The sequence below is a fragment of the Strigops habroptila genome, chromosome 19, assembly GCF_004027225.2.
Source record: "Strigops habroptila isolate Jane chromosome 19, bStrHab1.2.pri, whole genome shotgun sequence".
NCBI classification, from domain to species: Eukaryota; Metazoa; Chordata; class Aves; order Psittaciformes; family Psittacidae; genus Strigops; species Strigops habroptila.
This window is the reverse complement of record NC_044295.2, coordinates 1,245,828-1,367,723: the sequence shown is the minus strand read 5'-3', so window position 1 is coordinate 1,367,723 and position 121,896 is coordinate 1,245,828. Positions and strand designations below refer to the sequence as shown.

At 48.0% G+C, this 121,896-nt stretch overlaps 8 protein-coding genes and 1 long non-coding RNA gene across 32 annotated transcripts in view; 1 reads left to right on the top strand and 8 right to left on the bottom strand.

Moving 5' to 3' along the window:
- Positions 1–379: 379 nt before the first annotated feature.
- Positions 380–23,930, bottom strand: HOXB3 (homeobox B3). 11 transcript variants are annotated; one of them, XM_030508910.1, is made up of 5 exons: positions 23,760–23,930; positions 20,190–21,947; positions 9,851–9,913; positions 3,807–4,360; positions 380–2,763 (listed from the first exon to the last, which is right to left on the bottom strand). In XM_030508910.1, the coding sequence occupies exons 4-5, from the start codon at positions 4,240–4,242 to the stop codon at positions 1,997–1,999; spliced, it is 1,203 nt and encodes a 400-aa protein (XP_030364770.1). In that variant the 5' UTR covers positions 4,243–4,360; positions 9,851–9,913; positions 20,190–21,947; positions 23,760–23,930; the 3' UTR covers positions 380–1,996. The 11 variants fall into 11 exon arrangements, with proteins under 11 accessions (XP_030364770.1, XP_030364779.1, XP_030364777.1 ...); XM_030508919.1 differs by having other exon boundaries at positions 380–2,760; XM_030508917.1 differs by lacking the exons at positions 20,190–21,947; positions 23,760–23,930 and adding exons at positions 7,406–7,495; positions 15,068–16,031.
- Positions 23,931–26,258: 2,328 nt separating this feature from the next.
- HOXB4 (homeobox B4) lies at positions 26,259–28,575 on the bottom strand. Its single transcript, XM_030508931.1, is given in 4 exon segments — positions 26,259–26,972; positions 27,763–28,183; positions 28,296–28,315; positions 28,318–28,575. Coding segments are annotated over 4 exon segments (762 nt in total). The 5' UTR covers positions 28,322–28,575; the 3' UTR covers positions 26,259–26,655.
- Positions 27,704–59,416, top strand: LOC115617898. 5 transcript variants are annotated; one of them, XR_003994698.1, is made up of 6 exons: positions 27,867–28,093; positions 37,710–37,803; positions 51,570–51,622; positions 53,145–53,837; positions 54,762–56,087; positions 59,223–59,416. It is a non-coding gene; the product is annotated as an uncharacterized LOC115617898 (long non-coding RNA). The 5 variants fall into 5 exon arrangements; XR_003994695.1 differs by lacking the exon at positions 59,223–59,416 and having other exon boundaries at positions 54,762–54,831; positions 55,803–55,999; XR_003994694.1 differs by lacking the exon at positions 59,223–59,416 and having other exon boundaries at positions 55,803–55,999.
- Positions 41,888–57,038, bottom strand: HOXB5 (homeobox B5). Its single transcript, XM_030508923.1, has 3 exons — positions 56,524–57,038; positions 44,030–45,243; positions 41,888–43,082 (listed from the first exon to the last, which is right to left on the bottom strand). The coding sequence occupies exons 2-3, from the start codon at positions 44,577–44,579 to the stop codon at positions 42,835–42,837; spliced, it is 798 nt and encodes a 265-aa protein (XP_030364783.1). The 5' UTR covers positions 44,580–45,243; positions 56,524–57,038; the 3' UTR covers positions 41,888–42,834.
- On the bottom strand, positions 46,809–56,961 carry HOXB6 (homeobox B6). 2 transcript variants are annotated; one of them, XM_030508928.1, is made up of 3 exons: positions 56,524–56,961; positions 49,241–49,827; positions 46,809–47,921 (listed from the first exon to the last, which is right to left on the bottom strand). In XM_030508928.1, exons 2-3 carry the CDS (start codon positions 49,647–49,649, stop codon positions 47,662–47,664), a joined length of 669 nt encoding a protein of 222 aa, XP_030364788.1. In that variant the 5' UTR covers positions 49,650–49,827; positions 56,524–56,961; the 3' UTR covers positions 46,809–47,661. The 2 variants fall into 2 exon arrangements, with proteins under 2 accessions (XP_030364788.1, XP_030364787.1); XM_030508927.1 differs by lacking the exon at positions 56,524–56,961 and having other exon boundaries at positions 46,809–47,930; positions 49,241–51,619.
- Positions 59,052–63,387, bottom strand: HOXB7 (homeobox B7). Of its 2 annotated transcripts, none has more exons than XM_030508929.1 (2): positions 62,785–63,352; positions 59,052–60,018 (listed from the first exon to the last, which is right to left on the bottom strand). In XM_030508929.1, exons 1-2 carry the CDS (start codon positions 63,182–63,184, stop codon positions 59,765–59,767), a joined length of 654 nt encoding a protein of 217 aa, XP_030364789.1. In that variant the 5' UTR covers positions 63,185–63,352; the 3' UTR covers positions 59,052–59,764. The 2 variants fall into 2 exon arrangements, with proteins under 2 accessions (XP_030364789.1, XP_030364790.1); XM_030508930.1 differs by lacking the exon at positions 59,052–60,018 and adding an exon at positions 60,645–60,922 and having other exon boundaries at positions 62,785–63,387.
- Positions 63,388–63,767: 380 nt separating this feature from the next.
- HOXB8 (homeobox B8) lies at positions 63,768–71,654 on the bottom strand. 3 transcript variants are annotated; one of them, XM_030508924.1, is made up of 3 exons: positions 66,658–71,654; positions 64,404–65,890; positions 63,768–64,000 (listed from the first exon to the last, which is right to left on the bottom strand). In XM_030508924.1, exons 1-2 carry the CDS (start codon positions 67,076–67,078, stop codon positions 65,583–65,585), a joined length of 729 nt encoding a protein of 242 aa, XP_030364784.1. In that variant the 5' UTR covers positions 67,079–71,654; the 3' UTR covers positions 63,768–64,000; positions 64,404–65,582. The 3 variants fall into 3 exon arrangements, with proteins under 3 accessions (XP_030364784.1, XP_030364785.1, XP_030364786.1); XM_030508925.1 differs by having other exon boundaries at positions 63,768–63,997; XM_030508926.1 differs by having other exon boundaries at positions 64,404–65,887.
- Positions 71,655–72,900: 1,246 nt separating this feature from the next.
- Positions 72,901–98,464, bottom strand: HOXB9 (homeobox B9). Of its 6 annotated transcripts, XM_030508903.1 has the most exons (4): positions 97,636–98,464; positions 88,647–90,434; positions 79,444–86,019; positions 72,901–76,026 (listed from the first exon to the last, which is right to left on the bottom strand). In XM_030508903.1, exons 3-4 carry the CDS (start codon positions 79,949–79,951, stop codon positions 75,791–75,793), a joined length of 744 nt encoding a protein of 247 aa, XP_030364763.1. In that variant the 5' UTR covers positions 79,952–86,019; positions 88,647–90,434; positions 97,636–98,464; the 3' UTR covers positions 72,901–75,790. The 6 variants fall into 6 exon arrangements, with proteins under 6 accessions (XP_030364763.1, XP_030364767.1, XP_030364764.1 ...); XM_030508907.1 differs by lacking the exon at positions 88,647–90,434 and having other exon boundaries at positions 79,444–81,669; XM_030508904.1 differs by lacking the exons at positions 88,647–90,434; positions 97,636–98,464 and adding an exon at positions 93,759–94,029.
- A 21,747-nt stretch (positions 98,465–120,211) lies between these two features.
- Positions 120,212–121,896, bottom strand: part of HOXB13 (homeobox B13) — a 4,786-nt gene continuing 3,101 nt past the window's right edge. Inside the window, exons 5-7 of the mRNA XM_030509045.1 lie at positions 121,675–121,814; positions 121,205–121,593; positions 120,212–120,468 (exon numbers count right to left, since the gene is read on the bottom strand). Of these exons, the coding sequence (XP_030364905.1) occupies positions 120,212–120,468; positions 121,205–121,593; positions 121,675–121,814 (786 nt within the window). The remainder of the gene's footprint in view (positions 120,469–121,204; positions 121,594–121,674; positions 121,815–121,896) is intronic.

Below are 121,896 nucleotides of genomic sequence, written 5' to 3'. Positions count from 1 at the left end.
GCGTGCATTTCAAAAGCTCTGAATTATAACCGGGAATGGGATTTCTCGTCACTGTGCGAGGGCCCCGCATGGGAACTCTGCGCCCTTTATCTTTCTTTTTCTGTCATTAATCCTTTTTCCTTTGTTTTCATTTGCGGCCCAATGGCAGCCGGGCCCCAGCGCCACGTGACCCTCTTTGTGGCCGCGGGAGCGGGCCGGGCTGCGCAGGGACCGCGCAGAGACCGCGCAAGGGCCACCCTTAGCTCAGACCCTTCGGGTCCCACTCCGGGAGGGGACGCAGACCCAGAACCGCTACCCAGGCCCCTTTTTTGCCTCCTCCTCGCTGTTTTCACATCCACGTGGTTCCTTTTCTCCTTTAAATCCCAGCGAGAGGACAAGATAAAATTGATAACAGAAAGTTTATTCAAGAATTGTTCAACAGACAACCCTTAGCAAGGAAATAAAAGAACTACTATAAGAACAAAGAAAGAGCTCGGAAGAGGCGGGGTGAGGTGGGAGGGAGGGATTAGCTATAGTTCTAATTCAGGACTATACAATTACAGGCTGGTTCTGCTCTCATGCCTCCAGTAGAACTAATTACATTATTCATAAGTACGAAGGTAACATAAAACTACTGGTCTTCCTAAAATACAATAACTAAAATAAGCTTGTTGTACAATGACAAGGAAACACAATGTCCTTTAGAACAAGTAAATACTAAAAAAGTACAATTTGATTCCTTCTTTTTTTTTTTTTTTTTTGTTGTTTTGTTTTTTCCTCATATAAATACATAATATTGGGGATAAATAATACCAAAAAAAGGAAAATATTTTAAACTGGCTATAACCAATAAATATATATGAATGTTCACCAGAACACACACCTATTGAAGGGCATCTCGACTGAGTTGGACGAAAGCCCTTCAAAGTTGTTTTTATACCCATTATATGTAAACTCTAAGTGCAACAAAGATGTCCAGACAAGAAAGCATTAGCAAATACTAGAGATCCATTCACTTCTGCTTCGATGGGAGGACATTCCATTTGTTCAAATATACCCTGTTTTCACGTAAGGTCAAGAGAAGAGGAGGAAAGAAGTGTGGGACTTCTGAGTCTTAAGATTGCTTTTCTGTTAAGGAACCCTAAGAAAAATACCCCCAAACCAAAACAAACCCAACGCTGTTGAATGGAGACTTCATTTCATCAGAGGCAAAGGTGGGAAAATATTCAGACCTGTCAACTCTTTCTTCCTCTCTTTGGACTGCTGTTATTGTTGGGGGGTTGAGGCATTTCAAAACCCTTGTTTCCCAAAACTTTCTCAATTCTTAGACCTCTCTAGTTCTAATTTGATTATTATTATTATTATTATTGAGAGGGGAGGCAGGGGCTTGAGGGGAAGACAGTGAATCCCAGGCGTTGGCAGGTTTGTATATTTGCAGTTTATGTGGGGACTTGTGGGAAGTTACTTGGTGCCCTTCCTCTGCAGGCTGGGAAGGAAAAGCACAAGGTTCCTCTTGAGATGGAGTCGAGAGGAGGGTAGTTTTCTTGCGAATCTCTCTTGATTGCATATGTATACACATGTGCATGTTGACGTAGATGCAGAGACACCAACTGTAAAGTCTTGGCTCCTGACCATTCTCCTTTCCAGTGTCCAAGAGTTATCAGTGACGATCTGTGCTTGGATTGGAAATGAAGGATGTTGCTGCTTAAAATCGGCTAGATTCCCACAAAACTACCCCAAATCCGCTTCAGAAGCATTTGTGTTGAAACACAGGAGGTATATCTCTTCAGAGAGAGAGCTGCTTTCGGCAGCAAATGCTGAAATGTGTGGAAATTGTGCCTAATAAACCCAGCAATAATAATAGCCAGCACAACAACCTTGTAGAAATTGACCTGCCAAAGAAAGAAAGAAAATAGCTCAACACAAATGTTCCTGAAGCTGATCCTGCTCTCTTCCCCTCTCCCATGCCCTGTGGTGGGGTCCCATCTGCTTTGCCTGAGCCTGCCCCTACTCCCTATCACAGGTGGGTCAACTTGGGCGCCTCTTGGATTCTGCCCTGAGAAGAAGCGTGGTGCGTGGAAAGGTCTGTGTAGGTGGGGTGGGTCTCACATGGTCCATGGTGCTGGCTTGGGGGCATCTGGGGAGGCCCATTGTAGTCCATGTTGTTGGCCTGGTGATGTGGCAGGTGATTGAGGCCATAAAGGGATGGGCCAGAGGTGGGCATAGAATCCACATAGTTACCTCCAACGTAGACGGGGCTTCCCTGCATACTGGGAGTCCCATAGGCCACCCCATTCCCTTGTAAGACATGGGGGTCATACTCGGGGGCCGTGTTGGCGTATTTCTGTTGGGAGGGGCAGCCTTTGATGGGGTTTTGGTAGTTAGTTGACATGGCATAGGCATTTTGGTGGGGTTTATTGAAGGAAGGTGGCGAGGGGGCATCATAGTTACTGCTCATGGTGTGCAAGGCATTCATAAATCCAGCGGAGGATTGCATGGGCTGAGGCGGGCTGCCGGTGGGGGAAGGCCCTCCAGAGGAAGACCCCATGCCTTTTGACTTCTGATCTTTCTTATACTTCATCCTCCTGTTCTGGAACCAGATCTTGATCTGCCTCTCGCTGAGGTTCAGCAGGTTGGCCATCTCCACGCGGCGGGGCCTGCACAGGTAGCGGTTGAAGTGGAATTCCTTCTCTAGCTCCACCAGCTGAGCACTGGTGTAGGCTGTGCGGGCTCTCTTGGAGGCCGAGGAGCCTGGAGGGCTTTTCTCGCCGCTGCAGGTTTCTGCTGGCCACAAAATGAAATCAAAGATAATTACTTACATGCAGCAATTGAATGCATCGTTTCTTAATAAATCCTGGAACAGGCACAAGAGTTCAACCCCCCCCTTCCGTCACCCCTTTGCATTAGCCTGCACTCCATAATCATGTCATTTATTAAGAGTTCTGTTCTCCAAAGCTGCCCCTGGTTTATGAAAATTTGATCATGTCATGGAGAAAAGGATTCCAGGGCCATTTATTTAGGAGTCGATTATTTCCAACAGATAATTTGGAGAAAATAATATTTGGCAGGGGGGCAGTGACTGCAAAGCCCATTAACACTAACACGGGGCAGTGTGGGGAGGAATTGTGTTTGCTGAGGTACAAATGCACACACACATATCTTACGTATGTCTTGTACTTGTGTAGCCCAAATATTTGCATGTACACGCTTAGAAGATGGCATTTGTACCTACCTTTCTGTGAGATAAACATGTATAAACCTGATAAATTATTCTCATGTAAATTGAAGTGTGTGCAGCAAAGCTGAGATGAATTTTTTGCTCAAAACAGTGATATTTCTCTACTGATTGTTTTCTCTCTCGTGTTAGAGATGCACACATATGCATGCAAAATAGACACATGTTTGTGCACATGCCCTATACATGCACACATACACTGAAAGCACCATATTTACTGCTTTGTCTGGGGGGCAGGGAAGTGGGAAGAGAGCAAGCACTCTGCTTTAGCATCACTGGGCTGAGCAGTGGGTGGACATTTTCATATATCTGTCTGTACACAGTCAGACATCGGCTGTGTACAACCGCCTGGTTGTATCTCCCTGCAGTGCTCTGGATGTGTTGTGAATAAACCAAGTGTGCACAGTCAGTGCTGCAGGATGAGCCAAGGCTTGCTCAGCCTGGCTAGGGCGTGTGGCTGGCAGTTTTGGGATCATGCCCAACACCAGGATCCTCACTGAATCCTTACTGGATCCTCTCCCCTCCCTCCAAACCAGACCACTGCAACTGGTGGCTGCATTCCCTCGTTGTTTAGGAAAGCAGAGCCATGTACCTGTGCTAGGGGAGCTGGTTTTCTGTTTGGAGTTTTGCCTGGATTCTTTCATCCAGGGGAAAATCTGCTTGGTGAGACTGGCGTTTGCACTGAGGTTGGCTTTGCTGGGGGCACTTTTACTGCTCCCAGACTGGTTATTGCTGTTGTTACTGGTGCTGTTGGTGGCAGGGTTTGGGGGCGGCGAGATGGGGGGAGGCGGGTGGTGCTCCTGGGGCAAACTTGGACGCATGCAGCTTCCGTTCAGGTCTTTACTTTTTGCATGCGGAGTTGTGTTGCCAAGAGACTGGAGGGAGCAGGCGGACCTCTGGTAGTCGTTCTCCATGTGAGAGGCTGTCTGGAAGGACTGCTGGGCACCCTCGTAGCCGAATCCATTGGCACTCCCATAGGAGTAACCCCCAAAGAGCGTGGAGCTGTCGTAGTATGTTGTCTTCTGCATCTCTGGGACTCCCCAAAATGATTTTTCCAGCTACCAGGGTCTTGACACCCCTATGGCAGAACATTGGCACCCCAAGGCCACGTGACAGGCCGTTTCCAGCTGTCTATTGGAAGCTGACCTGAAAGGTTAGGAGAAAACACACAATAATAGTACCCAGCCTATGAATCCATCTTGGAGCCTGAAAGGCCCATGACATGAATAGGGTCCCGCCGAACAGGCCGAACAGATGCTTTGAGCAGATTTTGTCCTGTGCACAGCCTAAGGAGGCTCAACAAATGTTACTGTGCAAAAGTGCTGAGCTCGTTTTAGGGGGTAGTTTTCCTGCTTGGTTGCTTGCTTGCTTCCACCTTTTTTGCCTTGGAGGATAGCCCCCAGGATGTGTAACTACACACATGCTCTACAAGTACACGTGGTTTCCTCTGTATACATCTATTTACTTCACTATTTCTCTATATACGTATATACACACACCCCCATGCTTACACATACACTCCCATCTAAATGTGTGCATGTGTATGCATGTAGTTATGTGTGTCATGTGCGCATACACACATCCGTGCCCAGAGAGCACCCACATTAATGTAAATCTGAGAGTACAGAATGGATAATTGCTGGCTCCAAGCATGAAAAGAATGAAGTCTTGATTTCTTACCCCTGACCTATTCAAATCAGCCATTCACACACAGAAAAACCAGCAAGGCCTTATAGCATCAGAAATTAAAAGTCTGCTAAGTTGATTGCAGGGCCTCTGGCTGGTATATTTGTTTTTAAACTGAAACCAGCAAATAGTCACTATGTTTTCTGCAGGTAACGGGTGTCCTGACACAGTTGGCTTCATTTGCTGTTTACACAGAGACTCACAAATGTCTTTGGAATTCAGTGCAAATATTTCAAGCAGATTTAAGCAGGGGCATGAATTCAAGAATGTGCCTCCTTTGGCCTATTTGATAGTCTCACCCTCTCTGGCAGCACAGGTTGTGTTTAGAAAACACAGCCCTTCATCGCCTACTCTGCTTTGTGCTCATAGATCCTAACCTGGAGCTGCCGTTGGCAAGATGTGATTCCAAAATGAGTTTAATTGCTGTTGGGTTTGGGGTTTTTCTTTTTTCTTTTGCCTTGGAAAGCAAACTCATCACCAGGCCATTTGCTCCTAACTTTCCACCCTTTGATTTTGTATTGTTCCTCCCTCCCTCAATCTAAGCTCAAAAGTCTAAAAACCCTAGTCCGAAGCCTCAAATTATGAAATTAAACCTTCCTTTTTCCTTCCTCTCCCTTTTAATTTTTCTTGGTCTTTTCCTCTGTTTTCTCAAAGCATAAACTTTCCTTTACCATAAAGACAGAGTAGAAATACCCTTTGAAATATGAAAACTATCTTGCCCTGGAAACAAGCCGATGTGTGAGGCTCAGTTGGCAGCTCACATATTCTACAAAGGCAGAGGCTTCTCTCCACAGCTCAGACCTGCGAGGAGCCCCCGTGCATTTTGTTTGGAAATTGATACCCACTGTATATCTAATTCTATCTCTTGTATATTTAATTTTATCGGGGTCTTTCATTCTCTAAAATAAAATAAAATAAACTCAGTGGAGATAAAGCCTAATGCGATATTTCTAAGTACCGGGGTTTAACAGAAGCCACAGCTCGACAATAAATAACATCTTTTTTTCCCCTTCCCTGACTGCTGTGTTCTTCTGTCATGTCATACGAAACCTCCGTGTACTTCCCTCACAGCCACTGATGATGTGGCCACGGAGGAGCTGCTTTGCTTTTCTACACTGATTCAATCCTTTCTGCATTCCCAGATCCGTGTTGTATCTTCCACGGAGATGCATTATTGTCTAGCGAAAGGATGGGGAGTTACTCGCGTTTGTTTTCCTCTCCATGATAAATATGTCTTATTAAAAAGTAGACTCCACTCCCCGAGCCCGAGCTGGGAATGAATTAAGCAACAGCAGCGCCTTTCTTATGAATAGCTTCTCTGAAAATATCTATGAGGCCAGAGGTGGGAATTTCTCCAAGGCCCTTCCTGTCTGGCATAGGTTTGTTAAAAAAACCCCACCAAATCCCACCCAAACCCAGAGCAGAACCGAGCCGCGAGGCTGAGCTAAAGCAGCTAAAAATAACAGCGACGATTGCGCTTTTTTTTGTGTTTTTTTTTTTTTTTTTCATGTCCATAAAATAGATTTACAACCCCCTTCGCCCAAAACCTCGCTCGTGGCTTCCACAGCTTTGCTTTTGTACCTCATCTCTCAGCGCCTCGCAAATGCCGCTCATTTATCTTCGCCGAGGACGGCACGATCCTAATTATTTACTCCAAGGAATTGCTTTAAAAAAAAAGCACATCTCAGGCAGAATAATAAATATTCGATTATCTCCTGGTGCCGTTAAAGCCGGGCGGGATCCGCGCTGCCTCTTCTCCTCACGCTCCAAGTTTCACTTTTGCTAGCGGTAGCGTTTAACACAAACTCTTTGCCGGCAACTTTGGAGCGCGAGGATTTGGAGGCATTAAAAAAACAAAATCAAAAGACCAGAAAAGAAGAGAAAAAGAAGAAAAATCGAAGGGAAGGTGCGAGAGGGCTGCGGGGAGGAGGATGCTCGGGAGAAAAAATCCGGCGGTCGAAGGCAAAAGGAAAGAGGAGTCCGAGGCAGAGGGATTCTGGTGTTAACGCCATCCCCTCCATGTTGGAACCCCCAAATTCACAACCTGCCTGTGCTGAGGAGGAAGAGCAGTGCCTTTCCCCTCCCCCGCCCCCTCCCAAGGTACATTTCCCAGCACCAGCGAAACCAGGCAGAGCCCCGCTTTTCATTTCAATTATTATTAATAATAAATATTCCAAACATGCCCTTAACAATAGGGCGGCTGCTCAGGAAGAGCTCAAACCCCAGCCCCTGCCTTGGCGGTGGATATGCCTGCAAAATAGAGACACATTCCTAAAATTTCCCTCTTCCCTCCCCCACAACCGAGCTTCACCCCAGCCAGAACTCCCCAGTTGTAAAGCGGGGGGGAAAAGGCCCTGGATGAGGGCTGCGAAAGAGCCTCTGCGTGGAAGGAAGCTTAAAGCTTGTGAACTCTTCTTGAACCGAGATTGGAGTCATATGGTCATAAATCATTGGGACATATACTCCGCCATTCACAAAGTGATAGCCTATTTGAGTCCGGCTTACCTTAGTCTCTGACGAGCAAAGCACAGGCAGACATAATATATTTTCACATCCAGCATCCACGCAATCAATAAGCAAGGAATGACCCCCTTCCTTTAAAAGCGTTAAAGGAATATACGAGCGAGAGAGGAACAAAATCCAGCATATGCATGTATATATGGATAAAAAAAAAAAAGCCCAAACAGAGGGGGAGGGGGCTCAGCCAGTGGAGCTTTCGGTTACGGCAGCTCAAATTGTCTCTCTGTCTCCGTTTGGGAAGAGAAGGGGGGGGGGGGAATAAAAAAATCAAGATGCTTTCCAGCTTCCAAGATGTGCTGAGGGCTTTGAATGGCCAGACCCTGAGATTCGAGTTGCCCTATAGCTGGTACGCGCTGCTCACTGATAACAATGGCCTCTGCTTTCCACAGCAAAGGGGAAGAAGGGAAAGGAGAAGGGAAAAAAAAAAGAAAGAAAGAAAAGCTGAACACAACCACCCCCACCCCCCCCCCTTTTAACTATGCAATGCTTGGTTGGGATTAAAATATTAACGCAAAGAATCCAGGCTACTGAAGGGGGGGGGAAAGAGGGATAAAGCCGGGGGGGGGACGACTGTATTTAAAACCCAAGATTTGGTTTGGATTGCCGGGAAGAGCCAAGGAGCCTCCCGAACAGCGTCACTAGTGAAAAATGATGCTAATGGCAGCGGCGGTGGCCGGCGGCCTGGGCGCGGGCGCGGAGCTGGCCGCGGCTTCACGTGCTCCCCAGTTAGGCGTCGATTCATGCTAATAACATAGTCATAGCGTGTCCCCCCCTACCCCCCCTTCCTGTTGCTTCCCCCCCCGGTCCCTCGGTGGCGTTTAGCCCCGACCTCCCCCGCCTCCCCGAAACCCCTATTCTGGGGCTGGAGGGGGGGACACACATGGACGGAAGCCGCCGGGCGCAGTGTTTGCAAGAGAGATGGGAGAAAAGGAGGAACCGCTCGAGTTTTTATAACTCCGCGGCCTCGCGTAACTTCGGCGTTAACTTTGCTCGTCCCAACGTCTTGGGGGCTCCTCCTGGCCTCCACCGGGGGTGGAGGTGCGGGGTTTAAGGAAGGGGGGGGGTTCGGGGCTCAAACTACCCCCGGGGGAGGCCAGGGCAGCGAGGTGTTGAGCCATAAAAATGATTATTATTGCTATTATTAATAAGGCAGTTCCTGCCAGCGAGGCGCTGCCGCCACGGGAGATTTACGCCTTCCTGGTTCCCACGCGGCTGCGAGAGCAGAAACTCGCGTTTTGAGGCAAGCCCGTGATGAGAAGGAGCTGCGAGGGGGAGAAAGGCGGGCGAGGAATGGAGGTGTCTGCACTTTCTTTTCTTTATTATTGTTCTTTTTTAAGTGCTACTTTTGTTCTCTCCCCTCCTTTAATTCTGACGCTCGCCCCTTTGGCTTAAGTGCTGACAGGGGGGAATTTGCGATTAGCAAAGCAGGAAAAAGTGGGATCACAAAAGGCTCCTCGGACCTCGCCGCGAAGGGACGGCCCGTCGTGGGGGGAGGAGGGGGGAGCATGGCCTTGGTTTGGGGTTTTTTGTGTCTGTGTGTGCACCTTTAGGCTGAGAACTCCAGGAAGAAAAAGAAGCATGTCCCAGGAAACACTTGACTTTTGAGAGGACTTACTCGAGGGTTTCTAGGTGATGGAGAAAGTCCTACCCCACGGACCGCGGTGTTTCCAGCTATTGTTCTGCTGGGAGGAAGCTTTCCACCGGCGAACACGATTATTTTTCCCCCCATTTAACTTTTCATGAGCTACTCCAACATAAATCTTCTCCTACAAGCCAATTCCTACTCTGGAGCCCCGGCATTGAAATTCCAGGGAAGGAAGGAGGAAAACCAGTAGTGGACTATTCTTTTAAAGACTTCTCAGTATGTGAAATACTCTCTAGGTGTCTGAATGTGGATCTCCGCTGACTTATTGGGAGTGCCCAAGCAACCAGAAGTCCCTCGGATACTGCAGATAACTCCTCTGAAGTGCAAAGCCGTGCTTTAACTTTAACTGGCAGCCAAAAAAACCCTTTTAGAAGGTCGTTGCACGTTTAGATGTTGAACTCCTGTAAGTAGAGTTTTTAGGCTCCCTTTGGCTTCTTTGCTTTGGTTGCAGCTTACTTTTCTTTAAGATGTAACTCCCTCGCCCTCATCCCGAAGTCAGCAGCAAATGTTGCAATCTGCCTGGATTTCCCTTCAAAGGGAGTACAGGAAATATCTTCCATTTAAAACACTCCCTCAAAGTTACGATCATAAATCACGAGTTTAAAGACAAGCCAGTAGCAAAATGAAAATAGTCCCGTGAAATCCAGGGCAGCCGTGCTTACCCTGGGGGCGGGGGGGGGGGGGAACGGAATGGGACAGGGGGAGATTCATGCTGGGTGCCCTCAGAGAAGGAATGGAGGGAAACACAGAGACACGCACAGGTAGGACATTTGAGCCAAACTCACCGGTTGTGGAAGGTCTGGTCCAGCAAAGCCAAGGCAGTGGCGGGCTTTGGGAAAGGAGGAGAGCTGGGGAGGGGGAAGGAGAAAAAACAAAGTATGAAACTTCGGTGAGAAAGGAGGGGATTCATCATCCAGAGGAACCTTTGCGTGGAAAAGGGGAGAAGACGGGCTCTGGTGAACAAAAGCCCCAGCAATTCCTCTGACATTATCTCCCATCCCAGTCACCAGCATTTCCAGGACCCGACATCCTCATCCCGGCACCGGGGTTATTTCGGTAAACCCCTGCCCTCCCTCCGGTCCTTCCTCCCCCCGTGCAAGCCCCCGAAGGAAACGCTTCTCCCGCTCTGGGGTTCGCGTGTGATGGAAGCGTTTGGTGTGGACCAGGCAGGTTTGTCCTGGTTTGTTCACCACCAGGGCTGGTGGTAAACTCCAGATGCCATTTCAAAAATATATACATTGGGAAGGGTTTGGGTTAAATTCTGGTGGTATTTTCAGAGCTAAATGCGTTTAAGAGATTAAATATCTGCAGTTAAATAGCTCTGGGTTCAACATTAATGTAACAGTAGGGATAATAGGAAAGGCAGCAAAGCCTGAAAGATCCAGAATGTGGTTTTTGGTGTTTCTCCAGCGTGGTGGGGGGATAGCCACGATGCAGGGGGGAGGATGGAGATGCTCTGCACTATACGAGGCCACCGGGCAGTGATTCGGTATCAGAATTAATGGTTTCGAGATGTAAACATTTTGAAAGCCATGGCGAGATTTATCACCGCAACTTTGGCATGAAGGACTTGGGAAGGGAGAAAGAAAAGGAGAAAGACAAAACAATGTAATTTAACAATATTTTCGTTTGGGGAAGCATTTCGCCCCTTTAATAATCCCGTTTCCGTTCTGTATGTTGATGTTACTAATCTCAAATAAAAATGTTCCCCTCACACCCTTATTCTGCTTGTGACAACCTCCCCGCTTCCATAAATCCCCCGCGGATGCTTCATGACCTCTCTGCTCGGCGGCCTAAAGCTGGAGGTTTTATTAGTGTTATTATTACACGGGCGCACAATTTAATACACAGCTCTGGCAATATTCCACTTATATCCCAGCCCCCCACCCCGGTCTTTTAAATTCCCTCTGTAGAGCACACACAGAGGTCTGGAAAGAGGGAAAAAGGAAAAGGAAGGAAAGAAAAAGCTCTTTTTGTGCTGTGAACTCAGCCCGCTCTCAGCAAGTTCCGGGCTCGGAGAAAGAGGAGAAGCAGGCAGGGAAGAGGTGGGGAAAAGAGGGAAAACCGCTTTTATTTGGTAGTGGATGCAGGAGGGAGGAGATAAAAAGAGAAACAAATAAACAAACACGAAGAAGCTGGAATAAACAACGGCTCCAGCACGGAGGGCGGGGGAGCGGGCTTGGTGTCTTTGTTTTTCATATATTCCCCAGCAGCGCAGGCACAGAGGAGGGATGGAGCGACGGTGTCCCCCCTCCTCTCCCCCCTGTTCTTTGTTTTGATATGGGGGCTTTTCTCTGTTCATTTTCTCTTGGAGGCGGCGCAAGTCCCGCCCGGCCCCTGCTCCGCACCCGCGGATGCTCCGCGCGGCCGCTCCTCCTCCCTCGGCGCTTTATTTAATCTAAAGGGAAGGAGTTTGGGTTTTCCCACTCTCCAGACATTGAGCCCGACGGCGGGCAGAGCTCTGAGCAGGAGGCGAGAGTTATGGAGGGTCCAGGACCTCCTGAAACCTCGAACAGAAGCCAGCCCGGATAAGAAATCAAACTGAAACTGAGAGAGCACTGGCTTTGCCTTGACAGATTAGACCTTTTTCTCCCCCTGACCTTTGCTTAGACGAGCAATAACTCACCAGGTTAATGATCAATCAGCGGAAGTGCTTTGGAATTGGCTCCAGAAAAGCGAAAACAAAACCCAAAATCAAATCAAACCAGCGGCCCTCGAGGCTCTCCCCCGCCCCGCAGCCCCTCGCTCCCATGGGTCCCCCTCTCCTCGCTCCCACGGGGTGCGGTGGGGCTGGGGGGTGCGGGAGGGTTCCTGGGGGCGCCAGATTGGGGGATCAGAGTGTTGCAAACAGCTATTTCAGGAGCAGCACACCGGAGATGGTCTGGGAACCGGGAATCACCGTCCCCTATTTTCTTCTCTCTCTTCTCCCTCCTCCCTTCCAAATGCCAAAATAATGGCTTGAATTATACACCCACGTGACTGGGACACGTCAACCTTTTGCCTATTTTCCCCAGAACTGGGAAATTCCCTGCTTCCCCCTCCGCTCCCTCTAATTCCCCCATCAGCAAATTCCCTGGAGCTCCCAGGCAGGCGATGCCCCCGCTCCCGGGGGCTGCCCGGCCCTTGGGGCGTTCTAGGTGGCTTTTCCTTTGATTTTTCCTTCCAGTTTTCCTTTTTATCTTTTAACCTGGAGGTGAACAAACACTATAGGCGAGAAAAGCGACTGGCAGCACCCACTGCTCCCGCAGCCTCAGCATCCAGCCCCACGGCAAAGACGGCGGAAACGGAGGGGAAAAATAACGGGCTTGGGGGAGCAGGAAAAACAGAGAGGGGTTTCTCAGCCTCCCCGAGGCCCTGAGGATGGGCTTCTCGCTCCCCAGGAGACGCGCCTGACTCCTAAGATGCGGTTGCTCCAGGGCTCCCCGTTCTTCCCATTTTAAACCCCATGCCGCCCCCCCACACACACAAAAAAATCACCAATAGATAAGAGAAAGAAGGAGAAAATGAAGATCCGGAGCTTTTCTCCCACTGCCCTTCCTTCGCCTCCCGCAGGACCAGGCACCCATGTTCCCGCCGTGGCCGTTTCTGTGAGAAAAGGAAGGAATTCGGTTATTTTTTGCAGGGATACTCGCCTGATTCCGGGCCCCGGCTGGCGCTGGAGAAGGAGCTGGGCATGGAGAAGAAGGGACCTGGGAGAAGGAATGAGCTCCATTGTACCTGCTTCCTTCTGAGAATGCAGAAGGACTAACAAATTCTGAAGAGGAATTCTCGGGAGAGGGAGAAAGAAGTGGTGACAAGGAATTCTATTTCTCTGCTTTGGAATGTTCACACGGAATATTTATGGTCTGTAGGGAAGCGTGTGTATTCCACGGAGTCCTGCATCCTCCCTGCACGGCGCATCTTCGCACCCCCCCCGAAACACCGGCGCACTCCGAGGCGCTGCCCCTCGTTAGCTGCAGGGGTGCTCCCAACGCCACATCTTCACCCCACCTAAGGGCTCCCACCCACTCCGGGTTAATTTTTAATGAGGCGGGAAAGCTTTGGGAACGGCAATGTTTAACGCAGGAGAGGGCACGGAGGTGGAAGCGGGGGTTTGAAATCCGATTTCAGTCCTAGTTTTCATCACGGCTGCGAGCGCAGCGGGGCCGAGATGGGACACGCGTATTTTGGGCAGAAATATCCCACCTCTGCACCCGCCAAAGTGCTGGGCAGAGGGAATAACCTGCCTAGGGGAGTATTCCCATTGATATCCCAAAGAAACCGAACTGTTCCGTGCTCTTTCCCCCCAAATCTCGGTGCTCCCGGAGTAACCCACAAAACAAAGCTGAGCCCTGCCCTTCCCCCGCCCCCTCCCCCCCCCCAAAAAAAAAGGATCTGGGAATAAGTCGCTTTTTAGAAAGGGTGGGAGAAAAGAACACTAGAAAGATGGAAAAATACACCCCCATCCCGCCTGAAATCCGCTGTCCCGAAAGAGCAGAAGTGGGAGCAGCACAACCCTATAGATCTATACGGTTACATTTCAGAAAGTGTCCATTAATATCAATTTACTTCAATGAAAACTTTGCTTCTTCATGAAGTTGATGATTTATGATAAAATCAATTAAATTACGGCCACTCAGGGCCTGCGGTTTCTTCTCAGATTTCATTCGCCAACAGATCAAGCGCTTGGTAAAAAACCCCAACTTTAGCTGGAGGCGAGTAAAGAGAATTCTGGAGCTGAGGAAATTTAATGCAAAGCAATTTTCAGGGGAAAAAATAGGGGTAAAAAAAAAAAAGAAAAGAATAAAATAAAGAAGCCGCCTGTGTAGCTGAGCTCCTGCTCTGCCAATATCGCAGCTCGCCTCGGGAAATATCAACCACTGAGTCAAAACTTTCCCAGTTTCCCAATCTAGGAGAGTATTTTTAGAACTGGCAACTTGTCCCGAGGACGGCGTTATGATGTTGCTCTAAAGGGAGAGGAACCAAAGGAGAACAGAGCACTATTATGTATGTATTTAGAGAGGGGAAAAAAAAAACTTCCCAGATTTAATCCGATTTCTCCTGTTTGGGTGTTTTTCTTTTCCTCCGTACAAACGGTTTTCCTGTCTCGCTCTTAAAATACCCATCGGGCTTTCACGGGGGAGGATGGAGGGGGATCAGCCAGAACCGAACAGCACAAACCCATGGTAAATAACGCATCCGATATTCCCACGCGTAATCTCACACACCCCCCTGCTCATCCCCTTGTATCCCAGACACCGCATTTGAGAGGAATGACCCATTTTCGAGGCCATTTCCCTCCCCCCAACCCAAACAAACCTCGAACCTCTTTAAACCCCTGCTATTTTCAGCCTCAGGCACCCCAAAAGCCGCCGCTTTCATACTGCAGCCTCCGTCTTACCCATTGCGGTCAAACGCACGGCCCGGCTAAAAGGAACAGCAGCTCAATGAACCAGATGTTTGTTGGTCACATCTGGCCACTCCACCCAGACCTGGGGAGGGAAAACCCGCTACGGACATACACAGAGCTTGGGAAAGATTCTTTTTTTTTTTGGGGGGTGGGGGAGGGCTTTTTTTTTAGAAGCCCTTGTAATGAGGGTCTGCTTCAAGTAAACAAAAAACTTGGTAGGGCCATAAATCACCATCACAAACATTCTTCAGTTTAACACCCCGCTTTTCCAATGGGCTTTTGTAGTTGCTTTTTCAAACAAGAGAGAGGTGCTAAACCTTTACCAAATGTGTCCCAGACAAACTTCGCAAGGAATCGCGCCCTCGGACAGGAGCGTTTTGTGGCCGGTCCCCTTTACGGACACTGCGAGGTCCTTTTTGCTCATCCCCAGCTCTGCCGCTCCCGAAGCATCAGTCTTAATTTGTGAGAGGGAGAAAGTCAGCTACAGCTCACGGAGAGCGGGGGAGAAGCCTGTCAAAGCTCTCGGAGCAATTCATTACATCTTAGAGAGCCGGAGAAGGGAGGAAAGGCAGAGCTGCATCATTCCTTTATTTATTTGTTTGGAACTCCTTACCTGTGAGACTGTCCAACCCAGGACTTCAAGAAGAAGGAGCGAAGCCGGACCGGATGGGGCGAGTTCGCAACTGGAGCAGGCAAATTAAGGAGAAGAAACTACTTTATTGCACCCCGGAGGAAGGATCTTGCTGACGGCTTTCCCGGACGATTTGGATTTTTTTTTTTCCCCCGAAAGATGCTTTGATTTTTGAATTCTTTATCTCTTTTTTTTTTTTTTTTAACTCCCTCGATTCAAACGTAACTGATTTGACCTCGAGAAAAACAGAAACTTTTCCAAACCAGCTTTGAGGACTGCAAGGATGAGGCCCCCTTTGCAGAGAGATACGGAGCGGAGCGGGGTGGGATGGGGGTGTTGGGAGAGGGGTGCGCGCACATTTCCTTTGGGAAAAAAATAGGAAAAGCGCCCCCGAAAAACCTCCCCCACTCCCGACTCCCTCGTATCTCTCTGGAAAGCTGTTTCTCTTTATAAAGACTTAAAATGTTGCAAGACGATTGTAATACTGAGTGACAAGGGGTGCTGGAGAGAAGGGAACCAAATGGATTCTGGTTTTTAGAGCCAGTAGGAATTGGCCAGCCTTCAGTGTCAGGATTCAAAATTGATTCCATATGTCTCGGCCGGGGAAAGGGGAAAAAATGAAGGAAAGAAAGAAGGAAAGAGAGCGAAAGAAAGGGGGGGGGGGAATAGAAGTTGTGCAAAGCCCATCGGGTTTAATACTTTCTCTCACTCCCACCCTTCCCAGCAACACCCTGACATTAGATCTTGCCCTTTTCCAGGGAATAGTTTGCACTCTCGCGTTTAAAGCGCAGGGAGGGTTGAGGTACCAGTAGCAACAAACCAGATCCTGGGGGTTATTTTTAGACTTGGCTTTACTGGAGCTGACCTCAGCGCGGGGAGAGGAAATCTGGATGGCGAAAGGACGAAGCGTGCCACGGCTCCCCAAAACCGGGGGGAACAGGAAGAAGCAAACCCTCCCCTCCCCAAAACCACCACCCCCACCACCATCATCATCACTCCACCCCGAGCTGGCGCCCAGCACCGGGGCAGGTGATGGGCTCGTAGAGTCCAGGTCGGGGTGGTGGGACAGGGGTTCAGGGAGGGGGGACCCAGTTCCTCTCCCCGTCCCGTCCCCCCCCAGCAGAGAGGCTGCGGATTGCGGTTCCCCATCGATTTCAGCGGGACATGCTCCGAAAGCATTTGACCCGAAGTTTTTCAGCCTTCTCTCCTGACCTCTCGATACCGCTGCCAATAAAGCACCGATATATTTCGCATGGAGTCGGACATCAAAAGGAGACGAAATAGCAACGAGTGGGGATTTCTCATTAACCCCTCCCCTCGTATCTACGCTAAAATAAGGAGTCAGTCTCCACCATCGCCTCTGATTTATAGCCTCCCTTTTCAACTGGGATGGTTACGCGCAGGGAGGTGTTGAAATGCGGTTGTCGCCTTTTATTTCTTTCGCCTCCTTCCTCTTTCCCACTAAAAAAAAAAAAAAAAAAAAAAAAAAAAAAGAGATAAAACTTCAAAGAAAACAGTCCCCGTTTCCAGACTTTTGCTTATTTAACTGAAAAGCGACTGAGCTCTTCGCTTTTGTCCTGGCTGCCCGTGACTCAGGGTCGCTCTCTCCTGAAACAAGAAAACGAAGCACAATCGGCTCCAGGTCTCCGGGCCTCGGCGGCGGTTTCGGGGTGATACCGGGGGACAGGGACGGGCTGAACCCCCTTCCCAGGGGGAAATACAGCCACAAAAAGAAAAGGGGGGGGGGGAAGCTGCTAACAGGCCCAGCCTGTGCGCCCGCCCCACGCCTCTCTGCGCCTCAGCCCCAGGTTTCCGCGTTCTCCCCCTTATTGCTCCGCTTCCCGGCCTTGCAACTCTCTCCCTCCGCTATGCTTTGATCTGAAATAACTTTCTCCTCCTGCCTGCAATAAATTATGAATTAAGGTGCTGTTGACTCATATTTACAACATTAATAGCTTCCTCTTTGGGAAAAGATAGGGGATGTCTGGTCGAGAAGGGAAGAGAGGGAGATTTCTTTGGGGATGAGATGTGATAAACACGGATTCGCAGCGCCGATAGACCAGGGGCTTCTGACAAGATGCCAGGCAAGGAGAAAAGCTTATTGCACACAAACTAATGAAATAGAACCTGCTCGAGCGACTTGGAATAGCTTATTGCCTCCTCCCACCTCCTGGACGTTGTTTCTGCCATTGGTAACTCTAAGGTACAATAGCTGGTTTCTCGAAAAGAAACCCCCAAACCTTGGTTTCAACGAGTTAATAAAGAAACACAACTTAAACATGGTAAGCAGCTATTCGCTCGTTATTTTTAGCGAGGCTGGGAGACCAGCGACGGTGGGGCTGCGTGGAAGATGTGCAGAGGATGCGCGGGAGATGCGCGGAGGATGCGAGGGGCAAGGGCTTCTGCTCCAGACTCCCCTTCGCAGCTCCGCTGAAACCAAGCCTCTTCCCTCGAGTGACCGCTAACCCCAGAGGGGAGAAACTTGTGTTTTGGGGAGGATGGAGCTGGTGCTCCCCAGCCCCAATCCTGCACGGAGGGAAGTTTTGCATCACCTAGGGGCCCCCCTCGCCCAGGTTTTCCCCCCCACAGCCGCCGGCCTGGGACAGAGCAGGATGGGGAGCACTCTGCCTTCCTCTGCCCAGGCCTGAGGGACCCGCCTGGGTCTAGGGTTCCTTCCAAGGCTGGAGGCTCTTGCCGCGAATTTTGGGGTCCTATCTCTGTCATGGGTTGCCCTCCTGGGTCTGGGTTTCCTAAGGAAGCTCTCGAGCTATTATCCAGCAGCTGAGCTTCTGTTCTGGCTCTGAGCCTCATAACTAGAGTCTGAGAGTCTTCTCAGGGGTCCTATTTCGGATGCGGAGCCCCAGCCCGGGGCCGGGCCCCCCTCCCGGGCCAGGCCGGCAGAGCTCAGGGTGGGGGCAGCGGAGGCTCTGCCAGAACGACCCGGCGGCCCTCGGCCACCCCATCTCCTCCTGACATCTGCTTATTAAAGCGCGACACTCGCACAAAGGCGTCTGGACCGGGGATAAATAGAACCCCGAGTATTGATTTAGAGGGGGCTGCCGCCCGGGGCAGGGGCTGCGGGGCGGCTTCTCCGCATCGAGCCCGCAGCCGCCCCCCGCCAAGGGCCGATTTCTCACGCTCAACATCCCAAACCGACAGGAAAAAAAAATTTAGGAATGCCATCAAAAAAACCAAACTACCACCGAATAAAATAAAGGGGATGAAGAAAAGCGGGGGAGGTGGGGGGAAAGTGTGTCTGCATCCATTTGAAGACGACAACCTAAATTAATACGGGGCTTGACAGAGAATGATGCTGTATTTCTGGCTCCTTCACCGTCCCTGGATCTCCCTTAATATTTAATGAAAGTCGCTGAGCTCCTCTAATTTTGCTACATAAAGGTTTACACTGTCAGACAGAGTAAAATATCCCCTCTCGGGCGGTGTGAGACTTGGCTGCGAGCAGAGGGGAGGAAAGGGAAAGGAAGGGGGGAAAAGCGGGGAATTCTCATCCAAGAATCCGGTGTGAACATTTAATCTTTGCTCCTGTTGTCAGTTTTATTGACTCCTCGCATGTTGGAGCTTGTAGAATATTTAAAAACGCGATCTCCCACTTCCTCCTTCCTTTTCAACACTCATGGTTAGGACCAATTTGGTCCAGTTTGGAGACGGGAGGGCAGTGCTGACTCCCGACCTCCCCTTTGCAGATGAGGATGAGCTCCCCGCGCTGACAGGAGAACAGGTACCGGTGCCCCCAGTTCGGGGCATACATCTGGACCCCAAAAAGCTTCAGCTTCGCTACCTTAGTGGCTTGAAAGTGATTCCCCTAGTAGAGCTCTACTGTGTTTTGCACAGGAATCGCTATGAAGGTAACAGCTGCCGGCCAGGTTCCGCTACTATTTAAGCTTATATCAGTGCTCTTTCTCCTCGGAGCTCTGCTTTTCTCAAGATAAATAACAGGCCCGGGCTCCTAGAGCATTCCTGAGAGCACCTTCTCCAGCTCTCATCATAAGAGCTCTATTCTCTGCCTCTCCATCCATCACCATCCTAGCCCGAGCAAGCCACGCGAAGTCACCCTCCTGCTCCAAAAGCACAACGAGATACCCGCTAGGAGCTTATCCCTTTCTGCTGTTGTCTGTGGGACAACCGGCCCGGGACGGGTCCCTCGACAGCGCCTCACTTCCCACAGCCCCCCTTTGTTCTGCCTTTGGTGGGCAAAGTCCCCTTCCCGCCCGGGACCAGATCCGCGCCTCTCCGAGGCAGCGACCTCCCAGCGGTAAGCACTGGTTTGGTCTTGGTTTAAAATGATTCTCAATTTTTTTTGTTGCATTTCAATCCGGTTTCGGTGCCTGGTTTAAAACGGATCATCTCCAGCAATTGTCTTTGCTAAAGCAACCTGTGCCTGTTCTCCAGCGAGGAGTCCTGCCGGGGGATGGGGAGAGGGAAGTGGAGAGAAAATGAGTTATCGTTGAGAAAGGGATGCTGCAGCGCAGGACTCCGAGCTGTGATTTTGATATTAAGGTCGTGCTTTTTTACTAGGTTTATATGGCAATGAGGCGTTCCCGGTTTCCCAAATTTATACAAATCTCTCCTTAATTGGTAATCACAGATGCTGTAATTTAAGACCCCCAGCTCCAGAGCTTTCATATTAGCTGCTGATCTATTACTGTAAATCGCCTGAAATCATCAACTCCAGGGAGTGGGGCAGAGAGAGATCCTCGCTCTAAAATATCATCGCTTGCACATCATTTTCACTCCAGAAATGATTTATCTTGGCCACCACTCTAAACAACACAACTCTCTCACAAACACACACACAATGGCAGCCGCGCTGCTGCTGACATGTTTATTGTAATAAATCAAGAAAGGGGGATGAGGGGAAAAAAAAAAAGAGGTTGCGGGGAGAGAGAGGGAGAGAGGGGAATATTCCTAAAAATATCAATGAAATGCCTCGATGGGTATAAACATCCATAGCACCATGTGAAGAGAAATGGGAGGAAATGAAGACGGCGATTTGTCACATTTTACGACAATAACATTAATAACAAACAATAAATTTACATGGACATATAGACACGCTCGGAATTGGGAAGCCCCTGCTACTTACAATAATCCAGCCCTCGGCGTGGCTTCGTGGGTCCTGAGAATTGTTTTATTGCAGCCTCCTCTCCCTCTCTCCTCCTCTCCCCCTCTTTCTCTCTCTCCCTCTCGCTCTTTCTCTCCCTCTTTTTTTTTTACACCCCCCCCCTTCAGCTCTAGGCTTGTTTTTTAAAGGACAGTTGAATTTCACGTCAGACACAAGGAGTCCATGGCTGCGATTTTCCTGACGAATACATATCTATTCTGCAAGCTCGGCATTAATTATTTAATGAATCACGTGATGGGAAGGGGGAAGGGGGTCTCGCAGTTTCATACTCAAAGGACCACTGTGACCTTCCACCGGAACAGTAGTTTTTTAAAGAAGTTTCCAACTGAACGAAGCTTTTCGAGGTGGACAGAACCACCAGCACCCCTCCGTTTTCCGCCTTTTTCCTCAGGGCTGCTCCCCAGATTCTGGCACGGCAGTGAGGGGCTGTGCAGGGGCAACCACCTCAACCCCCTGCCCTGGCCAAGGGCACGCGTTTAGCTTTATCCCCCCATCTTAAAAGCCCTTAAACCCTTCCCTAAACCTTGCCTGGAGCTTGGCTTTGCTGGACCTTGCTTCAGCTCAGCCACATCGTGCTTTTTTTCCTTTCTATTTTTATGGCAGGCTTGTACTGAATAGCACAACTGTTTTAGAGTCTAAACCAGCTGAGAATATTTATACTCCTGGTTTGCAAGAGCTCAGCCCTCCCTTCCAGGCCTTTTCTCCCTGCTGCTGTTATTGTTTGGCCAGCCTTTATTGCATTAAAAAAATAAAATCAAATCAAATTTGGACTCTGAGGAGAGCTGCCAAGTACAGGGATCCTGGAAAGGAAAAAAAGGGAAGAAGAATGAGCAACAAAGGGAAGCGGCTGGGAAAGGCCTCGGAGCACACGGGGGGAACCCACCACACGAGACAAGGCAGCAAAAGGAGCCTGAAAGCCTCAGGAGCGTGTCCTAGAGCAGAGCAGGCGAGGGGGAACCCCAGGGCAGAGCCCCCCCCGAGCACCCCAGCACCCCTACAGCCCACTGGGACGGCTACACAGGGAACCGACCCCGCCGCCCTCAGCGGGTAAAGCCTGGAGGGACCTCATATTAAACATCAACATTAATTTGAAAAGCTTAAAAGAGGTTTTATTCCCCCTTTAAGGCGAGCTTAGGGTGCTTGGAGGGGGAGGGAGGAATGCTCTGGGCTGCCCCCGGCCAGGAAAGAGCAAGCAGGGAAACGCTTAATTTTCAAAAGCCCTCGATTATTTCGGAATCGATTTTATCGAGTGAAAGTCGTTGTCGGAAGAGAGACGCTTGGTCAAGGAGTGGGGGGGAAAATCCGATTCAAATGGGGTTCTGTCGCTGGGGGAGGGGGTCCCCACGAGGGAGGAAACTTCGGAGGGGGGCTATTTTGGAACTTCGGGTCAATTCAGAAGCCGTAACTTTCGCTTCACACGACCACTTCTTTTTTTTTCCCCTATCATAAAATGTAGGGTCCCTGTGAATAGAGCCGAGTAGATACACTAAAGAAGAGGCGGGGGCGGGGGGGGGAAGGATCAGAGTCATCCCAGGCAGCAAACGGGACAGATATCCCCCTCTCCACCTCCGACGGCATTTTGGGGTTTGTTTCATGCAAAAGAAGCACCCGTTTCGGGGGTTTCTTTTTTTTTCCAAGCCCCCAGTTCAAAGGGTCGGAAACGTGGCCATAAACAGCGGCTTCACCCTCCGAGGTGCCGTGATCAAAGCCGTTTTCTTTCTAAAGATAAAATGAACGTTTATATAGTGAGAAAGCGAGATTGATTTACGGATTTAAACACGCTGTTCTTATTGCGGATCATAAATCTGTCACCGAGGCTGAGAAACTCCCAACCCGCTCGCCGAGCTTTTAAAGCGACCCAGAGCTATAGAGGGGGAGCATGATCCCCCCCACACCTATACCGAACAGGCCCCCCCATATTCCTGCATATATAGACAGATGTACACATATATATTTATTTCTACTTCCTCTATACCCTTTATCTCCAGTAACTACTCAGTGGGTTGGGTTATAGAATTTTGTCACCATTTTTTGTCCAATTTTGGGACTAAGGGGTAACAAAGGGGTTCAGCTCCTCCCGAGCCGGGGCTGGGGTCTGGGAGTGGCAGTCCCAGCTCGGGGGGGGGGGCCGGGGAGAGGCCCCCCGAGCGTCCCCCCCCACATCGTGTGGGATCCCCCCACGCAGCTCCGCACCGCTCCGCGCCGCTCCGCGCAGGCAGCTGGGCACAGAGAGGCTTTTGAGAGAGCCGTGGGCAGGGGCGAAGTGGGAGGAGGTGCGGGGAGAGAGCGGGGGGGGCTCTCAGACAAAGGAATTTCTGAAAATAAGAGGCGAGATGAGACGCGGGAGCAGGAGGGGGTTTCGCTCCTGCACTGCGGGGTTGGGGTTGGTTCCCCCCTAGTTTTGGGGGTAAACCAGGGCTCTGCTGGCAGAGCCAACGCGGCGCCTAAGCTCCGCGCCTTCCCTCTTCCTTCTCACACCGAAGCAACATGCCAAGACCGAGGGCTTTGAAGTGAAATCAGAGGGGAAAGCGTCTGTCGGGCCCGGGCCGGGCAGCAGAACCATTAAACAGCGAGAAAGCAGAAATAACCCCACTTCTAAGACCCTTCTCCACTCCTTTCTCTCTCCCCCCAGCCTTGCCTCCCGGAGCTGGTTCCCGGCTTCCACAGCCCGAAGCCGCGGTGAGGGACAGGCCGGCGGGACCCCTCACACGCAAAGTTTTGCTGCGCTGCGGGCTGATCACAATGTCCAGCCTCGAGGAGGTCAAGGGGTTTGTGAGGTCACTCCCTGGCTATAATACACAGCTAATCGCCTAGAAAACGTGTCCTCTGCGTGAACTCTCTTCCCCCGACCGGGGCTTGCCAGCGCTGGAGTTTATCTCCCCAATTTTCAGCCTTTTCCTTCACTACGGTATTCCCGTACTGCTCCCGGGACGGGACAGCAACCAGCACCCCCGGGACACAGGCAGTACCGAGACAAAGACACCCGCAGAGACCCCCGCACCTTGGGGCACCCGGACCCTCCGGGACACCCGCACAAGGGGATCCTCGCACCCCGAAACCCCTCAAACTCTCCCCAAACCCGCCCGTGACGGGCCGGGGAAAAATATATATTTGAAAGGGGAAAAGATGGAAAAGGGATGAAAAAGTAGGAAGGGGAAACAGCCCCCCCCCCCCCCCCAGTATTTTCCCCGAGGGCTCCACCAGCCCTCGCCCGAGGTCCCGCAGCGAAGTTCCGCGGGACCGATCCCGCACAAGCAATAGCCCCGAATCGAGGAGAAACACACACACCCCCCTCACCATGAATAACCCGCCTGGAAACTCTCTCTGCCGCTTCTCTCGCTCACACCGGCCAAAACAAAACGAGAAAGCAAAAGGAAAACCCCGCATAAGAATTCACGTGTTGTTTTTCTTTCTGCCCTTTTCTCTTTTTAGCTCCTTTTTTCCCCTTTTTTTCCTCGTGCTTCCCCAGCTTTCTGCTGGAACAGCCAACAAACCGACCCGAAATGCATGCCAAGAGAGCAGCTCTGTTACCTTGTTCGCTCCCACATCCTTTTTCCAACGCCCCAGAGACGGCCCTCATGGTTTGGGTGGTTTCTTCCAAAGTGAGAGGTCTGGGGGAAGGGGGTCCCTTTGGGAGGGGGGGTGTTTTGCTTTTGTTTTTCTCCCCCAGAAAGAAAGCTTTCACCTTTACGATCCAGATTTTATTATTAATAAGATTATTTCCCCTGAAGATTCTTGTAGAACTCCGGGTGCTTTTTTCCCAACAGACGGTCTGCGGAGATTTGCTGTTGAATAACAATGGGAAAAGGATAAGTATTTAAAGAAAAGAAGTGATTAATGATTTTCTGTATAATTCTCGCATTTTTCTTGGCTTCTGTCTGCTTCTAATGGCTGTGAACTTTTAGGTCCTATAGAAATCTTCTTTTCTCCCCCTTCTATTCTATTCATACTTTCTAGCTTTGATTTGCTTCTATAGACCCCACATTCCTGGAAGCATATGCCTTTTTCTTTTTAAAAATAGAACTATTTTTTGCCATTCTTAGAAGCACTATCTCGAAAATAACACCCTCTTTACAACCCCCGCACATCAAAGAGAGGAACAGGAAAATAAAATGCAACACCACCACCACAACACCCCAACCTCAAGCATTACAATAAAATACAGCCTTTGCCACTCTCCCTGGGAAAAAAAGGATTGAAATATAAAGAAGCTTGAAAGGTTTGTAGTTGCTGCTTCTAAACCCGCCATAGTTAACCAAAAATGCAGCCATAAATCCATTTCTTCAACATCGCAGCTGTGCCATGTGACTACATTAATATTATTTTAAAGTATTAAAATGTCAATAGAAAGAAAAATCGAGCGGCCTTTGTTCGAGCTGGGGGCAGGGACACGTGGGGGGACACTTTATTTGCGCGGTGGCCGTGCGGTGACTTACTACAACTAAAGGAATAACCCATCAACACACCGTGGCTTTGAAATATTTCAAGCCCTGCCTTTGTTTGGGAAGAAATGCGGAGGGAATATTTCGGTCCTGGGGGGGGGGGCCGGGAGAATTCCGTGAACATTGAACAAATAAGCAAAAGTCATTTTTTTCTTGAGGGAAAATTATTATTTTCTTCAGCTGGTGCCGAGGATTCCTCCCCCGACAGACCCCCCTGAGCACAGTAGTCTGGTTTTTATATATTTGAAACTTAGAACTGGAATGCTATTTCGTCCTGAACCGTATTTTCGATACTTTCTATGAGGAAGAAAATGAAAATTAATACAAGAGCTGCGGCTCACAAAAGGAGCCATTTGTCTTCTTGATTATCTATTTGCTTGTCAGGCTCTGAGCTATCGCAGGAGCCAGCTCCTTTATAATATCAAAACACACAGAAAACCTGCAAACACCGAGAAACATCTGTGCAAAAATTAGACTCATTAATGCATTAACTACCTCGGAGAAGGAGATTTGGGGTCTTTTTTTAAACCCAAGAAGTCTCTCTAGAGAAAACCAACGCTCCATCCATTCCTCACAGCAAAGCAAAGCGCTAATGACTCCCTCTGTTTTGGCTGAGCCCAGTTTGGGAAGAGCATATTAATATATGCTTAGAACAAATAAATCATAATATGTACGGCTTAGCAGTACTTAAGGCTGATATACCCTAGTCAAACATCTTTTGTTTTCATTAGGGACTTGAGGCTGTGCCACTGACACCAAAAATCCCTGTAAAAAAGAAACGTGCTCTTTAATTCATTTATTGAAAATAGGTATTTCTTTGATCCTCGCCAGAATAAAAAGTCAACACCCCCCCTCCCCACAATAAAAACAACACAGGGGCAGGTTCACAATGAACAGATTTATTTCCAATTGCGCTTTTTTTTGCTGCTGTTGTTTCTTTTCTCTGCTCATTACAGGTAATCCTGGACAGCACGAAGGACAAAGGGAGGGAATGAAGGGTATCGGGGAGGGGGGGAGTGTGCCTCGCCAAAGCTCTGGCTCACCCCGGCGGGACAAACCCTCACACCTCCACCGAGAATTCACATTTTCAGTGCAAAACTGGGCTCCACAGCAGGAGAGGGGGGTTCCACCCTCCTCACCCTCTGCTGTGGGGGTGAATCCAAGTGCCACAGTTCATCACCCAGTTCTTAAACCACCTCCCTCCCTTCCCAGAGTCACCATTAACCTGCTGGAAATAAAATAGCGGGGTAGTGATGGTGGTGGTGTCTGCAGCACTCCCCATAGTGCTTTCTTTGTCCACCACCCATTTGACCTAATTTTCCCTTTTCCCCCGCCCACTTCAGGGTGTCCCCCCACTTCCACTCAGGACCAGCGCAGTGTCTTGGAGCCCCCCCCCCCCATGCCCGTGGATTTGGGTTGGTTTTGTTGCGTTTTCCCCCGTCCATGGCAGGGCGGTGTTAGAACCGCCGCGTCTTTGGGATGGCGGGATAGAAACTTCCCGTTCGTGGCTGGGAGGAGAGAAAAAAAAAAAAGAGGAGGGAAAAAAAAGGGGGGCGGTAGGTGGAGGGGGGAGAAAATCCAGTTCGTCTTGAAGAAACTGAGCCTCATTTATTAAAGTGAGCGCTGGTTGTCGAGGTAATAGCAGACATAAGGTCCATCCTTTGTACGGGAGAGTAAACATGACAAATGGGGCAGAGCTTGGCGTGATTAAAGATGAAACAAGGATCCATCTTAGCCAAATCTGAAAACTACTATCTACAGCCTCCTCTTAATGGAAGAGGCACAGCAGCCCAGCTCTGCTTTGTTGCAGCTGGGTCTCCCTGTTTCCCCTATAAATAAAGAGCACCCCTCCTTCCCTTGCTTCTCGGAGCATTAAAAACAAAGTACCATGTGTTCCCTACACACACACAAACTCACAAACACGCACACTCCATCCATCCATCCATCCATCCATCCATCCATCCATCCATCCATCCAAGGAATAGTTATAGGCTGGTGGCTGGTCCATGGGATTGGTTTTGAGATCCTCCTTGTGGGATCTGCAGGCTGGCAGAGGAGCTGGAAGAATTAGACCTGATCTTGGTATTTGGTAACTTGTGATCTTTTTTCCATTTCATCCTCCTGTTCTGGAACCAGATTTTGATCTGGCGTTCGGAGAGGCAGAGGGAATGGGCGATCTCGACCCTGCGCCTCCGGGTGAGATAGCGGTTATAGTGAAATTCCTTCTCCAGCTCCAGGACTTGCTGCCTGGTGTAGGCTGTACGGGAGCGTTTCGGTTCCCCTCCTGAGTAATTGGGGTTTACTGAACAAACACAAAGGAGGAAAAAGAAAAAGGGGAAGAAAAAAAAACAAAGGAAGAAAAAAACAAAACAAAACAAAAAAAGAGCAGAAGAATTACCGAGCTGTTCCTTTAACGGGTCCTTTCCCCCCAAAAAAAGCATCGCACATTCTTTTGATGGGGGGATACACTCAAAAAACCACACCACAAACCTTCTAAAAGTACACCTAGAACCTATCTGCAAATCTCCACCTCCATCCTCGCTGCTTGACGTGTATTCCTGTCTAAACGTTTTTATAAGGTCCCCTAGACACATTTTCCATGCCCTCTACGTGTGTATATACACACACATATATATACACACACACCTCTACTTGAGCATCACTGTATTATCCCCAAATCTTTAAAGTTCCTCCTGCACTCATGCAAACAGGCAAACGTAGACACTCCTTTTTATTAAATATCACACTAAAGAAGAAAAAAGAAAAAAGAAAAAAAAAAGGGGAGGGATAGTAAAAGTTTACTCAACCCGCCACTTAAATACAAATTACGAAAACATAAAACTTAACTTATGAAGATTCAACAGCCATAAAAAAAAGTAGCCTGCAAGAAATTGGAGGAGGATGGTAACAGAGACTTCAAAGGCACATGGCCAAGCAGAGCAATAAAAATTTATGGAGGATGTAATTATACCGCTCTGCAAACAGGCGATCGTAAATCTCCTCGAATGGTTATTTTACAACTGGTGCAATAGGATTTCTACAAGACTTTGAGGTGCTACTCGGTATAAAGCGAAGCGCTTCGGCTCACTTACCCGTGCTTACATGGACTTTCTTCATCCAGGGGTAGACCACCGGCTCTTTGCAGGGGGGGGCGGGAGGGTTCCGGGGGTCCTGGCTGCAGGAGGGCGGCGGGCTGGGGGTGCCCGGCTGGCGGGGGGGGCCCGCCGCGGGGAGGTGGCCCCGCAACCCGGGCGGAGGACGGCCGTGACCCCGGGGGGACGGCAGCGCTGCTGGGCGGCCGGCGCTGGGACAGGAGGAGTAGAGCTGCTCCTCGCAGGCTGACCGCGGCGGGTACATCGCGTCATGGTGGAAAGTGCCCTCTCGCCTCTGGCTGCCGTAATATTCCGGCGAGTGACTGGGAAGGTAATCGCTGTGGGAATACTCTTCACAGGGTGGGAACTTGGGGTCCACATAGTTGGAGTTGATCAAAAACGAGCTCATGGCCATTAATTTCTTAGAATTGCACACACGGAAAAAAAAAAAAAATATATATCTATCTCTCCTAAAATTTATCCCCGTCCCCCCCTTTACTCGTTTTCCTGTTTCGCGGAACCCTCCTACTTACTGTCAAGTGAACAAAGTTGAGTCCATGTGACAGCGCGGGCCAATGGCGAGGGGCCCCGCGGTCCCCGGATAAGGAAACCTGCCCAGCCCGGGCTCTCCCGGGGCCCCGAGCACCCCCGGGAGGCGACCGGGGGCTCCGGCTCCCCCCCAGCTCCGACCCCGGCCCCGCCGGCCCCGAGGCCCGCAGCGCCCCGCGGGCGAGGACTGGCCCCCACCCCTCCGGGGGTGTGTCCTGGCTCGGGGCGGAGGGGGGGGTGGGAGAAGGAGGAGGGGTGGGAAAAAAAATATCCCCCCCAAAAGCGAAAAAAGATTTCATTAAAATGGAGATAAAAAATGATTTTTGCGGGGCTGGGGGGGCTCGCCGCTGGTGCCCCTGCACACGCTCTGCAGCGGTCCCCGCGGGTGGGGGCTGCAGCTCATCCCCCGACAAGGTGATGCGGGAAGGGACGAGCCTGGCAGAGATGAATAGGGCTCGTTGGAGATCGATAAGAAATTCATCAGCTAATTCGGGGTGCCCCGTATCCTAAATCACATTTCTGAGATTGACCGTTTTCCCACGCACCGGTGGTAAAGGGAGCCTGTCCTCCGAGCAGGGAATCAGGGACTTGATGAACAATTACAAAAGCGAATTAGCCCAAGTCCTAATGCATCTTCCGCTCGCCCTTCTGGTAATAAAGACGCTTTAAAAGCCCGAGCAAACCATCAGCCCTTCAAAAGCCAACCCCCCCCAACAAAGCCGGGTTTAAACCCGAAACGCTCAATAAGCTACTCGCAAGCAGCAGGAAAGCAAGCAGTAATATGTGTGTGTGTGTATATACATATATATGTTATTTTTGTTGGTGTCGGTGCTGAGATTACACAACCAAAAGCAATAGTGGGCTCCTGGCTCTTAGATCGCAGCAATAACGGCCCTTCCTCCCCCTTCTTCTCCCCCACCTCCCCTCCCCACCCTCAGAGCACAGATTTTATCTCGAAGTGATGATAAAGTTTATCGCAGGAGCGCTGGAGTTGAGCTGAGGTCAAATCCAAAGTATTTATTTTCAGCTAGAAAACGGATTTCTGGTGAAGACCTTGTTGTCACTATTTTATTTAAGGTTCTGGGGGTGTGGATGGCTTTTTTTTGGGGGGGGAGGGTTGTTTTGTTTTTAATGCCTTCTGGGTGTGTGACCTGTAGTGTTTGTGTCAACTACATATTCCCCTAGATACGAATTTGTGACCCAACTTCCTTTACACAAATTCGGATCTACAGGGTACATATAGAAGACAGATGCATCCTCCTTGGTCAGACATCTTCGCCTACCGCCATAATTATCTTCTGGGGAGGGAGGGCAGAGTTTTGGGACTCGAGAGATCAGGAATTAATCTATAGGTACAGACGGTTCAAAGATTTCACTCTTCAGAGGAAAGACGATTAATTAAAGCACCAACTCTGCATCCGAACAGCCAATACTAGGAGAGAAAAACTAGAACTTTCCTACCCTCTCCTCCATCTCTTGCACGTTAATTTACCGCTCTGTTAAAAAATACTCTCCTAAATAAATATAGAGACGCCCAAAGAGCTTCGAATCCAAATAATTGCCGTTTAAAAGCAAAACGCCACAGCCGCGTCCCCCCCCGCCCTGAAACCCGCAGGGATGAGTTTCTGATACGCAGAGCAGAAATTTAATCCATTTTTCGTTCTTGGAGGTCAACCAAGATTTGGGTTTATACGTGCGTGTGAGGATAAATTATATATATATATGCATATATATATAAAAGCAAGAAACAGATGAAAAGAAATACAGAATGTAAAGGCAGATGGGACGACAGGTTTTTTTTTTTATGACAGGCAATTCTTTTTACAACCCGAGAAAAAGATCAAAGGCGTTTCATTTCCGAAAAAGGGATATAAAGCAATAAAATATTCATCCTGTCTAGGTAATGAACCTTCATTCGGAACTAATGAGGGTAGCATCATGTTGAGATTTCGTTTAAAATTACAGTTGCCCAAGAGATTAAAAGTACAACATCCCCCCCTTTTTTTCCCCCTATTCTTCTTTTTATTTGTATTTCAAAAGACAGAACATTTTTGGTCAAGTATCTCCCGAATTAATTGCATTTAAATGCCACAGCAAAGAGGCTCTTAGAGAAAAGCCGCCTTTCCCCTCCATTAAAATTCCTGCAAAACATCTTCGATATATTTCACAAACTCCTTCATTTTTCCTAATAAAAAGAGCCGTGGCCAAGCACGAATGTCCCGGGGCTTTCCCGGACATACGATGCCCCGAAATTTTCGGGTACTTTAAGGAGAATAGTCGGTTTTCCTGATAAAACGTATAATTCGCAGAGAAACCGAAGAAAGACGGCGGTTTTTAAACAATAAGTGCAAATGCACCTGGGACAAGCCCCAGACCATTTTACACTCCTGAATACCGCCCCCCCAACCAAAGTCGCTGAGAGAAGCAAAGCTGCTTTTTGCATGGAGCAGAGTTTCCCCCCTCTGCAAATCTACACCGGGGCGCAGCAGCCACTCTAAAATTCACCTTTCCCTCGAAAACCTGCCATCAAAATAAGGAGCCAAATCAAATCCGCTTGTACACCGTGTAGCTGGGTGCCATGAAATAATTCCACAGAACCAATCCCATCAGAGTTCCTTTTTTTATTATTATTATTAACTTAAACTTTATGCCTCCTTTCCAATCCTCTCTCTGATTTATTTTATTGGATTTCCTCGCAGCCGGCTCCCAACCGATGAGAGGAGTTTCAATAGCCACAGCTAAGGCCTATTCTTTACTTTTACCCCCCTCCCACATCCTTAAAAAAAAAAGAAAGAGAAAGGTTTAATGTTCCTTCCCGGTGCCACGCAGGGGTCGGTGCCAGCAAACCAGCACCCCTAGCGTTTACCATCCACCTTCCCCCCAAACACCTCCAAGAACTCTTTCCCCTCGCTGCCTCCGATCCCAAATTATAGGCAGCCTCACGTTGCCCCCCTCTTCACCCCCCTCCGCACACCTTTCTCTATTAAACCGCCCCACGTCGCGGATTTCCCACAGCAAATTCCACCCGGGCTCTTTTCCATGTCAAAGTAACCTCAGGCAGGAAGGAAGAGGGTGTCCCCCCGGATCACCCGACCTGTGTCCCTTCGCCAAGGGGTGGCCGAGGGAGCCCTCAACCCTCTCCAAAACCCTCTCAAAGGCACCTGCCGGCGCAGGGCGGGGTGTCTGTGTGTTATCTCGTTCTGGACGCTGAGCGCATCTGTGGTCCCCCAAAAGAGGCGGCACTCGGTGGGGGGGTACCCCCTGCTTAGTACCCCCCCCTCCCCGCAGCCCGGCCCACCGCCCAGGTGTAATACCGACAGCGGTACCTACCTTAGCAAAACGTCGGTCTTTTCCTAGGAGTAATCCCCGAGGGGGCTCCCCCAAAACTTGGGAAGGTTTTGCAGGCGTAATCCTGTAGAACCCCCTAAACACCCCCATCCCCCCACCCCGATCCCCCTCCCCACCCCAGCCCGGCTATTCCGCCCTCTCTCCCCAGTGTTGCTTTTACGATGAGATTAATTCTAGATAAGAACACTAATTTCTCTCTCTCCTTCTTCTCCCCGTTTTTAGTGGGTGCCCCCTCCCCAGCTCCCCCCCAGTATAAACCGCTATTGTCCTTTAAGGCGAGCGGAGTTGCTCCCGGCAGCGCCGGGAGGCCCTCTGAGCATTTTGGGGTGGGAAACCCGCAAGTTTTGGTATTAATCTCATAGTTTGTCAGTCTTTGTTAAACAGCGAGGCGTGTCCGCAGCGCGGCGGCCGCCGAGAGCCGCGCTGACCCGCGGTTCACCCCGCGCCGCGCGCCCTCCGCGCCGCTCCGCACTTTCATTTGTAGGGCTTTTATGATTCCCCCCCTCTCCCGGTTATATGCCCCCTCCCTCTGAAATCTCGCTCTCGGCTTTAACAGCAATGAAGACGGAGATCTTTTTTTTCTCCCCTTTTCCACCCTTTTCGAAGAGCAAACTTTCAGGTTCTTGTATTAAACGGGCGTGTGTGTCCCCTCCTCAGCACACGGAGGGCTGAGCCGCTTCTTTAGGGCAAAACATTTAATAAGGAGCATCCGAGATGTATAAACACAGGGAGGGAGGCTGCAGGGTTGGGTGGAAATCGGCCCACACCTGCTTTGCAACAGGGAAAAGAAGATTTGAGCCTTGCGTGGTTTCCCAGCCTTGGGTGTCCTTTTAATTTGGAATAATAATTTTTTTTTTAATCATATTTTTCCCCCTAAAACCCGTGATGCAGCGAGGGGGGAGCGGCGCATCCCTGCGGGGATTCACCCTTTATCTCCCCGTTAACACCGCCAGCTCCAAGACAGCGATAAAGGGGTCATTGGAGAGTAAATCGGGGTTAAAAAGCGCATTCAATTGATTGTCCGGTAGGGAAAATAATAATAACAACTATAAATATATATCGAGAGAAAGAAAAGCTCCCTGAATTGTGTTTGCAGCGCCGGGCCGGTACTCGGAGACTCCCGGGTTAAGCCGAGTCCGTCCCGAGCAAGGGAGATAAATTCGAAATATCCTTGGAAATGGTACCTTTAATTTCCCCCCCTCTCCCTTCCTCTCTCTCCCTCCCTCCTCACATCTCTCCAATGAACCCACTTCAAACGAACACGCGTCCCTAAATGGAAAGTTAAACGTTGTGATGTAGGAGTGAATATTAGAAGGAAAGTTGGGAGGTGGTTTGGGTTGGGTTTTTTTCCTTTATTGCCGTGAAATTATACCTGCTTGTTTTAATATCCCGAAAACAAATGTCTTTTATTATCCATTACCTGTTCTATAAACCTGGAGTAGAAATGACTGTTCTAGAGAGATAAGTGTAGTAATTACAAGGGCGAAGAGATGGATCACCCAAGTTACAAGTAAACCGGAGCCCTCATATAGTGATATTTTATAAATACCAAGCAAATTCATGGCAATTAATTAAAGCCGAGTCTTATCACGCGAAACAAAACGCTTTACGTTCTCTTGAATTTCACCTACTCCATGAATATATCCGCATCGGGAAAGCAAATGGATTTTCCAGAATGCCTTTCCCAGGGCTCTAATATTCTCTCTTTCTCTTCCAGGAAAAATGACCCTTGTTATAAGTATTTAGGCACTGAAAATATTTAAAAACCGAGGGGGGAAAAAAAAAGCAAATTTGCAGGGCAAAAAGGGAAGAGTTTGCCTTGCTACGACTGTTTGCTTAAGCAGCTATTGAAAAGATCTTCCCCAGTCCCAGTGCAAATAATATTTAGAGTTTGGAGGGTTGAAAGTCTGGCAGTGTAGAAATAACTTTGAAATGCCAAGGGAAATATTTATTATATCAGTTCATTAAACTGTTGCAATGACCAGAGTGGAGTCACATTTCAAGCAAGAAATAGAAACCATTTCATTCAAATTCCGGCGGAAAACGTGCTGCAAAACAAAATTAGCTGCTTTAACCGGAGCGAGCGACGAAACGGGCACTTAAAAACGCCTTTAAATACATATATTGGATTTTTTTAAGCCATCAATCCATTGCTTTTGCCTCTATATCATTATTCCAGATTCCCTACCATTAAGGTAGAAATGCGAACAGTAAATCATGGCGTTATTTCGTGTCATTCTTTTCTTTTTGTGGATGATTATTTGCTTTCCTACCGATACGTATTAAAGATGCTCGGCTCTATGGGGGACAGGCACATCTCCAAGGATTCTGGACGTGTTTCCAAGTAAAGATGTTGGAACCACATTTTCACCAACCGTGTCGGGCTTTTTATTTCTTTTAATTTTTTTTTTCCCCCAAACAAAATGGACGCTGGAATTAAAATTATTTTTTAACTGCTCGCGCTAATATCCTAAAGGGACCTCCCCGTAAGTGGGTTGAATAAATGCATTTCCCCTTATATTCTGTTCATTCCCTTCCAAATAGCGTTTCAGGGCTTATCTTAGAAAAAAAAAAACCACTCAGGAGTCGCTCGACGTTTCCTCGCGGGAGACCCAAATCCACCTTCTTTTCCACCCACATCCCACCCCAAAATCCCGCAGCCCCTTTTCTCCCCTCGCTGCCTTCGCTGCTGAAGGTCGCTCCCACCTCGCTATCATCCTCCTCTCTCTGCCCAGCAGCAGAGACTCTTCCTCCCACCTCGCCCCCCCCCTTCCCTCTTTCTTTCTCTCTCCCTCTTTTTTTTCCCACTGACATCAGTCTATCAGGGTTATACACAAGACTGAGTCACGCACAGCGTAAACTTTTGACCCTCAACTTTTTGACCCCTCGAGCTATAATGCTGTACTAACAAGCCCCCCAAGACCAGAGTTACCGGCTACGCCTCTAGAAACCAACGCGCCGCTGATTTCCCTATTTTATTTATTTTACTTGCAAAAGAAAAGGGGGGAAAAGGACGTTTCTTTGTGATTTTTTTTCACTATCCAAGGAAGAACAAAAAAATCAAAGCTCTGCAAACATCAGATGTTTCTCTCCACGTCACCCACTGCTGCTTTAGACTGCTGATTTTATTTTACCCCTTTTTCTCCCCCCACGTTTTTACATTTAAAAGAACAGGAGGGGGGAATCCCTCAACAAATAATATAATGCATTATTTCTCTTCTACTTGGGATTTTCTTGGCGAGTTGTTGACTGCAGTATTTGCCCTGATCTGATTTTGGGGGTGATTTTTCCTCCTTTTTCGGGGGATAAAGAGGGTTCCAGTGTCATTTAGGGAGCCCCGGAGGGCTCGGGCTGGGGCTGGGAGGCTGCGGGCTGGGTCCCGCTCCCGCCCCAGCCCGGCCCGGCCCGGCCCGGCCCCACTGGCAGTGAACTTGGTCTGAAGCGGGCTCTGCTGGCTGCTCGGGGACGTTACAGCCGAGGCAGCCGCAGCAAATCCCCCTACCCGGGGCCGCCCGTTCCCCCCGCTCCATCCCACCACGACCACCCCCTCCTCCACCCCGTGTTACAAAGTCTCCCTACATAAACAGCCCAGATTTGCACCAAACAAACGTCCTTTCCCCCAAATCCCGGCGCTGTAATTTGTTTTGACTTGAAGGGTATATATATATGCGTGTGTATATACAGAGACATACATACACATGTTAAAAAGAGATAAATCAAAGCAGGGGAAAAACCTCGTACTAGTCTTATTCTTTCAACGCTCGCTGTCAAAATAGTTTCTTTTTAAAGCTATTTAGGGTAACAGAACAAGGAAAAACTACGCCGGGTGGACACCTCCCGAGTTAAGTTATCAACCTTCTTCCAAATATCATTTATTTAGCATTAGGAGAGGAAAGAATGGGAAAAATCAGTGCAGACACCGAAATAGCCACGCTCTGAAAGAAAATTTCATTCTCAAATCCATTCTAGGACTGGAAAGAAACCCCGGAGGAGGAGCCAAAGCCCATAAAAGTCCTTTTCGGGTTCCCTAATTGAGGAGAGACCTTTAGCTAGAGGATTTTAAATAACCCCATCAGCTCGTTCGCTTCACGTCGGACGTGTAATAAAAAAAAGGAAGGGGCTGGGGGAAAGAAAGAGCAAATCCTCAGCCTGAAATTCAGCTGTGGGGGAGGGAAAGGGGTTCGGGGAGCAGAGCTGTAGGGAGGGGGGTGTTTTCCTTCGAAAGCTTGGGGGGGAATGGACACACAGAAGGAGTGTGGGCTGGAACCATTTACAGGACTATAGCAAAGAAATAGATGAATAATCAGAGTCTTCCTCTAAATAGACTGAAGCACAAAAATTACAGCCTGAGCAGCGTGATTTCTAGTCTCTGCCCCTCTGCCAAGGCAGGAGAGACCCGCCGCCTCCCAACCTTCATTTCTGGGGCCAGAAACAAACAGAACAAGGAGATCCCTTTGGCTTAAATACCACGTTGTTGGTGTGTGCCTGTAGTGGAGCAATATGAACCACATCCAGTCCTTCTCCAGCCCTCCCGCTTGGTTACGGCCAATCCCCAACACACCCGCTCAGTGGGATGGGTATATTAAAAGAAAAAAAAAAAAAAAAAGGGAAAAAAAAAGGGAAGAAAGAACGGGTGGAAAATGGGAAAAAATGAGGAGGAAGAAGAGAAAGAAATAAAGAAGGAAAGAAAGAAAGAAAGAAGGAAACCCCTGGAGCTTATGTTATCCTTGCAAAGGTGCCCCGGCAGCCCCTGGGGCCCGAGCTATGTTGTGATACGACGCTCACCCTCTCCTCCGAGAGAGGAGCCGGGGCTGTACAAGTCTGCTGACCTCGGAATGATCCCTCTTGCCTATGAATTATTGATGAGATATGAGCTCTGATTTCTCTTTTCAGTATGCAAACCCCATTATACTGTTAAAATGGCGATTTAATCGTTTAGAATAGCTTCGCTTTTTTTTTCCAACTCATTTGTGCCCCTTCCTTTTCATTTAATTCTCTTAATTAAATCCTTTAACAGATTTTAATCACTTTTTGTTGAGTAAAATAAGACATCATACACATCTGTAACTAGGTTACCTTGGCGAAGTTTGTTTTTGGTGGGGTTTCTTTGTTTTGGGGTTGTTTTCAGTTTGCTCTGCTTGCTCCTTTGGGTGAGGTTTTTAAAACCTAAGTGGGAGGGAATTTTCTTTTCTGTTACCATGAACGCGGTGAGCAAAGAAAGTCTAAACCACACGAAAGCTTTACGAAAAAGAACCCTAAAAAATAAATACATCAATAAAGCCGTGACATTCACGGTGGCCTGACAACGGCGTTGCAACCCCGGGCTGCCTTTTGCATTGAAGCACTCCCCAAACCGCTCACAAATGCATTTCCCCACCCCCCTATTTATTGCTGAACGATCCTAGGAACCAAAATGGGTATTTTACGGGTGAAATTTCATCTATTTTTCGCCCTTCAGCAGCAGCCTGAGCATGGGGGTCCCTGGCCCGCCCTGGGAGACACTACACTCCAAAAGGCAGCTTGAAGGGAGCTGGAATTAATACAGATGCTCAGCTCGGCTCCTCCAGGCTGTAAAGCCGGGGCTGGCTCTTGGGTGAGAAATAACTGCTGTGGGGTTTGGTTGTTTTTTCCCCTTCAAAACACCAGCGAGGTTTCTATAACGTTTACTAAACGAAATAGGAAACCTTCAGAAAGGGGGAAAGCTAAAGAAACAGGAAAGGGAGCTAAAATAGGTGTAAGGCGACACGGTTGCACCCATTTTTGGATTTGAGAGGTGCTGTGATCCAGGTGAGCTCCTGGAGAGGCTTCTCCGGGTTCTGGGAGCCTTCATTCACTTGGGGCAAAGAGCCCTCATCTACCTCACCAGACTCGGTTTTGGGGAGTCACACAGAGGTTTCTCCCATGTGTACCCAGATTCCTGACATAAAGATGTGCAAAACCAAAGGTTTATAAAAAAAGATTTTCCTTGTAAGCAGTAATCATGTGCTAGAGATTCTCCATATTCTTAGAGATGATATTAAAGCACTTTGTATTTATTCTGTCTTCTACAGCTACAGAAGAACTAATTGTCCCATGTCTGATGTATGCCATTAAAGTGAGAGAAACGATGAAAAATGCAAAGGAAAATCCCCGCCTACCTGCACGGTCAGAGCTCCGTTTTCCTGTTTACTCTCCTTATACTTCCTTTTCACCAGCAACAGGGAGATCTTTTTTTCCCTTTCTTTAAAGAATGGAGAGGGAGGGGGGGGAAGCCTGTTCTAAGCCTGTGACCACTTTCCAGGCTGTAAAATGGTAGACAATGATCCCTCCTTACGCCTCACAGGAAGCTGGAGGTTAATGCCATGTAAGAGAAACAAAATCCCCAAACAAATCCTCCAAAATCCAGCTTGTAAAAAACTCCAAATAAACCCTATCTTAAAAACATGCTACATGCTGCAGGTAGAAAGCAAATCTCATGGACAGAGAGGACAGGGTTTATTGAGAGTGATGGGAAGGGAGATATTATTATGACTGCAACAAAATCCAGTCACTGCTTCTTTGCGGTGGCACAGGCTCGTTGCCATCCCTGCACCGGGGATGCTCAAATCAAAGGGGTGGCACAGGGTTGATCCCTGTTGTCACCCCCACAGGCATCTCTTCCTCACCACAAAGTCCTGGAGCTAAAATGCATTGCAAATCCCCCTTGGGCTGGCTGTCCTGGTCCCCTTGGAATAACATGTTGTGTACACCAAAGGGTTAGAAATTGTGGTATGTAAGAAAAAAACCCACTTGTGCTGACTGTGATCAGAGTGGTTTTGGGAGGAAACTTTGCCTGGGACTGTATAAAACCTTTGGAGTGGGATATGGGGATCAGTGATGCAGATGATGAATGGGGAAGAGATGGACGAATGGATAGATCTATGGCTACATGGATGGATGAATATATTTTGGCATCAGGGTGTTTATGGATACCTGCGTGCATTGAACATACAGTTACGTTTCAAACATACATTGAGGTGAAGAGAGAACACTTTTCTTGCTTAAACCACTACTTATCATTTGTATCAGGAGAAATGATTTCTATTCACCAGTACAGACCAGGAGGGTAAGGAGTTAGTAGGCCATCGCTTGGGCTAAGCCCAGCAGGACCACGCGCCTCCCCTTACATCCCCCTTCCTTCCAGCATTTCTAACCCTGTGTAGACAAACCATCTGCGGCTTGAGGGACTAAATTCACCTTTCAAGGCCATGCCATCGAAGCCCTTTAGGATCCCATGAAATATCCTTATTATCAACTCAAAAAGCAGACGTCCAGCTTGCACAGAGATTAGGGAGAGGCTGTTCAGCATAAAACCAGCCTGCTGAATAGGAAAAGCTCCCTGCACCCTGCTTCCCTTCCTGGAATTTCCAGATTTTGCATCTGTGTTTACAGGTTTTCAGAGCAGAGGGTTCCAGGATTGCACTGGCCACCCCCTGACCGCTCAGGGAGAAGCCAGAAGTTCAAATGATGATAGCAAAGATATTAGGAGACACATGGTGCAGGACAGGAAAAACAGCAGAAGGAAGGAAAAGCAATCTCCAAAGTGTGCTAAAAGGGGACATTCTGCTTTGTGTAGAAGAGACGGACATGTGTCCACCAAATGTTGTCTTACCATAAAGAGGAGGGGGGGGAAAATATCTCGTGAGTGCTCCAAATTCTAGACACCCCCCACATTCCCTCTCCCCAGCACCTCCGCTTTGAACTTTCTTGTTAAAAAAATTATTTTATCTTTGAAGAGGGGGGGGATAGATGTGAATTGGTTCAGGTGTGGACTAAGTGTCCCCAACCTCTCCTGCAAACGTGGTGACTTGGCTTGTAAAACAAGCAGCCTCTCCAGGGTTGACTTTTGGGATTCTCTCCCCTCTCTATTTGGCTCTATCTACCCGATTTTGCTCGATTTTGCTCTATCTGCGCTGCCGCGGAGACGGAGCCCCCGGCCGGGGCCACCTGCCCGGCCAGCCCCGGCGCAGCCCCTCGCCCCTCATCCTGGCAGGCTCCGCGCTCCTGCCCTTCTCTCCAACTTGTTTATTTTCCCAAAGCAAAAGGCTGCTGCCTGCCTTTTCCAGAACGATGTCAGCCCTGAGAGGGAGAGGAGGAAATCTGGGAGATATCGGTGAGCTCAGTAAGGTTTGGACGCTCTGTCTGCAAACTGCAGCCTCTCTGATTATTTTTCTGTAGCACTTCAGGACAGGCTGGAGACATAACAGAGTCAGTCAGTCAGTGGCTCCATATGGGAGAAATGAACTACGGGAATATGAGGACACTCGTTCATATTATTAAGGGGGGGGAGGAAACCCAAGCGGGGGGAGGGGGAAGGAAAGAAAAGGGGAAAAAAAGGGGGAAAAAATAGGAGGAGGAGAAAGTGGGGGGAAGCCCTTAGGCAAAAAAATACCGGTCTCTACACAGGCTGAAAGGAAACAAAAAAGTGCATTTCTTTGGCAAGCAGGTGAAAATAATGAAAATCAAAAGGTGTTAACACCCTGAAGAGCACAGTCAGAATATCGCTGATTGAAATGCAAAGGCATGGCTCAGGTTTGTGGCTATTTGCGAGCAGTTCGAAACGCACCGAAATCGCCTCCAGTAAACGCGCAAGAAAGGCGAAGGATAAACCCCAACTTTGACTGAAGTACACATGTCCCCCGGCAAAGACAGGATGGAGTTTGCCGTGCAATGATAATGAATCTCTACAGCTTTTCTATTTCTCCCGCTGCCACAAAGTTTACTTGCGGGCCTCGAAGCTGTGATGGAAATGTAATGCAATTCCAGCTCTCGGGAGGATAAGAATTAAGACCTTCTTAAAAGTAAGAAATAAAACTCTGAAAGAGAGACAGACCCTCTTTCTTCCCCGCTCAGCCTTTAGCCATATCAACCCTTTAAAATAGTTTAAGCAGATAATATTTCAGAAGAACTTACTTTCAGGACTCCAGTCTATTGGCTCCCTGGACTGAAAACTGGACCCGCAAAACATGTTCCCTGCAATTGCAACGTTTATCTCATCTGGAAAAGTGCTCACCCATTGCTGCCCCTTACAAGCCAAACCAAGCAGTTAAAGTGTCACTTAACATTCTAGAGAATGTGAAATATATTGTACATTGTCAACTCCCCAAAACCATAAAACTAACTTTATGGACCTCACGTGACTTTTGAGAGCCAGTGAGGGGTATCTGTCTGAGGTCTGGGCGATTTTTACGATCTAACTTCTAGATAAAACCCTATCCATTTGACATCTAAATGTCATACCCACTTTTGGTATAGTTTGCTATTAGTAAAAAAAAAAAAAAAAAAGAAAGAAAAAAAAATCAAGGGAAGGCGAGCAAATGGTTTGGGACCTGACAGTCCACTTCACATCCCTCTCAAAATCACTTAAGAAGTACCTAAACAGTGGGAGATTAAGTTTGGTAAGTTTTAAGCTCCAACTTTACTTGCTACGAACAAAAAGCCTAAGCTGTATTGTAGAGATGTCAGTGGCGTTTTGCCAACTCGAGCGACTTTAAACCGGAGTATCTCGTGCCTTGTGAGATTCCCTAGGTAGCGAAATGGCAACATTTGCCATCTTTGATGATGTTAAATTGTCTGCAGCCAAAATGACTCGTTGTAGTGAGTGTCAGTAGTTACAGAGATGTTATTTACATGTTAAGCCGGAGACTAGGAGGTAAAAGCAGTTAAGCACAATAAACAGAGGACGAGAGATAGCGGAGTGAGCGCAGCTTAGTACAGAAATGTATGCTGTATATATCCATGTTTATTTATATATATCTCAAATATATCTATCCAAACACATCGATCTGTGATTCTAAAGAGTGCAGGTTTACGTGTACGCGTATGTGGGTATAAATACCTCTGGCTTTTCAAATGTGCGTGTGTGTATCTAGATCTAACTCCTGAAATGCACGTAAATCTGTGTTTATACCGCGGGATTGCAAGTTAAAGTACTAGAAACCAATTTGTCTGCTGCGGTGGGGTGGGGGGGTCGGCGGTGTTTTGGGGAGACGGCATTCGGGGCAGTGTGAAGGGCTGCGGTTTGCGCCCGGCCGGTGCCAGGAGGGCGTTTGATGTGAATATTTGGTGTTTCTGAGCTCCTCAGTGCTGCCCAGGAGAGGCTGGGGCTCTGCTGAGAGCTCCTCGCACCAGCTCAGTCCCACGCCAGGCATCTCCGCGGCTCCAGCATGGGCTGCGAATATCAGAGCTTGTGTATAAAGTGCAACTGGGAGCCTTTGTGAGTAGGAGAAACGTTTATTTGACTTCAAGTAAAGCTACAAACAAATACAAAAAGCTTATTGGCAAAGTACTAACAGGCAGCTAGACATGACAGATGCCATTTTTACACATAACATTGCATTCACTCTGCCCACTACAAACCGTCTATTAGTCACATCAGAAATATTTCTAGTATTTACAGACATTAGAGCACTCTATTGTTGGTCCGATTTTATACATAATTTTTCCTTTTATAACAGTGAAGTTTACCCACGTCTAAGAGTACGTCTTGGAATTAGGCTGGGACTAGAAATCCTGGCCTGAAGTTTGGACTAAAACACAGACTGGACAATTTTAAGACAGATACAAGAGCTTTTGCCTTTTTTTTTTTTTTTTTAACCTCTTTTTCCCTTTTTTTTACATTTTTGTTTGGGTTTTTTTAGCTTTTTTTTTTTTCTGCCACTGTAGTGCAGGAACCCCCGTTTTTAGCTTAGGCAGAGAACAACTCACCCAAAAGCAGTAAACTCAGGAAAAGGGTGGGGGGGAATAAAGAAAAGAAACCCAACAAATAAACAACCGTATCTGTTCTCGATTTATAAATAAGTTATAACATTTAAAGGGCTCACATAAAACATGCTAGCTTTCCAGAAAGCATCAAGAGAGCACGGACACAGACATTTAGAAGAACAACAAGAGCATGAGGAACATCTGGAAATAAAATTTAATTATATAAAAAAGAAAAGATTTAAAAACCCAAATTTAATAACAAACAGAACACGACATGGACTCAGTCCTGGGATAACGGTACCATACGCGTTGGTTTAGAATATCAACAACATGCTGAAAAGAAGGTGCCTCACTGTACAGTACTCGGAAACTAAGATCTGCTGCGCTTTATTTATTTATTTACGGATTTCTTTCTCGCCTCCTCTTCTTCCCTCGATATTCCTCCTCTAGACTTTATGGCTGAAAGGCGCTGCCCGCCGAGGCTAAGCTCATGCTTTTCAGTTTATTATCCTTCTTCCATTTCATCCTCCTGTTCTGGAACCAGATTTTGATCTGGCGCTCGGAGAGGCAGAGAGCGTGAGCGATCTCTATTCTCCTCCTGCGGGTGAGATATCTATTGAAGTGGAATTCCTTTTCCAACTCCAGGGTCTGGTAGCGAGTGTACGCTGTCCTCGCCCTCTTCCCGTCTGGTCCAGTCATGTCTGAATAACACGGACAACAGAGGGGTTGGGGTTTTGCTTTCTGCTAAGATTTTTGTTATCCTTAAGACTATATAGATATATATAGTAACACCGAGGTAAAATATTAGCCTTCTTCGGGCAGCTTGGAAAGCTGCTTATTCCCCAAATAACAACACCCCCCCCCTTTCTCGCACACCCCCAGACACGTGTAAACACCCCCACCCGCGGCCCCTCCAGAACCGACATTCCCAACTCAATATTCATAATTTAACTGGAGAAGAGAGATTTTGAATCTCTCCTTTTTTCCCCCCTCTGCCCGAGTGTTTCTGGGTCTGTTTGCAGGCGCGTCAGGTTTAAGGCTCCTTTCTTTTCTCCAGGAGAAAACCGGGCCGGGTGTGTGTGTGTTTGTGGCGGGGGGGGTGCCTCGCTGTTCCCCTGTATCTCCTCGCAATTTTGGTTTTGTCAAGAGCAGATTGTCAAGAATACACCCAGCAAAATAAGAGCAGGAAAGGACTGAGAGACCCATCTGTGCGTATAATGCCATTTTAATGGTCAATTCTTTCCTTTCCTCTCCCCCCCACTCCCCTAAGGAACACCCTCTTCCCTCAATTTTTAAATTACCTTCTCCCACCACCCACATAGAGCTACGAACTGAAAATAAGCGCCCATTTCGCGGCGAGAATAGCGAAAGTAAAATAAAATCGCCCCCCCCCCACCCCCCCCTTCCAGGCGCCAGGGGCAGCTTTAGAGCAGCGATCAGAGCAAGAAATACAAAAGCAATAAATAGCTGCGTTTCTGATCAAAGCGCCTTCACGGAATAAAAGGAAAGAGAGAAAAAAGGGAGGGGGGGGTGGGGAGGAAAAAGGGGAAAGGGAATTAAAAAACACACTAAAACAAGAGAGAAAAGGAGAGGGGTGTGCGAAAATAAACAACAACAACGACAACGACGGAAAAAGAAGTAGCTGTACCATGGCTAATGTGAAGTTTCCTCATCCAAGGGAATATCTGAGGTGCCTGCCCTTCTGTTGCTGCGGTGGAGGTCGCGATGGGCTCTGCCTGCGCTCGGGGGATGCTGCTGCTTATTGGAGTGCCCTCGTCGGCTCCCGAGGACGCGCTGGTCTCGTCTAGTTCTGTGAAATTTGTGTTGGTGGTGCTGGCAGAAGGAGCTTGGTCGGAGGGGGACGGGGCGGGTTTGCCTCCATGGCTCTCGCTGTTGGAGCAGGGAAGGGAGTCGGGAGAAGATAAGGAGCAGCTAGACGCCTGTCTAAACCTGCTCTCCTGAGCTGGAGAAGGGAAACCGCGGGAGCTCTCCCCCACAGCCCCAAAGTGGCTGGAGGAGGCTGAGCGGTTGATGCTAAGGTCCATCCCATTGTAGTTGTAGCCATAAGAGCTGGAATGCATGGTGCTTGAATCTCTGTAAGAACCGTTCATGGAACTGCTGGTCCCATAATTTAGTAACTGATAGTCGGGGCCATTTGGGTAGCGCCCTGAGAACGAGTTTACAAAGTAAGAGCTCATTTGGGTTATTTTGGAGGGCTTGATTTGTGGCTCGTGGTCGTTATAACCCTGTGCTTGACGATTTATGATGTATTAATGAATTATAGCGATGCACTGTACTTCGTTTTTGCTATGTATGCGGCCAAATATGGGGGGGGGGGGAGGGTGGGGGGTGCGTTTGGGAATCACGTGCTTTTGTTGACCAGTCGTAAATTCTCACTGATGACCTCAAGAGGTAATTCATGCTCTATGGTTACAAATAATGACGATCGCGGAGTCGTTTAGGCCCGAGTCGGTGCGCGGCGCCCCGAATCCCCGCGCGCGCCGCCGCCGCGCTCGCCCCCCACCTTGGCGGAGCGCGCCACCTGCCGGCCGAGCGGGGCGCCGCGGCCGGGGGGCTGGAGAAAGGGGGACACTCCCGTACCCCCAAATCCACCCTTCGCTACATATCCCCATTCTTCTATATTCCTTTTCCTTCCTAAAAATCAACGCTGAGATGAAGGCGCGGGGGGGATGTGGTGGTGTCTCGCCGCGGCTGGCGTGTCCACGCTCCCCCCCGTGGGTCTTCTCGCCCACTCCTTTTCTTTATTAAACTCTTAATTCCTTCCTTTGTGACACCGTTGGGAAGTTCGGAGGCGGGGGACGAGGTGCCATGAGCACGGGGGGTGGTCTCCTCGGTTAGTATCTGCAGGGGGAAAAGGGGTACGGTGAAGCTGTGCGTGGGGTTATTTCGCATGGTTACTGTCAGAAAAGTCGAGCGTTGCTGCACGCTGAGCGTGGAGCCAGGGATGCGGTCGCACCTTAATTCTGGAGGGGGAAAAAAACAGAGGAAGGGGGGAGAAATGAAGGGGGAGAAAGGAGAAGAAGGGAACGTCCAGCCGATGGAAGTGTTGACAACTCCGCTTTTGGGATATTCTCGTTCCTGAGCGTTTCGCGTCCTCTTTGAACACAGCATCGTGCTACGTGCTTTTTCCTTTCCATTTGTTAACCTGCAGGGAATATTGGGGAGCAAAAGCACTCTGAAACTGGTAAAATTGGGAAAAACGTTGTGAAAAAGCTGTGCTTTGTTAAGCGTTACTTTCTTTTTATTTTCCCCTTCTTCTCTTTTCTCTGTCTCATTTTTTCTTTCTTTCTTTCCTTTTCTTCCCAAGGCAGTTTAGGAATTTCATATGCTTGTCTGCAACTCATTGGAAATTATGCGCCATATTGAAAGTGACATATAATTATAATAATTACGGGCAATGAAAAGCGTGGCAATAATAGTAAATGTCCTACAGCTGTGGAGCTTCTGCATGAATTGATTTTAAAAGTGAGTGACATTAAACCAGCTTGTGGCACGGGGGAATGCATTCATACATAGGTATTCCGTGTGGGGAGTGGAAAACGGGATGGGAGCCAGGAGGTATCCTCGTTCCTCGCGTTTTCATCTCGTGAAGCTGCAGAAAACGGTATCCGAAACAGCCTGGGCTGGTCGCTTGTTTCCAGTCCTAAACCCTCAGCAGAACAAGCACTTCCTTTCGTTTAATCCCCCAAACCCAGGAAAAGTTTGCTGTTTGCAGCAGGAGGTTCCTCCTTGGCCAGAGCAGGAGCAGTCCCCAGCCCACCCCCAGCACAGGAGAAGTCACTGGAAACGCTTTCCAGTTAAAGCAAAAATCTGCTCTTCTAAAAGAGCTCTTCAGACTTAGTTTAGATTATTTTTCCACCTTTTTCCCCCCCTAAATGCAGGCTGTATTCCTGGAGCTGGGAAGCTACTCGTTTCGCAGGGCAAATTCCCTTGAAATCTGCACTTTTTTGCATTACACCTCACTTTGATTTGGGGATATGAAGTAAGGACCAGCTGTTTGAAAGATGCTAGGCAAATGTTAGGTATCTTTGGTAGATAAATGAGAGCATATTTTTGCCTGTTTCCTTGATTTATTATGTATATGGAGAGCGTTTCGTCATAACTCTTTGTACTGTAACAATAAAAAAGAGCGATACTAAAGCAGAATGTCAGCGAGGAAATACTATTGGTGAAAGGACTTCCATTTACGATTAGACAAAAAGAGGGAAAACCAGATTTATCTCTCCACGGTAACTTCCGTGTGCTTGGAGTTGCTTGTCCTTGCAGATTAGAAGACATTGTCAGGCAGAGAGCAGCAAGGCTTTCGTTACAGCTCTCTGCTCCTTAAGAATGGCAAGTTCCCTATGGAAAAGGGAAAGATAAGAAGAAGAGCAATAATAATAGTAATAATGACAGGGTGGTGTGCGTGAGCTCGAAGACTTTGTTTTTATTAGAGAATTCCATGGTCATACCTAAGACAAACTTCAAACACAACACGTACAAAAATTAATAAAATAGAACTTTTTGCCGTAGCTGTTGTTGCTTTTGCATCCTTGTAGGTAGTACTCGTTCTTTCAGTAGATTTTCCTTTTAAAAAAAATAATATATATATAAAAGAAACAAAACCCAAACAAACCCCCAAAATAAAAATAATTCCGAAGACCTCAGGGCTTGATTAATTTACCAAAGGAAAAAAAAAAATGAAATAAAAACCCAACTATGTCAACCGTGCATGAAACATTTTTACAAAATTAAGACAATAAACACCCCAAATGACATATATTGCAGCACTTCCATTAAATACAAGAGTTAGCAGGTTACTAACAGTGACACCAAGGGTAGAAACACGGGTAGGAGTCCTTTTTTTTTTTTGTCTTTTCTCTTTCCTTTTCTTTCCCTCCTCCTCTCGCACTCTTCACTTTTGCAGTATTATTATTATTATTAATTGGGGGGTGTGTGTGAGTGGGAGGTTTGGGAAGGAAGAAAAATAATTAAAAATGCGACTAGAAGCCTGATTTAATTTTTTTCCCTTTTTTTTTTTTTTTTTTATGTTTTTCTTGGACGTGCCAGATCACTGGCAACACGAGTCCAAGGCATTGGTGGCCCAAACTTTCTAGCTGTGGCCGCTGCTCAGAGGGCTTGTCCCACCAATGTGCAGGTTCTCCCTGTCCTCGCAGTCAGCCCACACCCCCCTCATCCTCTCGGCTCTCACACACTCACTCACTCTCTCTCTACTTTTTTAACGTTTTCTTGTTGTGTGTGGGGTTTTAAATAATACTTTCACTCCGCCGTTTTCTCCTCCTCCTCCTCCGCACTCAGTTGTGAGGAGTTGAGCAATTTATTCTCTTTTTTCCACTTCATCCTGCGGTTCTGGAACCAGATTTTGATCTGCCGCTCCGTCAGGCAGAGGGAATGGGCGATCTCGATCCGCCGGCGCCGGGTCAGGTAGCGGTTGAAGTGAAATTCCTTCTCCAGCTCCAGTGTTTGGTAGCGGGTGTAGGTCTGGCGGCCTCGGCGGCCGCTGGGCCCGAAAGAAGAACCTGTGACACCCGCAAAACAAAAAAGGAAACAAATAGGAAACAAATAGGGAAAAAATAGGGGGAGGGGAAGAAAGGGGAAGGGGGGGGGGAAATAAGGGAAAATAAAAGAAATTAAAGAAAAAAAAAAAGAGGAGGAAAGCCCCGAGATTTAGTGGAGCCGGTGAGATACCGGATAATCCCCGGCGTTCTACGCCCCGCACCGCAGCGGTATTTAGGGGGATGTGTGCCCACTCCCATGCCCTCCAAGGGCTTTGGCCAACCCCAAAATCACCTCATCTGGCTGTGACCCGACTCGTGCGTGCAAGGGAGCTCCCCTAGCCGGGCCGCACCCACGGAGGATCCGCAGCCGCGCTGCAGGCAGGGTTCATGCTGAACTGGCCCGGCTGCAGGCAGGGAGGGGGAGACGGGGCAAGATCTATCTGATTGCGGGATGAAAAATCGCAAGGTGTTCTCCCCCCCCGCCAGCCCGCGCTGTTTTCCACCCTACCGGCAACTGTAATAGATCGGAGCATTTAAGCAATAATGAAGTGAATCGATCTGCCCAAACTCTACATTAAAGAGGACACAACACTTTATGTCCCTGCGCTAATGGACATCAATTTGGAACTTACAGGGCAACAAATGCATCTAAACATGGAAAGGAGGGTGGTGAGCCTCTATTATTCCCCCCCCGTCCTCTTTTTTTTTTTCCCCTGATTGAGGAAACAGCACTTAAAGAAGTCATATATCACCAGGGGGTGAAAAAAAAATTCTCTCCAGGCAGACTTTTCATTATGTGTGAGTTTCATTAAAAATGTAGCCCTCTCCTTTCAAATATTTAAACACTTTTATATGATTTAAGTCCAGATCGGGCAGCCAGCGAGAGAGGGAGCTGCGTGGGGGTGTGGGTCCGTGTGTGTGTGTGTGTGTAAAGTCATCCAGATCTGATTTAGAAAAGATAGCTCCCTGTGCGTGTGGAGGAAAGACAGAGACAAATCGCTGTAGCTGAGTGACACGCAAAGTGGAATGTGGGGGGAAATCAAAAAGGGGGGGGTGTTGGAGAAACACTGTATTGGGGTTTAAATGGGGGGGCAAACTTTTTAAGTGGTGGTGGGGAAGTGCTGGGGGGAAAATACTTGAGCGGTGGGAAGTTTTGGTGCGTGTCAGGAACAAGTTGGAGCGTCTCGTGCCCAACTTCCCCGCTGGAAGTTTGGGCTCCAAAGTGAAGCTTATTCCTGCTTCCCTAGCGCGCTCTCTCTCTCTCTCTCTCCCTGGCGGTAACAAATAAGAAAGGGGGGGAGGAGATTGATGTATTTATTTCTGTAAAAGAGTAAACTCACTATTGCAAGAGTTCATCCGCTGCATCCAGGGGTAAACCGGGGCGGAACATTTTGGCTCCTCGCTCTCTCCGAAGGCGGCTTTGCCGTGCGCGCAGTCCGCCGTGCGCGGCTCGGGGCCGAGGGGCGCCTCGTCCAGCGCCGGGGGGGCACAGGCGGGGTCCTTCTCCCTGAAGAACCCTCCAGCCCCGTAGTCACAGGCGGAGCCGCGGCTGTAGGCTCCGTTGCTCTGCTGGTAGTAAGGGGAGGAGGTGTAGCCCTTCTCCTGGACGCCCGCGGCTCCATAGGTGGTGGGGTAATGCCTCAGAGGGTCCGCGTAGCCCGAGGGATACAGCGGGATCTGTCCCAGGAAGGGCTCCTGCCCCGCCGCCAGACTCACCGGGAAGGTCGAGTTGACAAAATAAGAACTCATTGGAAGAAGCCTGCCGTCCTTTCCCGGCTTTATGATTTGTTGTGTTTTATAGTCCAAGTGGTTTAGCTATTAGTAGTATATCGGAGATTGGGTTTTAGCTGAAGGGAGATGGCGTGGTGCCAGCGAGGGACACAAGGAAATACAACCATCTGATCAGGGGCTGACCAATAGCAGGCGCCTGAGGTTGCAAAATAGCACCCATGAGGAGCTGAGATTGCACCAGGGACCCCAAGAACAAACCATCCACCCCTTTTTCCCTCCCTTTTAAACAACAGAAATGCACCCCCTTAACCAAATATATAATATCTGCCGAAAGAAACATTCCCTGCGCGCTCCGAGCTTCATAAATAAATAAACGTGTCCGTCCCCCCCACATCCCCCCCCACTCCCCCGGAGCTCGGCGCGGGGGTGTGTGAGAGCCCGTCGCACGGATGGCGGTCTGTGCGCCTACATGTATTTACACACATAGAACGTACACAAATACCCACTGCAAGTGGGGGGAAAAAAGTCAGTTATTCTCATTCGGAACACTTTAACCCCTAAGTGTTTGCAAATCGTCCTGACATGGCTCCCTACTTTGCTACAGTTACAGAAAACAAGGAAGAAGAAAAAAAAGGGCAGGGAAAAAAAGTTTTTTGTGCGTGTGTGTGCGAACTTTGCGAGGAGATCCCACCGGGCTGATTAACTTAGATTTGCTATAGGAGAAGAAATCGGGTTTGACAACTTATTGCGGTTCATGTACGTCTAATTACCAGAGATTAGCACTCCCCGTCCAAGGAAATCCGCACTGGCTTGAAGAAAACCTTCGCTTTTTCATATATTGCATCTTTTCCCTTTCCTTTTCTCCGAAAGCTCCGTATTCAGGAGATAAATGGAAAATCGAAGTATTTCCTTTATCTCTTGTTAAATCCCGATCCCCTCCGGAGTCCGGTACCGCATTGTGCCCTCTTGCGTTTTTTTGTTAATACCAAATCTATGCCCGACCTTTTATGGCTAAGAGGCAGCCCTGGGTTACGGTCCAAAGCTGAGTTTATTGATCGTTCCCGATCAAGATGGGGGTTTTAAGGAGAGCAAAGCTGGCGGTGCGGTGGGGCTGCTGCCTTGGAGGTGCGTACGGACCCCGCGGGTTTGCAGCCCCCCTTTGAGCTCATTCCCATCCCAAAAAGCAGCCTTTTTTTTTTTTTTTTTGCAAAGTTAAAAAGCTGGAAGGGATAATTCACAAAGTCTCAAGCAATTCCCGGTCACACCGAAAGCTGCTCTTTGCTCTGGGCTTTGCCTCCCTCGGTTTTCCTCACAAGAGATGTGCTTTGCTCTACCTGGTGCATCCCCCCTTCAGATCCCTGTTTGCTCAAGGTAGAGTTGGATCTCTGATCGCCGCCTTCCTTCTGTTCACTTCACTCTGTTCACTTCCCTCTGGGAAAATCAGAGGCATCTCTCCGGAAAAGATAAAAAATAATCAAAAATATCACCAAAAGCAACCCAAATTGAAACCAGGACTGCCCCCGATCATTCGCCTTTTATCAAGGATTCGTTTCCTGTCCGAATTTGTAGCCATCTGTCTTTCGGGTCTTACATGCCGTGAAATGACCCGCCTTATAATACACACTCCCCTGTACTTGAATGTGTGAATGTGTGCGCTCCAAATCTAGAATTACATATATTACATGGTGGCTGCAGAGCTGCCAATGCGGTTCTCACTGACAGAGCTCCAAGTACCTACCAAAGTGTTATCTTATTACTAGCTGATTTATTTTAAACATCATGTTTACAGCAGCAAAGCCAAGATTGTTTCATGCCACGGCTGCAATGAACATTTCGACTGAAACGTAATCCTTATAATTCAAGGAAATAACATGCAAAGGAAATAGTTCTCCATCCTCCACCCCCTTTGACTGATATCTCTTATATTTGTTCTTTCAGAGTTTCCCTTTGTGTATGGAATGGACCCAAATTTACGTAGATCTGCTTTATTGGTATGCAAGACAAACAAAAACTGAGATTGAAAGGGAACGACGACTAGAGAAGAGGGGGAAAAAAAAGGCTGGGATGAGAGCCCGAAGTTAACTGCTGTGCAGGAGCCGAGCAGCTCCTACATTTGATTAGAGGGTTACGCAATATTTGTAGCTCTGAAACCCAGAGATGATCTGGCATCATCAGCTCTGCATGCAAATTTGGGGCTAAGCAATGGGATGTCCTGATCATCCAGTGCGTGAGTACATCTGCTGAAAATATTTGCTCTCATATTTTCTCTACTTTCTCGAGATTGCTCTGCAAATATATCCCTGGAAATGGTATTTTGGGAGGAAAAAAGAGAAAAAAATCCCCCTCCCACACCCCCAGATCCCAATACTGCTTATCCGAGTGGCTTTGTGGCTAAAAAGGGGTTTTTATGTAGTTTGTCAGGTGACATTTTAAAATGCAGTAATTGAAACTGGCCGCTTGCTAATTGCTTCTTGCTGACACCTTCGAAGCGCTATAGATAGGAAAGAACACGTCCTGCCTCTTAGAAGAGGGATGGCCCTGAAGAGAGTTATTCGGGGAAGGAAAAGCAAAGAAGAAAACTTGGTTGGCAACGTATAAAAAAAAAAACCAAAACCACCCAAAACAAAACAGAAATCTAATCCAAAGCCTGTCATAGTTTAAACGTTTTGGAGGGTCAGGCCCGCGGTCTAATTGATTTGCCACCTCTAATATATGTTAAATACGAGCACAGGTCTTAAACCGCTCTAAATCTCAGCGAATTGAATGCTCAGCGCAGAGGTGGATTTCTATTCCCAATCCAATAGCTTATAAAAAATTAAATTTAAACATTTAAAACGTTGGGTTATTAGTGTAGCTGTTGAGCAGACGCTCTCCCGCCGTTCCCGCTCAAGTCCGAAGGTAAATCTCAACCCGATTTTGCAAATCTATTTTCTTTGGACGCCTCTAGCGCCAGCGCAGCTGAGGGGGGGGAGGCAGATGCAGAGCAGCAGCGACTGCAGAAAGGAGCTTGTACAGCAGCCCTGAAGTTAGACCTGTCTTTGGGGGCACCGGTGGGTAGGTCTTTATTCAGTCTTTGGCCTCATCGCCTCAAAAACCGGCACAGGGTTTTTGCTAAGAAGGAGCAGTAAAGCGGGGAAGTTGCGAGAGGCACCAGAAGGTGGTAAAACACACTTAACGGCGCTGGAAAGCCGGCTTTCCCCTCCTGACAGACATCACTCATCTGGCAGGGCATAAATAAAGATAAAGAGAAGTATTTACAGTATGTACAACCCCAGGTCTCTGCCCAGGAAGGTCTTGCTTTTTGTCGCTTTGCTTTTCTGGCCAGAGAACGCCAATCCCACCAGGCAGAACCAGGCAGATAGATGAGGGGATTAAAACAACACCCAAATATTTCAAAATGCAAACAGAACAGAGCGTCGCTTGTGTGAAAGCTAAACCCGCCAGGAACTTGGTAGAAAGTTCAGTGCAGTTGGTTCCAATAAAAAATGAATCTCGCTTTTTTTTCATGTGGAGCTGGAATTCCCGATCCTTCTGAAGTGAGAACACAGCGGGGGTTTCCCTGCCGAGGGACTTATTGCAGCCATAAAGTCAAGCCAACACCACGAAAACACTTGAAAAACCCCCTTGTTCCTGGAGTCAGACATAGAAAGCTATTGGCAGCAGAGAAACCTCTCTTGTAATGCTCATGTACACCCAATATCACATCGGAAAAAAGCCCCGACAGAGCCGTGCAGAGCTCCAGGGCTGGAGTAGCTAAAACAATGACCCTGAAGGTGTAAAAAAAATATGAAATACCCGCTTTCCCCGTGCATAACCGCCTGAAATTTAATTTCCAGCAATTTAAGTTTAATTTACCTGACTTCCCGTGCAGTGCATAATAACCTGGTTAATGGCATCTTTGAAAAGAAGCAATAATAATCTGCCATTGTTCCATTAAAGAGTGCAGCTAATTATTAACAACAACAAATAAAAAAGGGGGGGGGGGTCGGGAGTGCAGAGGAGGAGAGGGGCATTGGGGGAGTCAAACTGCATCCAACCCAAGTATTTCCGCGACAGCAAGTTCTGGGAAGAGGAAAGTAGAGGTAGAACATTAGGAAAGCAGGGAAAAGGAGAGGAAAAAGAGAGATGGAGCATGTAATGTGGAAAGCGAATGCCGGGTGGTGCTGGGAGCTGCAGCATGGAACAAGTTAATCGTGGCTGTTGCTGGTAAGAAGACAGAAACTTTTTCCCCCCACCCCTTTTTTCTGTTTTTTTCTTTACCATCGTCCCTGGCATCTCACTTTCTAGGAGAAAATGTCCCTCGTCTAGACATAAACAGTTGCCAGGAAACTGTGTGGCAGGAGGAGAAAACGAGAGGGAGAAAGCGAGCAGGAGGGAGGGAGAGAGCGAGAAACCTTTTAAAATAACAGGCAGGCATTGTCCCTTCAGAGCCCACGGGAGCCCAAGGGTGACTCCTCGGCCCCAGCACCCACCCCCAGCTCCTGCCAGACCCCTCGGGGTGACCACTGGGAGTGAGAAATAATAAACACTCCTTTTAGCCTTAGTTAAAACCCCGTTTTAAACCAGCCTCGCAGTCGCGTTTCACCAGCGTTCCCCTCGCGTTCAAGCTCAGCCACCCGCCTTTCCCACGCGTGTGCATGTGGACACACAGGGGGCCATATATATGTGTGCACACACTGGTCTGCATACGCATGACACGGCTTCACACGAGCATCAGCACAGGTTGGGGGGTGTATGGATCAACACGCTTGTTCGGATGCCCGTAGCTCACATGTGAGTGCACATACAAGTGCGGGGGTGACCTATGGATCATGCCCAGCGCCTATGGGCCTTACGCGGTAAAGAGAATCCGCGCTCGGTGCGCAACCGGGCACCGTGGAGGAGAAGCGCGTCCAGGAGCGGGATCGGAGGCTGCCGTCCTGGGGTGAGGGGAGAGCAGCCGGAGCAAGGCCCCCCCGCCGGGACACCGGCTGCGGGAGCCCCCCGGGAGCCGCCGGCCGCCGCCGCCGACAGTAGATGGCAGCAGACGGCGGGGAATGGGCGAGCCCCGGCGGCGGCACCGGGGGACGGCGCGGCAGGGGGGGGCCTCCTCTCTGCCACTGTGTTCTATTTTCTTTAATAAATAAACAGGAGAGGATGCCAGGAGGGGACCCGACCTGGAGCAGTGCGGACACTCCCGATCCCTCCACCCCGAGGCGGGGTACAGACATTTCTCGTTCATCCCGGGCTGAAATGGTTAAAAAAGACCTACCCGCAGTGAGATGCGGGATTTCCACAAGTGGTTGCCCACGCAGGATGGGGAAAAATAGGCATAAAAGCGTTTTGGAGCAAGCTTCCTAAATTAAATTAATTTTTAATATATGTTTTTCTTACGAATAGCAAAAGAATAAAAAACAAAACGAACGCGAGGAGACTTAGGGAAAGAGAGAACAGGCGCTTGAACTGGTATTCAGTTTTTTCTCCGTGATTTATGAAAAATGTAACAGGTTCGGGAAGAAATAGCTTTTTAAAATGACTTTCTGTTTATTATTTCCGCGGCTTGCGATCATTTACTCTTGTCCACACAATATTCAGGCACAGACAGTTTAAGGCGAGATAAATCGTCACGTCATAAAATGGTTTATGCTTAAGTAATGAATCTCTCCTTACTCAATCTTGCTTCACTTACACAGGCTCCTACATTATCTTATTTAAAAATCACCTCGTAACAGTAGCAATTAGTACAATATTTCAATCCCTCCATGAAATCTTGGAAATCAGAAAGATTAAAACCCCCATATTTAAAATCACGGGTATCTCCAGACAACCCTTTTCCTAAACCCGAAGGCAAGCGTCAGGGTATCACAGAGTGATGGGAAACTTGCACATAACCGGGTATGTAAAAGCACCGCCAAGCCGTTGGGCTCAGACCCGAGCCGGTATTCCGGCCGGGAAAGCCGTAAAACCCCATTAACACCGCGGAACGCAATTAAATACACGGAGGTTTATTGCATCGCAACGTCAGCTTCATTTGGGAGTTTCACAAGGGGGGGGTGGTGGAAATACAATGAGAGCGCTGCGCTCGGGGTTGGCTTCATTCTTATTATCTTTTTTTTCTCCCCCCCCCCCCTTTTTTTGTCCCCCGCCTTTTTCTTTTTTTCTTTCTTTTTTCTTTTTTTAACTGATTTCCAGACCCTTATTTCCGAGGACGCCGCGAACTGCCCTCTCCGAAGAAACCACCCACATAATAATGACCCTGGAGAGCAACGCAAAACCCAACTGGCTTCCACACAAACTTCGCCAAATGACTGGGCTCGCCTGAGGAACAGGCGAACTGGCAAGAGCTTCTGCGAGGGGAGAAAAAATAAACCACCACAACTGCCCACAAAGGGTTTGCTATTTTTTTAAAGGCAGTATCCAAAAGCCTCCATCACCGAGCTACTGCAAAATCCTTCATTCCAAGTCTGCTATCTTCAGGTGACCTTAAAGGCTTTATTTTTCCTTCTTATTCCGTTGGTTTATTTTTCCTTTTCTTCCTTATTTCCTTTCTTGTTTTCATCCTCTGTTTCTTTCTCAATTTCTCGCTCTTTTTTTTTTTCCTTACCTTATTTCTTTCTGTTTTCTTCCTGTATTTTTTCCCTTCAATCTCTCAATGTCTCTACCTTTTCCCCATCCTTTTTTCTCTCTCCCTTTCTCTCACCTTTACACTACACTTTTCCGGGAAAATAGTCACTTAAGCAGATTTCCACCATCCCCGATTTCTTAAAGTGCCTCCCTTCTTCATCACCCCACCCTTTTCTTTCTCCTCCACCCCTGGGTAGAGGGAAATGGGGAATGGAACAGAAAAGGCAGCTTGACAAATGCATTTTCTCAAAGAAAATATTAAACGAAGAGAAACATATTATTCCCTTACCTTTTGACGTCCATTTCTGTGGCATAAGTAAAATAGGGAGGGAGAGGGAGACAGCGTTTGCTTATCTGTTAGCTGACAAATATTGTCCCAACCTGAGAGCCGTCGATCGCCTCTCTGACTTGTGAGAGCTTCTTGCATTTCTGTCATTTGCATAGAAAATGGAGCAACTTCCCTCTTTGAAAAATGATAGCCTCCACTCGGTCCAGAACCTCCTCTGCCCCTCCATTACTACCGAGATTCCAAATCAGCAGCAAATTAAGAGAGGAATTAAAAAAAAAAGAAAAAAATAAAAAATCAAAATAAAATGAATAATCAAAAATCCTACAACTCTTTTCCTACGTGTGTGCGGAGGTGGGTGCCTGGGGGTGCGTGCGGGTGTGTGCAGGGCTGTCCCCCCCCTCCCCGCTCCCCTCTTTTAGCCCTATCGAGCTTATACACAAAAGTAAAAAAATATAAAGAGGCGAGAGCCCTATAGAGGACACTGATCCGACCCAAGGTGCAGCGGACAGAAGAATGGTGCAATATAACCACATGGGAAATAATAAAAAGTTCATGTTCACGGTTAGCAGTCCACATGACCGGCTCTGGCCAATCCCAGAACCCAGCCACTCATAAAGTTCTATCACAAAGTTGTAAATTTTCATAAAACAACAAGGAATTTATTGCATTTCTTCATGACCGGTTTAACAGCAGCCTTTTTCTTAGCCGCCATCTTTTTTCTTTTAAACAAAAATAAAAGAATATAAAAGGGGGTTCAGGGATTTCCAATCCCCCCCACCTTGGTTTGCATGGGGGGGGGGGGTGTGGAGGGCAATAGTCGAAATACGGTTCACGCGTTAGGCTGCGAACAATAAGAGCCCCCCCAGAATAAAGAGCTTGGGGCTGGCGTTGGCTTTTACATGGGGAAAGGCGCAGTAAAACAGTGGGGTTCGCTGGGATTTGCATGGCTTTTTTTTTGCTTTCTACCTTTTTTCTTGAGGCAATTGGGATCGTTTCTGCTGAAAGGGGCAATTAGCAGAATTGGGAGGGGAAGGAGGGAGGCAAATAAAGGCAACGAAAGCGTGGCCGCTGTGCCCATGCCTTGGGCTGGGGAGGTCGCGACAGACACCCCCAAAGAGCCCCCGGGACCCCGCCCGAGGACCCCCGCAGCCCCTATTATAGAAGGAGGTGTGTGTGCGCGCTCCGGTAAGGTGGGTCACCCCGCGGGAACCCACTGCCCTGGCTTTAGCACATGGAAATGTGACTAGCTTTGCCTTATTTTCATGGAATTCTCCCCAATTCCTACTCGCCCTCCCACCCTGCTCAGAGGTCGGTGTCAGGGGGGGCCACTGCGGTCCCGGAACGGGGAAGGGGCCGGAAATATCTAGAACTGCTTCTCTTCTTCCCCCCCCCTTTCTTTTCCTTTTTTTTTCCCCTTCCCTATCCCTACTCTGCGCAGAGAGCTCCTGAAGAGAGATTGCACCAAGGGATTTCACCAAGGAAAAGGGGAAATTTCCCTCTATTTTCCCTTCCCTTTCAGCGTGCAAACCCCGTAATAGCTGCTCCCCTTAATGACCGGCTTCCCATAATTAGCACATACAGCATAGACTGCGAGTCTCTGCTAGAGACGTGGGCGCGCAGATGCTTGACGTGGCACCTTATTTTGGGTAAAACCTGCTGAAGGATGCGCTGCGCGCCTTCACTGCGGGCGTGGAGCATCGGTGGTGGTGGGTGGTGGAAGACAGAAAGGGAGGAAGGCATGGAGAAAGCACAAAACGGCCCCACCAGCTCCTTCCACCATCGGCTGAGATGGGTGTTTTCCCCTTGTGCATCTTGCTCAACGCATTTATGAGTAAATTACGCGGAGCCTCCGCGGGAGGAATCCGCGGCTTTACTGCCAATGTAAATAAAGAGGAGGGAGGGGGAAAGGGCGGCGGAGGATGCGCCCCCGCGCAAGTGCTTAGGTTTACTCGCCTTTTGTTTTGCATTGTTGATTTTTCCTGCCTTTAATTGCTTTAATTTCTTTTATGCGCGCTTTAATGCTAAACACTATTTGGGGCTGATGAAAGAGTTCCAGTCCGCAGGATAGTAATTGAAGGGCGGAGGGAGAATCGAGACAAAATAAAATCCTAAAGGCACGGCGAAATAGATCGAGTTTCTGCAAATTAGTTACAAGAAGAAGAGAATTAAAACCAGGGGCGGAAAGACTATTTGGACTGATTCTGGCTTCCTTACTTTCCTCTTTAATGCTCTTACCTTCTTCAGTCATAGCGCCAGCGCAGTCACAGGGACAGAAGGGAGACCAGCCCGCCTTTAGAGCCCCGAATGTCACTTTTATATTAGTATATTCGCCAAATCTATTGGAAAGGCACTAAAATTTTCCAAGGACTGACTGTCCTAAAATCAGAGAGAAGTTTAGGATGACAGATCTGGACATGTATTAATCTAAAGGGTTCTTTTAGTACATTTATTAGAGATGGGAAAAAGCCATTCCAAAAGTCCGCGTGTTATTTTAACTAAGAAAACCAAGAACGAACCCAACCCGGTGGTAGATTATTGGAGATTTCCTTTTTATTTCGAATAATAATAATCACAGACAAAGGGGTAAAAAAAACAAAAAAAGCAACGCGTCGCCATTAAATAATTTGCTACTTTGATATACAACATTTTACGTAGCACAATATTAATTCATCTTCTTTTGTGGTTTTTTGTTTTCGTAGAGACTTGAACAACGAAGAAATCCAGGTAAAAATATACACAGAGAAAAGAGCATAGCGAGGAGAAAAGAACCGCGGAGGTTGCAGGGAGAAGGAGTAACCATCATTCCTATTATGTACAGGACTCTATATGCTAAGTAGAATTTGCATTCAGACTTTTCAGGTCACATTTTCTAAATTAAAGGTGCTAAACACGACCACGTTACTTCATACCGAAAATACACAGCGAAGTACAAACGGAGCTTTACAAATTACTTGGACTATAGGACGACTCACATAGAAAAGTGTGTCTATTCTGACTCTAAAGCCACAGGAATAGGTAGATCGTCTTTCTACTGTAAAAAAAAAAAAAAAAAAAAAAACTTTAATATAGGTAGTATTTTTTTCAGTGTCATGAAACACAACGTATCATTCCTAGGGTTTTTAATTATTTATGCACTTATCATTTATCTATTTTAATATATAGTCTTTTTTTTCTGTGTGTTTTCCCCCTCTTTCCTTCTCGCGTGGGTTTCCACATTTCCTGCCTCCATCTCTCGCCCCTTTCACTCTTCCTCGTCGTCCTCCGCATCTGGTTTCTCCTGGCTGTTGGAGCCGGAGCAGGCAGTTTTATTTTCCTTTTTCCACTTCATGCGCCTGTTCTGGAACCAGATTTTGATCTGTCTCTCGGTGAGACACAGGGCATGGGCGATCTCGATGCGTCTCCTCCTCGTCAGGTACCGGTTGTAGTGGAACTCCTTCTCCAGCTCCAGGGTCTGGTACCTGGTGTAGGTCTGGCGGCCGCGTTTTCTGTCGGTGCCTGTGAAATAAATGCAGATTCTGATCAGATAGGGCGGCTGGAGAAGATGTTTTGTGGGCTTATGATCTAGTTTGCTCTCTCATTGCTTTCTTTGAATTCCATGGAAGGACAGAGTCCTCAGAGGAACTGGACATCCCTTCTTTGAATTTAGAAGACCGGTTCCTCCTGCTCGAGGCTTTCCCCCGCCTGTTCTCAAGGCCCCAAACCACCCCAGCTTTAATTTCCCTTCATCTCGGAAAAACAAGCCGTGTTTTTTTGGCGTGCCTCCGAGCGAACAGCAAACTTCAGAAAGTTTCCTGCCCTCATAGCATGGTTCAGACACTCAGCTCCTGCTTTAATTTTCATTTAGACACCACAAATTTTGCCTGGTTGGGGAATAAATATGGAACCACAGCCGAGCAGAGCCACAGAGGCATCTGCTACCTACACAAATCCAACTATTTGTCCTCTCTTAAAGCTGTCATCGGGGTGCCCGCTTGTAAGGTGTGTGATGATCTTAATTACTTCTGGAGATGTTTTGGGTCCTGCAGTGACTTCTGGGGCTGACAGGGGAGCTGCTACCCCTCTTGCAGGGGGGGTACACGGATGAGAAGCGCCTCAACACTCCCCCCACGCTTCCCCTCACCCCCAGCTGCCTGCAGCAGGGTTTGGAAAGGGCCCAGCTCCTAATTCTCCCTTCCACCCGACATTTCCTGCAGCCTGATTGGAAATAATTCTACAATATGGTGTTTGTGATCCCGACTATACGTTCTGTGTAAATGCTACTTATCTCTCTAGTATATCATATTCCTTCCCCTAGCAGAGGGGATAGCGAGCAGCAGCCCTCGGCCTCTCCTCCACACATTCCACTGCACTCCTCTTCTTCTTTCCTTCTTTTTTTGTTCTTTTTTTCCCACCCTTCTTTCTTTTTAAAAGAAGAAAAGATCCAGTCATTAAAAGGAGAGCGGAAAAAAAGGCAAAATAGCCAGGCTAGCTGTAAAGTAAAACTGTGCAGGTCGTGGAATGTGGGTTGTAAAATCCGCTGAGGGGAGAGCCATAAACTGCTGCTGAATAGGGATGACAACTCTATCTCTGCTCGCTGATGAAATTCCACAAGCGCGATCTCACAGTGGGCATGAGGCACGGGAGCGGGGAGGGGGGGACGACCCCGGTTTTACGACCGAGGTCGAGTTTCTCTGGTTTTAGGCTCAGCAGAACCCAGAGCATCCCGGGTTTTTTGCGTGCAGGACCCCAGGTTTACCCTGTTTCCTCTCCAATGTTGACCCTCGCAGCGTCACAGACTATGCGGGGGCGAAGAAGGGGGGGCTTCTTAAATCTAAAGCCAGATAAAAGCAGACATGAAGTGTTTATGGCCAGAAGTATTTGGTCTTTGATAAAACCACTGTAAAAGTGCATGAATTACGGAGCAGGTAATGGAAAGAACTGACCACCAAGTAAGTGTGAGGGTAACTCCTGCCTTTATAAGCTTCCGTACATTGGTTGCTTCGCTGTTTTCTTTTCCCTGGGCTTCGCGGAGAGCCTGGCCAGCACCCCCCTCACCCCAGGGTCACTAAAAAGACCCCTTCTGAACGGGTCTGGCAGGGCAGAGGGGAGGCCGGGGCGGCTGGAGCATAGACTCTCGCCTTCCCATCCGCTCCCAGCTGGGACAGCAGCGCCTTCCACATCCCCCCGCTTGGGATTGCACTTCTGTAAACACCTTCACGCGTGCACACGGACAGAGGCCGGGCTGCTCCGAGAGGGGGGGTCCCCGTCAAGGGGCAACCCGGGGAGACCAAAGGGGAGACTAAGGAGGGAAGCGGGGGGAGCCGGTGCCTCTCCCGCGAGAGGGAAATGGATATTTATTAAACATTAATTGACACTCATACCCTGCGATGGATCGCGCTGGGGACCGAGGGCAGCGGCTCCGAGACACAGCGTGTGCGTTGGGCAGCGTGTCCCGGCGTGGGGCGGCCCCCGCTCCGCTCTCGCGGAGCGCTGCGCAGCCCTCCGCGGGGCTGCGCTGCCCTGCTTACCGGCAGGGCCACGCCAAGCACCCCGTGGTCCCTAAGGAACCCTTGCACCGCACCCCTCCACGGTGAGGTTTTTCGGGGGGTGACACAGCTAAACATGCTCTCTCCACTATAACCATCAGTCCGTCCGTCCGTCCATCCATTCATCCATCCATCCATCCATCCGTCCATCCGGATTCTGAACGGAGTGTCACGGTTTTGAGAGCGGGGATATTTAATCGCACCGGGAATGATGTGTTGCTGTTCCCGATGGAAATATGCTACGGTTTATTGCAGTGTCCGGGACATTGTGGCTGGGGGAGAGGGGGGGAGGGGGGCGCTGGCAAAAGAAGGTTTTGCAGCCTAACAGAAAACAAAACCAGCTTACAAGAACCTCCCATAAATAGTTTATTTCAGGATCTATATGTACATGGGGGTAGCACCATCTCTATCCTGTACATAGAGAAGAAGGGGCTGGCCATTATTTCTGCAGCTCTGCCTGTCCCCTCCAAGACAAACTGCCTTTTGCATGGCACATACACAGCCCCAGCAACACCAATAAATATTTAAAGCTAAAAGGATGGCTTTATGGCGGGGGGGGTGGTGGTCGCTCTCTCCCTCTCTCTTTTGAAGATGCATTTTCAGTGAAACGTCATGAAAGGAGTTGGGGACAATTCCCCCCTCCCCCTCCTCCGCCCCCCCCCCTCCTCACGCCAGCAAATAATTTACACTCCCCCCCTCCCCCCGGGCTCCTTTCTTTAGGGGGGCTGGGGCTTACCTGTGCTCCTCATCCAGGGGTAGATGCGGAAGTTACTGTCGCTTTGCAAATCTGAGTCCCTCTGGTCCGTTTTGCTGCAATTCTGCTTGGAGGCATCTCCCGGGCACATCATGGAGAGGTTTTGCTCGAAAGGGGAACAGTGCATGTTGAAGGAGCCGGGCTCCAGGCCGTAACCGGAGGAATACATGCTGGGGGGCTGGGGGTGCACGGCGCTGCCGCTGGAGTACAGCCCGGGCATGGAGGCGGCGAAGGGAGGCGTGGATCCGGCCCCATACCCTGTTCGCTGAGTGTTGGAGGCGAAAGCGCACGAAGTTTGCTCGGGAAAGACTCCGGATGGGAAAACCGAACTTGCGGCTTGATATTTAGAAAATAAAGCATTAGCATAATACAATGAACTCATAATTTGGCCGGGTGATTTGTAGGTCGGGACGTTTTAGTGTCGGTTTTACGAGGTACCGTGATATATTACGGAATTAGAGTCCAGATTTACACCAAAAGGAGCCTTTTTCCTCCCGGCCCGGTGACGCGCGGGCACGTGGCTCCGGCGGCGCCAATCGCCGCCCGCGCCCTCCTCGGGGGCAAAAAGCTGTAGAGCTGCTGGATTTATAAAATATGATAAATAATTGATGCGATATAAACCCCTTCAAGATCTATGCTGGAAGGGGTGAATTTGTGCTGGAGTCGATAAGCAACCTGTAATCAGTTTTCAGCTCAGACCGAGGGAGAAAGAGAAAAGAGGAGGGGGGGTGGGGAGTTAAAAGCACGTTGCTGATAAAACAGCGTCTCCCTCTCGGTCTCTCTCTGCTGGAGGAAAAGGAAGGGAGCTCTATTTATCCCTTTATTGATCCCGTCTAAAATTCCCTCCTTCTCACCATTTCCCGGGCTCCGAGGTACTTTTTCACAAGACTGTACATAATTCCCTCCCCCCATTGACCCTCTTCTCCCCTCTCGACCCCCCCCGCCCGAAAAAAAAGACAAATGTCTCATTGATACCTAATAGTTTAATAGTTTCAGGGTTCTTTTTTTCCCAAATGCCATTCAGCTCTATCTGTAATTTATTCCAGTGCCACCGGCTTTGAGCTTCTTATCGAGCTGGCATTTGCTTTTCTTGTTGCGAAAAAGGAGTGTACAGATCCCTTGTTCGGCGTGTCAGCGGTTCTGCGGGGCTTAATTGCAGTTAGAAGTCAAACCTCACCAGCTGGCTGCTTTGCTTCTGCTGGAGAAGCAGAGAGGGCTTCCAAAATGTGATTTTTTTTCTCTTTTCTTAAGGAGAGTTAGGCAGAAGGCAAAGCTTATACAGGCAGGAGCAGCCACCAGACAATGGGGGCTGTGGACCTGGGGCTGATGCTGTTTCTCCTTTCCCAAGGTTATGTTGCACGGGGCGGGGGGGGGGCTGTGCATCCCCGCGCTCCTCTGCTCCATGGCAGGGCAGCTCCAGGAGCAGAAAACAGCTCAACTGCGCGACTGACACGTCTGGTTTTTTATTGCAAGGAGCTGAGTGGGAGGAAGGGAAAGGGGGACCCGGAGCTGGGCTTCGTCTGGCAGGGCCTGGAAAGGGGGGAGAGGGGGAAAGGAGGAAAGAGAAGGGAGGGGAAAAGCAGCAAAACAACAGACGTTACCTTCAGGAAGGATTTCCACACAGCCTCCCAACCTGTCACCACCCAGGAGCTCTGCTGGGAAGCACAACAAGAGCAGGAGCCGCCGCCGCCGCTGCGCGCCCCTCCCCGCGGCGCCCGGCCGCAGCCCGGCCGCAGCCCGGCCCAGCGCAGCCCCGGCCAGGGCAGAGCAGCCTTTGATGGCCGGGCTGCAGCTCCCACACAATTGACTTTTATTTCCTTTCTATCAAAGTGGTCCTGGAGGAAATGGAGCAGGGTAAAATAATGATGTCACGGGATTCTCGCTTGTAAACTTTATTGTAACTTTCTTCCGCCGCTTCCAGGTTTAGACAATAGAACAAAGTGATGAAAGAACAACAAAATATATCATTAGTTCCCCCAATAAAGTAATTCACGTATACAGTATACATTCTTTTTCACAGTTAACCTAAAGACCACTTTACAACTTGCTTCACTGTGCGCATGCTAACTAAAGGAGAGAAAAAAAGCTTTTTTTTCTTGTATTTTTTCTTTTTTCCCCTTTTTTTTTAAGAGACATTTAAAAAGTGTAAAAAAAAAAAAAAAAAAGAAAAATAAAATCCCGAACCAAGGCAAAGAACAGAAGTAGGGAAAGCAAAGAGAGAAAGAGAGATAACTATAGCATAAATAGGCAGTTTCATGTTGTTGGGATGTTTGTCTCAATAGCTACCTCCAGTACATACAGATAAACCACAACAAAAAACGTGGAACTTAAGCAAAAATGAAAGAAAAAAGTGCACAAATGTAATTTCACATAACTCCTATAGCATTGAAAGCTATGTTAACCAACCCACCCCCCCGGACAGAAGAGAGAGACAGAGAGAAAGACAGAGAGAGAGAGAAGATTTCACAGTCATGTTTTACATAAGCTATTGCGTTACACTACCACTAGTTAATAACTGGCAAAAGGCAGGAGAGACCTCCCGACCACTTTTGCATACTGTTCATTGTATCAAAGGATAATCAGGGAAGTGGTGCTTACAGCTATATTGTTTTACAGCAATAAAAGGTTTCTTTTTTTCTTTTTTTTTTTTTTTCCCCTTTCTCTTTTCTATGCATTGTTGGTTTTTTTCCCACCCCTTCCTTACATTAACTGCCATTAACGTGGGGCTCGGGGGCTCTGCCACCCCAGCAGCTCTTGCCTTTCAGTCCTTAAAAATCCTTTTATTTCTTGTCTGCCTTCTGTGCTTCCCCTTCCTCGTCCACCTCCTGGGCTCTTTCCATTTTCTGTTTTTCCAGTTCTTCCTGCTCGCATTTGCTGCTGGGAAACTTGTCTTTGTTGTTTTCCTTTTTCCATTTCATTCTTCTGTTCTGGAACCAGATTTTAACCTGCCTTTCTGTCAATCCCAGGGCATGCGAGACCTCGATCCTCCGTTTGCGGGTCAGGTAGGGATTAAATAGAAATTCCTTCTCCAGTTCCAGGGTCTGGTAGCGGCTGTAGGTTTGCCTCCCCCTCCTCCGTCCAGCGGCTGCTGGGGAATTGCAAAGGTTGGGTGGAAGAGGGGAAGAAGAGAAGGAGGTTGAAAGATACATAAACCAGGCTCGGGAATAGGCACACACAGGCTCACACCCGCTCTCACACGCTCACACACACTCACACACGCAGGCACGGGAGGGGGAGGAAGAAAGGACTGGCAGGAGCGAAGGCAGGAAGCGAAGAGGGAGAGGGAAAGCCTCCAGTAGAATATTATACAAGGGAAGATGGTTCTAAAGGAAAAGGGGTGATGGTGGCACGGGAAGGGGGGGTCACCCACCAGCCCACTCCGGGCAGCCCAGCTGAAGCCTGCACTTGCACACTTATTACCCCAACCACCACCACCAGCAGCACAACAACAACAACAACAACAGGCTCCGGCTCTTTGGGATGCCGCAAAGAGAGAAAAAAAAGCTGCAGCCCGGGGAAAACCAGCAGCACCACCTAAATCCCAAACCAAACGCAAAACAAAAATGAAGGGGCTTTTTAAGGCTATAAAAGTGCCATAAACTTTAAGGACGCTTCCTTCCACAGAAAGCCCGGCTCACTCAGCCCCCAGAAGAAAAGGTCTCCTTCAGGGTAATTAAACTATAAAGCAATTTACAAGTGCAAAAGTTTACCCCCATAAAGCAGTAAAATACAGTCACTGGGGAAGAAAAAGGGAGCGAGAGAAAGCGAGCAAGCGAGAGGGGCAGCGAGAAAGCGCGGGGGGCAGCTCTCCGGGCTCGGAAAATGCCTCCTCGGTTCCTTCCCACCTCGCCTCACCTTGCGGGCGCATCCAGGGGAAGAGCTGGGTCGGAGAAGGGCTCTGCTCCGAGCTCTCCGCCTCCTCTCCGAGGCCGCTGGCAGCGAGCTTGCAGTCCGTGTACTGCACCAAGTCCGAGTCCTGGGCGCTGAAGAGGCTCTGCCTTTGCAAGGGGTCGTAGCCATAGAAGTTGCCGGGGTCCCCATGGCACGCCACGGCGCAGGGATTCTGTTGGTAAGGGGAGCTGGAGAGTGAGGATGCTCCGTGGTAGAACTCCTGGATTTGGGTCGGGTGCTGGAAGGTGCCCCCCGTGCTGGGTCCGTACACCACCGTGGGTCTGCCCCCCAGATCCTGAGCGAACCCGCAGTCATAGTAGTTGGGACGTAAGGAGTCCCCGGTTTTGTACTTGGAGAAGAGTGAGTTGACAAAATAAGAGCTCATTTTAATTTAAATAAGAATATTTGTTTGGAGGAGGAAGAAAATTTGACCCCCCCCCCCCAAAAAAAAAAGGGGGGGAAAAAAAAAAAAAGAAGCCAACCAAACCCAGAGCACGGGAATCTATTAGGAAAAAAAGAAAGCGCTAAGATGCAAAGCAACGACAGTTTGTGATTTCCAGGAATATAAAAGGAGGATATAATCAAAACTCTAAGCCTGCATGATATTGAATTCCTTCCTCCCCCCCCACCCCTAAAAAAAAAAAAAAAAAATCGCCACTTAAAGAGTTCTCGCTTTACATTTCCAAGAAGAGATGCCAGTTCATAAACAGTTTTCAGTGATTTACTTCAGCGCAAATGAGTTGTTTCATATTTTGCAGTGTCTTTTCATGATCATTTGCATCTATTACCAAAACCTCATCCTATTGGCTTCTCCTTACTCCACACGGACTCTGCACCGCATGATTGTGAAAGGAAGAGTGTGAGAGAATAAAGAAGGAAAAGCGAGCGAGGGGGAGAGAGAGGGAGAGGGAGCGAGCGAGGGAGCGGAGGGGAAGGGGAAGGAGGTGGGGTGAATATACGGATTAAATATGTTTAACTACCTCCATTAATGAGATATCGCTCGCCTCACAACAAATCACATACCTAGGCCACCCAAAAGATTGATTTTTGGGGAGTGTTGGAAAATTAAAGAGTAGCGCTCGCAGTCGTTAATTTCGAAATTTTAACGAGGCAGTTTTAGCCTTTTTAAATGTCAGGGTCGCTTTGGAAAACTGTAAAAGAACACGATTTAATTGCTACCAGTTTTAAAAGGTCCTATAAATGTAATTGGTATTTTAATACAAGTTATCAAATCATACAGCTTCTTACCCTAAACATATTTTAAAACAAACGAGGTAGTCATATTTAACATTTTAATGATCAATTTCCTTATTATTGATAAAGGTTTAACTATCACATGAAGGGAATTGCATTTGTAATAGCCCCAAAAAAGGCTGTAAACTGTTTAACAAACTATAAAACGCCATAAAGCTGGGGATGTTGTTGTTGTTTATACCGCACTACATAAAAGCCGTTAGGATTTTACGAGTTCGTTCCTCCACTGCTATAAACCAGAGGTTTCGATTGGACCCGTCCGCGTTGCAGCGAGATGTTGAGGTGTCAATATTGAATTCAAATGATCAGAGTTTTCCATATATAAGGTTGACTTTCTGCGTCTCTTCCCCCCCACCCCTTTCCTCCAGGACTTGGCCAAGATGCGGTTGGGGGCGATTGGGACTGGAAGTGTCACGTCGCTTATCGCACCCCGACCAGAACCTTTCTGGTCAGTAACTGATGGCTGTTCCCTACCTCAACCCCTCCCCAAGAACTTCATTTTTATTTATTTCATTATTTGTTTCATGATACCTCTAATGAAAACTGGGAGGAGGGGATTGGGGGGGTGGGGTGGTGGTGTTGAGGGAGAGAGGCTTTCTATTTTATTGGCATTTGGTAACAACGGAGCAAACTTACCCCTAAGATGCCAACGCTGCAATTTTCCACCATCTAAACACACAGGGGGTAGATTTTGAAATTCATTTATCGCAGTCAGCAAATATTACCGAGACGTATTTCAGCTAATAACGACACAAGCCCCCCAGCACAGCGCTGCCCCAGCCCCTCGCCATCCCAGCTCTATTTTCCAATCCTTCAACCTTCAATAGGACTTAAAGACACTCTTTTAAACCTCTATTATTTTTTTTTTTATTCCCCCTTTGCCCTGGGTAGATTTCTGCTGCTTCCCATTGCATCCTTCTGCTCGGTTTCGACACGGGAAAGGTGAATTAAAGGCGGCTTCCCTTGTGCCTGCCTTCATCCGAGGGACTATTTTGAACCTCCACAACATGGAAAAGAGTAAAAAGTTGCGATGTTCCGGTTAGTCCGTCTTGCCAGGGCTTTGGATGAGGAAATTAAAAATATTGGATTAAAATCGGCAGTGGGAATAGGCAAGGAATTAAGAAAGAGAGAAAGAAAGAGAGAGGGGGAAAGAATGAATGAAAGAAAAGAAAGATAGTAAAGAAATAAAACTTTAAACCATCCTCAGAGAAATAATTTAAGTAAATACGTTTCCTTTATTTTGTGTCGGGATAATTTCAGTGGAGTCTAAGAGCCTTTTCAAGTAATTATTGTTGTTGGAGTACTTGCAGTGGTATAATTAAGGCTTTTCCCCCCCTAAAAGACAAGTTAACGTTTTCTTTTTCCCAACACTTTTATTGTCGATTGAGCAGCTTTTAGTTTCATCTTTGAACATAAACACCCCGAAATGGTGCACACAAGTAAATAGAGCTTCGCAGCCTGACGTGGGGATGCTCGAGTTTTCAAGAAAGGAAAATAAATATAAAAGGAAGAATCGACTAAAGTATTTTTAGAAGAGAGGCTCTCTCCTATGTGTTTTTACTGGCGTACTCCCTTCCGTTGAAGTTTGTAAAGTGAAAAATAACAGGAATTCCCTTTTGTACGTGGACCCCCCGAAGGAGGGAGCGAAGTTGTTCTTGGAAGTTAACATTTTTATCAAGTGCAGTAGAATTTTATGGTCGTGATGTAATGGTAACTCACCAACGCACCAGAAATCAATGGCTGATCTTAAATCATTCCTATACTGTACTCAGATTCCTGATGAAAGGAAAATGTTTCTATTATAAGAAAAAACAAGCGGGGATGTGTGTGCGTGTGCGTGTCTGTGAGAGAGAAGATAATTTATAAATACCCAGTGGAGGAAAGATTTATTAGGAATTCATAACGAAAAAAAGAAAAAGGGGGAAAAAAAAAAAAAAATATCCCAAACCCTCTCCTAGATAAACCTGAAGTTTTCCTGCTCTGCCTTTCCCGAGTGCACAAGGGCAGGATTTGTCTTTATTTTCCCCATCTATGCCTGTTTACATTTCTATTTCATTTTATAGCGTTTAAACAGGGCCTGGAGATGCTTAAACTCTTAAAACAACACATCGCATCCTGCTCTGTTGTGTATGTCTGGTTAATTTGTTACATTCTCCTCCAGAATGCTGCTCATTGAGGAGCTCGCATATTTGCTGGTGTGGCTTCAGAAAAACATTGATTCAGAAAATACCTGTTTTATAGCTATTTGAAAGAGAATTTTAAACCTTTGTCACTGTTCCTTTGTATGTTATTTGGAGCTGAATTTGTAGCTGAAGGACTGGAACGTCTCAATAATTTTTGCCTTGTAATTTTGAAGAAACAAAGGCCAAAATAAAAGTGAACTAATGGAGTTAAAAGTTTACTTCTTGGCTGCTGCATCAGTGGCGTATTTATACGTGTCACAAAAGGCGGTGAGTTAATGGCACTTTGGATTAATTTACTGGGTTTTAGCATTTTAAAATACTTCCAAAGACATGAAGTAAAGACCTTGGGCAGAAGCGTTACTATACCCAAGAGCAACTATACCCAAAATGACCGATTCTACTTCCAATAAAAGCATATATTGGAGGGGTTTTTTAGGCTATGGCTATGGATATTAAAGATATAAAAGAGGGAGAAAGCGCAGATTTTCACAACGGCTTAGGTAAAGAGCCAGGGGACAATGTCCTGATTCTGTTTGTGCCTTTCTTCCCGAAACCTTCGAACCTCTTTCCTCATCCCCAAACGTAAATCTTCTCTTTGGAGATAATGAAGCATCCTCCTGCCTCCACCTGCACCAGCAAAAGACAAAACCCGAGGCTTTGTTTTTCCCTCCCCTTCAAATGATCATTTAAAATAGAAGCATGTCCCACCTCTCACCGTATCCCAGCCTCCAGATTAACTATCTTTTAAAAATATTTATTTATTTATTTCAGCCTCACATAATTTACCCTCGCAGGGAAAAAAAAATAGATGTAACCTATAAAATCGGCAAAATAGCTATAATTAACCCTATATTTTATGCCTCGGGATTATTCATGCTCGCCGGCAAACAGCCGTTAATGAGATCAAGGTGTTACGCGGGGCAACGCGGCCGAGCGCGGGAGACGCGCGTCTAGCGTGGAGCAAGGGCGCCACCTCGCGGCGTAGCGCGGCTCTGCAGCCTGAGCAGGGGGTGCGGAGATTTCCTTAAGGGAGGAAGGCAGATAAAGGGGGGTCCCGCTCGGATCTGGAGGAATAAAACAAACCAAAAAGCGAGAGTAGGAGAGGGGGGAAAAGAAGCGAAAAAAGGGAAAAGCGGGTCCCTCCCCTTCGCCCCGCAGCGCTGAAGTTTTCCGCGCTGAAAACTCCGCCATCCAGCCCCTCTTCCCCACAATAAAAGAGGCAAAATGGGTTTGCTTTTGAAAACCGCTATTGTTTCAAATCCCGAGACTAAACAATTGGTCATTCTACTCTGGAGGGGGAAAGGCCTGAGCTGTAAACCCATAAAGAGCTTCCCAAGCCCAGACGTCTCGCCAGGGTTTGGAGTGTGGGGGTGCCCCTGTGTGTGTGTGTTGTTGTTGTTGTGTGCACGGCTCAGCATTCTGGCAGCCTGGAATTGCTTTAAAGGAAAAAGAAAAAAAGGGGCGGGGGGGGAAGAGAAGAAGAAGGGAAAAAAAAGAACAAAGGGAGTGATCCAGAGCGCTGGATTTTCACGGCATCTGCAAGAGAAGAATAAATTAGCAAAAGTCCCTCCCCACCTTTTCTCTCCCTCTCTTCTCCCTCCTCCTTATTTTTTAACTACCCCCTCCCTTAGGGAAAAAACAGAAAATAAAGGGGGGAAAAATAAAGAGGGAAACTTTGCATGTGACTGAAGCAGAAACAAGAGCATTTACACGTTGGGTTTCCCCACATTCCCAAGTCGTTGTAGTAATTTAGGAGTTCCTGAAAGTTTTCTTGCACTGTTTCCTTTACAGCCGTTTAGTTCCTTAACCTTCAGAAATTTATACCCTATAAAGTTTTATAGCGGTCATATTCTTTTATTGCAGCACACTGCACTGAATTTTCTCTTTTTTTTTTTTATGACAAGTTACTTCCCGTTCTCTCTCTTCCCTCAGTAAGCTCCAAATATCTTTCTTCTTCTTTTGTTTTCTTTTCAGAGCTGCCCCAAAGAAAGGATTTTCTTAAAGAAGTGAAATATTACCCTTTAGAGCGCCCATTATGTTAAAAATTAGTGGAAGGAGATTCTTGGTTATGTTTCTCACTACCTGCTTCTTGCAGGGCTGAGCAGGTCATAGGGTTTGTTTGGGTTTTAAATATAGAGATAGAAACACTTTCCAAGCGCTTGTATTTCTTCATGAGCAATAAAACGTCAAACGAATTCAGAGACGGAATTATAGGAACCACTCATTGAGCCCTCGCAAAAAGGAACTGCGTGTCAAATCCGAGGTGATGCCACGCAGGGAAAGCGGGGTGGGGTTTCCCACTGTTTGGTTTGGGTTTCTGATTTTCCTTTAGCAAAGTTTTCCTTGGGCGGTGGAGGGAATAAACCGAGGGAAGTCAAATAACGCCAGTGCAACTCCACACCTATGCTCCTGGTCCACTAAGGCTGATGCGGGGATGCAAAAATTAAACCTTCAAAACCAAATAAATAAGCAAACAAAAAAGCAACCACAGTTAAATGCACGCAGAGATTAAGGATCTTCAATTTAAAAATAAAAAAATAAAGTAAAAAAATCATTAGAAGGGCAGCAAGTTTGTGTGGGACCGAGTAAGCACTTGCTGCTCCGGGGAGGAATTCTTTCCATTTATTTCTAGACATCTCTTTTTTTAAAACCTAAGCAAAAATTGATTCTTCTAATACTCTTAACGAGCCACTAAAGAAGGCAGGAAAAGAATGAAAATATTTCTGATATTTTAGATGAAGCAGTATAACACAATGACATATCGCTGCTGTTGTTCTAAAATCGATTTTTATTCTGGAGCATTAAACATCTCTGGAAAATACATCCGGGCTGATGCTACAGAAGACAGTTTTGCCAACATTATTTTTTTTCCTTTAACGTAAGCATATTTCCTAATAAAATGAACTAACATTTTAAAATCTATTTAAAAAGAACCTTATATTGTCGTCTTAAAAATAGCTGCTCTTTACCACAACTCTAAGGAAAGTGAAAAACATTTCTAAGTCCCAGTGGCCGATGGGTTGCAAACCTCAATTAAGTCACGGATACACTTCTGAAAAATATAGTAGTGAGGATTTAGGCAAGTCCATGCTCAGTTCGAGATAGGAGGAATATTCCAATTCAGGATGAAGCATTTGAAATTCATCCATCCTTGAGAAGAAGCAAATCAAACTGAAAGATTTGACTGCTCAGCTTAAACACAGAGAGAACATCTTTTTCGACCCACTATCTGTTTGTTTGAATAAAGAAATGATCCTGCTGCCACGAACTTCTTGATTTTCCCCAGCTCAAAATGTCTCCGAAAGAGTTTTTCTTAATTTAGTTTCGAGGAGGGAGATCGGGGGCTTTGACACGGGGTGAGGGTTAGTTACATCGAACTCCCTCCGGCAACAGAATAGTTAAATTTGGAAGCCCCCAAGGAGCTACTTCAGGATGGAAAGTTTCACAGGGGAAAGTCTAGGCACTAAAAAAAAAAAACCATCAGACTTTCTGAGGAATGGGTTTTAATACTTAAGGTCTGGTTTCTTGTCCAGAGGAAGGTATTTTTTATCCCTTTCAGAAGGAATTGGAGCGGGGAAATTTTGGCGCTCCTCAATTCTTATGTCTGAATCACGAAGGCGAGAGGGGGGGTAGGAACACTTTCCAAAAACGCGAATCTGCCTATCGCTTCTTCCCAGAGTAACCCCTGCCCAGCAGATAAAAGTGGTCTCCCAGAACCTGGCGCTGAGGACACACGAGTCAGTCAATTGTGATCTAGTTCAGATATACAGCAGAAATAAATGTCTTTTCTCTATTTTCCCCCTCCTCACCCTATTACAACAAGCCACCTTACACTCGCCTTGTTCCTAGACAGCCTCCTGGCAGCTAAATATACAAATCTGCACACGAAGAAAACGAGAGAGGTTTATTTCAACGTTTTCCATCCACTATCAACTGCAGAACTCTTCGCATAATTAAAAAAGCCACAGTAGAAACAGAAAACGAGCTTCAACATTCACAGAAACACAACCACAAACACATTTTACAATACCCACCATATAATCAACTGGTACTAAACTCCCACACACACCATTCCCCCCCCCCCTTCCCAAAACAAAGTTAAGTCTTACAGAGATAAAGGGAAACCAGCCCCGCCCGGGCGGGTTGGAGAAGCCTCCAGCGGGTCTGTCAGATGAGAAACCAGCTCCGGGCGGCGTGACAGGAGCCCGGCGAGGTCTGGATTTGCTACTCAAAATGCTTCTTCGGGATGAGGAAGAGGAAGGGAGGGGGGGCAGCACAGAGAAACCGCATCACCCGGTGCCACCCGCGGGACGAGGCTCCTTCCCCGGGAGGCGGCGGCCCCCGGCCCCAGCGTGGCACCGGGCCCCGGGGGAGGCGGGTGGCAATGGGAAAACGTGCCGGGAGCTGGCTTCAGGCATAAAAACCACCATAAAAACCAACCCCACCCAACAACCCCCCCCTCCGACATTCAAGTATTAAAAGCATCTCAGCAAACAGGAGCGGGAAGAAAGACACACAGGCCAGGGCTGGCACTTCATCTCTGCAGCAGCTACTGCTTTAGGAAAAGTCAATTCACAATAAATTATAAATATGCTAGCACTAAGAACACAACCTTCCCCTCCCTTACAGCTCTACTAAGGTAGTTTTTTAACTAGAAAATCCCATTCTTCCCCTCCTCTAAAACTTAGGAATAAGTTGGCAGGGGTTCTTCCGCCCCTTTTTCTCCTAAATAATTTACAACGCGGCTCTGAGAGTGCCCCACACACACTCTCTCGCCTCCCTCCCTGTCTTTTCTCCTCTTCCGAGTGATCCAGTATAAAACTACCAGATGAGGAGGTTTGCCTGTAAAGATCCTACGAAACTTTCAGGTCAAAGTCGCATATCTGCCATGGCACTATTCTAATAAAAATCCCGCATAATAAAACAAGCTTTAAAAACAGAAAAGAAAGGAAAGAAAAGGGGGGGTGGGGGGGCTGTGGAGAGTAAAAAGAGCCCAGCGCAGTTGGGAGTTGGGCTGTCATTAACCGACTGCCTGGTATAAAGTTGGCGAATTGAAAATGATTTGTTGGGTGCAATTAAACGCAAGTCTTACGAATGTGTCTGTCTTGCAGGAGTTTAATTAAATCGTCTGGTTCCTTGGCCACCTCAACGTGTGAGTGTGTGAGGGGGTGTCAGAGTGTGTGCGAGTGCGCCGGGGTGTTGTGAACGTTACAGAGCATCATTGTCCTTACGTGGATAAAGACAAACAGCGAGGTTTGGTGGGGGCTCTTTGGGGCCAGTTGTGTTTGCAGTCTTGTTTTCCATGGAGAAAACGCAAGCAGGGAAAGCTGCTGCTCGGACAGGAGCCTGTGTCTATGTTACACTGTAGGAGAAGAAAACAAAAAGGAAACAAAAAAATAGAGAAAGAAAACAAGAGACCAGAACAAAACCCAGCATGTGTCCCCAAAAAGGAGCTGCAGTTTTGGCTAAGTTGCCTCCAATGTGGCAATACTAAGAAGATAAAACAGAAGAATAAGCAACATCTCACATGCAAAGGTGGAGATGGGGAACGGGGAGGGTTCCCCCCCCCCCCGTTTGGGGGGTTTGGCAGCACTATAGTGGAGGCTGGGAGCTGGGAGGTAAAGGAGGGGGGGAAAGGGGGATGCTGCTTTTCTGGGTTTTCATTCTTTGCCCTGCTCCTTGTTCATTTTCTTCATTTTCATCCTTCGGTTCTGAAACCAGATTTTGACTTGTCTCTCACTCAGGTTGAGGAGTCTGGCCACTTCGTGTCTACGGTCCCTCGTCAGGTACATATTGAATAAAAACTCCTTCTCTAGTTCCAGGGTCTGGTATTTGGTGTAAGGGCATCGTTTTTTCCGGGAGGAGCGGGCGTGCAGCCAGCTGGCAGCTGGGTTAGCTGAAAGAAAAGCAGGGAGATCAATACGGTGCAGCCTGAGTGTTTCTCAGAAGGTTTTAATCATGCCATCAAATATTAAGATTATACACACGCATGTGCATGCCCTGGGAGCGAGCAGCGGAGCCAGTAGCAAAATCACACGGGATCAGCAGGGCGAGCAGATGGCAGGGGGCCCGAGCTCCCAAAAAAAGCTACCACCACCCCAAGTGGGGGGCTGGGACAAGCGGCACCGTGTGGTCTGTAATCACAGACCTGTGGCTGTTCACATCCCTGGCTGTGCACACGCATGTTGACCTGCACATCCTTGCCTGTGCACATGCGTGTTGGCCCGCACACCCTGCCTGTGTACACCCCTTCCCGTGCACACGTGTTGTCCTGCACACCCCTGCCTGTGCGGGGTGACATGCGTGTGCACTGGCGTGTTTTGGTGCACACGTGTCTCTGGCAGAGCCCCCCCGCTTTGCCCCGGGCCCATCTATACCAGGTAAACACCCACATGCACTCAGAGATTTGCATAATGCCCATCTCCACGTCACGCACCCTGTATACAAAGAAACCAACCCCAAAATTACATATATATGTATATAATTTTTCATAGTCGTGTTTTCCCACGTGTCTGCAGATTTACTCCTACAGACACATGGCGCAGGAACAGAGCAGGGAGAGGAGGGCTGCAGAAACCTTGCATAAATCCTGCCTATTTTTTTTCCATGCTATGCGGCAAGAAACGGTCTCGATGCAATAAACATCCACTGAGGGCTGGGTGGACTCTGCTGCTGGAGGTCTGGACAGTGTTACGTGGAGACATGGACATTTGCAGGGCTGCAAATACAGCCAAAAATAAATAACAGGCTGCCCGTCACCCTCGCGTGTGGGAGAAGCTACGTGGGAATCTTGAAAAAAGGAGATTTCGGGAATTAGCCTATTTAAGGGGGGAGAAACCAACATTTTAGGAGCAGAACCTCCCCCCCCGGCCACGACAGTGGTGAAGATCGCACCCAAAGGTGAAGTGGGTTTGGGGTAAATAATAGAGCGTCTACTAATCACATGCAAATAGTAGCTGCCCGTTGGGTAACGGAGAGGCGGGAAGGAGGAAAATGAAGGGTTCTAGACAGACCACGTATTTCTATTTTATTTCCTTTTGCCTCCTCTGAAATTATGACTGAAGCCATAAACCTTTACACCAATTAAATGGACCATTATAAATATACACATACACACACGCGCGCCCCATCAGAACGTTTCCTGTACACAAAATGAAATATATTGAATATTTTGGTAAAAAATAATCCGGTTAATCTTCCCCTGTAAGTACTGCCTCTTACAAATTTGCACGGCTATTTCCTTAATGTAATTGACTTGATCTAATATGCAGAATTAAATATTAAAGAGGAAGAAAGCTGTTAATAATTGATACTGTTAATCCTGCTACCTACCCTTTAATGGCGACGGAGGGCTCTGCTGCCTAACAGAGTTTTAGTCGGTTTGGGTTTATTTTTTGGACATATTTTGGACCATTAAAATAGAAGCTCTTTTAAGCGCCGGTTTTGCTTTATCTATTCACTATACACAAATCCCTGAACAGGAAAGTGAATGGAGGGAGGTCCTGGCACATATTTTCTTTAAAATCCAGCAAACCATTTAACAGATCCCTGTACCATACACAGGGCAGAGATTCATTATTAAGAAATACTATCAAAAATTGAAAGAGTCAGGGAAATTGGTGGGAGTCCTTTCTGCAAAACAGCTCCGTCTTCCAGCCCTGGCAGGCTCTCAACATCAGCCCAAATTAAACTATTATTTAAAACAAAATATGCGTCGTAACCACATGCCAGAGAAACCACACAGCATCCTCTTAGCGCGGGTCCCTGCACTTACTTATAACTTAATAACATTTTCTTGGACAAGATTTTTATATATTCAATTTCAGGGACATTGAGCACAGGACCTGGATATTTAATTCTCTCAAATCATTCACATCACGGTTGCAGTTTGTTCTGGATCTCTGCCCAGTACAATAGAATAGGGCTTTCTTTTTGTGTGTGTGTATGTGAGTGTGTGTGTTTGTGTGCAAGTTAAATGATAGGAGAAGAAGGGGAAAAAAAAGTCACCATAACATCCTGCACAAGGAGGGGAGGAAATCACGAGGGGCGAGAATATTCCGTATTTTAAATGGTAGGGTTGCAGTGGCAATCTCTGCTGCTGTTCCACTTTGAGGGAAGGGGGGGGGTAGAAGTTAATTCAAGGGGAAAGAGAATAACTGTGTCAGTGCATCCTGAACAGGCTGCGAGGAGTTGGAACCTCGGCGGAGGCTGCTCCTCTGCCAGCTTGGAAAACTTGGGCTTTCACTGTAAAATATTTAAGACAGGGGCGAAGCCAAGTTTCCCTCCGGCTCCCGCTCGGGCTGCGGCTCCGGTTACCCCCCGAAATGAGCCCGAGCACAGCCAGACCGGCACGAGGTGCACAAAAGTAATTGCATTGTTATTATTATCACTATTAGAATCATTATTAGAGTTGTTATTATTAATAGTAGTATTATTAATAGCATTATTGATGGTATTATTAAATGTTTTCAAGACGAATGGTTGGGGTTTTTCTCTATTTCAGGGAGAGGAAAGACAAGGCAGATCGCAGAAAAAGCACATGCTGAAGTTTCCCCAATCTGGCTACATTACAAAAAAAAAGCTAATTAAGCTGGAAGCATCATACCCCCCTCCCTTATTTTTTTTCTTAACTATAAAAGGAGCGTGGCTTTGAAATATTCATACCTTGAACCCTTGCATTTAATAAACAAACAATTAAACCCCCCAGATAACCCAGCCAGCCCGAGGAACACCCCCCTCCTCGGCGGGCAGAGGCCGGAGGAGGCAGCGAGCCGGTCCCGCGGCTACCGCACTGCACCGGCCGCGGGCGCGGAGCGGCCCCCGCCGCTCTCGGCTCCCTCCCCCCCACCCCCCCATGAACTTCTCCTCCTTAATTTCGGGTCTTTCCCCCACCTTCTTCTCCGTCTCCCCCGACCGCCGCCTTCCGCGCCCTCTCCCGACCTTCCTCCCCGGCATTTCCCGGCTCCCCACTTCCCTTCCCCTCTGCCCGCACCCGCGCAGATTTGCTCCCGCTTACTACAGTGGTCTCTGCTGCCGGAGCCAGCGCTCTGGAGGAAAAAGCATGACTCTCTCCAGCTTTTGTCCGCTCTGGACTCTGCTAAAGCTCAGAGACGACGTTCATTTTTATTTTTATTTTTATTTACCGGCAGAGACAATGCCACCCCTCTCCCCTCCCCACCTCTCCCCTTAGGTTGGCATCAGCAAGCTGAGACTTTTCTTTAAGCCCTGATTTTAAACTTTACGCAGCATTGTCCCCTTTTATTGCACCTCCTCCAGCTTTTATACTGTTTACTTCCTCACTTTTATAACTTACTTTGATCTGTCCTGTCTTTGTCTTCGCTTCCTTCACAAACTTTATTGTCCTCGAAGCTGGGCCTTTGATTGGAAACGATCCCTTCCCTTGCAGCAGAAGTTTCTAAATTGTACTCCTGTGTCCCCTGTTTATGGACATCCCCGGGACGGCCCAGCAGCGGCTCTGCCTTAACGGCTCCCTGCCCGGGGAGGTTCTCCGCTCGGGGCACGGGGTCCAGCCAGCTCCGTAGATACCTGCCGTCAGATGGGACGCTTTGATGTTGAATATATGGATGGTAGACGGCAGGAAGGGTACCAGAAGAATGTGGATTCAAAGGAGTCCAGGAGGCGCTGAAAACTGGAGGTTTTGGCTGAAAACTACAGGAGGGGAATTCTAGATGCTCATTGTGCCCAGCTTGCCTGGAACTCGTATATTGCCCAGATGAAAATTTAGCTGAAGGCGAGTCTTCACTTTCATGACTTATAATGGAGTCGACATAATAATTGCTAAGAGTCCCAGAAATGGACATTCTCAGACATCATACAAAGCACGGTTCAATGAAGGGAAAAAAATATATAGGACAGATCTAGATTTGTACTCTACCCCCTTCTCCAACTTCCCAGCCAACAAAGTACAGTTGGGCTGCTGTGTTGTGAGCTCCCAGCAAAATGATTGGTCAAACTTTTTTCGTGTGCCTGATAAAGCGTCAGTCTCGGCGTAAATCAATCGCAGCCGAGGGGGCTGCGCTGCGCTGTCATCCGCCCTTGCATTCCATATCAAGGATGGATTGTTTTATGTTTATGCAATGTTGCAAAACGTCAGGAGTTTCGAAAAAGCCACCAAACGGGCAGAGCTGGGGCTAAATCCCTTCCTAGATTTGCTCCTGAAACATTGGGGGTGTTCTAAAGGGGGAAAGGGGGCGGATATTTTTTGTTATTATTATTATATATTTTTAAAGAAAGATGCTGATGTGCTCGCTTTGCCTTTAATAACCATCAGGGGGGAATAGAGATAAAAGCTATTCTTTGCCGCTCGGGCTCCAGAGTACGATAGCAAAAGGCCAGAGAACAAGTATAAACCCACCCCCCCGCGCCGTCGTTTCATATACAGACATGTATGTGCGGGCGTTACACGCATCTGTACGTAAATGCACGCATACACGCGTTTTTGTAAAGAAGAAGGATGGATTTAGGTAGCAAGAGTGGTAGGGAGGGTATGTTAAATAATTAACCAGCTGGGATGGGGAAATGGAATGTTAACACGGTAAAATAATGTGGGTAAATATGAAATGTAAAATGTCACCGGCGTGGACGTGGCATTGCAACTTTGACCAGCAAGCTGCCGAGCTGCAACCCCTGTCTGCATCCGGAGCCTGCCTTAGGCTTTATGCTCATACATATATACATATATATATAATATCTTAAAAATATCTCTGCATGCGAGCATGTGTTCTCATGTTTGGCGGCATCATCTCAGGGTTGCTTTGCTTGGCTAAAATAGTTTCCCACATTGCTGAAATCAGAAGCCTTCATTTAACTTTACAAGGCTAGTAAAATACAGCGCGCCACTGATCCGGCTTTGTTACAGAATGCCTCAAACTTGTGATGGTTAAATAGTTTAATAAAACTTACATTAGCTTTCTTTGATTTTTATAGCCTTGAATTTATTGCCTGTGGAAAAGAAAGGGGGCAAAAAAAAGGAATCCCACGCGTTTTCAGTCACCGTGCCCCCCCTCACACCTCACATGTGTGTGCCCACGGTGCGTGTGCATGTGGAACAACCTACCCCCTCGCTTCATTTTCTGAGCGTTTTCCAAAACCCGACGATTTGAGGGTTTCCCTCGCATGGAAGCCCGCTACTGAGGCGGGCTGAGCTCGGTGCGGGTCCCAGCCTGGAGGCTGCGGTGCGGGGTGGCGGGGGCAGCTTTATCCGGCTACGATGATAAATCCGTTTATTGCAAGACGGTCCGATGGCGTCGTAAATGTTGGTTAAGGAAAAGGTGCTCTCTCTGATTACGGCAAAAGTGTTTCTCTGGACTTCAGCTGTAACAGTCCGGATCAATTTGCCTCCTTTAATCTATTACCCCTCCGCCCTTCTACCTCTCACCCCAACACTGAAGGATATTTAAAGTGAAGGGCAAAGAGATTTCTAGGAATAATAAATCATCGCGAATCCTTCCTGAAGTGTATAGAGATGGAAGTCTATATTAACAGGCTAATAATAACATTGAGGGGTGCTAATAGCCGCCTGAAATAAAGGAAAAATATAATTCGCATTTCTTTCCCTGTGAGTGTCCGTGCGCATATGTCCGCTCCTACACGAAACAGAGGTGGGAAATTGCTGCCAGAGGTGGTTTATGAATACGGGAAAATTATGAATGCGCTTAAAAACCTACACTCAAAGCCTTAGATTTTCCCTTATCCCTATAAACGGTGCTTTGCCACCAGCTGCAGCCTGAAGGAAGGACCTGTTTCCCCACATTCAGGACCAGAGCTCCTAGAAATGAGGAGCTGTTAGGAAGCTGTCCGTTTTCATTAAAAAAAAAAAGGTAATAATAATAATAATAATCGAGAGGGTCGGGATGATGGAGAAGACGAGCTCTAGCTTAACGCCGGAGGTCAGCTTGATTTTGAATTTTTGCTTCCCTTAGGGTAGCAAGAGCTCCCCAAGCAGCTCAGAATCCTCCCTGGGCTGGACAAGCAGGCTCAGTCTGCAGGCTCCAGCCAAGGTGAGGTGGGAGCAAGGCTTGGGCAGCCCCTCCAGCCCTGGGCACGGATCTTGCCAAGCCAGCCGCGGGCAAATGTCACCAGGTGAGTACTCCCCACATCCCTGCCAACTCTCCTCTCCTTTCCAGGGGGTTAATCCAAAGTAACTCCACTTTACCCCGGCCTCGTTTAAACCAGTGAAGGCAGAGAAATCCCCTACCAAGGGCAGCGTGCGGCAGGGTCGCTCCTTTCCAGCGCATCTCACACGAGCAGGGGCTGTGCAAAACGAGTTGGGAATTCCTTCTGCTTCCAACTTTCCACTTTTCTATCTCCCTGTATTTTTTATTCCCTCCCTTCCCTTCTTTTAACTTCCTTAAGAGTTGGGGAGGTTTTCAAATGAAAAGATCCTGTGCCAGCAGACATGAAATACGAGCTGATTGCTCACGTTGTCATATTTCTCGGCTTTATTGCCTTTCAGGAATGATTTTTTAAAAATCAGACGATTTCACAAGAGATTCGGAGGGACTCTGCAAATGTTCTGAGAGCCTGGGAAAGGCAAGGGCTGATTTAAGCGTGTTGTGGAGATTAAACTCGCTTGGCACATGGAAATGTGTTTATACAACTGATGGATAAACAGCCGTGCTGGTAGCAGGGTGTTGAATAAGTATAGATGAAATTATTGAACGTTAATTGAAGCAAAACACCTGTTCTCTGCTCACTAGATGGATTGGCCATGTCTTACCTGTAATAAATATATTGGTGGAATAAAATCCTGCGCCTCCTATAAATAATGATGAACTATGTCAGCATGAGAGTATATAATTTTCTGTAGTATATGAATTTAAACCAAGAAGACTCTGAGGAGTGTGGCTGTGAGGCAGAACACAAGGGTTTTCAGATCCCTAGTGAATGGAAACCTCACAAGAAGATCTGCAAAATCCATTTGCTTTTGCTCCTCTGGAGACTTCTGTTTGTTCAGTGGTTTATTTTTTAGACATAACCCCATAGTTCATCTCTCTGTAACCTTTTCTGAGAGAGGCTTAAGGCAAACGACAGCTTCATCCCATGTCTGTCTGCATGGAGAGACCGTGTTGTGCAGCACTGCCTGCTCCGGCTGACATTATGTAGGCGTTTATATTTTAATTACTCAAATAGAGCCCACGAGAAATTACATGAAAAGCTCTTCTGATTGCAAAAAAACTTGGAAAAGGAAAAGTCAAAGAGAAAGTGACCTGAGAGCAGAGTCTAAAAGTCTAAAAGGAGGAATCTTTGGGAGAGAGGAGGCAGGATGTGCTAGCTTTGCTTGGTTTGCAAACTAGATTTATTTTAGATATGTGATTGTTGTGAGCTGGTAAAGGGAAGTGGAACTGGAAATAGTTATTGAAAAAAAAATAAAAGAAGAAAGTCCAAAGTGGAAACTTTTTCCTGCTTTCAGAATCAGCGCCAAGTGTATTTGGCTGTCAGGAAAAATTCAGAGCATTGTCAGCTTGCAATGGAAAGCCACAGGCTTCTGAACTCACATACTGTTTATAAATAATCTTTATTGTTTGTGGAGAGAAGGAATAATTTCCAACTAGTGCTTTGAAATACACAACTGCCAAAACCCATCCTTAGCAAACAGCTCTTTGGGTTGGCATTTCTAAGCTGAAAACAACCAAATAGAAAATATTTCCAAACTATGCAGATTTGAAGTTGGGCAGTTGCCACCTTGTACTGATTTATAAGCTTTGGCATAAGAAAGAAAGAGAGCAGATGATCCATTTCTTACCGGAAACATATTTAAACCACTTTTGGAAGATGATTGTTATCGTTTATTAGAACTGGCACCTTCTTTCAGCTGATTTTTCCTCTTTACCAGAGCTATGGAGGAGGCAGAGGGGACCTGGGGGTCCTGAGGTACAGGACCGGGGGGTCACCAGGATCTTCACTCCGAGAGGCCTTTACGGGGTTGGGGTGTAACCTGCAGTACTTGGGGAATATTTACTTCTTCAGTTTAGGTTTGGAAGCCGATAAGGATTAGCTAAGAGAGGATAAAAGCTGAGAGTGAACTTCATGGCTATGGAGAGTCTGGAGACCAGATTCGGAGATAACTCAGCCTTCAAAGGGCTGAGCGTTTATTTTAGGCGATATGAAATATTCTGAAATTATAATTATAGTAATAATAATTATAATCACGACAAAAGAAACACTTTTTTTTTTTTTTTTTAAGAGTCAGGGAAAAAAAAAAATCTCACCATAAAGCAAACATAATTTATGAACGATACATTTAAGCAGGTCTAAGAGGTTATGAAAGAAACTTCAGTCACGGACCCCTCCAAACACGCGAAAGCGCAAGAAAAAAGTCCCTTCTGAAGAGTAAAACCTATATTTCATACTTTTTTTTTTCAGTGAAATAAGTTTCTGTAGCCTAAAAGCCGAAGGATCTACCTTTGCCATTTCCTGTGTTAGCTCTCAGTTTGAATGCTGCCGTCTGTTAAAAATCCGTAAGTGGTGAGACGGGAGGGAAAAGGGGGGGGGGGAATTCCTTGTCTGAAGAGAAGCAAAAACAAGTTACACATGTGGGCAATTTTCCAAGGACCGAAAGTACACTCTGGCTAAAAATCCCAGTTCCAAATGAGGTTTGTAATCTCAGCAGTTAATAAAGCATTTCGAACCCATGTAAAGTAAAAGCGTATGTGCATCTGAAAAGGGAAGCTGGAGGGAGAGAAAGTTAAAATAAAGTTTGATTGTTTTTCGGGAACCCACATTCTGTCTACTAGACTAATTTTCCCCCCTCCCCACCTCGCCTCCCTCCTTGAAATAATATTCAACTCCCACGAAATAGCTGGGCGCCTGCATCACTCCGCGGCCGCGGATCTTAAAGCAGGAGCTGCTGGTTGCAATTGCTGCTGATTCCCCTGGCTCTGCTTTGGGGTCCCCACTGTATAACTGAACACACACCACCACCCCCGCAAAGAAATCCCCCAAATTAGGCTGGGAGAAAGGGAAGTAACAGCCCATGGTGGTGAGAAATCTGTCGCTCCCACCCAAGGAAGAAGAAGAGGGTGGGAAAACACAAGCGCAGGTACAAAAATGAAGTTGCTATAGAATTGTTTCCATAAAACCCGTAGCATGAGCCCCAGTAAAAGAAAAGGGGGAGTTTCTTTCTGATAGGCTCTTTCCACACCACTTTTGCTCTTGATTAAAACTCACCCCGGGTCGGGGTAATACCGGACAGGCTGGACCTTGGCTGGGGAGTAATTGGGGGAAATTAGGTGCATTAACCGCAGTTGCTCGTTGTTACAAGCGCAGAAATGTGCACCCCAGGCAGTTACTACGCGCAAGGATAATTTTCTTTAGTAGCCATCCCCACACAGCTTCTTCTCCAGGTAAGGTCGCTCTTATCTTTCTAATTTGGAAAAGAGCAGAAACAAACCACTCCGGGGCAGGGGGGACCCCACCGCACCCTCCTCCTCCCGCTCCTTCCTCCTTTCCCAGAGCCCTTGGGAAATGAGTCCCAATTCCCATTTTCAGGCAGCAATACCGACCCCTCGGGCCTGATTCTGATCTTTCCCAGCCCCGTGTCCCCCATTCTCCTCCCTGGCCCTTGTTTCCTGTCTGTACATGGGTAGGAGGGAGATGGGAATCAGAAGCCCAGACATTTACAAGGCAGGTTAGTGGTTGCCTATGGGGACATTATTACCGAACAGTTTATGATTAACTTTCCCAGATTGTCCTTTTCCGTTGTAGGGCTTTGAGGCAGGGCACAAGCAGCACGTTGTTTCTAAGGAAGGAGGCACAGTGCTTGTGAGTTGGGTGGAAAACTCCGAGTTATTTTACGCTGTTTGACTTCCCTCTCCTCCCCTCAAGCGGCTGTTGGTTTTCCAGGCGCTGTGCCTGCCAGAATCACCAGCTTTGGGAATAAAGCACACACCAATTTAAAACCAGTACAACTTTTTGGTTAATTTGTTTGTTTTCGTTTTCTTTTAACGCTCCGAGTGGAGGAAAAAAACCCCAAACCAACAAAACCCAACTCAAATCCAAGTAATCCCCCTGGCCACAAAAAGTAGCAGCAGATGGTGGGTTAGACCCTGGATATGGTATCAAAGTTTAATTCTCCAAACCTGGAAGAGAGATCCAGTCCCAGGCTTATTTAGCCATGTCCTGGACCATGTGAAACTTGGTTTTATGCGTATTTGAAACACTGATGCAGGGAAAATCGCTTCCATGAGCTGATTGCTCACACACACAGACACACAACTCCACAGGCTTCCAGTCTGCAGACAGTAGAGCGGGTGGACTCCATCCAAGCACACACTCTGGCACGCAGAGCTCTCCAAAATTCCTGTCTCACACGGATTTTTCTAGTATTAGGTTGATTAAAAAACAACCCCAACAGCATATTCCCACGCACAACATGTTAAGATTCAGAGGAAGGATGTGGGGAAACTATTGAGGGCATTTCTGGCACCATCTAAACCCATTTATTTCGTGAACCTGGTAGCTGTGGTCCTCGCCCAGGTTTGCCTGCTATTTGATGAACTCTCAGATCAATGCCCAACAATGAGCATCAGCCGCGCATCTTTGCGCGGTTACAGGCGTACAGACCGCGGCTCGGTATTTATCGGTCTCTAAAGACGTGGGCATGTTTTCCTACCAGCTGCGGAAGCTTCTCGGTGACTAAATATTCAATATCCAGCCCGTTCGGCCTTTTTATCTCTGTAGGAAAAGCCACCGGGACCCGCTCACCATCCCGTTTATCCCTATAAAAGCCGCCCGCCCAGAGCCAAAAGTGGTGGGCAGCGGGGCCTTTCATAAGCTTATTTTATCTATGAGGACAATTAAACTCATGAGCTGGACACCGTTCTTTTGTGTTCCCTAAGCCCACATGTTATCCTTTATGCGGAGGTGTAGATCACAACTACTAAGCTAAGAAGCACTTAAACGTCCTTACGGAGGTGTGTATGTTAGTAGGGATGTATTTTTATGCGAGAGACAAAGTTTATTGTGCACACAGAGGGGTTGCTGAGCCTGTCGCTGGGGAGAGGGGGGGTGTTAGCCTCTGAGAGGTGCCGCAGGCTAATTAGAACCTTAATAAGCTCTTGATGATTCGGGGCCTGACTGCGCTGGTCTTGCAAAAAGGTCCCTGAAACGGGGATTTCAACAAAGAAACCGTCACCCCCAAGCCGGGGGTGGGAGGTGGCGAGCTTGAGCAGGGCTTAGCGGGGGGACACACAGGCCCGGAGGTGAGCCGGACCTAGGGGGGGACACGGGCCAGGGACTGGAGCTAAAATGGGCTTAGGGGGGACATGGGCCCGGGGCTGAGCCGGACTTAGTGGAGGACCCAAGCCCAGTACCGGTGCGGTCCAGGGGATGGAGGAGGGGGGAGATACAGGACTGCCACCCCTTCCCCATCCTTCCCGTGGCAACTGCCCTCAGCAAACAGAGCGAGGAGGATAACTGGAGTAAATCAGGTAGTTTGATGTTCTTGTGTTTAAAATTAAAAGCCCAACAACATGAAACTACCTAATTCACCGAGCAGTTCTAGCGCAGCCTTGGGTCAAAGGCTAACCCCCCACACCCCCCCCAAAGGCGCCGGGCGGCCATTTTGTCCGGCATCAGCCCCAACCTGAACTTCTGCAGTAGTGAACAGTTGCTTGGAGACAAAAGCGACAAAAGGACCTTTTCAGAGACGAAATAAAACCCCTCGGACTGCGCGAAGTAACTATTCAGCTGATTTCCTATGTACAGTGTCTGGAGCGGATCCCTCCTGCAGGACTTTACAAATAGTTTACAAATAGACCAGAGGAAACAGTAAAATGCTATTGACTTTGAGAAACAAGCGATTATCGCAGCTATAAAAAAGAGCAAAAAATCCCTAAAGTTCTTCCTCCACCTCCTTGGAAAGCTAATTTAAAGGATCGTTTCCAATATGAAGCTGATTTATCAAGACTTCATATTAAAACACTATTACCAGATTTTTTTTCCCCCCATCTAAAGCTGCCAGTGTTTGAATAACTTTCCGCAGAGAATAGAGTTAAATCGGTGAGTTCTCGGAATAAAAGCAATGAATTCATATTCTCCTCCCCTGAAAGCAAGTGTAACGTGATTCATTTAAAGACAAAAAAATTAAAAAGGGGGGGGGGAAATCAAGAACATATAAATCAATTAAAGCAAGAGAAAAAAGCGTCATTGTGACTATTTTATAGGTGTAAATAGCGACACAGAGAAACTTATTGTGTCCTTTCCTCCCTCCAACTCGCTCATGTTATAAAATAATGACTCGGTGGTTATAAAAGGGAGAATTAAAGCTGAGGAGAGGGGCCGGGCCCCGGGGGCTTCGCTGAGCTCCGAGCAACTTCCGCGGGGGGAAGTTTGACAGGAAGAAAAAAAAAAAGAAAGTCCAAAATTCCCAGTTAGGGAAAAATAAATAAAAATTTAAAAAGGACGGTACCTCCCCAGCCCATCGCATCAGATCACAAAATGCTTTTTTATATTTATATATATTTTTATGTATATAATACAAAGTCAATGTCTTACCTTGTAAGCTAGGGGGTTTGTCCTCAAGTGGATTAAAGAATCAAACAGAGTGAGCAAGAGAAATGATAAAGGCTGGAAGACAAGAGGTCGAGACAGCCCCGTCCCGAAAGGGTGAGTTTAGAGGAGTTTAAAAGTTCATCGAAGAAACACATCCTCCGAGTCCAAAGGATGCCCGGAGGAGCCAGAAACGTGACTATAAGTTAACTTTATATCGTTTGAAAAGCCTTAAGAGCCGGGATGGGACGCTATATAAATCTATTGTACCGGAAATACAATAAAACTTAGCCATGTTGTTGACCTTCAAACAATTTACACCAGGTCGGGCGCAGAGACGGAGCGGAATCCGAAAACAAACAAACAAACAAAAAAACCCACCAAGAACCGGGCCCCCCAAGCCACCAAACAGCCATTGGAAGGAGAATAGAAGGGGGGTCTTTTAAGAAGGAATACTGACAGCCTGGGGTGGTTGTGGTTTTATTTTGGGCGAGTTTAGAGCTCTCTCAATGCACGTAGTATGATTCTGCATCTTTGTTACAGGCGATAATTCGAAATTAATATAGATTTTTCCATTATTCACCCAATTCCTCTTTTATCTCTTTTTGATACACAAATATAGGCAGGTTCAAGTTTAAATCAAACCTGCAAAGGGAAAGAACTTAAAGTTTGCTATAAAACTTCAATTAGGTTTATACATGAGGGACCTATTGTGTTACAATAACTCTAGAAAGGATATGTGATACGTGTTTGCAGGCAGCCATACCTACACTCTGCTGTACTTACATGCACCACTCCTATAATAATTTAAATTGGTCGAATAATATTTCTAATTTGTCAAATAATAACTTTTATTTGCCAAATAATAATTTTTATTTGTCGATATTTTCTATTTCCTACAAAGAAGATTAAAAAACCCTCCAGCCCCACAGCTTTACTTTTTATGCCAATGCAATTTGTAAAACAAAAGTAGTGGTCACACTTGAACTCGTCCTACTGAAAGCTCTTTCTTTCAGACAAAACAGGCAGGAGGAATATATTTTAGCAGAGCTTTCAGTGCTGCAACTTGGAAATGGAGCATCCCCCCGCCCCTAAATTGCAGGCTGAAAACATAAATAAAGCAAAGCACTCAAGATAAGCGTGAAAACCAAAACTTCATGTGCCATTTAATTTCACGATTAGATGTAAAATAAATAACAGTAAGGGGGAGAAAAAAGAGGGAAGCAAGAAAAAGAACCCCAAATCTAAGTAGGTGATGTATGAGGTTTAATTCTTGGGCTGGAATAACATTTTAAGGTAATGGGATGCATTTTTTTTTTCCCTTCTGGCTGTTGCTAAAGTTTTAAAAGACATTTAAAATTCAGACATCAAAGACAAGTTGGAGCTCTTAGACAGCAAATGGATGTCTTAGCTATAAGATAACTTCTGCTTGTCAGGGAAATAAGTGCTAAAATAATTAATAGGCCGGGATGGGCCGGATTTCAAGTGTTTGCGTGAGCATTTATCAGTAAATGTATATATGTGTGCATATCCATTACGCACACACGCATACATAATAGAAGAATCTATTACAGATCATCCAAGGGAAATGGCACTGAATACCAGGATCTCATTACGGGTTTCTCTGTGACTTACTTAGATCTTCATAAAGCAGTATTTTTATTAAAATATGGTTATAGCAGCTGGTTTTCACTGTTCCCATTCATCAGCATTAGCCTTTGGGAGTATTTGGTGTCTGTTCCTTAGGAGCCAGGCGGATATTCCCAACCAGAATATGTTACAAACGGGAGGTGCCTGTCGCATTTATAGGGGAAAAAAAGAAGATTAAAAAGTTGGCTTTAAGCCCTCCTCCTGCCCCCCTTCCCCTCTTCGCATGGGTCTGCCTGGCTGCGAGTGGTAAACAGCTCGGCGTGGGCTTTTCCTCTCTTTCTTCCAGCTCTCCATCATGAAAGGACTGAGCGGCCATGCACACAAAACTGCGCCGTGATATTGCAAATATATATATATGTGTGTATATATATATTTTATGCGAATGCTGGAATCATTGCAGCGCAGGTAATAATAATAACTTTTAAAAGAGGAATAAATAATAAATGCCGCCCCCCCGGCGGCCGGGGCTGCATTTCAGGGCTCCGGGAGGAGCGGGCCGGCCCCTTGCGCGGCTCCCGCCCAGGCGGCGGCGGGGCCCGTGGCCTCGGGGCGGCGCTCGCTGGCCGGGTTGGGCCGGGTCCAGGGCGCTGGGGGCCCAACCACGCTCCGCAGGGTCCCTGCCAGGCTCGGGGTTCGCTTTGCTTCCTCTGCCAAGGAGAAATCAAACGTTTCCACCGATTCTTTTTCTTTTACTTTTTATTTTTCTTATTCCTTTCCTATTTCCTCTCCTTTTTATTCATTTATTTTTTTAATAAAAATGAAATTAAACTTTCTGCGTGAAGGAAAGCCGCATTAAAAAACCAAAACACAAAACCCTCCAACCAACAAACGAAAGAACCAAAAAAACCTCACCAAAACAAACAATAAGACCCACAAAAACACCAAAACAAACAAAAGACCTCCATAAACTCCCCAACAACCAAACAACAAAACCCAACAGCCAAATCTCATTTCTCTGAAGCTCCGTAAGGCTCTTATGACCCACGCAAAGAGATTGCTGCGCCAGTAATTCCGGGGCGGGATGCAGGGTGGGAGGTTGGGGATGCCCTGGCCCCCAGTGGTGGTGCCTGGGCGTCCCGGCAATGATGGGCGCGGAGGAGGGCGGCGGAGCCGAGGGTCGAGGGGAGCCCCGAGCTGCGAGTCCCCCCGCCAGAGAGAACCGAAACCCCGAGGGCGGCATCCCCCCGGCTACTTGTTGCTGCGGAAAAAGTTTTTCTCCGAGGCAAGGGAGACAAGAGTGAGGCGAAACGGGGCCCGTCGGAGCCCCCGGCCTGGCCTCCCCCGCCCCGTCGGGGCCGGGCTGCAGGATTTGCTTTTAAAGCATCTTGGTGGTTTTCCTTCCCTACCCCTCGAAATCACGGTGCGCGGCCGCCCGCGCTCCTCCCGCATCCGGGGAGAGCTGGAGCTCCTGGTTTTATACATGAAACCCTCAATTAGATGGAGTCATTAGTCCGGGGGAGGGAAACCAAAGGAATGACCCGTGCTTGTCCTGGGAGAACCTCTTCCCCTTCTCACCCGTATCCCGAGGAACTGAGGGAAAGCAAATTCTACAAAGCGCCGGGTTTAAAAGAAGATTCCAGGTAAAAAATAAAAAAAGCTCCCTTCTCAGTTGCAATTAATCTGAAAACTCCAATTAACACGAAAACTCTAATTAGCCGGATGGAAAAGGCTGTGGGAGCTCCTGCTCACCCGCCTCTCTGTACCCCGGTTGCTCAGCAGGGCGAACGGAAACCCAACGGTGCAAGGAAGCCAGACGAAAAGACATCTCGGCAGCGAGGAGGCCCGTAAGCATCTTCCCTCCGCACCTGAGTTTAATTTGGGGTGTCCGGAGGTGCCGAGGGGGCCTTTGCAGGCTCAGGGCTGAGCTCAGCTTCGGCCGCGGGGTCCAGGAGCCACAAACCTGGGGGATGGCTTCGCTTGGGGGAAAAAATAGTAGGCTTCAGACTTGCGGCAAAGTTTCGAAGTTGGTCAAATGAAGGTTCCTTTAATCAGCAATAGAGGCTTTGGGCGGAGCAGTTGGCCGCAGAGCCTTAAAAAGTCATTTTTAAAGGTACAGGAGAGTCAGAAACCTTACGTTGGCTGTCATTAAATAACATAAATGAGCAAAATATGTTGTAGAAGCCTGCGGGGAGATAAATCTCTCGGCCAAGCACATTCAACTTTCCTGAGTTAAACCTTTGCCAAGACCTTTACAAATCCCACAGCTCGTGAGAGGATTCATTTTGCCCCGTGTATTCTCATGCCAGAAAAATAGCGCTAAAAATCTTCGGTTTATTAATTTTCAGGAAAGTTTTTGTTTCTTTTTAGGAATTCTTTCCGCTGATCTATTTCGGAGTATTTTGAATTACATTTAAAGCTTTGCAAGAGCTCTCCATTGGTGAAAAAAAAAGGGGGGGGGGGATGAGCAATATTAATAAATATTCGCTGGAAATTAGCAACAGGAATATATCCAACATCTTAAATAAATTACTCCATTTGTCCCTATTCCATCCATTTGATGGGAAATTCAATTAAGCCCGGCTCCCTTCAATTATTTACAGAAACCCTCTGTCCCGGAGACTTTAATAGATTTCTTCTCTGGTTTTCAACATTGTTATTAGAAATCCATAAAGCGGGGGAGGGACAGGAAATTAAATGTAAAGGTACCTCGTTATGGCACAAGTGCTATCCCAGCTCTCGCTGCAGACGGACGCGAGTTTATGCGGGCGGAGAGAAACCCAAGGCGACATGAAAAGGCTGAGCCCCCTCCGCAAGTGGACTTGGCAATCCTGCCGGAATGACCTTCTCGTTTCACGTCTAGGAAGGAGCCTTCCTCCCCATCCCGCAGGGCTTGGAGTTAGCAGAGAGGGAGGAAGAGGGAGAAAGGAGAATCTTGCACATGGTAGAGTCACGTAAGTAGAAAGCGTGGGTTGGATTACTATCGCTCTTATTATTTTACTATAGTCCTGTTATAGAGGCTGAAATGGGGGGATTTATTCCATAAGCCTTCGAGCCGAGCAGGATTTCTCTGCGCTGAGCTGGAGCTCAAATCCCCGGGTCCGTGGCGCAGGACAGTGGATTTAGTCAAATAGATAAAGAAGTGATGCTAATGATGAACAGTCGGATCAACGATTACAAAATAGAGTCAAAACTCCCAGCAGAGAAACAGACGGTTGGAGAAGGGGAATACGAGGAAAGCGGCTTTCCCTGCGATCTGTTTTAAAGGGGAGCTTGAGGGTTTTTTGAAGACAGAGCATGAAATTCTGATGGAAAAAATAAAGAAGAGGGAAAAAAACCAAGTCTGCTCGGCCTCCAAGAAGAGCCGGGCTAGCGGTTTGCTACCCAGGCGTCCGCCGCTGAGGAGGAGGATAAAGTATTATCGGGGAAGAAGGGGATAAAGTATTCTCGGGAAGCTACATGTGGGAAATAATAAAGAACCGACATGTTAGGAAAACGCCTCCCGCGAGGCCGAACCCAGCGCTCACTTACCTGCCCGTGCCTCTCCTCTCCGTCTTCCTTCCCTCCCTCTTAAACACACCAGGGAAATAAATAAATCACGCAGCGCCTCTCCTCCGCAGAGGAATCCTTCCACCACTTGTTAGAGCCCAGCAAACCTTCCCCAGCTCCGGCTGATTTGATTTTTAAATTAGTGTTATTATTATTATTTAATCCTAGGGTGTCCTTCTGTTTGAACATTAGGGCTGGATTGAAAGCGAGAGCGCTGTAAATTAATTTTTAACCAAAGAGCTATTGTGTTAGCGAAGGGGGAAAAAAAAACCCCAACACCTTCCCTCCCCCTGTCTAGACAAAATCACTGTTTTGACGGCAAATTGCAGGCTGCTTCCCCCCTCCTCCTGGTTCCTGCGTGTTCACCGCCTTCTGCTAGAAAGCAAGGGGAGGGGAGTTTAATTTTTTATTGATTTGGTTTACCCACCTTCGAGCTCTGGTGCTGTTTTAGCATCTTTTGACCTGCCTAAAGATGGAGCTTCCTGCCGCGAGAAAAAATAAGGAAAAAAGAACCGCAGGACTTTATCTTCTCTTTTTCACCCCCCGGGTCCATAAGGCTTCAGCACAAGGGGCTTCTCCTCACCCCCTCCTCGGCAGCCTGAGCCTCCAGCTGGTGCGAGCCCCTCCCCGGGTGGGCAAAACCCGAGAGGCACCCCAGAACCCGCGGTGGGTAGTAAGTGGGGAGCCGCTCTCCGACGTGACACACACAGAGCCTGGGGGGTGCCGGGGGGGGGGGTACCAGAGGGGTTTCAGCCTCGCTGGCATGTCAGGACCCGCCCCTCTGTGCTATGGGGGAGACGACACACAGGGGTTTTCTGCGGTACCCGGGAGGGTGACCCCAAGCGGGGGGTAGGCAGGACCCGCAGCCCTGGCTTCTGGCCGCTCATTTCTCTCCCCAAAGGAGTTGTGGGGGCGACACTCCCTTTCTCGCCCCCTATTTCGCAGTAGGGTGGAGGGCAGGGAGGGAGGAGATGCTGGCGGGGAGAGCGGGTCGCTGCCCCGCGGCTGCCGGGGAAGAAGCGGGCTGGGGCTTTGCAAAAAGAGATATTTTGGGGTTGGGGGGAGCTGGGGGAGGTCTCTGACTATTGACTTATCCCTTAGAAAAGGCGTCTGCAGACGTCTCACCAATCCGGGGCGACCGAGACTGCTGAGACCATCCCCTGGTGTCAGTTTTAATGGGAAACTTCACCGTTTGCGGGGGGTGTGTGTGTATTTTTTAATATAAAGACCCGCAGCTCCAGCCGCTTTCCCTTCGCACACCCCCTCCCCTGTTTCCCGGGCAGTTCCCTCACACCTCTATTTCCAGCCTCCCTATTTTGGGCGGGGGGGGGTATTTTGGGAAAGCCCTTTGCAGAGGTGAAGCGGGAGCCTGCGGCTGTGCCAATGCATGCAAGCTCGTCCCAAAACATCACACAGAGGACAAAGAGTCATGGGAAGAGCTGATGTCCCGCTCTCCCACCTGAGCCCAGCATTTGCAAGCCGGCCTCGAAACCTTTGGCCCTTGCATCGCACCTTGCCTTCAGGCTACGTACAACAAATATTAAACGCTATATATTAGATATTAAAGGGAAAAACGCCGCAGGCAGAGCAGCTCCTCACCCTTTCGGTGTATTCCCCACGTTCCGATTCAACCAACTTATTTTTCCTACCCTTTTCCAGCAGGAATCCGAGTTCTTGGCCGGTGAGTGAATGGGGTTCCGCCTCCTGGCCCTGCAAAGGCTTGGGAGGGATCTCCCCATTCTAGGGGTTGCCTGGGGGCATGTCCGGCACAAGGGAAAGCCGGGTTTCCCAGGCTGGATTCAGAAAGGATTTTAACTCAGGATGAAATGCCCGGGCGCACAGGACAACTTAACAATAAGCGTGAATTAACTCTGACTCTGTCTTTAAGAAAAAAACGCTGGTTTGTGGCACGATCCTCCGCAGGACTGACATCGCAAAGGAGAAAAGGAACCGAACCCCAACCCCATCGGCGGTTTTCCTATGGCTGGATGCACCTCTTCCAAAACGGCTCGGACTGAAAGCGTGGAGAAAAGGGGAAATTTGGTTCTTCTATAGAATCTATTTAGCCAATTTCTCCACTTGTAATACACTCTCCCTTGTAAAAATGAGCCTGCGGGGACTGGGTGCTGTTGGAAACCTACTAAACAAATATTTTGTAGTTGCAGTTGTTTCTATATTCGCGACACATTCTCAAAAATATAAAAAAGACGCCGATTTAAATAGATAACAAAGGGCAATAATTATCTTTGAAAGAAGGAGGAGTGGGAGCTTACAGATTTTGGAAACCATTAAATATAAATCAAAACTTCATATTGGAAAAGAAAGACCCCAAACCAAACCCAGCCAAACCCCTGCTATAAAACCACGAGGGAGGAAGAGCAGGGGCACATTTCCGAGAGCTCCGAGCCCCGGCGGGTGTTTGCCCCTTTCTTTCCAGCCTCCTCCAGCCCCGGCGCTCCTCCTGCCCGGGACTGACCCGGGACAACGCTCAGGACCCCGCACTTCTCCGGGCTCCAACCGCGGGTGGTGAAATTGGGGTGTTTTCCCCCATTTCACCTCCTTTCTGCCTCCCATCTATTCCAACAGGTCCCCACTCGAGCTCGCAACGGGCCTTCGTCTAATTATAAATGAACCCTTCCTCCTCCAGGGTCGGATCCTGCACTGCAGTCCCTCGGGGAGGGGGAGACTTTGCCCTTCAGCCTCCCTCCTTCTCTTCCCCCGGGAACCAAAGTCCAGACCCGCTTTGCGCACTGACCCAAAGAGTAATCCGTGGGTGCTTCCAGCAAGCCGGGAGACAAAACCAGCGTGTGCCCGAGAGGGACCGGCCGTGACCGTCCCTCCCCGGCCGCCGAGGCCGAGGAACCGGGGTCCCCTCCTTGCACTTGGTCCTTTATCGTTACTGTCTTCCCATCACCGGGATCCGTCGGGGAACTGGGGAGGGGGAACGGGAAGGGTAAATTGAAGCAGGCCTTTTAAAGGAAAAATATGGAATTGTGGTTTCAGGTATCTCGGCTAAAAAGAGTGAAGATATTTACCTTTTTTAAGTTTTTTCCTGGCAAATATCTGTTGGAAAAGCGCGAAGGAAAAGGCAGCTGGATCCCGCGGGCTACCCTCCTCGCAGGGAAGAGGGCAAAGGATATGATCATCCCCTGGCAAGGACCCTCGACCCTCTTGAGAGGTTTTCTTCTGAAAATCCTCGCGGGTTGACAGAGGGACCTCAGCAAGGAGGGCTGGGGAGGGCTCAGGACGTTATCACGGCTAAAGGGACCGGACTAAATACAAGCTGTTAAAGCGGGTGGGGGCTTTGCTCTCGCTTACTCCGGACCAAATCCTGACAATCACTCCTGGACGTGATTTCAGCAGAGGTCCCCGTCCTCTCCTCACCTTGACGGCCTTTACTAAATTTACTTCACTTTCGGGTTTTCACGCTGAAGCCCCGCCGCTACCATCGTGCGGGGCCTCGGGACGGCGGGTCCGGAGGTGGGGGACATGCAGTGAATTTCGCCCATGAGAAAAAACCCTAAAACGCTGCCTCTCCAGGTCTGCTGCCTCAGACTTTAACAGGCTTTGCCATCGGTGCGAGAAGCGACCGACTCTGGTCCAAGCATCCCGATCCCGGTCCCAGGGAGCACGGGGCACTCCCGGCAACAGCTTTGTGTCACCGATTCATCAAAAAATCTTTTTGTAAAAGTCACTTTACATCTCCAGAACCTGAAAACTACTAGGTAACAACTTTTTACGACCCGAATCCCAGGACAAAGTTTCATTTCATCCCTTAACTCTCCATCCCTACCTCCTCTGGCTGCATTTCCCAGCAAAGAGACCCCTCCGAGTTTAGTACGAATATAAATGCTCAAACCTTGTAACAGGAGCTGATTCACGACCTGGCCTTAAACCACAGGATTTTCTGGCCAACTGGAGCTGAACTCTGATTTTCGAGCTGGGGGGATTTTCAGCTCTTTATAAGTCCTTAGGACCCCCATGATGGTGGGGAGAGCTTCTCCACAGCTCCAGTCTCTGCAGGAAGGTGCTGAGACTGGTTTGTCCCGAGGGTTTCCTGGCTGTGGGACATCCCAAGGGCCACTCTGCTCCCATGTAGGCCCAGCTATCCATGCAGAAAAATCCCAATCCAATTCCAGTGGGAGAAGCTCCTCAGACGTGTTGCTTTGCTGATCTTGCTGGTTTTCCTTCTAATTACTTGTGCATTTTGGAATCTGAAGCAGGAGCTTGTTGGGGAGAGAAGGAGGTAAAAGAAGGGGAAAGAGGGACTGGAAATCCAGCCAAGGAAAAAGTACGAGAGCAAATCCATGGCTTAACTCCCCTTGAAAGTGGATGGACATGAGCCCTCCTCTCCCTCTTACCCCCTGGCCCATGTCCGGGGACCTTTGGTTCTTGGATTTATAGTTCTCCTCTCTGTAGTGTCGTCATTTCATGCCCTTGACAACACAGCCTTCCCTTTTCCAATCCCTCTGAAGATTTGGATCCCAAACAGTGCAAAAAACCCCCTCAAAAACTTCAGCTCCAGATTGTCCTGAGTGCCTGGGAGGTCCTGTGGGTCTTTAGATAAAGAAATAAAATTAAGAGGCCCCAAAATCAAGAGGTGAATCACAAGAGCGAAACGAGACTGTGGATCCAGCAGCAGAGCTCGGCATCATTTCCCTCTGACAGAGGAAAGGCAAGTTGTGGCACCATCCTGAAACTATTTAGTTTTCATCCATGGGAGATGGGTCCTTTTAAGGTCTCTTCTCCCCACCCCACCCCCTGAGCCATTACCCCTCATATATTATTTTTACTAATGTGGTGGGATTTTTTTTGCCTTTCTTGGAGGAGGAGGGATTTGTGTAGCCAGATCCAAGGAATTTGGAGAGAGAGGGAGAGAGAGAGATCCCCCTGTTGACTAGAGAGATGTTGTTCTTGGGATTAGAGATGTCTGACCTTGAAGGTCGCAGGTCATGGTCTTGAATAAGGAGCAGGAGTGTGAGGCTGGGATTGAAACTTGAGGTGTGTCTGCTGGAGATCACAGGGAAAAGTCTTCCAAACAAAGAGGAATGCCTCCATTGGGGTGAGAAAGGACAACTTCCCCAAGAATTATGGGCTCCTTCCGGAGGGTTGCATACCTGCAGACCCCCCAAAGGATGTGCTGCAGCTGAGGAGGGGAGAAAGGAGTGAAGAAAGGAGGGGAGAAAGGAGGGACAGGATGCCTGGAGCCAGAAGGCCCCATTATTTATTACTATTTGTGTTCTGGGCAGGCCTAGGGGCTCCAATGTTGGCGGGTTTATGAAGATAGGCAGAAAATGATTGAGCATCCCATCACTGCGAAAGCCTTAAAGTGGAGGGTAGGGAGCAAGGAGGCTGCCCAGAAGTATCTTTGCAGGAAGGGAAGAAAGGAAGAGATTTCCCCCAAAGGCAGGGAAGTAACACAGAGGTGCAGCAGGAGGTTGGATCTCAAATCTGTGTCCAACACAAGAACTATGAAAATCTCTGTGAGATCCCATGGGGAGTAGATCACAGCTGTGTGCCTCAGTTTCCCTCACAGAATACCAGAGGAGCAAAGAGCATTTCAAGCCTTGTTTCAGGACAGCAAGGGTAGAATAGACTACAGAAATCTTATTTCTCTGCTGGGATCTCTATTCAAATGTGGAAAGTAACATATTTAGTGGCCCAGAGACATTGGGCTTGTGCCCATGGACTCTACAGATGGAGGTTTGTGCATGTCTGCTTCTGGGTATCTGTGAACAGGCTGTGCCCCTGTTCTGTCCAGGGGATGAGACTACGCGGATGGTGTGAGCAGGATAATGGCATGATCCTGCTGATGTCCCTGAAGAAGGCCTGCCCATCCCACCAAAACCAGGCAGCACCACGCACCATTGGCAACAGGTCCTTCTGGCTATTCAACACAGCATTGAAGTCCAACATATGACATGGTTTGACATGGTCAAACATATGTGGGTCAGCCCTCTGGGCCAAGAGGAATGAAGAACATCGGGAAGAGTTTGAAGATCCAGAACCTTCAACACAACATCCCTGAAGCCCCAACATTTGAACAGCCTCAGCTCCAGATCTTCTGCTGATGTCAGTATGGTCTAAATGATCTCAACAATGAAAAGCTCTGATTCTATCTCCACACTTATTGAAGAGAGCAATGAGGATCTCATTGTATCACCCATTCAAACCACACACAGAAGGATCTGCAGTAGAAGTGCACAGGCCAGGGCTTGCTTCCATGCTTAAGCTCATCCTTTAGATCTTTTCCTTCCCGTTTTCGGGCCCGGTGGTCGGAAAGGGAAGGGAGAAGGTCGTGGGGAGAGCAGCCCCCTGCCCCGGGAGCGGCCCCAAGCGACGCTAGAGGGAGCCCCGGGCTCAATTAATTAACGACCGAGAATTAACCGAGTGGGAAAAACACTGGAGCTGGGAGAGAAAGTGAGAATTCATTTACCTGTGGTATCGCTGGCATTCCAAGCTGCATTTATCTCATATATGTATATATCAGCATAAATTTTATATATACATAAATATAACATATACATGTAAAAATAACAACCCCTACTTCATGCATAGCAGTGGGATGACACTAAACCCAAATGCAGCAAAAGAAAGAGCTTTGTATGTTTGTGATCTGATTAGGGGCAATTTAGGCCCTAATTGATTTAAACGGCTGTCAGACCCACTTATCCCTCTGCCTAGGTATTTATTCTTCACTTTGAAGCATTTGAGGGAAAGCAGAAGGCATCAAGCTGTCTCCAAAATGTCCTTTTTTATGCCAGTATTGATTTTTTGAGTGCCTCTGGAGGAAGGGGAAATGTAAGGAATAAATATTGAGGAATTCAATGTTTCCCAGCCTGGCCCAGCCAGGCTCACACCCTGGGAGGCCAGAGCAGAGCTGCTCTAGGGAGATTCCCAGGCCTGATCCAGAGCCTGCCGAATGCAGTGGAACCACAGCCAAGAAGCCACAGGTGAGGGTCCCAGAGGCCAGGGAACCCTTGGGTCCAGTCTGAGTGGCTGCAGCAGGGTTTTCTGTTTTATGGGGTGCTTGTAGGGTGCTGCCTGCATGCAGGAGGGTTTGCAGATCCACGCTGAGCCCCAGCCTCAGTTTCCCCCTCACCTTCCATCCCCTGCAGCCGTTCCTGCACGGTGCAGAGCTCTGCTGCAGTTCTGAAGCCTGCTGAAGGTAATGATGGTGTTTCAGGGGTTGTAGCAGACTTAAGCAGAGCTCCTCTGGGTAGGGAAAGGGAAAAGCAGCCTCAAAACATGCCTCCTTGGTGTGGTGGATGAGCTTGGGCTTGAGTGCGAACAAAACTAAACTAAAAGAGAGCTCAGCAGAAATGAGGTCATAAAAGCTGCTGTTGGGCTTATTTATTATCATTTTAGTCTTATTAGCATCCCATTCAGTGGCTCTTTGGAGAATAAAACACTGATAGTGTGTATTTATCTTGACAGAAACCAACCAACCTTAATAAAAATGCATCATTTGGTAAAGAGAAAAAGGGGAATCAAACCTTTCTGAAGTTTTATATTGTCTTTTAAATTAACTACTCTGATATTGCCTAAGTCTGCAGGAGGGGGGTGGGAAACTAGAAAGTGGCAGAATTATGTACAGGGTGTACTGTATCCCATGTCCTAGGTGTAAATAATGTTCCTGTTAATTTAAAACCAAGGCTGCCTGTCTTTACGACTTCACTGCACTCCCATTAGCTCTATCTTTATACAGTGTCATGGGTGCAAATAGATTGGGTTGAAAACTTCCCCCAGAGCCACTTTAAAGTGACTTCTAATCTTTCGCTTTAGTGGTGTTAATTCAACTTCACAAGAGTGTTTGAAGCACCATTAGGCAGAGAAATGGACCTTCTCTCCTGCTGGTGCCCTTATCCAAATAGAAACACTAAAAAAAAAACCCATTTAAAAATCTGTTTCATATCAGGCCAAGTCTCTGGGGCTCTGGAGAGCAGCTGAAGGAGATGTGGCCTTCCTTTTTATGAGACTTAAATACATAAAGGATTTGTGCTTTGCATTTCTCTATCACTGGCTCCTGGAGGTCTCCAAGCACCTTGGGAACCTCCTGCCTCTTAGCATGTGGGACAAGGGGCAGCACCCATTGCAGACAAGAACAGAGAAAGAGCAGGGGCCACAGCCAGGGAAAGAACAGAGTCCACATAACCCAGGCTGGCTAAATGGTGGCATGCTGCTGGGGTGGAGGTTTTTACAGCAGGACACTGAGGAAGGGCGGAAAGTGAAGCGCTGGGAAGCTCCACATGTTTTGTGGTAGGCCATGGTCATGTCTGTATGTCTGTCCGTCGTCACAGGTAATAGGGGTGAGAAAAGCCACAGTGTTATCTGTCATCTGGGATATGGCTGGGCATTAGCAAGAAACTAGCATTACAAATGGCAATAGACTCACCAGTGCTGCTGGGCAGAGGAAGGTTTGTCACTTGCCTCAGCCCAGAGCACCATCCAGCCCCACTTCCAGCACCAACCCCAGCTTCCAGCATGGCCCAGAAGAAGATATGTGGAGAAAAGGGGCATGTGCAGAGTGCACCTTTGCTGAGGATAAAGTCCCAGCCTTTAGCAAGCAGCAGGGTAAGAACCTTTCTTACCTGGTGGCTCTGCCTGTGCTATCGTGGTTGACAGCCCAAATTGGATGCATCCTTCAGTAATCTGTTGGATCCCTTCTTGCCTCTCATTTGCAATGTTGACTTCTACACCCTCCAGTAGCAGTGAGTTCTACAGTATTTGGTGAGAAACAACCTGTCCATGCTCTGAAACAGAGAGTAAATATTCCCCTGGGCCCTTCCTTTCACCTTCCACGCTGGGACAGGTCTCTATCATACTCCATCTCCACCATCCCTCTGCTCCTGGCAGCGAGGTCAGCAATGAATGGTTACCCCAAGTTTTGACAGAGAAAATATTCCACTTCCACTCCAGGAGAGCCGCATTGTCCCTGGGCTCTGGCAGGTGCAGGGATTGCAGCCTGAAAGGAAGGACTGCAAGGTCGTGGGATGCGACTTTCCCCTGTCCTCCAGGAGAGGGCAACCCCTGGCTGGAACTGAACTGAGAAACGCTGCTTTAAAAGAGATGCTTGGGAGGATTTTCCTCTTTCGCTGCTCCTTCCAAGCAAAAGCTCAAATTACTGTGATGGAGGAAGGCAGTAAAATGGAAAACACAGATGGGGGAATTTAGAGGAGTGTGGGTTTGGGGTAGATGGTGTTTCTTTACACGGTGGCATTTGGTAATACAAACTGGCTTTATGAAAATGAAAAAGCAGAGTTAAAAATAAACCTGAGTTTCTTTTGAATCAGTTAAAACTTTAATCTTCTTTCTATTTAAAACTCACTTAGAAGATGCAGATCTATATGTAATCTCTCTCTCAACCTCTCCAAATACTTGATTTCCACCACCCACACAGTTTTGTTTGTGCAATGCGCTTTCACACCAACAAACACACGCTTCACCTGCCCTGTGGAGACAGGCTGGTGAGCAAGACTCTGGCAAAAGTTTATTCCAAGTTTTATTCTACATCGTTGAATAACAGACCAAATAGCTCAGCCTCTTCTCTGTCTCAGTTTCCTCATCTGCAAAACAAGGATCATGAAGCTATAACATTTTGCAAGATGCTCAAGCACAAAAGCCATGAATTAAACATAATATTCTTCAGATGTCCTCTTTCCTAAGAGGCAGGTGAAGATCCAAGCCAGTATTTCAAATATGTTTTATTATGTTTGTGAGAGGTGTCCACGTGTTTCAGTGAAGCTACTTTTGAACATGGCCTGAACTTTGTACTTGAAGGTGTACAGGAGCTGGTGGGAAGGAAAGGTGGGGAGAGAACAGGGGTTCAAAAGGCTTCTAAGTAAAGTCACAACCCCGTTGAAGGGGGCTGCTCAATACATCCATGATTTCCCTACCAGGGAGAAGGTTTGGAAAACCTGATGTACAAGTATTGGAGGGGAAGTGGGCATCCCACCGGGCCACTTCATCCTGGTAAGGGTCTGGGGCTCAGAGAAAAAATATCTGGAAAATAAATGAGCAAAACCTTGATAAAATAGTCCTTGGACCATCCTGTGCCTTGCTAACTGTTAACTACGGAAAGAAGGCAGGAAAGAGAAAAAACACTCAAGCCTGGGAGAACTGGAATGTGAAGCTTTTTGGCACAAGCTGAGCAGGAGAAGTTTCCAGAAGAAACAACATGAGTGAGAGGATTATTACGAAAGGCCAGAGTGTCAAATCTGTGCTGGGAGTTAAAAGGAGCCCATAAAATCCACTCACTAGAAATGGAGCCAGAGCAAGGTCTGGAGTTAACTCCTTAAAGTCTACAAAACAGTGATAACCATCAGGAGTGACTTTCTTTCTGTGAGGTGTAGAGTCTGGGCAAAGTCCCACCTTAGCCATCACCCAGAAAGCTATAAAGAGGAAAAAGGCAGATTAAGCAGGTTGATGAGTGTTTTATGCAATGCAATAAATCCAATGTCCAGAGCAGCTCTCTACCTTCAACTTCCCTTTCATAGCCATTTATAACCATTCTTTCAAAAGTAAAAGAGAATCATAAATATAATCCAGTAATATTATAACAATATAATCCATATGCACCTAATTTTACCATCATTATGAATAAAAATTATTGCACTGCAGTAGCTATGTGAAGCCAAACCCTAGTGGGGACTTGCAAACTGATTGCAAAATAGGGGAAAAAAATTCCAATGGCTTTTATTTTCCCTCTTTAAACCCTTGGCAAACACTGAACAGTGAATCCTTGCAAGTTACACACCAATTTCTCCTTTTCTGTATAAATATAGTGAGTCCTTACAGATATTTGAATACTTACAAGTCTAAAGAAGTAAAGTCTAAAGAGAAGTTGCAGAGCACTGCCTAAATAATATGTGAAAGTGGGGGCAAGACTGGAATGCATCATTTTCTTCACATCATGGTGGATGGGACAAGAAACAATGGGTTTAGATCATGGCTAAGAAGATTTATATTACACATGTTCAAAGATTTTGTATTTGCAAGGAACATACAGGATGGATTTGAAGGCTGAAGGTGGTGGGAGATTTCTGACGCTGGGTGCATTCATGTTACAGTGATAACAAGATAAAACTGTCCAAGATCATATGGCAAACTGAGGCTGGGGCTCCAACCTTACACAGAGGGTAGGAGACTTATTCCTACAGCTCTCACCTCCTGCTTCCCTTGCAGAATGCCTTTATTGGCCTCGGATCCAATAAGCCAGCAGCAGCCGATCAATAGATTACAGACCAGCCCTGGTCTGTTCCGATTTCCCCTTCTGCTTCTGGCCTTGGGATCCCAACCCTGCTCTCCAAATGTGCAAGGTGAAACCCCTCTGGAGGGAGCGGGAGGCAGGACCTGGCTGCACAAGTCCTACCCACTGTGCAAAGCTTTGGCTAATCTGAACAAGTAGTGATTCGGTCGTGTTTGGATACTGGTGTCAGGCACAGTTTGGGAGAATGAAGAAAGCATGTGGCCAACATTTGCAAAGATTTTTGGTGCTCCCCTTGAATGGCAGGTGCTCAGCCCAAAGAAATTACTCCAGTTTAACACACACCAGAACAAATATCATGTCTCCAACTCAGAGGCGCAGAGCTTGAAGGGACAATCAAACTGAGAATCTTTGAAAAGACAGAAACAAGTGTAACATGGAAGCAAAGGCAAACTAATGAAAGTCAGAATGAATTTATGAGGCACCTTAATGAAACACGTGGACATGCCGAAGATGAATCCATGATGTTTTTTAAGCTTTTAAGTCTGCAGACAGTATGGAACTCACAGGATTGGAAAGGTAATAAATTTCCTAGCAAATGGACAAGATCATATTTGCACAGAGAAAACCTTTGCCCAAAGCAAGTGTGTGTGGTTAGTGAAAGATTCAATTAGGCTCTTTAATGCCAGTTGCACAACTGTCTTGTTCAAAGACTTGTACTATGTTCTGTCAAAGGTTGCACCCCTTAAACAGTAACATTTACGGATTAAAGTCGAGCAGCTTTGCTCTGCCTGACAGATGGGTCTTGTTCCTTTGAGGAGAAAGATCACAGAGAAAATGATAAACAAATCATGTCCGACTCCATACCCATCGTGACAGAACATCTATAATAAATGTTGCTTTTTACTTAATCAAAATGCTCAGACAATACACAGCTTGAAAACGGGACCTGGAACTACTGAGCAATGACCAGAAGCTGTTATGCCGCAGCCCCCCCTGCCCAGCGGCAGAGCAGAAAGCCCCTGTGCTGCTGGGAGGGCACGAAGCGAGGCCCCGGCGCGGTGTCAGCAGGGCCTGACAGCCCCGGGAGCCCTCCCGACCGGGCACCGGGCTCCGCTCCCGCCGCGCCCCCGCGTCCCCGGGGCCGCGCTTGAACCCGGGGCCGGCAGCACCGCGGAGAGCTCCGCGCCCCCCGGCCGGGCGGCCCCGGGCTGAGTGTGTGTACACATGTAGGTACACATATGTAGACATATGTACGTATATACATACATACACACACGCATACATATATATTGGGACACCTTTCCCTCTGGGCATTGAGATCCATGGGTGTTCTGAACGCGGCTGGCAAAGCTCTGCCCATCCTGTCAAGCATGGCTTGGTTCTCCCTTTCTCGTGAGGTCTGGGGCTTCTTCTTTTCCAAATCAATCCTCTGAAAGGAGACCACAGTGAGGGCGTGACCTTCTCTCTATCACTGGCAAACGCTTGTGATGGGTATGATCAGCAAGAGCCGTACTGGTTGGGAGTCCGCATCAGTCCACAGCTGGGAAGGGTCATAGAATCACGAATCATAGAATCGCAGAATCGTGAAATCATAGAGTGATGGACTTACAGAATCATAGAATCATGGGACCATAGAATCAGAGGATCACAGAATCACAGAATCATGGGATCATAGAATCATGGGATGGTTTGGAAGGGACTGTAGAGGGTCCTCCCTGCTCCATGTAGAGTTGCACTTTCCTGAAGCAACAAAAACGTAAATAAGCCCAGTTATTTTGGCTGGTACTTGGCTTCTCTTCCCTGCATTTATTTATTTGAAGCTGTGCATGCAGCTGCATGTAGTCACTGTAGATCAAAACAAACAGCACCCATCTAAATTAAAGTAGTAAAGTAACACCACCAGCTTGAATTACGAAAGTGAAAGAAAACACGTAATAACAAAACCTATTTGAAATGTATTTAACACTGAGAGATGAAAAGAATGACATCTCCAGCACAGGGGGTGATATCTGGAACATTAGTAGTAAAATAGAGGTAGCAGAATGCTGTGATGTGTTTGTGCTTTTTATAAGCGGATCAGGTGCATCTGCAAATACGTGGAACAAGGGAAGTGTTGCCTGGGAAGACCCTGCATGTGTGCTCAAGCAGCTCAGCTTCCCTGCGCTGTTTAAAAGACATTTTCTTGCAGCCAAGATCTGAAAACTTGCGAGTGTCTTTGTTTGCAGCCAAACAGATGTGCAAGGAAAATTACCGAATAAACAGCGGGTTTGTGCAGGGAAGAAAAGTCGGGTTTGGGTTTGGTTTGTATTTTTCCATAGCTATAATCACAGCTTACTGAAAAAAAGAAATCGAGGATGAAGCAAAGTGGCAACAAGAGCTGTTACAGCATAAGGAGAATTCAGATCTTTACCTTTCACTCTTCATCGGTGAAAATGATCTTCTCGTCGCTTTTCCTTGAGAAGCTTGGGGCTGCGGGACCCTCCTCACCTTCAGTTATAACTTTCTGTTGTTATTTAACTGCTTGTATCCGATTCGCTTCCCTCTTTTTCAGCCAGGCAGCGAGCAAAGAAAAGCCTCATACCTCCAGAGAAACCCGTGTGGATCATTGAATTGACCCTGCGGGAAGTGCATCTGCGAATAGAGGCAAATAATAATTCGTAGCCTAAAAACTCGGTGTCCAGATCTAGGAAAAGGTTTAATTTGGGGAGAGGAATAAGAGAAGCGGTGGGTGCGAATTAACGCGACATTTTCTACAGCGTAAATGGTTAATACGAGCATTAATATTTGTACAGAAATATTTTCGGGCTTGGAACTTGCATTTTGTGCAATGGAGAATGATAGGGCTCCGGTATTACTTTTTAAAACGCCTCCTTATTATTCGTTATGTGTGCACGTAAGAAAATACCCAAAGAAAAAGAAAACAACACAAATTCAGACGCTTTTACTGAGCTTCCGCAAACGTGCGGCCGCGGTGGGACCACAGCCCAGGGACCTGCCGCAGCTCCGGGACACAGATTTTAAGGGTTTGCACTCAAAAAGGCAGGTGGGGCTTTGGGTTAGGGGTTTTTGGGATGGGGGATTAGATATTGAGAAGTTGCCGTTGTCCAAAAATAAATTAAAATCAGCATCATCTGCGGATTTCGCTGTCGCAATAAACTAGTTTTGTTTAGTTTTGTTTTTGTGGTTTTTTTTTTTTTCACTTCCTTTATTAGTTTCTTTGAAAAGAAAAGGAAATCTGGTCATTTTGATGCTTCTAAAGCTCCACAACAACAGTTCCCCGGGTTGTTTCAGCGGTGGCGGAATTCTGGGTCTCTCTTTCTCGTCTGCTGGAAGACATCCTCGTCCACCTCCTGTCCTTAAGGCAAGAAAACTGTTCGCGGCCCCCTCCGGCCCCGCTCCGGGGCTGCACCCCAAGTCCTTCCCCATCCTTTCTGGCAGAGTGAGCCCCTCAGCCGCTTCCCTGAAGGCTTTTTCCCAGGCCGTTTCAACCGCACACGGAGGATGTGGAGCCCGGACGGGGTCCCCGTCGCCTCTCTGCCCGCCGGCGCGGGGACGTGCCTTTGCTGTCGGACGCCTCGGCCGCGGGACAAGACTCGGAGCCGGGATTTGCCGGGGTAACCGGGATCATCAGTCCCGGCTCTGAGCTCCCGCGGAGGGTCCGGGGCACCCAGCGGCACTTAGGGACTGGGGGCTGGCATTATTTCATTTACTAACCGATCGTCCCCAACCCTTTCCCTCTGCCGGCTTCTTCCACGGAAAAGGTCCCCGCGTTTTTTCCCTTGCCGCGTTTTCCCTGCGCGGCCGCGGAGCGCAGAGCGGCGGGGGAAGGGAGATATGTTGAATTTACGATCCGTCCCGTTGGAAACTGAAGCACCGGGATTTACTGTAAAACGTCTCGGCCGCCTTTCCCGGAGGCTACTTGAAGCGAGAAAGTCTGAGAATGTCACTTAGCCAGAGTTTGTCGCCAAAAAAACTTGCTCTTGTTCGGGCGGCTGTAAATTTCCCCTCTGGCATGGAGCAAATTGAACCGCGGCGGGGGGGAGAGGGAAGGCTCCGGGCTGGCCGGGAAGGGCTCCCTGCTCCAGTCCTTCCGTCCCGGCAGCTTCATCCCTGGGGGTCAGATCCAGCCCCCCCCCAGGTGACTACCCCCATCAATAAGGTTGCCCCGGTGCTGTGACACAGACCCCAGTTTTGTCAGTCCCTGCACACACAGGCTTTCTGATGGGGAAAGGATCCTGATTTATATCCAAAGTGTTATTGGATTGAATTATGCTTCCCAAGAGGTGAAAAGGGACAGACACACAAGAACCCCCAGCCAGAGCATGGGAGGGGGCTCAGGCCTTTGGGGTGGGCTCGGGTGGACTCAGCGCCACGTGTCATCCTGAGGCTCTTTCATGTAGAGCAGCCTGTGGTCAAGGTCAAGCCATCTTCTGCTCTCAAAAGAGGGTTCTATGGTGAGGTGAGCAGCAAGGGTGCAAAATGCTCTGGTATAGTAGAGATTGGCAGGAGTATGAGGGAAGAAAGTAGAGAAACTAGTGTCCACAAATTCCCTTGAAGAATTTTGGGATCTCACTTCTGATCCCACTTGCATTTGACATTTTGCAGGACAAATAAGGAGGCGAAGTGATGACTCCCATTGATTGTGGTGTGCTCTTCTATTTTTTAAGACCAAACGTGGAGACAACAGAAAAAAACTCCAAGAGATCAGGCTGAGCAGAGGTCCCCCATTCCTAATTAATTTCTCTTTCCTTTCATTCAGGCCTGTTCTTGGAGGTGGTCAGACATGTGAGTGGAGATGTGAAGCCCACAAGGCACTGAAGTTTGGGGCTGGCAGACCTGTACCCACCACCTTGGGACTGCTCAGCACCAGTGATGCAGCTCTGCTCAGTGCAACGGCTGCAGGGAGCAAAGCCAGAGACACTCCTGCCTTAATTCCTGCAGCACAGGTGGGAATAAAGTGCTTTTCTCATGGATTCTATGTCTAGAAATTCCACTTATTAGATCTGTCCTGTTCTATGGGGGTTTGCTGCGGGGTTTGTGGCTGCTGCTCAGGCGTTGATGACCTTGCCTTGTATCAGCCTGGTGAGCCAAGAAGACCCACTGTCAAATTGGCTTTTTCCTCCTGAAGTGTGAGACAGGAGGGTTTGGGAAAGCTGTATTTCAGAGACTGGTTGAAGAGAAGAGTTAGAAGAGATTTACATTTTGGGAGAGAGCAGCCCTCTGAGGTGGATGGTCCTTGAAGCTCTTGGTGGCCTGGTCCATCGTGCAACCATTCTTGGTGCTCCAGGCAGTGTGACCTGAATGCCTCCTGTTTCCCCAGTGCTTCTTCAGCCTTTTGCTGGTCTCTGTTGCTGGCCAGGCTGGAGAACCTCACACATTTGCCACCTTTCACAATGCTTTTTGCAGATGAGCGAGATGCTGGGCAGATTTGGGAGGATTTCTTTGCAACTTAGACTGTAAATGACATTGGCTTTTATATAGCAAAGTTCCATAGAGATCTCCACATAGTTTACAATGGCTGTAAGAGGTGGAAATAACATTAGAGATTATGGTAAAGGCAGAAGTACAACTCAAACATCTCCAGTTCCAGGGTAGTACCCCAACCAGCAGGCTCTTGGGTCTTCTGAAATACATTAATTCCTGTACAGCAGAAGCTGTAAACCAAATGCAAACCAAACCCTGGGCTCTCAGTCTTGGGCTTTGATTTCACACCCAGAACAGAGACAAGCCAACATCTTTTTGTTTGTCTTTGAGAAATCCTAGTCCTGAATGTTCCCCTTTTCTGCTAAACGTTGGGCGGGGAAGAACTGGCTTGATTCTGGGCAGCATTTGATAAAGAATAGCTACAGTCAAAATAAAAAGCTCCTATTATTTTATTAATGAGATTTCTTAATTCAATTATTTTACCTCTTTGTGGAATTTTAAGATGTGGAACACAGAGAAAGGTAGTGGCAGCAGTGGGATGGGACAAATACCAAAAACCTTCAGTGGCTTTCTGCTCCAGTGCAGTTCTGCTCCATACATATTGCATTGTTTCATGCGTCTGTGTAACCCTAGGTTTAGTGGAATGTGCCTGAATGATGGTTGAGCACAGATGTAGGAAAAGACTGCCAAAAGCACTCCAAGAAAGGACATGGAACTGGCAATAAACAGAGCTGCATCAGCAGGAACGGAGGCTATGAGCCCTGGAATCTCATTCCAGATTTCACATCCTCTATGGACTGCTGGTGATGGGGAACTTGGGAGAGGGACAGGAAACTGGGTGGCTGGTGTCCCAGCAGCTCGAGCATCAGCACAACATTAGATTTAGCAACACAAAAAAAAGAGCAAGTGGGAAATCAACCATAAGACAAAGTGCTCTCACACCTTACCATAAGCTGTCCAGACTGAGGGACTAATGGGGCCTGGAGAAGGGCTTATTATGCCCAACTATCCCTTTCCTCTCAGAGCTGGGGCTGTGTAGGGCTGTAGGAATGAGCTTTGACCTTTTATTTTCATTTGCACTGACCTGAGTCACTGTGGGGGAAAACCCCATTTGTTAATGAGAATAAAGTGATAAGGTTGAGACCAGAATCTCTCTGCTTGCCAGTTAAAACCACACACTGATTCCCCTGAGGTTCCTCCAAAAGCTCCAGCTGAGATTCCCAGCCCTGGGGGCCCCGTCAGCCCCTTCGTCATCACTTGGCAGCAGCCTGCTTGGCTCCAACCATGCCCAGCCCATCTGGCCACCAAGACAAGAATCTGGATCCTTGCCTGTGTGCCATGGCCAGGCTTATGCTTCTCTTTGGCAGTTAGGAGTGTGTATAGGCACACTTAGGGCTGTGCAAAGTGCACATGAACCCCCCCCTCCTGCCTTCCATCACCTGTCCAGACTGCAGTCAGAGCCATAAGGTATCATAAAGCTTAAGGTGTGCTATTTTTATGTAAACATTTATTTAGATGCCAGTTCTTTGGCCTGCATGGGAGACTCTGTACCTGGGCCACACTTCCTGGCACCTACAAACCTTCATGGTTCTTTGAAAACCCTCCTAAATTATGGGACACTTGGGAGTAAGGAGTGAGGGAGTTCACGAAATAGGAAGAGAAAACCAAGGGTCTTTATCAGAGACAGCAATATACATTAAACAGGGATTCCCATAAAAATACCACTGACCTTCCTCTGCTTGTGAAAATCTTATGTCTGAGGAGCTGCAATACCACAGTGCTGCTTTCCCCATTTACACAAAAGCACTTTCTTTTACTGTTGGTGGGGAGGAAGGCCCCAGGGTTGGGCAAACACGTTGCTGTGAAGGGCTGGAGGTGGGAAAATGGCTCCTGTTGATTCTGGGAAAATATACTGAAGCTATCTCAGTGCTAAATACTGGCTTCTTGGAGGGAGAAATAGGAACAAAGTCATTGTTTCGAGCCAGCTAAATGAGGATCAGATCTTTTCAGGAAAAGAATCTGACTGACATCTAGGATAGGCCGATCTACTTAAAAAGAAAAAAAATTGTTCAACACCACGTTCAAGCAATGCAGAGATGTTAAACACCATTTTGTAATCTTAGGGGAGATAGATGGTTGTTGCAAAAAGGGTGAACCTTCAAATGACAGGAAGCTCACCCCAACCTGCCATGTAATTCAGCGGAGGAATTTTAACAAGAAGCACCTGCCTGTCTCTTGTAGCTCAGCCTTTATGGCTTTACACACACTGTTAAATTTAATCAAGCGCATCAGTTTACATATTGTTTCTAATGATTAAACTCTCTATTTCTGTTTTTTTACATATAGCTGAAGGTACTAAGGTGTATTAAAAAAGAAAAGAAATAATCAATCAGTCAAAACCATGTTTGCATGCTGTGCCTTTAGTCAGGAACTTATGTTCTCAGCGCTAGCACCCAAGTGTTCTCAGCACCAGCTTCCAAGAGTTCACGCACACTCCTGAGGAATATCATAGGCGAGAAATGATGGGATGCTAAAGGCATTTGACTTAACAAGCGATCTGCTCTTCTTGCCTGCATGACACTGGTAGAAGCATTAGCTCAGCAAATGGTCCCTGTGGGTAGCCCAGCTCAGCTTGTGCTGCTGGAGAACTAGTATGCAGTGAATTGTGATGCGTTTGCCACGATGCATTTCAGACTCAGAGGTGAGGTAATATTTTGTGCTAACAATCATTCTCCAGGGTTAAAAAATTAGTTAAAATGGGAGGAAGCTAGTATTGGGGAGAGGAGGGGAAGGAAGGATGGTCACAGCTTGGAAATCCCAGCACAAAGAGGAGGTCACGAATGATGCAGTACATCTGAGGGCACTGGATTCTCTGCCTGTGTACTCTGCATATAGCTGGCTCATGCATAGTAGGTCCCAGAATGTCCCAAATGCATCAGACTCACTGACCTCCGTGGAGTTAAACTATTCCTACTCTTCTTTGTTCTTTATTTCTGGATGTCCAAAACCTAAGACCAAATTCTTCTTCTTCCATCAAGGCAAAACTTCTTGGTGGATAAAGAGAACGAGACATGAAGCCATGAATTCCCATTTCTTTCTCAACTGTCTGGCTCAGCCTCATCTTCACAGGCCCATGGGGATCATTTCTGGGTGCACATCTGAAAGAACACAAGAGCACATGTTACTTCAGCTATTGCAGGTCATGAATCTCTTGTCCATCTGAAAGACATTGTCTTAATAGGCTATTGCTTGCACAGGGCAGATGGGGAGACAGAGAAATCCAGGGGAGAGGAAGGAATCTCGGTTGCTGTGGTGGGAAGTAACAGCTCCATCCCCAGCAGGTCTGCAGCATAGAGGCAGTGTTTCAGGGATATTGTGGAAGGACAAAAAGGAGAAGCTGTAATAAGGTAATATACAATAATGGCTCATACTGTAGAAAGGCTTTACTTCACTCCTTGCAAAAGTGTATGAAACGATGGTCCCAGACTCCTCTGCACTAAACTTGAGGAAATTGCTTTGAACTTTAACGAATGCAAGGGACTGCACAATTGTGCTGGTGCACTTTAAGGGAATTGCTATTGATTTGTACCAACATAAGCCCAGGAGCTGAAGAGAGAGATGGGGAGAGGTGCTGGGCTCAGCACCCCTGCAGAAGGAAAGGCTCATCCTCAGCCATGGATGCTCAGCAGAGGAGCTGCACCTCGACACCACTCCCTGCTTTTCAGTGCATATTTCTGCCCTGGACAAAAGCTGGAAGCTCTTGCTCCCAGACACTGACTGAGCCCTTGCGTTTACACAGTGCAGGGAAATAGGTGTTTAACCTAATTTAGTTACATTCCACTTCCTGCCTCTGCTGTTTCTTGTGGTAAACTGCTAAAAGCCCAAATATGTGAGAAAACAATATGGTTATTGATCTGTTTTCCAGGAAAGCCAATGTGATACTTCTGTTTCTGATAAAGTTTATAAAAGATGTGTTCCTGGCCATGTGCATGGATATGAGTGTGTATGCAGGTACCTTTACTTTTGCTAAAGCAAAAGGAATTCCTTTCATTAACCTTTTGGGAGTGTGTGTGTTTGAAAGCATAGAGCTATTTTAATAATAGATTACAGACGATTTATTTTTCAGGAAGAGATTTCTTCCAATTATCCTTTTCCTGATGGGATTTTCCAAGCCAGAAATGTTTTCCACCTTTCCGTTGTCTGCTAAAAATCCTTCAGGTGAACAATGATGGTCTCATCAACCTCGGTTATTTATACCCTCAGCTACCGTGACCGCTGCAGCTGCCTGCAGTGCTGGAGGACAACCTTGGATGCCCCATGTCCCCCCAAGGTGCTTGGTGTTAAGACAGATTAAGCTCCTGTGTCTCATTCAGCTCCTTAAAACAGTGACTGAACTGTCCTTCTAAACTGAGCCCTTAATGAGGAAATGAATCCAAGAGTCCAAGTTACTTTATTTTTAGCACATTATTGAGTGCTGCTGAAATAGATGCATGCAAACACAGACCTGTCTCTGCTTCCATCCCTCCCATTTCCATCCCTCTCCAGCATTTCAGTGCATTCCAATGGGAAGCAGATATGAAAGCCCACACACTCAAGTGCTGTTTTTGCCGACGTGATGTGGCTGCAAGCTCTGTCTTGGCTCCTTTTGTCCAGGCTTGGGACTGTCCCTGGCATTTCCACACCTCAATCCCTTTCATTTTGCTTTTCTTGCCTGTACCTGGTTGCTGAGTTCCAGACCCAGGATGGGCCACTGCTAGTTTCAGTGTTGTATGAGGGCAAGTTGGGATTGGAGGTGAATTTTAGTACATCGAATCTTTTCGATACTCTTAATAAACAATCCCTGGAAAGTGACCCATGTGGGACCTGGGTTTCTTCTGGCAATCGCACACACCAGGTAACCCTCAGTGCCTCAAGCCCCTTTGCTAGCCTCCTACTATGCGTCGCCCAGGATTTAATGGCATTAAAAAGCAACAGATCCCTTAAATCAATTGCTTTATGCAACTGAAGATAAGCATCAGGAGGATTTTCTTTCTCTTCTTTGTGAAAACACCCCTTCACCCTCCCCACTCCCATGGCCTTATAATAACCAACGCACTAAGTTCCACATATTTTTCTGCATTAGGTAGTACAGAGAGGCTGTGGCCGTACAGAGAGGCTTTCTTAATTGCTTATAAAAACTAAAAGCAAGTGGGTGTATGCTTGAAGAAAAGAAAGAAATCTCTTCTAGCCTTGGGTTTTAGGGAAAAAAACAACCCTACAGGTACTGGGCTGGTAATGGCTGAAGGGGAAGGGAGGCAGTTGCAAGGTGAGCCGGGGTTTCCCTCTTTCTAGGTAAAATTGTGCTTTAAAAGGGATTTTCTCCCCTCCCGTCCTGGGGCCGCAGCCGCTGCCCGTGGGCTGGAGCCTCAGGCAGAGCCGGGACCTAACAAACGGGGCTTTGCCCCCTCGTTTCTCCGCGGGGCTCTGGTTTCTGGAGGGAAACGGGGGGAATCACCTCGGTCTTGCACTTTCCTGCACTCGAATTGATGGCGAGGAGGGTGCTGGATGCTAATGGGCAGCCCCGGCTTTCTGGTTGCTCGTTTATCCTTCTTTAAGAGAGGGAAAAACCAAAGTGGGGGAAAAAAAAGTGTTTAAGCCGCCAGAATAAAGATAAAAAGGTGCTTGGAGGGGATTGAAAAGAGCCGCTTTTCCTCCGTCTTTTGGTTGCAAAGGAAAACCGCAGACGGGTCTCTAATGCGGGTATTTCACAGTCGTGCAGCGACATTAACATTCAGCACACGGCTCCCTGCAGCAGGAATGAGATGGGTTTGAGTGTGAATGAACGAAAACCCATTAGAAACCCACGACTGTATTAAATTTCAGCTGGGAAAATGGAAATATTTCTCACTTGGATGTTTACTCCTGTAGATCAGAGCAAAACTACCCCCTGAAAAGAGCGATTTAGTTGCTGTTTAGGGAATATCTCATCTCAGTGGCACTTCCCGAGCGACATGAGTCCCATCCATGGCCAAGCTGCTCGTGAGCAATAAACCTGGTTCCTCTTTTAACGTTTTATTTTATAAAAAGCAATTAAATCATGTAGCAAAATAAGATAACACTGATTCCGGTGAAAAACGATTTCTATTTTGCCTTTGTAACACTATAATGTACCGAAAAGGCTTCTTTTTTTTTTTTTTTTTTCCTGGCATTGCTTGAGAGTAACGAATTTCATTTTACAATTTATTGGATGTAAGTACCATGAGGAGTTTTCCTGTGTTGTTTGCAGGTTTAAAAGGACACGGTGATGTGCAGCAGCACACAAAGATCACGTCGTCTTAGGGTTTGAAAACAGAAAACCCATTCAAAAAGGAAAGAAGGGGTGAGGGGCAGAGCTCCCTTTTATATTGCATTTTATTCTTGGACTCAGATTAGGAAACAAATGGAGAGAGGACGTAAAAAAAATGTACCTTTGATTCGGCTGAAGGAGAAGCGAGGCAAGGAGGGAGCAGTCTGAGGTCCCCGTTAATGACATCCCGTCAAGATGCTTGTAAGACCCAAGAATGTTTACAACGTGGGCTCAAGTTCAATGACAAAATCCTTTGAAGGGGAAAGGGGAAGGGAAAAAAAAGCAGCAGCCCAGACACTTTGTGCGGTGGGCATGAACTTGAACAAAAGAAAGGAGTCAAAGGCTAGGAGAGGGAGGAGGCGTGAAGGAAGGGCTCAGAGAGGTGATCCCACTGCTGCTGCTTTCTGCGGGTCTTAGGTGGATCCGTGGTGCATTCTAATTCAATCTCGGGATAGGAGAGGAAAGGGTAGGAGAGGAGAAGATGAGAATGGGAAGGGAAGGGAAAAGATTCCAATGTGGATGTGTGCCCCACCTCGAGGCAGGGTGGCCAGTGGATGAAGGTGACTCTCCAGGGACTCTGTTTTAAACATAATTTTCTTACATCACCAGGAACTCCCGGGGCTCCTCTGCTCCAGTTTTTGGGGTGCTCTGACCCAACTTTGGGGCTGCTCTGTCCCAGGTTTTGGGCTGCTCTGTCCCAGGTTTTCTGAGTTTCAAGTTCAACGGCAAAGGGAGGGGGAGGGAGCCTTCACCTGGCCCAGCGGCCCCCGGCAGCGGCTCCTTCCCGGCGTTTTACGAGGATGTCGGGTCTTTCTCACCCTTTGCTGAGGCCGCCGTGTAAAGGTTTTACAGCTTTCCCCGAGACTCTCCTCCTCCCCTTCCCATCTGCATTTTCCTCTGCGGATTCTGGGCTAGAGCTGGGAACAGGGATTGGGGGCAGGGAGGGGTTCATGTCTTCCAGTTTCAGCCCAACTTCCCATTGGGCAAGCATCCCATTGGGCTGGAGGTATCTAGGGGTTTCCAGAAGTTCCAGTGTGTGTTTGGGACACAGGGGAAAAAGCTCTAGATGGGGGGGGGGGAGTGAAAAGATGGGAAAAAGAAACATCATCTCACTAAAAGAATTAACCCTTAACGTGCCATAGAGGAGAGCTTCAGGACGATCATCCCTTTCCAAACCCATAAACAGACCTGTTTTATTTTGAAGTCGATACTGGCCATGGGAGACCACAACCGTATTTCTTCTATTAAATTAGTTGCTTTTCTTTGCGGGACATCCGAGGGGCTTCTTCCTGCCCCGTACAGCCGCTTCTGCTTTAAAGCCTCTACAGACACACAGAAATCAGGGCAAGAAGATTCATTATTGGTAACACGGGGGAAGAAAAGCAGATTTGGAGCTTTTCATCTATCCGCTCCTTCAGGAAAACCAGACGAACATTCCCAAGCGCTTTCCAGCACCGGGGCAGCCGGGATTTGGGGCCGGGGTGCTCCCACCGGGACAGAAATAGAGGAAATAAACCCGAATTGTTTCAAAGCCGAGTGGTTCGGGGCACGGGCCGGCAGTTCCCAGCGCGCTTCCACACTCGCACCGTCCCTGTCCCCCCTTTTCCTCCTTTTTTGGGGGAGTTTTTGCTGCCTTCCCGCAGCCCTGACGGCTCCCCTGACTCAGGGGGGGGGTGTGATTGGATTTATTGCGTCTGCCCCACCACCCCTGCTTACGTCACTGCTCGGAACGCTCAGCCCAAGCTCCATTGGCTGTTTCCCTCCCAGAGCTTCTGGCGTCACGCGTGACGTCACGCGGGGAGGGACGCCCTCCCAGGCGGGGAATAGCTGCACCCTGGGGTGCCGCCGGCACCTCCTGCAAAGCGCAGGGAGAAAATAGCTGGGGAAAACGGGGAAAAAAGGAAAAAAACGGGGGAAAAAACCGGGGAGAACGCACCTGGCTTTACTCCCCCCACGCCGGTAGGAGCCAGAACCGGCCCAGGCCTAAAATACTTGATAAATACGTTATTAAACAAGAACAAAACCACTATGTTAAATCATCATTATTTAGGGCACGGTGCTGTTTAATGCTTCGGATTTGAAAAGAAAACAGAAAAGGCAGGGGGGGAAAAAACCCAATTTTTTTGTTTGTGGAAAGGGGGGTTTGGAGTTTATACACTTTTTGAGAGGTTTTTGGGGTTTATGGGCAGGTTTAACCATGCTGCTGCTGCTGCAGGGACTCTGCGACCCGACACATGGCTGCCTTGAAACACCGAGATATTCAACAAAGGAATTTATTTGCGCTTCCCCGAAGCTGTAAATCACCCGAAAGAGCAGAGAAAAACGCATGTTTGAGTATATTGACTTTTCACCCTATTTATTCCGTTGAAAAGGATGACGATGCTTCTTAATATTAACCAAGATCATTTAGTATTACACGGGGATTACTCAGCACATGCTACGACGAGTATCGCTATAATTCTGTATTAGTAGGAGAAGGGAAATATGTGTACAAATACATGTATATCAGCACAAACGAAAGCGCGCAGGTAATCATACCAATTGCATTTACCTGTATCAAAATATAGGCACGAACATACATATAAGTGTATATATGTACGTATGAAACACGTCTATATATACCTTTAACTGAGTATATATTTATATCCGCACATCCAGCACTACATCGCATGTCTACGTGCATACCTTCGGGTATATCTAAATACACCAACACAAATATCGTTTATGAGAAAAGGTAAAATAATGAGTATTGCTAAATATGCGCATACGTATATGTATATTTTATATATAACCGCGCCAAACCCGCAGTACGTGCCTTCCTGGATGTGTCCCTGCGGGCACACGGATGTCGTGCCGCGTTTATGAGAACAATTTTCACTCGTGTTTCTTGATAACGCACCCGCGCTGTGTTTATTCTCCTTTAGACGCGCATTTTGATACTTCTGCCTGGATTAAGGGGATTTTTTAAGCTCTTTTTCCGCTTTAAGTACGGCTTTTCGTTGCTAAAGACCAAATTCGCTGTGACCCCCCTTCTCATCCCCCGACAGCGCTGCTCCCTCGCACGCAGGCGAGCCGGGAGTTGCGTTTTGGGGTTAATTCATGCCATTAGGTCAGTTTTTCCTTTTTTTCTTGTTTTGATTCTGAGGATGTTGTTCAAACAGAAGCGGTGTCAGACGGATGGAACACGACGTGGCAGCGGCGTTGTAAGGCAAGAGCAAACTGTACAGGGTCCTCTGCGTGCAAAGCGGGAGGGAATGGGGCGCCTTTCCCGGGCGTCCCACTTTCGGGGGTCCCCACCACCCCCCCCCAGGAGCAGGGGGAGCTGTGCACAGCTCTCAGAGCTGCCCGGGCGGCGGGGACGGGTCAGCCCCCCCCGGCTCCCCTTGCTCCCGCCACTGACGGTGCCAGAGCCCCCCGCGGGGATGGCGGGTTGGGGGGCAGACAGGGACCCCTTCGGAGCTTGCGGTGGCCGCGTCCTCAAGGAGTGCTGCTGCTGCTTTTGATTTTGGCGACGACTTTTTTCTCTTTCACCCGCCTGTTCTGAAACCAGATGGTGATCTGCCGCTCCGTGAGGTTTGTGGCGGCGGAGATCTTCCTCCTCTTGTCGCGGGTGATGAACTTGCTGCTGGCGTACTCCTTCTCCAGCTCCCGCAGCTGCCCCTTGCTGTAAGGGACCCTCTTCTTGCGGCCCCGGCGGAAGGAGCAGCCGTCGGGTGGCAACTGCCCGGCAGAGTCTGAGCGTGGGGAGAGACGGGGCTGAGCTGGTCGGGGGTCCCCGCGCACCCCGCACCCATCCCGCACCCACCCACCTCCCACCACCTTTCCCTGCAAGCAGCACCCCCTCTCCCTACCCCATTTCCTCCCTCCAGCCTCCTGACAGCGGTGATATTTAAAGATATTTAAGTTAAATTATCCCTACTGATGTTTAGGGATTGCTTTTCTTCCCTGAATTTATTTATAACTTTTCTTTTCGTGGAGAAATCCAGGTATTGGCAAAATACCGGCGCGGGTGAGACCCGCGTAACACCCGCGTACTCGCTCCGCGGTTCCAGCGCGGTCAGCGCGCTGCCGAGCAGAGCCGTGGTGGGGGGACCCCCGACGACCGCCCTGCACGGTGGGAGCCATGCGCAACCCTTACCCCTCTAAAGCAGTCCCGTTCCGAGGGCTGCCCTGGCCCGCAGCTGCTAGGATCGTGTCTAGAGCCGGATAGTATCACTGTCTCAACCCGGATAGTATCACCATCTGAACCCGGATAATATCACCATCTGCCTCCCTGCTCAGGAGGCGAGGAGCTGCAAAGGGCAGCGTTAATCTAGATAGATATTTTGTGAACCCTAATTTGGGTTCCTTCGCAAGCATTACTGGGTGGCAAGAGCAGCTCCCCAGAAGGTTATTTAAAGCCTTGGTCCCAATATTCCCCCACAGGGTGGCCCCTCACCCCCCCTCTCAGCCCCCGCACAGGCACGTTACCTGCAAAGGCGGATTTCAGGAGGTACCCTGCCTGCCCCTGCTCTTTGGGGCAGTACATTTGGCTGCTCCAGCCGCCGCCCAGAGCCCACGGCTGATGGTAACCGTCCACGGGCAGCAGAGTCTCATGCCGGGCCTCCCCGGGACCGCCCAAACCCGGCACCACCGACACGTCCAGGTAACCGGCGACCGGCTGGTACGGGGCCCCGTAGCCGGGGTAGAAGGCGAACTCGGCGGGGCGGCTCTGGAAGTCCTCGCCGCCGGCGGGGGGTTCCAGGTATTTCTCGCCGGGGAAGGGGCCCTGGGGCGGACCGGCCTTGAGGGCGCTGCGGGCGACACGGCAAGAGTAATACCCGCTGCCGAAGTATCCGTAGGGCAGCGGAGCGGCGGCGGCAGGGCCCGGCGGGGCGGGCGGCGGCGGGGCTGTGGCGGGGCACGGCTTGGGCGGCTCGGCTGGGCCCTCCGCCGGGTACCCGGGGTTCATCCCGGCGGGGGGCGAGGGGCCACCGAGAGCCGGTGCGGGAGGTGGTAGCAACCCCCTGCCCTGGCCGCCTGCGAAGCCGCCGGCTGCCAGGAGCCCCTCGAGGCCCGGGGGGTCGCGGGGCTCCTGGGGCTGCATGGGGTGCGGCACGGGGGCCGGGGCATGGGGAGAGCCTGTTCGGCAGCACCCGAGCACTGCCCGAGGGGGGTCCCCG

Bases quoted from the DNA above. Each gene is read 5' to 3' on its own strand.
- HOXB8 (XM_030508924.1), bottom strand. From the start codon at position 67,078: ATGAGCTCTTATTTTGTCAACTCACTCTTCTCCAAGTACAAAACCGGG. The intron at 65,891-66,657 runs GTGAGGCGAGGT...GCAATTCCCCAG, and splicing joins CCCCTGGATGCGCCCGCAAG to CAGCCGCTGGACGGAGGAGG.
- HOXB6 (XM_030508927.1), bottom strand. From the start codon at position 49,649: ATGAGTTCTTATTTTGTCAACTCGACCTTCCCGGTGAGTCTGGCGGCG. The intron at 47,931-49,240 runs GTGAGTTTACTC...TTTGTTTTGCGG, and splicing joins GCGGATGAACTCTTGCAATA to GTGTCACAGGTTCTTCTTTC.
- HOXB3 (XM_030508910.1), bottom strand. From the start codon at position 4,242: ATGCAGAAGACAACATACTACGACAGCTCCACGCTCTTTGGGGGTTAC. The intron at 2,764-3,806 runs GTACATGGCTCT...TTTTGTGGCCAG, and splicing joins AACCAGCTCCCCTAGCACAG to CAGAAACCTGCAGCGGCGAG.
- HOXB5 (XM_030508923.1), bottom strand. From the start codon at position 44,579: ATGAGCTCTTACTTTGTAAACTCGTTCTCAGGGCGCTACCCAAATGGC. The intron at 43,083-44,029 runs GTACAGCTACTT...CGTGTTATTCAG, and splicing joins GAAACTTCACATTAGCCATG to ACATGACTGGACCAGACGGG.
- HOXB7 (XM_030508929.1), bottom strand. From the start codon at position 63,184: ATGAGTTCATTGTATTATGCTAATGCTTTATTTTCTAAATATCAAGCC. The intron at 60,019-62,784 runs GTAAGCCCCAGC...TTTATTTCACAG, and splicing joins CCCCTGGATGAGGAGCACAG to GCACCGACAGAAAACGCGGC.
- HOXB9 (XM_030508903.1), bottom strand. From the start codon at position 79,951: ATGTCCATTTCTGGGACTCTTAGCAATTATTATGTCGACTCCATTATA. The intron at 76,027-79,443 runs GTAAGTTATAAA...CTTTTCTTTCAG, and splicing joins CAAAGACAGGACAGATCAAA to CTAACCCAGCTGCCAGCTGG.